Below are 144179 nucleotides of genomic sequence, written 5' to 3' on the forward strand. Positions count from 1 at the left end.
CTTCACCCGTGCAACGCTGTTCTCCCTAAGGGACCGTGCCGCAGGCTCCCAGAGTGAATATTGCAAAAGCCACTAAGAATGTTTCTTCTCAGGTAACATTTTCTGGTATAAAATATCTTGGCTTAATATAGTCGGAATACAGTGAAGTGTAATGTGGTCAACATGATAGCTTTCTGACATACAATCTCGTCGTCTTTACTTCTGTCTTGGTTTCTGTGGTGTCAGAGCTCCAGAATGAGTCAAGATGATAAATCCTTAGCTAAGGCAACATAGAAGCCCCCATGGTCCGTACAGGATTTATAGTCTCATGTGTTTCTCAGGAGAGAAAGCATGAAGTAATGTAAAGGACCCTGGAGGGGAGTCAGGATTCAGTTTTAATACCTCGGGAGGGTGAAGCCGACAGGATCTGGGCCCAGCATTGACCACCGTGGGCCTTATTGGTTAATTAAAAGGAATTGGGTTCCAGAGTTCTTAAGGCTCCTTCCAAATATGGGCTTTTCAATTCTAAGGTTTCTTCTGGCTGGAGAAGAGCAGGTCATGTTGGTTAGGTCTCTGGAATCAGCAGGCCTGGTTCTGAATCCTGACTCAGCCCTTTTGTAGCTGAGATCTTAGACTGCCCCTTACTCACCCTGGGCATCAGTTTCCCTATGTGCAAGATGAGGACAGTAACATTACTTCTGGTATCAGATTGGGTTTGTAGCTGGTGCTGATTCAGCTGCTCAACAGACTTCCGAGGGACCCAGGTCTTTCTGACGACTTTACCACCTTTAATTTTCATCTTTGTACTTGCTGCCTCATCTTGCAAGATGATGTGGTCGCTCCAGAGGTTGTCTTCATTCGTGGTAGGAAACAGCGGGTGGAAACGGGAGGGCATAGCAGGATTCAAAAAAAAGGCAAGTCTGTGTTTCAGGACAGCTTCCTCCTTTTCTCCAGAAAGGAAAAACTTCTCCAAAGCTCCCGGATGATTTACCCTTAGATCTCATCGGCCAGAACAGGCCACAAGGCCCCTCATCTGTGAGGAAAGCTGCAAAGTCTTTTCCAGCTTCTGCAGGAGAGGTCAAGGGAGAAGAGGTTGGAGGGCTTTGGGGTGGGCCAGCAAACAGGTGTGCCACGCTGCCCACGGCGAGGTCAGGATGTCACTGGGGATAACGGTCAGTGCTCGAGCGCCTAGCACAGGGCCTGAGCCAGGGCCAGCACCTGACAACTGTCAGCTAGTGTTCTCTGAGAGCTTGTTTTTCTCCCTCTGCACCTGATTCAGTCTCAACACGGTGATCGTCAGCCAGAGACGGTGTGTGAATCCAGAATCCCTGATACACACTTGGCGTTAGGAAGCTCTCTGACTCCCTTCCCATACAGTGATGCGTCACCTCCCTGTGTGTTTGCTCATTCTGGCTTCAGTGTGGGGCCCAGGAGCCCAGCCCAGATGTGCTGAAAGGAAAGCTGAGTGGCAGGGAGGCTGAGCTTGTCCTGGACAAGGTGTCCTGCTGGCTCTAGTCCCTCTGAGAAAGCCACAGGGAGTTCCTCATGCGCAGGGTGCCGTGCCGTGCACAATGCCCCTTCCACCTGGCCTTAGCGGTTTGGACCAGATGATGGAGCCCAACTCAAAGACAGCTACCGAGAGGCTGCGGTGAGATTTCTGCCCAAGAAGCAAGCTCCGTACAGTGTGGTCATTGACTGAAGTCATCAGCCCCTCCATCTTAGAGTCACTCTATGAATGCAAGATTCTAGAGTCGTCCAGAAGCAAGCGGCACATAGAGAGGGGACGGGTAAGCAGAGGCCAGGAGGAACAGAAGCCGTGAGTGGGCGGAAGCCATGAGGTAGCCGGAGGAAGTCGTTGCAGAAGCTGTGGAAGGTGAACGGAGAGTGGTTGAGTTTTCCTGATGGGAGCCCTGGCCATGCTGGGAGGGACGAGAGGACCAGATCCCCGAAGGTGCCGCTTTGCCAAAGGTTGCTGGAGCCAGCCTGTATCCCTGAGCGTGTCCCAACTGTCCCCTGGCTTGGCGACTGCCCCTCTTGCTCCCCCTGTGTCCCTATATTAGCCCCCAATTCTAGGGTAACTTGTGAAAGTCTGTGATCCTGGTAACTACAGAGCCTGACTCACGAAGGAATTGAAATAATTTAGGCGTCACCGTGTGCTCTTCTGCTCCCAGTGGGGTGAGAGAGGGAGGGAGACTGACGTGCAGGCCTCGGAGTCCATTTCCCACACCAGTTGCCCGTGTGGAACAGCCGCTCTCCCGGTGGGAGAACCCAGCTGAGGACAGGCTGCCATTCTGTTTCGGGCAGGCACGGTGGCTCAGTGACCTGGCACTGGGGCCCCTGCCTGCGGACTGGGTGTCATGCGGTGGGTGGGGGGTGAAGGGTGTCCTTGGAAAGGAATTCAGGGGAGCCTGCTTTGCCCCAGATGCCGGCTCCATTTACATAATCCTCCCTCGGCTGTTGCTTGTGTAATTCAATTATTTGATTGACTTTATATTGTGCGATGCTGGAAGAGGTGAAGAAACAACAGGTTTTTGGCTGTACCCTCTGGCCCGCTCTGTTCTGTCTTGTTGGCTTTAAGGATTCACGAAGCTTTGTGTCGCTGCCAGCTGTCTCCTGGGTGTTTCTCACAAGCAGCATCCTGTTTCCCACATGCGTGTCTCCAAGGGGTCCACAGGAAGTGGGACAGGGACCCACTCCTTGAGTTGCTGGCACCTGGGTGGGGCATGCATGTCGCAGGGTTTGTGTGAAGTCCCTTCATGGGCCCAAGGTTGCAGACTTAGTGCCGCTTTCTCCCTCTCTCCCTGGGAGAAATGGCTGTATTTGTCCTATCGGAATGATCTCGTTCTGTCTGGCAGATCTGACACAAGTTTACACAGCTTAAACCCCAGTTCCCTGACATCTTGGCTCGCGGAGCTCCTAGCATGGAATTGTGAAGCCAAATTTCAGCTTCCTTTCCAGGCCTGTGTCTTCTTAATTTATGAATGCAGAGGTTCTGCCATTTCTTGCCAAGCTCCCATCCCTCTGTTATTTTTGACACATTTTCCCCCTTTCCTTTCAGCTTTAACCAAACCCAAATAAGAACTCCCTGACTTGTAAACACTCAAGTTAGGAAATGTTTCCCACACGTGGCTGGATGGCCCTCCCCATGCTGGGAACGGGGTGGAGGCCCTCGGTCGGGACCTGGTGGTGGTGGTGGGGGGAGCTGACCAGCTCCCTGGTCCCCCGCTGTCGCTGGCTGAGTGTGCCTCGTAGATCACGGTGGGTGGGACACAGGGTGTGGGGGCCGGTTCGGGCCTGACATCTGGAGTTAAAATCTAAATGCATTTTCCCTTAGAAACAGTGTTATTCTTGAAGATCAGAAAGCCCGCTTTACCCCTTATAGAGCTAAATGTTACGGTATAAGTTCTATTAGTGATTTTAGACTCTGAATACACGTTAGAATCACCTGGGGGTGCTTTAAAACCCTGCCTGGGTCCCTCCACCGCAGAGTCCGACGGAGCTGGTCTACACAGTTTCCCGGGAAATTCTGCAGGCAGGCCTGAGTGACCTGGGTGTCTGTAGCAGGGCTGGGGCTGGGGGGAGGCTGAGAGGCGCACGGGGCCGGAGTTTAAGGAGGTGCTCGCTCCAGGGCCGGCTGTGTTCTGGGGTCGCGTGAGGAGCTTAGTCAACATGGGACTTGATGTTTAGCCTGGAGATGAGTTTTCAGTTTAAAACTTGCACGTTGTAAGAACGTCTCTAGGGCACGACCGTTTTGTAATTTGGGGATTCTTCCCTTCCTCTCCTCCTGCTTCTGCTTCTCTAATGTCGTATCTCTTTCTAACTCCTCTCATCCCAAGCCTCTTCGTTGTTTTCCTCTCCCCCCGACTTCCAGCACTTTCTTCTTCTCCTGTCGCCTCTTCCTCCTCAGAGGGCGGGCACTTCCCTTTCATTCTTCCGTGTGACTCTGGCCATCCCTGTGCTGCGTCCCCTCCCGCCTTCTGGGCCTGTTCACTTGGTTTGCATCTCTGTCTGTCTTTTCTCCCTCCCCCTGTTCCTTCCACCCCAGCACACCCTTCATTGCCCAACAGTCAGCCAAATGGCTCCAGTGTGAGAACTCCTCCTGAGGCTCTTTTCGTTACTGAGTGTTGGCTGAGTCCGGCTCCAGCTGCTTTTTGTGGACCGATGCTCCGCCGGCCCGGTCACACCACCGGCTTTGCTGGGCAGTGTGGGCAGCAGTGGGGGCGGGTCGGGAGGAGGAAGCAAAGATTGGAAATGATAGAAAGATTCAACTGTCACTCCCTCTTCCTCTCCCTGAAGCTACTTTGAGGAGTGAAGATAAATGCCTGTAAAAGTTTTAAAACCTTGATTCACGGTGGCCTGGAAGCAGGGTCCCCTCCTCCGTCCCATGCCTGGCCGCACAGCTGCCCGGTCTGATCCTGACCGTGTCAGCCCTCTGGGTGTGCTTGGACAGGAGCGGTCCCATCGTCTTCTCCCTCGGCCCCTCCAGCACCTGGTCCTTCTGCCGTCAGGAGCAAGCACCGTGCCTCACCGCCGGGCAGGACGGCCAGAGCCAGGCCCGCACCCCCTCATCTTGTGTGGGAAGGATGAGGATGAGGGGAGAGCTGAGAGCCACAGTATCACGTGGGAAGCTTTGAAAGGTTTCCTTCCTGCCGGACGTTGTCAGCCCAGGCGGGAAATGCAGCGTCCTTGGGAATTCGTCTCAGAGAGACTGTGGGAGAGGAATGAGGGCTTGTCCACGGCTCTGCTGCCTCAGCCACATGCGGTTGCTGTCTCTCTGGAACCTTGGCCTGTTCTCACGGGCTTGGTTCCCGCCTGCACCCCAGGAGGCGGGTTGGGGGTAGACCCTCTGCCCGGCTGGTGGGGGGACTGCCTCGGGACCCACTGCTCACAAGGAGCACAGCTTGGGTGTAACCACGTGTGTGGGACCCTCACCGGGGCCCAGCCCAGAGACCATCCTGCCGGTCCATGTTGGCATTAGTAGGGTGTCACCAAGAGGCTAAGGTTGCCCACAGCATACCTCTGAGAGCCGGGTGGCACAGTGGTCACCATACCCTTCACTCTGCAGGGGCGCAAAGGAGGACAAGGAAGTGATGACCTTTGGGCCCTGAACGGGCGACCGAGAGGGGTGGGCTTATTTAGGCTAGCGGGTCCACAGTCCCTGCAGGCAGGGGAAGAGAATACAGCAGCAGTGTTAGGACAACTGTAATAATAATAATTATCATTACGCGTTACATGCTGCATGCTACCGTCTTCAACTCATTTTCATAGGCACCGTATTTGAGCCTGTGAAACAGGCACAGCTAAATCTCTTATCCCCGTGTCCGAGGAGCTCAGAGGGTTGTTAAGTGACTTGCCCAGAGTCCACACGGCTAGCAAACTGCCGAGCCGAGGGCTCTCGTGGGCCGTGCCTGGAGTGTCTGGTGTAGATGTCATGGTTGCACCGACTGGAGGCTGGCCCAGCTGCTTTGCTGAGACTCACACTGGGTGTCACCAATGGAGTGACACAAATGGGTAAAATAAAGGGCTCCAGGCAGCCTGGGAAGGGAGAGCCAAGACTGTGCAGGGCGGGAGCTCTCAGGAGGCACAGCCAAGGGGATGGGCCCTCCCGAGAGGGAGCAGTGACACAAGGGCCCGTGCCAGGGCTGTCAAGGGAGCGTGAGTTCAGTCTGGCTGGAACGGGCTTGGCAGGAGGCAGTGGATGGGCAACAGCGGGGAGTGGCCGTGGGTCCTCGCAGCGGCGTTGGCGGGGCGACTCTGTGTCCACTGTGGTCAGTGTGGCACTCATCAGGAAGGGCCGTGGACCAGGGAGGAGCCTGTCTTTTCCAATGTCAGGATGCAAGTGTCAGTGAGAAACAGGGCAGAATGGGAAACCAGGGCCATCTCGAAGGAGACGGTGCACAAGCTGCGCCCACCCACGCGGCGGAGTCGGGCGGTGGGACCAGGCACTCTTGCAGCCTCCAGGACCTAAGTCTGCCTTGGTTGCAGGGACCCTGCTCTTCAGTAGATGTGGCAGGTTGTATTCCCCGGGATGGCTGTGCCATCACCTCCCAGCCCATACGCTTTCTTACAGTCGCTTTAACGTTCCTCTCACGGAGAGGTGGGGTCTGCGTTTCCTCTCTGCACCCTGGCAGGCGTGTGGCTACGGCAGAAGTGGTGCTATACGGCTTCCAAGTCTAGGCCTAGAGGAGATGTGGCTTCTGCCGTGTTCACTAGACTCTGCTGCTGAGCCCTGAGCTGCCAAGTAAGCAGTCGACCGCTCTGAGGCCGTGTGCTGGGCGGAGGCCCAGACCAGTCCATGAGGGAAGACCACGGACAGGCCCTGAGTTTGCATGAAGAGAGAGATGTCTGGCCAGTCTCCAGCTGTGTCGGCTCCCCCACTGTTCCAGCTCCAGCCACCTCTGACTACAACGCCATGAGATACCCTGAGCCAGGACCACCCAGCTGAGCCCTTCCCAGATTCCTGAGACAGACCAAAGAAGAGAGATGATAATTTACTGCCGTGGTTTAAAGCCACCGCTTCAGGGAGGACTTATGAGGCCGCAGTAACTGGAACCCGGTTTTCACGGACAGAGGGTGCTGAGCCCACCGGGGGCGGTTGTGGACAGCTGGGCTGCATGGGGAGGGTGACCCAGGGTCAGAGGCTGAGGCTTGTGCTTGAGAAACAGCATGACTAACACGGCACGTGGCCTCTTGAGAGGAAGTGAAAACTCAAGGTGCCGTTGGCTGATATTGAGGAAGTCCCACGTGGGGAGCAGAGTATCCCAACGGGAGCTGGAACGAGTGAGTGCTCAGAAATCCAGGCTTCTGCAGGCCGCGCCTCAGGCTTGGGTGCAGGAACGGTCCTCAGGTGACAATGGTCCTCACGGGGTGGGGAGAGCAGTGAATGAGGCAGTGAGTCTGAGCATTCAGCACCATGCCTAGCACATAGGAAGCGCTCAAAAAACACTGGGCTATTATTATTGTCATCGCTGTTGTTGACTTCTCCTTCCTCAGGAGGTGGCTGTGGTTGTTACTGTGATTGTGCAGTCTGCCAGGATAGGCAGGGCCATGGTTGTACGAGGCCTGATATTAACCAGAAACAAAGGCCCCGGTCCTCCCACGCGAGGCGTCATCTATACCACTAACAGCGCACGACGTAGAGCTTCCGATGACACGATCAGACCATTTGACTTCCCGATGAGGTAGGCAAGCCGATAGTTTCACAGCTCCAGTTTCCAGATGAAGCCCAGAAAATTCACTGACATCCAAAAATCTTACAGCTAATGCGTAGGCGCGTCAGAACTTACTGCAGATCAGACCAGTCCTGTGTTCTCCCTGCCTCCTGGGGGCCGAGGCCTCAGGCTCGGCTCCCTAACTCCCTCCTGACCCGAGACCAGAGCAGGGTTGAAGCTGCAGATGGCAGCAGGCCCGGTGGTCCCAGCTGTGATGAGCGTAGGCCAGAGAGGATGGGGACGGGGCAGGGGTCCTCACTGCTCGCCTGTCCTAAGAGGGAGTGAGGGCCCCGGCATGGGGAACGTAGTGCTGCTGGCCAGTGTTGGTGCTGTGACTCCCGGGCAGCACCACGCTCTCTGAGTCGCAGGCAGTAGCAGACTTCTCTCCCCAAGTCTTCGTGGAGTTTCCCCCAGTAGGGACTCGTGTCTCCTCCCTCACTGCAGACACGTTTCCAGAAATTTATTCCTGTCACACGGTACAGCCTGGTTGTAAGCTGCCCATATGTGAACATGCTGTCCCCTCTCCCCTCACGCAGTGTTAAAATGTGGGCGTGTAAAACACTCCTGCTTAACTGAAAATTCGTGTCACGTTGGTGCTCTGAGTCTGTCCCTTCTGCAACCTGATGGAGCTGGATGTCTCAGAATAGGGGCTAAAGCCCCAAAGCTGAGAACAGTGGGCGAAAAGTGCCTCTGCAGTCTAGAGAAAGCCGCCAAGGAGCTGTGGAACGGCCCTCCAGGGTTTGTTAAGGCGTGGCCTGGCTGGGGGCCGGCCCGGTGGCGCAGCGGTTAAGTGTGCACATTCCTCTTCGCTGGCCCGGGCTTCTGCAGTTCAGATCCCGGGTGTGGACATGGCACTGCTTATCAAGCCATGCTGTGGCAGGCATCCCACATATAAAGTAGAGGAAGATGGGCATGGATGTTAGCTCAGGGCCAGTCTTCCTCAGCAAAAAGAGGAGATTGGCAGCAGATGTTAGCTCAGGGCTAATACTCCTCAAAAAAAAAAAAGAATTGGCCAGGCTGGCCTTTTGCCCTTCACCTGTGCCATCCCATGCAGTCTGTATAAGCAGAAGGTACGGATTCCTAGAAAGGGGAGTCGCTGAGGGGTGAGCTGAGGGCTTTTGGGGACAGGGCTGTGGCATTTGCCCTCCCTCTCCATGGTGTGCCCTCAAGTCAGGGGAGGGAAGGCCAAGAAGACGCTTGTCAGATCCGCCCCAAAGGGGGTCCCTGCCCTGAGGTCTACATTTTAGAGAGACCCTCCCCGTGAGTCCTCCAGCACACTCCTCCCTGTGGAGCAGGAGACGTGTCCTCCTAGAGCCCCCTTCCCACCACTATCCAGGTGTCCAGTGCTACCAGATGCCGTCCAGGGCCTGCCGAGGTCCACGGCCCAAGGTGGACTTTGCTCAGCCCCGGGCCTGGGCGTGGCTCCCAGACAGCTGGTCTGGGGGGATGTGAACCCATCCTGGATGTGCAGCCTGGGCGGCCACATGCGTGTGCTCGAGGCTCTTATGTTGGGGGTGGAGATGGGAACAGGCAGAGGGGCAGAGCAAGCTGTTGGCCAGGGGCAGGTCTGGGGGTGGGAGAAACGTCTCTCTCAGATCCAAATTTCAAGGAGACTGGGAAGTCTAAACCCACACCGACCTTCCAGGCCATCGCGAGGTATATTTGTCAAGGTGGGAGGCTAGAAGATATTTTATTTAGCAGTATCATTAGCTAGATTTATAACTTTAAATCTTTGCTATTTGGTGTGTGGGCCTCCATTTGGACTCTTGTCCTGGGCCCTGCAAGGGTTGGGGTGTCCTGCCCCTCCTGGAGATTGGGGGGGTGCCTGCAGAAAGGGAGGCTGGAGGCTGCTCCCTGGTGGCCCGAGTGTGAGCTATGGAAGAACAGAGGCCCACCCAGTGCCTCCCCTGGGAGTCTGGGGGCAAGGCGGGCAGCTAGGGCAGGGACAGAGCTGGGGGGTTCACAAGAGGTTGGCAGGGTGCTCTGCAGGCACGTCATGAAGCGCGAAGAGAGGAGGTCTCCTGCACCAGGCCTCCAAGCCCGGGTGAATGCCTGCGACACAGAGAACACTCAGAGAAAAGAGGTCACTGCCAAGAGGACCACCAAGCCAGAACCCTGAGCTCCTTCCAGTCCCCTCCGCCCTGCTTGGACCCAGAAGGACCCAGAAGTGGGCAGGAGGAGTGATGGGTAAGAAAAAGAGGAAGAACATTCCCACATCCCTCGCCACTTCTGAGCCGAGCAGGGTCAGTCCCCCACTACAGGAAGAAGCAGCCTCAGTGCCGAGGGAAGCAGAGGACTTGCATGAGACTTTTTCATACCTGGAAAGCTCTTAAGCGCCAAAGTAAGGCTTGTTCTTATGGGTGGAAGGAGCCCAGAAAGCTATAGGGTGAACCCAGGATGTTGTGTCGGGGTGGGGAGGGGGAGCTCATAGAGCTTGTGATGGGGGAAGGATAAACCAGTTTCCTTTTGTATCCCGACAAGCCCATTAGCCTGGTTATGCTGCCAAAGATTCTGCGCTCACGCTAACCTAGCGCTAACTAGTTACCCTTCTCCTTGGCCCTGAATCTGACTTGAACATCTTTTTGCAAAGAAAATGGATGTTGACTTAACTGGTCCTTGAGTATGAGTCATCCATCCTCCCTTGGTGTCATCTGTAAAATGAGGGCGATGGTACCCTCTCCTGGAGTCAGGAGGGCTGCAGTAGTGAGGAGGTGCCCCTGAGAGGTGCCCAGCACACACTGGGTTCCCTCCCCTTTCTCTACCAGGCAATGCATGTGTTAACGTGGCTCGAGGTGGGAAATGAGAAAACTCACGGTTTTGCATGAGTGATGCCCGGGACTCAGGCTCTCCAGCCTTTCCTGGAGTAGCCCCATCAACGGCTGCTGCGCTGTGCTCTCGAGTCTGTGTCTGGGTGGCGAGCCTGGCCCTTTCTGCTGTGTCTTCATTGAAGTTCTATGCCCGTGCTGAAAAAGGCAAAGGTTGCTGGCTCAGCTCCTTCCTTCCGGGGATAATGACCTCACCATGTTTGGACAATTAACATGTCACTTCCTAATTGATGTATATTGATTCATTATTTATTCTACCATGATGATCCTGTGGCCAGAGATTACCTCTGAGGCTGGTTCTTCTCTTGCTCTGTACATACTACTTCTCAGCTCGAGCTTGAGGACAATGGGCTCATTGATTCCACCCGAGTTATTGGGAAGGGTGGACTGCCGACTCTGGCGCACTGGATGCCAACCTGGAAGTTTGCGAGTCCCAGGCTGAGTGCGGTGGGAGGAACGTGCCTCCAGTTTCCTTGCTATTTATTGCTCTGCATTAAAAGCTGTCTCTTTACTTCTCTGCCTAGAACCCTTCCGCTCTCTTTGGGAACTCTCTCCTTGCCTACTCCGCTCTACTGCTCGCTTCTGTCCCTGTTTGCTTGTTTGGTTTCAGAAGAAGATGATTGCCCCACGTAGGTGAGACTCTGCGACGGAGAAACAGTGGAGGTCCTCAGGGTAGCAACAGCACAGGGAGGTAGTGATGTCCGGCTGACCTGGGACCAGCCCCTCCCCAGGCTGACGTGGGAGGAGAGTGAAGCTGTGCCGTGGCCCTTCCTTAGCCGAACTCCGTCCTGTGATGTGCAGGTGACAGTGAGCCTCTGGGCAGTATTGGAAGGCCCATTATGGAGGTTCCTTGGTATTTCTTGGCCACTGTCAGAGATGAAACCTCAGCTTTTGGGATGCGTCTGGTCAGCAGTCCCTAACTAGAGACTCTGGTGGCCAGATGGCAACAAGGCACTGACATATCAGGCGTGTCATCTCCTCTCCCTCTGCTCAGAGGGCTGGAGAAAACCAGCTCCCCCGGTGTTTCAGCAGCTCTGATTCGGCCAGAGGGGTGTTGGCCCTGGCTCAGAGGGAGTCCTCTGGGAGCCAAAAGGCCTGAATGATGGCATTGTTGCATTTGAGTACCTCTGAGGAGCTGTCTGAAAGAAAAGCAGAGATAAAGTTGAAATGTTAAACGTTTCCAACGAAAGCTATCAGGGGAGAATTTCCTGACTCAGCACTTGTCGACTTTTTTTTTTTTTTTGAGGCTTTTTCACAGACAACATAAGGTAGCTCTTTTTTGTGTGTGATTTTTTTGTTGTTGTTTAGGGTTTTTTTTTAAGCTCATTGGTTTTCATCGATGAGATGGGTTGTACAATCCGGGGGCCGAAGCGTTGCCAGGAAAAGCCGGCAACCAGTCAGGGACCACTCATTCTTGGTGCCAGAGAGAGCCTGAGCCTGGCCTTTGCTGCCCTGGCGGCTGCTGACGTGGGCCCCGTCCCCATCGGAACACACAGAGCTGTTCTCTAGGTAGCTCGAGTCTTAGGCCCCAGGGACTCAGGTCCCTCCTGGAGTATGTGGAGCTCCAGCTTATTAATCACATGCCATGTGGCCCTTAACTTGTGTTATGGGCTGAATTGTGTCCCCCCCGCAAATTCATACATTGACGTCCTAACCCCCAGGATCTCAGAATGGGACTTTATTTGGAGACAGGGTCTTTAGAGAGGTGATCAAGTTAAATGGGGTGGTGAAGGTGGGCCCTAATCCAATATGGAGTTCTTAGAAAAGAGGGAAATTTGGAAACAGACCCACCACACAGAGAGGATGCCATGAAGGAGGTAAGGGCCAAGATTGGGCTGGTGCTTCTACACGCCAAGGAATGTGAAAGAACGCCAGCAGACCACGGAAGCCGGGGGAGAGGCCTGGAGTGGATTCCTGGTCTTGAACTTCTAGCCTCTAGAACTGGGAGACACAAATTTCTGTTGTCGAAGCCACCCAGTCGATGACCTTTTGTTATGGCAGTCCTAGCAAATGACTACAACTTGGGATTCTCTATTTTTCTTGTCTTCCTGTTATGGTTTCTCCCTCCCCAACCTTCTGGTGTGTCTCCTTAGATTAGACCAGGCTCCAGAGCCAGCCTGTGTTCCACTCAAAAGCTCTGCCATCCATTTCCTCGTTGTGTGTCCCTAAGCTCTCTGTGCCTCTGTTCTCTCATCTATAGAATGGGAATAATAACAGTAATACTGACCTCACAGAATAACTGGAAGAATTGACGTGAAGCCTGCCCTGACCATGAGGAGTGTGCAGTCACCACACACTGTTGCAGTCTGCAGCCTTCCCCTCTGGGACCGTCTGCTCCAGGGACACCCTGTGGTGCTGGCGTTGATGTAACGGCTGCAAGTTATGAGAAGATCTTGTTTCCGTTCAGCCTCACCACTCCTGGGACTTTATTATCTAATTGAGACATAAAACACTTGCAGGGACCGTTTACAGAGCGAGGGCTTGTGTAATTACAGGATCACAGGATCACTGTGCAGGTTCCATCAAGCAGGTCTGGACCCGGCAGCACACGAGACCCCACTGCGGGGGTGAAGGTGGGGGGGACAGATTTGAAAATACACCACTGCCTGGCCCTTTTCCCCAGACCAGTTGCACAGAATTTCTGAACCCTGAGTGAAGTGATGAACCTATCTGTGCTTTAATTTCCTCATCTGCAAAATTACGGTGATCCTTGTGGCCCCTTCAAAGGGTTGTGGTGAGAACTGATGCGTGTAAGTGCTTGAAACAGTGCCCACCGCATACAAACACTCAAGAAGGGTGAGCCCTTGTTGGTAACTAAATATTCAAACATTATACCCAGTAGACTCTGTTCCAGCCTTACACATGTTTGTTGATTTCCATTTGCTTGAAAAACTCTAAGAATGACTGTCTCCAATGGCCCTCTCCTGTAAGGGCTGTGGCAGTTCCACAATCCTGGTTGGTGAGGAGGATTGTCTGGCTAGGGGGCTGTGTCCACGGAGCAGAAGCAGGAGGAGAAGGAGGACATCTTCTGCCTTGCCATTTGAGGCCCGCCATGCTTTAGCAGATGTCAAGCAGCACACAATATTGAATCTTGATTTTAGGTCTGGCTCCTCATTTTCTTTTGTCTCCTTCCTTTTCCTCACTTCCTGTGCTTCCCTTTCTCTCTCCTGGTTCTCAAGCAATGTTTAGAGTCTAAGACAAAGACCTGGGCTCAGGGGCTGGCCCTGCCACTTGCCAGCTGTGCAACTGCGGGTGAGGTTCTCCACGTCTTTCAGCTTCTGTTTCTTCATCCTTATAGATCAGAAAAGAAAAGTCTCTTTTTTAAGTGCCTCTGTTTTGATATTTAAACTGATGGCTGAGAAGCACTTTTGCCACGGTGGAGCGTGATCAGTAAATGTCATTCATGATCACTTAGGTGGCCTGACTCTAGGGGTGACATTCGCGGCCAAGGAGTGCTCTTGGTGGCTGGGTCTCAGAGCCCATCTTGGGGTGAGGCGGTGTCAGCCCCACTAAGGTGGCAAGGATAGGATGGCCCTGATAAGCGTGGCCTTCATAAGACTCTAGCTGAGGTATCGTTTCTTGCTCAAGAACCTCAGGGCTCCAGCCAGCACCACCTGCACCCTCAGGCTTTGAAAAAACACAGCAACAATAGCTGTGGGGGCCACGCGATACTCTCTTATCTTCCACCGTTGATCTGTGCCAGCACAATCAATTCTTCCACTGTCTTGTTTGGTAACTTGGAAACTGTGCTGAGCATCTGTGATAACCATTTTGGCTGGAACCAACATCCTTTTGGAGGTGAGGAGGGAAAAAAGGAAAGTGATGTGACATGGACAAGGGACAGGGGAGTCTAAATTTTGGCAGAAGTGGATTGAGTTTTTGAAAACAGGCAACTAGAAAGAGAATATTGTTCCAGCTCCTTCTTTTTTCTTTGTTCTCTGGGCCCACGTTTCCAAGAGCTTTAATTTTCAAAACTGCAACAAGAAAGTGTATTAATCTTAAATGTCTCCCATTAATCACCAAGTCCAGCCCAGGGGTGAGAGAAAGACGACCCACTTGCACAGTTGATTTCCTGGTAATGGCGGGTCAAGGCCTGCCCTTACATTTCCCCTCTGGTCTAGCTATTGGAGAAAGCTTCCCCTTAGGAAGTCCCCATCCTGGAACAATTTTGCAAGGGAAAATTGCAGACAGGAATAGCCCCTGACATGACAATATTTCTCCTAGGGAAACAGGTGAGCAGAATAGCATCGTGATTGTAAATTCTGGCCTTACCTCTGAGAATGGTAGGATTAAATTAGAGAACTAAATAAAGTAGGCAATTCAGTGTGTGACGTATTAAGAAGTCTGCAATAAATAGTCAGTATTTGCTCTACCCCTTCTAGGGGAGGCACTATGCTGAGCACATAACGTTTACCGTCATTTGATCTTCATCATATTTTATGTGTCAGGTACCATCATTCTCCCCTGGTTTACATATAGGGCAACCAAGAGACTAAGTAACTTGCCCAAGTCACACAGCTAGTAAAGATGGAACCAGGATTTCCCCCATGCTGTTACAGTGTACTATTGTGGAATTATGCATCTTCTACCCCAGTGACCACTGGGGTCCTTGCAAGCATATTAGTAGTGACTGAGCCATAAGGCAATGAGTGCCCTGCTTTTGCTGATCAACACCTGAGTTCTTCTCTAGAAACTGAGAATTCTACAGCTTTAGTAGGTAAGAGTACAGGGGTTGCTTTAGCACGCCCAGGCAGCATTCCAGGGGTTAAGATGCACTTTAAAAGATTTTAAAGGGATGCCCTTTTCTGGCCCTGGCAAATTTCATCTCATAAATGTCAGTTAAGCTGCTCGGTTGCCCAGCAGGCGGTCTGTCCCAGATTCCTCATCAGTGCTGCGTCATGAGGGATGCGAAGGATGTGGTGTGGGCTCCACAGAGGGGCCAGTCCAGATGTGCAGCCTTAGGGGCTGGGGGAGGGCTTCCAGAACCTGAGAGTAGTGCTGAGGAACGGCTTCAGACTCTGGGAATACTCTGAGCAGTGAATAGGTGAGTTCTTTTTCATATGGTGGAAGAGAGCCCTACCCTCTAAAGAAGTTTGCAGAGCTGCGAGTCTAACAGTTTCTATACAATGCCTGTGTCCCACAGGCAGAATCTAGAAAAACCCCATGGGATCAGAATGGCCCAATTTGGAGACTCCTAAGCCAATCTTTGGTCACCCTACAAGCCATTCTGTCTTCACGCGGTTGCGTGTGGGTAGGGCTGAGCAGAGAGCGTGTTCAGAAACACCTTAATGATGTCAGGACACTTTTCATTGCTCATTTATCACTTAACAGCTCAGATTTGTAATGTGCTACCCATGGTCTCCCTTTAGCACAGACAATGCAGTCTTTCAACAGTGTGCGGCTCAGTGGGAAGAACTCTGCTGAAAGCAGAGTGGTGGTGCCTGCAGCCTGCCCCTTTGGGGAGGAGGGGTGTGTGGGGGCAGGTGGGGACCAGATGCCTGGCTGCAGCCGGGCTGGGGGATGAGCACATGGAACAGCCACTTCTGGATCCACTTACTCATTTCTCTGTGCTGAAAGGTGTCATATAAATGCTAAATAGAACAGAGAGAGCTGGGGCCCATTTATTTGCATTTCGTCTAATGTGAGCAGATGCAGATAGAAAAGCAGCTTAGCCACGGCCGTTCACCTGCCCCACCAGCCCTAAGGTCTTCGGTCCGTTTCAATGTAGCCCATGTCAGTTCCGCTCCAGGGCTGCGGCAGACGTGGTGGGGGCACAGAGGGGCACACGCCTCTGTCCTCAGTGGGTTTACATAACTTACTGGGGAGACAAGTTTAACCACAGGAACCATCCGGGGACAATACATCCCAGCATATGGTGAAGTGGTAAGTCGTGGAGGCAGATGACGTGCTGGAGGAGACCATGGAAGAGAGAGCACCGTGCATGCTGGCTGGGCAGCAGGCCTTCTCGGGGCGCGGGGGCTGGACTTGCCCTAGGAAGGCGGCCAGGGAGTCGCTGGGCAGAGATGGGGAGAGGAGACAATCTCAGCCCTTGGCAGGACCTTCATATCTCGGCTCTCCTGCCAACACGCCTCCCTCGGCCTCCTCCCTTTGGAAGGTTGGGTCCTCCTCATCTTTTAGGGCTTGGCTTACATGTCACGTTTCCAAGAGGTCTTCCCTGGCTGGTGTGTCTAACAGCAGCGCTCTCCACGGCACCGTCCTCTATCACTGTGTTCTATTTCTTCCTCCCTCCACTGAACACAGTGAGTAATTAGTATTTGCTCGTTGCTGTCTCCCCTTTGGATCATACCCACCTCACAGGCAGGGACCCTGGACATCTGTTTCATTCAGTGTTGTCATCACACACAAGCACATCTCTTGGGCTGACAGGGTGCTCAGTAAATACTTGTTGAATGAATGAGTGACATTTTGAGGAGAGCTTCATTTAGCAAATATATTTGTTGGAATCCAATTGAATCCAAGCTCTTGTCTATATTCCAGGAAGAAAATCCATAGATGCCATAGTGCTGGCCCGGAGCTGGGTGTCTTTTGGGACAAAGAGTTCTCATTACGACACACAACAACAACAAAGCAAGAACAACAGAGCAGTGGATGTAAGCATGCCAGGCAAGCCTGCATGTTAAGAAACAGAATAAAAAGAAATAAAAATTTATGAACAGTCGCACAGGGCCCTGCATATGTGACTTGCTATTAGGCATAATATGGTGCACGGCATTTTAGTCTTGGGCCCTGTCCGAGGTGGTTTGTTACTGGATGAAGTGGGAGAACCTTGTGAAAACACAGGTTTGCCTAAAACATGGTCCCAGACCTGGACCCAGAGAGCAATGTTACAGGGACGTTCCAATATGGTTGTAAGAAGCGGGTAGAGTTCTCATTTCATTCTCTGTTCCAATTCTTGCTTTGAACAAATGGGTAGCCTGAATTAGTCTCCTTTTTAAAAACAATTGTTTTGTTTGGTGAAGATGAGAACAGCCACATCAGCTCTAACGGAGGAAGGACAATTTCTAAAGGTGAATATCCTTGGCTATGCAGTTGATTGCAGTCTTATTCAAATTTAACCTGAGCCACCTATCATTTTAATTATAGAAATTAGAGGCCTCAAATCAGAAACATCCTCAAATTTCCTTGAATGTTTAAAAAGGATCTCTCTTTCACTTCTGTAAAATTTCATTTGGGAAAAGACGGGGAAGTGGGGGGAGTTATGACCAGAAAGCATGGAGACCGTGAATTCCTAATGTTGGCTCTGCACAATTAGTGCCTTGCCGCTTCTTATGCAACCTCCCCAGCAGAACCAGAAAGTTAGCATGTCTGTAGAAATTGCTCCTCCCCTCTCCTCCACCCCCACCTCCCACCGGCCTGGGAAAGTCAAATTGTCTGTGGAAAAATACATTTTAATATTGAAAACAATCTTCTGATTGGACTGTGGCAAATTCTCGAAGCTGCCATGTAGGAATCTTTTACAGGAGCTTTAAAATTCTATAGATCAGGTGCTTTATGATTTATAGAAAATAAAAAATAAAGCTGGTGGCTTGAGTTAAAAAACATTTAGTCAGGCCTGCCTATGATCTCCTTAACATTAACTAAGAATACGGCTCGTGTTCCACCATTATCCTTGGGTTGTGGTGACCGTCAGAAGCTGGGCTCCATGAGAGACCGCTTCCTGGACTGGTCCTCCCCGCCCCACTAGCCTGTCTGTCCCCGCCCCCTCGCCGAGTCCTGTTTCTCAGGTGGAGACGAGATCCCGCTACAGCCTAACTCAGGACTGCTGTGACGGACCTACTCCTTTCCTACCCTTCTTTGCTTCAGGATGTCGTGTGCAGTCATCGGTCCATCCTCACATTCTCTGCCCACAGTCTGTGTAACTGTGCTGGAAGGGAACTTTTCCTGAGCCAGACTCTAGACCATAAATATATGCAGACAGCTGAACCCTGTAAAGTGTTGTAAACTACAGGTCACGATGTAGTTTGGATACAGCCATTTACAAAAAGCAATGTAATTTTCAAATTCTCTGTTCTCCAAGCTCTGGAACTGAATCTTTCCCGAATCTTCTTTATATTGTGTAATCAAAAACTGGGATATTTGATCAACCTAAATTAATAAGAAAAATGATTATGGATGATGTGCTGTCATTGAGATTTACTCGGAAGATGTTAGAGAGTGGGTGTCAGCATGGGGAATCTCTGTGGATGCAGTGACTCATTCCTTCTGACTGCCTTAAGACTTTCTTCTTCCTGTTACTGAGAGGAATGCATCCCAGACGCCTATATCCCTCAGCATGTGAGTGGAATCACCAGCATGGAAACCAAAGGGACCGTCTGCCTTCTGGCCTGCCCTCCTGAAGAACTGCAGGGCATTTACCAAACAGGCTCGTGTTTAGCATCAGGGCAATCGGAATTATGGGTAGATACAGGTCATTGGGTCAGGCATGCATTATCTTTAAGTCAGACAACTAAACTGAAAGAAAACTAAGAATAGAAAATAGATCAGTGAAATAGCATGGAAGAAGGGGAAACAGACCAGTGCATAATGGAACTGCTGGAAAAGCTAGAAGTGGTACTAAAAATCAGTGGGGAAAAGATAACTTACTAACTTAATGGTGTTGGAATGATTTCCAAGTAGAAAAAAATGCAACTGGATTTCTTCCTCATACCACACACACACATAAACATAAAAAACAAAATTATAAAACAATTAGAAGAAAACAGAATTTCTTCTCTACCTCAAGAGTGATAATTCTTTCCTTAAAGTAGCAAAAAGTGCATCCTATAAAGGACAAAATTTATAGATTTGACAATATTGAAGTAAAAACTTCTATGTGACTGAAGATAGCAGAGGTGGGGCCAGTATAAGGTGCTGGGGAGAATTTGCATCAGATGTAACAGGCAAAGGATTAACGTCCAAGCTGTATGAATAAAAAGAAAATACATAAAAGAAAAAAGAAGCTACTTTCGGGGCCGGGCCGGTGGCGCAGCGGTTATGTTTACACGTTCCGATTCTCGGCAGCCCGGGGATCGCCAGTTCGGATCCTGGGTGCGGACATGGCACCGCTTGGCAAAAGCCATGCTGTGGTAGGCGTCCCATGTATAAAGTAGAGGAAGATGGGCACGGATGTTAGCTCAGGGCCAATCTTCCTCAGCAAAAAGAGGAGGATTTGCAGTAGTTAGCTCAGGGCTAATCTTCCTAAAAAAAAAAAATAAGAAGCTACTTTTGAAACATGCAAAGAATGGAGAAAGACAATTCAAACAAGGGTGAACCTAAATTGCCAATAAGCAAAGAAACCAAAAAAACCCTCTTCACTTTACTAGTAATCAGCAAAATGCAAATAAAGACAAGGAGATACAATGTTACACCCAACACTGGCAAAATTAAATTAAGTTCGGTGATATAACATATGGGTGAGGGACAGGAGTTTCCATTCAGCTGTTAGTATAGTGCATTAGTTCATTAGCATAGCCAACTTTCCAAAGCAATTAGCAGTTTCTAGTAGAACGTTTTTAATGGGTATAATCTATGACTCAGCATCACTACTTCTAGATTCCTTGTTTGTAGAGGTGAAGAATTGGAAACAACCCAAGAGTCCAGTCAATACAGAACAAAAGCGACTTTCAAAATATTAAGCCACAAAGCAGAGAGCAGGCGCAGAACAATCAGAACAGCTGCTGCCCATCGTCGGGCAGAGAGTCCTACGGGGTCGGCGCGGAGCGCTGGGGCGCTATTTTCACGGCAGCTACGGCTGTACCGGGCAGGATGCCAAGCGTTAGGTCCGGGTGAGGAAGAGTAGGAGTCAGGGACAGGGGTTCTGCATTCGGCTTCTCTGGGGTTGACTTCTGGCTCTGTTGCTTATCAGCTGTGACATGTTGGACAAATTCCTACTTCTCTCTCGCTTTATTTTCCTCATTCTGTACTCAGGTTATAACAATCCCTTCCTGGTAGATCTGTTGTGAAGATTAAGGGAGCTAATACATGGAAAGCTCTTAGAATACTTCCTCATGTGTGTATTGAGAAGGCACTCAGTGTACGCTGTAGGAAAATGGAAATGAACCAATAAAATATACTGTATGTTTACATGCTAGAATATCACACAGCAGTTAAAATGAATGAACCATGTGCATTAACCTGGGTACAGTTCAAAACACTTGTTGAGTGGAAAAAACCTGCAAAAATAACATATATGGATGCATAGGAGAGATGAAAATAGAGAAATACAGACCAGGAGGGTACCCCCCCAAACTAATGACATCGATTACATTTAGGGAGCAAGGGGGATGTGATGGGGAGGGTTACAAAGCAGATTTCAACTTTCTCAGTAGTGTTCTTTTTAATCTAAAAGAAAAGAAATTGGAAGCAAAATGACAAAATTATCAGCATTTGATAATTCTGAGTCATGGCTAGACATTTGTAATATTCTCTGGACCTTTCTGTATGTTTAATTTCCTTTAAAAAATACGGAAATAAAGCCCAATGTGTGGCCACGTGTCAGGAAGTCACTAGTCCAGTTGTGCCTCTCGTTAGCGTGTGGCTTTGAACCAATCAAAGCTTTCGAGATCTCAGTTTCCTCCTCTGCAAAATCTAGTCAAGAGCACTATTTACTGCAAGGAGGGTGTTTGGGGAATTAAATGATCTTTGGGGGAAATTGTATAAAAGCTAAACTTCTATTCAAATGTTAGTTAAAATTGGGTTGTTGGGTTGATAATCCCTGAGACTTGTCTTGTTTTAGTGGGACGGGCTTGTGGAGGTGTTCTGAGGAAGGAGCGGGGTGATGGGTATGAAGGCCTTGCTCAGGGCTGGCACTCAGCTCGTGGCAGAGATAGGGGACCTGCTCAGTCCTGAGTCTCCTCGTCCTCACAAGCGGAGCTCTGCTTTTATTCCAGGTGGTGATGTGCCTAGAAAAAGAGAGACATTTCCTTGTCTCCTGGAAGCAGGAGCGGATGGTTGGTTTTCTAGAAATCTTCACGAAGGCTGCCTCAGCTGGGAGAGGTGCCTTTTTTGCCCTTCCTCTACCTCTTTTTTCTCTCTCGGAAAGCAAAGACGATGGCTGGCATTCCTACAGCCATCTTGGACCATGAGGTGACCTTGAAGATAAGATAGAAGCCGTGCGCTAAACATGTTGGAGAAGAAAGATGAAAAGCATCTGGTCCCCGATGCCTGTGGAGCTGCCTTTACTGCCTCGGGCTGCCCACTTCAGGCTTCTTTTATGGGAGGGAAAATAAACTTGTAAGTTACTCAGTCGCTTATTTGGGCTACTGTTACATGCAGCTGAACCGAACCCTAACTGATACATTTTTGTTATTCTGAAGATGCTTTGAATAGGTAAACTAGAAAAGAGAACCCCGGTCGCGCTGCCTGCCCCTCCGCCTGCTCTGGGAGGAGAGACTCAGCTGTTCTGCCTCTTCCTCAGCCGCCTCCTCGTTGCTGCGTTTTCCTGCATTTAATGACTGTAAAAGATAAAGAAGCAGAATTTGAATGACCTCATTTCTGTCATGGTATGTGAACATTTCGAGTGTTTCTTTGTGTTTAAAATTTGTAATGGTGAAACACTGTAAACCTGTGGGGTACAGTATTTTTATTAAGTGCAAATTTAGTTCATACATGAAATATTTTACTGAATGTGAACAATATCTTTAAAATTGAAGTGTACTCTTTTTTAAAGTTATAATTATTTGTTTTAAGACTAAAGAATAAATTCAGTAAGTAAACTATTACTACAATTATATCATTTAATAGTTTTCTGACTTGAACTTTTTGTCGATATTTTGATTTTATTAAAGTTTACTCCACTCTTTTCCCCTCTGGTAATCACTAATCTGGTCTTATACGTGTGTTTGTTTATCTTCCACATAAATGTGAAATCATACGGTGTTTGTCTTTCTCTGTTTGACTCATTTTGCTTGGTATAATACCCTCAAGGTCCATCCGTGTTGTCACAAACGGTATGATTTTATCTTGTTTTATGGCTGAGTAGTGTTCCATTGTGTAGATATACCACATCTTCTTTATCCATTTATCCCTTGATGGGCACCTAGGTTGGTTCCAAGTCTTGGTATTCTGAATAATGCTGTGATGAACGCAGGGAAGCATATATCTTTTCGAACTAGTGTTTTCGTGTTCGTTGGATAAATACCCAGAAGTGGAATAGCTGGATCATATGGTAATTCTATTTTTAAGTTTTTGGGAAATTTCCATACTGTTTTCCATAGCAGCTGCAGCTTTTTCCTTTTATGTACATAAAATAAACTTTCTCTTTTACTGGCAAGATTATATATAAAGTATAATAAAGGAAAATTTTCACTTCCTGTGAAATTTTCACTGCCTTTTCTGGCCATGTTATTTTTTATTTTCTTTCAAGATTTTGATGAAATAATTTTGTTGAATAGAGGAGATGATATTAAAAATTATCTACTCAGGGGCTGGTCCTGTGGCCGAGTGGTTAAGTTCGTGTGCTCCGCTGCAGGCGGCCCAGTGTTTCATTGGTTCGAATCCTGGGCGCGGACATGGCACCGCTCATCAAACCACACTGAGGCGGCATCCCACATGCCACAACTAGAAGGACCCACAACGAAGAATATACAACTGTGTATCGGGGGGCTTCGGGGAGAAAAAGGAAAAAAAAAATAAATTAAAAAAAAATTATCTGCTCTGGGTGTTAAATATGCGAGAGAGGCCACTGACCATAGGTCTCTCTATCCTGAGCACGGAATGCCCAAGTGGCGTGTGAGGGCCAAAAGCGCAGGGCTTCCCAGTTGATTGAAGAGAAAATTTTTTCTCCATTCACAGTTCTGTGGACTCCAATCTTAAGGAAAATAGCAGCAGCAGTAGTCAAAACCAACAGCTTCTGCAGGCATCAGGCGGATATTCCCATGATATTCCCAAACGGCCAGGACTGAGACTTCCTTCAGTCTAGTTCAGACAATCCAACAGTCGCACCTTAAAGTCCACCCACTTGCTGAACTGTGCAGGAAGGAGCAGCCATTTGTGTCCCTTTCTCTGTGAAGGTCATTGATTTCTCACTCTTGTCCTGCGCAGGGCTTTTCTTCCAACGTCCTTTGACACTGAATTAACTCTAATTCTAGCTGGGGAGGAAACTCTGGGTTGGAATGGACGACCTTGCCATAGGTCGATGAGACCGCCTGGGAGTTAATTGCGCTGTAACTCTTTCGCTGCTTGAAGCTCATTAACTTTCCTCCTCCTCAGCCCCTTCCCTTTAAAGCTGTTTAGTTATTTCCAGCTGAAGCTGCTCATCGCCTGGGAGGGTCCTCTAGGGTCCAACTGGTCGTCAAACAATAACAGAGCTATTTCTGCTCCTGCTGTGAATGCTCTCCTTTGCCAGAGCTGTTTCTTTGGATGGCAAAAGCCCGGATTTGCATACAGTCAGGGCAGTGCCCTCCGTCCAGAGGGACTGGGCCAGGCCAGTGGAATGAGTCACTGGCGGACAGCAGCTAGCGTGCCTCCCACGTACCATTGACAAAGGTGAACACGAATTCACATCAAAACTGGCTCCTTTTTAAAAGCCATGTTTACAGCCCAGCAGTATTTAGGGTGGGTGAGCACAAGGCTATTGGTGGCAAGTATGCAATTCATCACAGTCATTAAGTGGATTTAAGTACAGCACAAATCTGGAGAGGCACAAAGAGCTCCACTTTGACATCCTAACCTAAAAAAATGAGCGGAGGTAGGGAAAGTTCCTGTCCACTGTCTCCCTGTCTCTCTTTCAGTCTGTCTCGGCTTCCAGCATCTCTCACCATCTCTATTTTTCTATGTGTTCTGTGTCTCTCTGACTCTCTCTTTCTGTGTATATTCCTGTCTCTCTTTGTTTTTCCAGCAGATTCCTTTCTCTTTTTACAAAATCCTCTTTCCTCAGTTTAATGTTATACCATCTAATAACTTAGGTAGATTCTTCCAGAAATTAAAACAAAACAAAGCAAAACTTTACCCCACTGCTCCTGCTTTCCACACTCCTCCCTTCATTTTAGGCATCCTGCCAGCTCTGGCCAGAGTAATGCGCTTGGCTGTGCAGTTAGATTTGTCATCAGGATTTCAGAGTGGCCCTGGCACTGCCTCACATCTCCCCTGCCACCTGCCTTGGTTCAGGTTCTTTGGCAAGCCACTCAGCCGATTAGATACTGACTGTCGCCCCCCCCCAGCCACTGCCCAAGAACTTGAGCTTCTCCATAAAACGCTGATCTCTCATGCTTACAAAAGAAGCGGCCCAAAGCATCTTGAGCTCTGAGCGTGTAATTCCTACCTGTACCCTGGAGCGTATCGCAGACCCTAGAGCCGAGTTGCGGGGTGCCAGGAGATACCAGACTCATTTCACACAGCCTCAAGGAGCAGCTGCCTACAAAGGACCCCGGCAGCTGCTGGATGCATGGAGCAGCCGTGGACCCACTTTAGGATGGGAATGAAGAAGGGACCCATGTCCAACAGCAGTCACGGGGGACTGGAGGAGGCAGGACGTCATTACCTTTGATGCACCTGTCTGCCTTCCAATTTGGAAGAAGTTTATGAATTCCTCCTTATTTAAAAATATAAAAAATGGTATATGGCTATAATGCCAGCCAAGACTGGCTTCCAGAAATAGCTTTAAAATTTGCCTCTGTGGAAGAGATGACCCCAGAAGGGAGAACACAAACACTACGAACCACAATCTGAAGGCTCTGCTCCAGGCAGACAGGACAAAGCAAGAATTTAGGGTCCTCAAAAAAATATAGGATCAACTTATTTTCCGTAAACGTGTTTTTTATGCTACAGTGGTCACGGTACACCAGAGGAAGGATTTTTGTCACCCTTCTACTAACGCAGCAGGTTTATGTAGATGCAGGGGGCCTCCCTGCTAATAAAGGACCATGAGTGGTCCTGCTGTCTGTTAAAAGGGACTTTCCAGTCAACAGGATGATGTTTTTGATGACATTTCTTAACCAGGAGTTTCTGTTTGGATAATTTCTGTACTCATTTTTTCCTTTTATCTCTTTAAAAATAATTAGATACAGAATACATACAGAAAAGTGCATAAAATATAAATGTACACTATGACAAAGAATGAGCACCAAGTCACCACAGTTCACTTCACGGAATGGAGTGTCAGCAGCACCTCAGAAGCCCTCAGTCACTTTCCCTACCAACCTCTCTTCTCTCAGATGAGACCAGCCTGTTTAGGTTTCTATCGTGATCATTGCTGTCCTTTTCTTTATAGTTTGACCACCTATGTATTCCTAAACACTATAGTTTAGTTTTACCTGTTCTGGAACTTTATATAAAGAAAATCATAGAATATACATTATTTTTCATCTTTGCCTCTTTCATTCTACATTGTTGATAAGCTTCATTAATGTTAGGCGCATCTCCAGTTTATTTACTTTCCTTGCCATGCAGTATCCCATTGTGTGAACACACACAATTTACCCACTCCCACTGGCGATTTAACCACTGCTATGAACATCTGTGTATGGTTCCTGGTGCACACGTTTCTCTAGGGGTTTTACCTAGATGTGAGTTATGACTTGATGATAATATTTAATCTTGAAGGACCAGGAGGAGTTTATAAGTCATCTATGAGGGGAGGGAAAGGAAAGGACATTCCGGGCGGAGGAAACAGAGTGTAAAAGCACAGAGGTCTGAAGCCACGTGCTCCGTTGGGGGAATCATGGTCCTGTGTTATTGGCATGTGGCCCTTGAGTAACTCTGGCTGCAGTTCCCAGTGTGAACAGGGCAGTGAGTGACACAGGCACATTCGTAGTAGAGGGTGATGGACACATTTGAGTGACCCCCTCCACAGTGCTGGCCGTGGAGTCCCATCACAGTGGGATCGCGTAGTTGGACCTGATCGTTGTGGGACCAAGGTCAATCCTGGGCAGTCTCGTTTGCTGGGGATCGTTGCAATTTTAAATGGCAGGTAGGGTTTGTCTTGTGATCAGGTCTGATCTGTGGGTAAGTAGGCAACTAGAATATATGTTTAGAGGAATCTGTGGCTATCTGGTTTCGGCAGGAACGCCTTGATTGATTGATGTGGAGTGTTGCCATGGATTTGCTGACCTTTATCAGGGTGCCTCTCTCTGCTGTAGTTCCAACACTGTGGAGGGGCCCCCAGAATCCAGCTCATGCTGTTTCACACACCGTTTACTTTATCACGTGGACAGTGCTGCTCTGATCGCGGGAGCTGCCGTCGTGACCAGCCTCAGCCATCTGTGTGTCTGGGATGAACAGCTACCGGGGCAAATGAAATGCAAACTCCCTGGCTTTCAAACGACAGGAAGAAGAGGCACTGAAGGTCAAGGTCTTATTTAAGGAACGATAAAACAATGAGCTCCACGTGCTAGCTTTAGAGCAACCATATTTATTACCGTTAAAAATGAACAACAATTTATATTTTGAGTCTCTCTCTCTCTCTTAAACCAAAACGATGCCAACTTTCGGTCCCACCAGCTGAACTGGTCCAACGGATTTGTAGCAGGTTGCCGTGACTTGCTACTCGGCAAGTAGCAATTTCCCAAAGCCCTCTGTCTTAGAGCAAGGCTTTCCCCAGGTAGCCTGGGTTATGGGACACATACATACCATATTGAGCGACCAGGAAGAAACAGGTGTACGTGCACAATTGATGTTATCAGCGGATTATTTATGCACCTGTGGAAGACAAAGGTGCGTTTCCTCTTTAAACGGCCATGTCGTGTGGGATGGTGCACAGTGAACCTAAAGACCTGTGACTTAATAACTCGAGACAAGAAACCAGGCTCTTCCAGTGCTGAATGAGCACCGCCGAGAGCAGTCCCTGTGTGTCCACGGTGGGAAAAAGACCACGTAGCCTTTTAACGCTGTGACGGAGGCTGTGCGTCCCAGTAGAAACCATTCTTTGCTGTGTAAACTTGGAGGGTTCTTTGTCATTCCTGAATCTATTTCCTCACCTGTGAAGTGAGAAAAATACCTCACAGGGTTGTGAAATGGACCTGTTCACATGAGATCATGTATGTGAAAGTGGTCTTTAAATTATATAGCACTATACAAATATTAGGTATTTTTATTAATTTTTACATCATAAGGTTATTGCAATGTTCAAAAGAGATCATGTTCATGAAATCACTTGGAAAAGTTCTTGGAAAAATCCGCCTGGAAAAGTACAAATGTAAGGTGGTAGTTGAAGTAATAGTGTCAGGGCTTTTAGTCATGGGCGGCTAGAGACAGCGTGGGCATCTTAAAGGTGGTATAAGGATATTGTGCAAATAAAAGGTTTAGAGGATTTTTGAAACAGGCAGATCATCAGCTCAATAAAAATGGAAGAAGAATCCTGGAATTCTCCAGAACAGAAGCATTAATGTCAATGGAGCCGTGAACAGGTTAGAAATCATTACGCAGCCAATGAGCCCACGTGGCATACTCTATTTAACAGGTATTTTCAATTATAAGAAAGAGGGACTGACAGGTTACGATGAAGGAAGGGAGACTCCCTGATGGATACATGTCAGCAGAAATCTGTAGCACGCCTCATGGGAGATCACAGAGCCGGGTCTCACGGAGCCGGAACAGACAGCAGGAGCTGGAGGTTATACAGGATCGAAAGCAGCTCTAGGAATTGGATTATCTTGTTGCCCTAGAGAAGCAGGAGTTTTCTACGTCCATGCCACTACATAACCAAGCAGTGCAGGCTTATTTTAGCTCCCGCCTATCCACGGTTTCTCTTGCCTGTGGCTTCTTTTGCTCTCGGTTTCCGTCGAATGTCGGCTTCTGTTCCCTTCCTACCTTCCAATTCACGTCTCTCTCTCTCTTTCTCTGATTCTCATTTAGACTTCAGGAGAGAGAATCTGAATGGTTCCACTTATCCCCGTTGTCTTTGGGGGATGTGACTTTGGTGTCAGGCCAACTCAGAGACCGGCTGCCCTTAGGTCAGGCTTCTATACCTGGACCTGCTGCCTGCGGTCAGGGAGTTAGGGTCACATGGTATGAACATAGCGATTTATGCTTCAAGAACCCCTTCACCTGGGGCTGTTTGTGGCACCCTCTTGGAGCATGTGGGGCAGGTGTCTGTGGTGGGCAAGTATTCTGCATCTTCGGTACATACGTGAGGGTGCTTGGGTCCCGTTACTAGGTCAGTAGGAACAGTGGCTTATGTAATGTACTTTCTGTAAAGACAAATTAAACACCCTCCCTAAATACGCAGATGATGATGGTGGTAAAGAAGATGAAGAAGGAAGAAGAGGAAGAGGAGAAGAGAAAGAACAATGTCGGGGTTTTGAAATGTCTTTTTTTCAAGCCCCTATGAAAAGAGACAGAAAATGCATGCTCTAAAGTGCCAGGAACACTGAGCTTTGCCCAGATTGAGCCTTGTTTGGGGTTCTGGTTATTTTACCTAAAGTAGGTTCAAAGTAGCTTCTTGGACGTGGTGAAGAATCTCAGAGTTTTGGAAGAGAAAGAAACCTTGAGGTAACCCCCTCTTCCTTTTGCCTGGTCCCACTCCTCCCTTCATCTTGAAGTGGAAATGACACTCTCCGAGTGGACTGGCTAGAGATGCACAGGAGGCCTCTGCTCCATGACTGCGGAACAGACGAGTGAGTTCAGCGGAGGAGATTTTCCGCCACAGAACTGCTAACTCCCGTCAGCTGGCTTCCATCTTGGGCACTTGTGGAGAGGAAAACGTTATTGGCTTGAAGAGTTACCCTTTCCATCTGGGGCAGCTGGCCTGGAGTTCTTGCCAATCTTCCCTTTATAAAACAGAAATCTGCTTTTTCTGTAAAGGGGTGGTGTATTTTCTAAGATTTATCTTTGGCCCTTGGGTGTTTACGTGCCATCTCTCTGTCCCATTCATGCCTCCGGTTCTCTCAGCCTCTGAGCTGTCACCAAGTGGTGGCAGGAGGAAGCCATGCCGGTTCCTAGGTGTTGTGGAGGCTGTGGCCACCAGCAGCAAGAACATGACAAACAGCAAAGCAAAACGCCCCCGCCGGTGTACTCCACCTCCCAACTTTATCACATGGCAATGGCCGTCCTGGGTGAAATGTTTTATAAGCTGTGTGTTCTGGCAGCGAATACATCAGCAACCAAAAATATTGCCAGCGGATTTTCTTTTAAAACTTACATGTATTATGGAGGTAGCTGAGATTCTCATGGTTCTAAAATGACAAACATAACCACCAATATGTTAGGCATCTGCTATGTCTTGGCTGTGTGGCCTTGGCCGAGTTACTTCAGCTCTGGGCTTCACTTTCTTCTCATCTGAGAACTGGAATATTGATTTTCTCAGCCCTGGGCCTGGCTTACAGGAAATGCTTAATCGACATTGCCTATGATAATATGAGAGACCTTTTTCTTTAGTCATCATAAGAGCTTTATGAGGAAGGAAGGTCAGAGAAGTCAAGTAACTTGCTCAAGTTCTAGAAGGTGGTGAGTGATGGAGTTAGAATGGAGAACTAGTTTTCTGACTTCGAGTAGGTGGTCTTTGCTCCTCCAGGGCTGGTCACCACAATCCCTGTGGTTGGGAGGATGTTCTGGAGAAGGCCCCCATGCTGGAAACTCTCTTCTTGCTTTTCTCTTCTTCCCAAAGAGGGCTGGGCAGGCGAAACCCCAGTGTCACCCTGGCTCTGAGCCTCCTTCCCCAGGATTCGGGAGCCCAGTGCAGGCCCTGGCTCAGGCCCCTTTCCTATCAGGCATCTCGTGGGCTGTGTCAATGCCGCGACTCCTCTGCCCGACAGCTGGCAGGACCCGGACTCTGGAGGTTCGAGGAGAGCTGTGCGCCTCCTCCACGCCTGCCTGTGGTTTGGGCTCTTCGCCACTCCCTACAGGGCCTCAAGCACTTCTTGCCACAGAATCCAGGCTCCTTACCTTGGCAAGTCAACATAATGCTCCCCAAGTTTCGCTTTCTTCAAGTTAGGGTGGCTAATGTGCATGGAATTACTCAATAAGATTTATTGAGCACCCCACATAAAACTTGATGGGTTTTATTTCTTAGGTGATGAAAAAGGAGGCCCTTCCCAGTGAAAGGCCACACTGTTGGCCACCCCTTCTGAAACAGTCTTGTTGACTAAAGTTCTGAAAACTCCAAGGAATGGCGTGGGCAGGATTTTACTGGCATCTGTAATGGGCAGATCGGCGGCTCCTCGTTTTCTTCTTTGTTGACAGATGTGGCAGTGCAGCCCGTGCTAAGGTGCCTGCCAGAGTCTAATGCGACTACCTTTTGTGCTCCGGGAGAGAGAAACGAAAACGTGCGGGAAAGGAAATTAGAATTCAGTGAAACCAGAAGAGTCTTTGGAAAGGGGCTGTCGTGTAGGTCACGAGGAGAGTGTGTCCTCTCAGGAGTCATGCATAATAGAGGCTTCAAGAAGAGGAAAGGGGTGGGGAAGCGTCTGTGTGCCCAGCAATCCACCCGAATGCATCCATGGCCACATGCAAACACCTAAGACAAATAGGTCTCCTCAGACGTGGCCTCCAGCTTCTTATGCAATCACCGACTTTGTTGGCTTGCTTTTCTTATTCAAGAAAAGATTCAGACTGTTTCCACTATCCTTCCACAGACCCTTGCTAAACGATCAGATGGGAAAAGTTGACGGCCTGACCTGACTGCCAAGCAGCCCGGGAGCGGTCCAGACAGCGTAGGATTTGGAGCAGAGGAATTATTATTATTCTTTTTTTCCCCCCACAAAGAAGTAAAGGCCTCGGCCCTCGACCTTGGCCTTCGACCTTGGCCTTCCCTGATGCTTTCTTTTCTTCTGTGACACCCAGGCTTGCTATTATTTATCTTGAGTATTCCCAAGAATATTTGCTGAATTTTAATTTACATTGAATACGCTTTAGAAGACTGAGGCTTGCCAAGTTTCAGACCTCCCGAGAAAGGTGTGAGACAGAGAGTGTGTGTGTGTGTGTGTGTGTGTGTGTGTGAAAGAAGCGCTCTCAGCTTGTCTCTCGGCTGCAAGGCCTCTTGAGCTCTCAGCTCAACCTGAGGAGTAAAGCAGATTGCTTACCCCGTGGCTGGTGGGTCTTATCAAAATGTGATAAAACATGGTCATGAAAAATGGCATGCCTCGTTCGTGACAGTTCTGTGAGGGGCTCTCTGCAGGTGAACCGGCTTGTAACTCACCTGCCCTGTGACAGTTTTTACGACTCTGTTTCAGCGCAGTTTTGGGGAGCGAGAGGAATCGCCCTCGACACGGCTGTGGGAGACTTTTTTCTTCCTGTGGCTAGGCGGAGGGCTCCGGCCCGGTGACTCACCGTTGTGGTATTAAATGGCTCAAGATGAAGTGTGTGCTGTGCAAAGCGTGGGGCAGGATTTATCGGTGTGAGCTCTTCCTTTGAAGTATCGGGGCAGGCTACTTTGCTGACGGTTTCTGGAACCCGGCCAAGCCCCAGTACGCTGTGAAAACAGCCGTCTTAGGTTTTCTTGGCACACGAGCACATTCGCACTTGATTCTCAGACCTCCACTGCCTTCTGATGTTTTTGAGGCGCATGTTCTTGGGAATCAGGGCCCGGGGCCACATTGTAACCCTGCCTGTTGTGCCGTTCAGACGCTCCCTCCGGACACGGCTGGGATGGCTCCGGATAGGGACCGAAACCCCAGCCCGAATAAGAACATCCTTGCGTCCCAAAGTGCAGGGCGGCTTCGAGCTGCTTTTGAGTATTTATATGAATTTCTGCATAGCTGCCATTTCCTGTTGCCCTGCCTCCACGAACAAAATGTTGACACTTAAGGCTTTTTACTGCCACAGTGCTTCCCGCAACAATGTATCTTTGCATTTCCAGCTCAAAACTAAAGCAATATGGATGTGGAGAAAAACCTGGGTGATGCCATTACAGCTCACTAGTAAATAAAAAAAAAAAATCCATCTTTCTCTAGTGAAAAATCCATCATCTCTTTGCCTGCATCTCCCTCCTCCCACCTCTACTCATCATCATACTGTTATTAATTTTGAGAACAAAGGACATAAAAAGCTAATTATGTTAGAGTCGCAGACACCCTTCCCAAGGTGATGTCTCAGCCTGTTTCTCATCCCTCAGCTGTGTGTGATAAATAGCTTCCTTGTAAAGGCAGATTTCCCAACAGACTCCCCATTGCAGGTTTCCCTCGAGCCTGGGAACCAGACTGTCCTTCCTGATTTAAATCTTGCCAACCTGTGTTGAGGACCCATTTCCAACCTTCCTCCCCATCTTTCTCTCAACTTTCCTAGTGGGCAGACCCTCTAATAAAGGCAACTTGATGCCACTGAGCTTGAATCTTATCGAGGGCTCAGAAAGCTGTGAGGTCCATGTATGTGGACCTCCTGGTTGAAAACATAATTGAATGTGGTTGCAGGATGGGTGCTGTTGTGAGTTGAATCGTGTTGTCCTCAAAATTCATATGTTAAAGTCCCAACCCCTAGGACCTCAGAATGTGACGTTAGTTGGAGAGGGGGTCTTTGCAGAAGTAATCAAGTTAAAAGGAGGTCATTAGGGTGGGCCATAACCCAATATGACTAGTGTCCTTATAAAAGGAGGAAATTTGGAGGCAGACCCACAGAGGGAGGATGCCATGTGGACAAGAAATAGCCACCTGCAAGTTAAGGAGAGAGGCCTGGAAGAGACCCTCCCTCACAGCCCTCAGAAGGAAACAGCCTTGCTGACACCTTGAATTTGGACCTCTAGTCTCCGGAGCTCTGAGACAATACATTTCTGCTTTTTAAGCCACTCATTCTGTGGGACTTTGTTGTGACAGCTCCAGTAAACTAATACAGGTCCCTTGGGCAGCAGCCCCCGAGGCAGAGATTAGCATGAAGGAAGTTGTAAGGGAGTACCCTTGGGATAAACTTCTGTGGGTGGAAGAGAAGGCAAAGAAGCTGACTGGGAGGAGGGAAATGTTGAGCTGCAACGTAGTCCTAGCAGAGGCATCCGCTGACTCCATGGGAAGCTGTGGCTCTGGGATGGCCCTCCGTGGCTGGAACATGGAACCTCTACACTCCTTGTTGGTCCGTCATTGGGTGTGGGCTGCCTCTGGAAGAGGTGTGACTTCAGGTGAGGCAGTTTTCTTCAGCCAAGGCAGTTCCCAAAGAGGCTGACAGTTGGAGACGGTCTTGGGAGCAATCCCAGCAGCTGGGGGAAAAAGTCCTTCATTCCTCAGGGGCATTTGGGTGGCCATCGTAGCATCCACCATGAATGCCTGTCATAATGGGTTGGTTGGCTGAAGGGTGGCTTGTCAAATTTCATGATTTTCAAAGTGGAGTTGAGTTTTGTAAGGTGTGGTGCTCCGTTCAGTCCTGTGTTCCCCCCTTACCTTCTAGATGAGGCAGGCTGTGGCTCCCCGCCCTTTGAGACTGCACTGGGAGAGAGGTGGGCTGTGGGCATATCAGTCAGGATCTAGACAGGAAGATGGAAACTACTCTGGATGCTTCAAACGGAGGGGACCAATAGAGAAAAAGGGTTATGAACGTGCTGGAAGGGCTGAGGGAGCACAGGGAGATCAGGAGGCTGCTTTTGACCCGGGGTTGGGACTTTACAAGCCCACATTGTCTGCTGAGCTACTGAGCTGCTGCTGTTGGGTCCGTGCCGTTACCCTTGAACGGGCACTGAGGATGCCACACTTTGATGCTGGTGCAACCAGGGCTGACACTGCTAGAGCTCAGAGTCACCCTGGGAGCTGCTGGAGCCTGCATTCGCGGGTCCTGGTACTACTGCCATTGATGGCACCAGCAGTAGCAGACAAAAAGCCTGTACCTCCCCCTGTCTTCTAGCCTCCTTCTGGCAAGGGGCCTGGCTCCCAGCCTCCTGCAATGGAGAGGAGAACATGAAAGAATGGGCAGGGATCTGGGACAGCAGACTGTAGTCCAGTCTCTCTCAGACTAGCCCCTGCTGTGTCTCTGGCCAGTGGATGGTCCTGAGAGGGAGGATCAATGGCCAGGAAGGGAGCATCACAGAACAATGGCCAGTAAGCCCCTCCCAAGTCTGAGCAGGGGGCCCATCCTAGGAGCAGTGTACAATCTGGAATTTGGCTGATCTACTGCCGTCAGCTTCCTGCTCCACATCCCTCTACTCTCTCTGAGGAGAACAGAACTTCCCCAAGCTATCTCAATCAAGGCCAACTTGGTGAAAAGGAGCTTTGTTTCTAGAGGAGATAGCAATGATGATCTTGTTATAGAAACCAGTCTACTAGCTCTCAGCCAATATTCTCTTGACCACACCATGGCACAGCTGCAGCCCTGCCTCCCTTTTCCTTTCCCTCTGGCTCCGGACAGGAACCCTGTGTCACCACCATGGCACAGTGGACACGGTCACAGAAGGGCCGACTGGATGAACTAAACTAGCTAGTCACTTCAGCCAAATACCTGGTCAAGCTAATGAGTCAAATGAATTTCCAGTTATTTAATTGCATTGCGAAGTAATTGTTCTTTGGGCACATTTATTTCTCTCGTATGTTAGTAAAATAATAGCATATACCTCATTGGGAATAAAACTTCTCGTGTTTATTATCTGTTAACTTTTCAAATTGACTTTACAATATTTTCCTCATTCTCTTGGTAGCCATATGACACATCCTATGTTGTCCTTCTTCATTCATCCATTTATTCTTTCAGAAAATATTTACTGGGTACCAACAATGGACAAGTGTTTGTAGTCTGTACGGAGGAGGAGATACAAAGAAGCAAAAGAAATGTCCCTGCTAAGGAGGAGTTGTCTTTACTTGGAAGGAGCCTACTTTTACAAATAAAGTAAGAAAACTGCAGAAGGAAACTAGTCAGTGACACCAAGACTTCAGATACGCAAACCCAAGCCATTCCCATAAGCAACCCCCTTCTGGTTGATTGTGGAGGTGACACACTCCGTAGCCTTCAAATCTAAGATTCAAGTTAGTGTCTCTTATTATCTTGAATGTCGCCTGATTATAGATTGACACATGTTTGGTTGAAGGTTACACTGAAGCATCTTCATTTGTCCTCATGGAAGGTGACTGAGCAGACTTGTTGTTTTCCAAGCTTCGTAGATAGAAAATAAGCCACATAGTGAGTTCCTTCTGCCTAAGCATGTGGTTGGTATAATTTTTCCACAGACAGCTGCATTCAACAGCCTGTGCGTGGTAGTTCAACGTAAGTGAGGACAAAATGGTAGGCGATACAAGTCGTCAGAGAAGACCCCTGGGACTTCACTAGGCACTGCCACTAGAGCCAGACAATCAGATTGCAAGCAAATCAAAGGTGCCGGCAAATCTTACAGACCAAATTCTTTTCACCCGGGAATTTTACCCACTGACCAGACCCCACGTTGCTCCTGAAACTAAGAGATTTGGTGAGAATTTCACCAAACCGACACTGCTGTTAGTAACCTGTAACTACCATCTAGCAGATTATTCTAGCTGCTCTCTTTCTTCAGTTTCTTCAAATGGAAGAAATTTCTTCAAGTCATGGAATATTTCAGAATATTTCCCCAAATCTTACTTCTGGTTTCGAACAACAAGCTGAACCCATTCCTCTGTCTTTTGAGCTCTTGCTATGCACAGCAGCAGCACGAATGTTGTCACGGTTTCCTTAGCGACGCAGGCGTTAGAAAGCCGGGAGTTAGTTGGAGGAGGCGATGAATGAGAGGAAAAGGGACCTTGGCGTTCCTTGTCTGTAGGGTGCCAGCCAGATTTCACTGCTGCACACCGGGCAGGAAGATCCTCCTGAGGAGAGGTTGCCTTCGCTGATAACAGCTTCACTTACAAAGGATAAAAGCACACTTAAAAATGGTGACGTGTGTTCTGTGCACCAAGCTTTTTACCATTCTAACTCCTGGAAAAGACAGCGTATTTTTTTCTGGTACATCTGGACGTTTCCCCAAGATAGCAAAGAAGGGAAGGCAATTCCGTGGTGCTACAGTTGTATTTGGGCTTAATTTGAAACTCTTAGTTTCATTAGGCCTGATATTCTAATTATATCTCTGCATTTTGCCCTGCAACCCTTTATTGCTCAAGCAAGTTGGCTCAGAAGATAATTGCCATGTTCTTGCATTGAGAGTTTACAAAACAAAGTGCTATTGTGCCAGGACTCGAAGGAGTGTTTTTCAATTGTTTCTCACTCTCCTCTGTGTTTTCAAGAGAAGCTAGTCCCATGGGCAGTAAGGCCTCAGAGCAATTGGGAGCCATCGAGTATAGCCCTGCCAGGGTGTGGCCTTCCCTGGACGGGTTCCTGACTAGTCATCGCTTCTTCAGAACTTAGGGACAACGTTGGTTAAGGTTCTCTTAGGCTGCTAGAGAATCTATTGTTTATTTCTCAGAGTTTCTTTCCTAGGGAGAGGAACCCAAATGGGGCCCCAGGTCCCACCGAGTGTGAGAGCCACCAGGAGATTTGGTTTTCACAACAGTCCCCTTTTGTCTCGTCAGTCAGAGCAACTGGACCCCAATGGAACGTTCTGGTTTGCTAAGTGATGGGATTTCAGAGGATGGCTAATCTTCCTGGGGCCCTGTGCTGCTAGGGAACCTCCAGTAGTCCCACTTGGAAATCAGGAAAATCGGAAGTGAAAAAGGGAAGTAAATTTCTTGGAATTTCCCCACTCATGATTCAGTGTTGATAGAGAATTCCTGAATGATTGATCATCCCGGCCCATGTCAGTCATTTCTCAGGGGTGAAAAGGGAAGTCCTAGAGAAGTGTATGGCAGCAAAAGAGAGCCGAGTTGGCTCACTGGGATGGGCCATGTCACCTGGGAGGCGCCTGCGGAGACCTCAGGGTTCTGTTTCCAGATCAGCAGTCAATGGTCTTTACTGAGCATCTGTAACGTGTCCAGCTTTGTGCTTGGCAATGTGGTGAAAGCAAGAAACATAGAAGACGTGATTCCTAATCTATAAAGATGTCCGCAGTCTGATTGGAGAGGTAAAGTTCATACCAATGAATGAATTAAGGAAAAATATCAGATAATACGTAGACCTGTGCTAAGTGTTTACAGGTCAGAGGTTCTTCTCTTGTCATCAGAACAGAGAAAGGGCAGAGAAGCTCAAGCCTCGGGGTAACCAGGGAAGGCTTCTTGAAGGAGGAGAGCCTTAAATCGTAGAGAAGAGGAGAGGTCTAGCATGTCCCTTACTTTTCTGAGCTCCCCGTTTCGCCAGTGCCACGGAGGGACTTCACTCTCCCTTAAACCACAGGCAAACACGAAGAGGGATTTTGCCTCTGCAGCGACAAGCAGAGATGCAGATGACGGCAGGCTCCCTCCTAGCCTGGTGACTCACGCCTCCACCCCAGGGGGCAGGGCTCAGATTGATGACAGGAAGTACAGGCCACGAGCCTTCCAGGCTGTTCTTGAATAGATGAAATGGGGGCTCTGCTATGTTCCCAGATGGAGAGATTTAGCACGAGGCTCAGAGGGGAAACTGACGGAGGGTCTGATCTGGCTGGAGATGAACGCTTATGTAAGAAAGCACAGAAAACATGGTTTGCTGGTAAGGAGGGTAGCCTAGTGCGACCGAGAACTGAGGTTAGACATGCTGCAGTCATTAAGGGTAATTATTATATGTTATTGGTGGGCTAGTGACACAGACAAAGAAAAATACCTGAATGGAAGTGGCATACTTCAAGGATTGGAGGGGAAGGAAAGAAATAGAGTCAGGGAGGTGAGTTAGAATGCAGATTGGACGAGGGCATGGAGACAGCAAGGGCAGAAAAGAAAGGGCGAGTCAGCAAGATTTTGCAAATAATAAGCTTGGTGACAAATGTACATAAACTGTGAGGAAGATGATGAAGGAAATGGAGGAAGGTGAGGAGAAGACGGTGGTCTGAGTGGTACCCTGCAGCTTCCCAATACAACATCTTCTAAGGCAGTTTTTCCACCTTGCCCACGTGCTCGGTGATATTTCATGTGCAACACACTCCCACGGTTCCATCTTTCTAAAAACAATCTTTAAAAAATTGTGGTAAAATACACAGAACATAAAATTTACCGTATTAGCTGTTTTTGAGTGTGCAGTTCAGTATTGTTCAGTCCATTCACATCATTGTGCAGCTAATCTCTAGAACCCTTTCCATCTCGCAAAGCTGAAACTCTACACCCACTAAACAACACCTCCCCGTGCAGCCTGTCAACCACCGTCTTCTCTCCGTCTCTGTGAATTTGACTATTTGTTTTTGTGACTGTTTCTTTCACTCAGCAGAATGTCCTCAAGGTTCATCCATGTTGTAACATGCGTCAGAATTTCCTCCCCTTTTAAGGCTGAATATACTATTCCGTTGTATGTGTATACCACATTTTGTTTACCCTCTCATCTGTCAGTGGACACTGGGTTGCTTCCACTCTTTGGCTATTGTGAATAACACTGCTGTGAGCATGGTGTGCAAATATCTCTTTGAGAACCAACTTTCAATTCTTTTGGATGTACACCCAGTAGTGCAACTGCTGGATCATATGGTAATCCTATTTTCAATTTTGGAGGAACTGCCATGCTGTTTTCCACGACAGCTGTACCATTTACATTCCCACCAACAGTGCGCAAGCGTTCCAATTTCTCCACATCCTTGCCAACACTTATTTTTCGACTTGTTTATTTTTAACAGTAGTCATCCTACTGCATGTGAGGTGGCCCATGGTTGTACATTGAGGATGTGCAATTTTTTTCACTAGCTGTGATTCTTTCTCTGCCATTTAAGAAAGCATATTAGCATACATGGGCTTATCAGTGACTCTGGGAGGGTGAGAGCATGGAGGTGGCTCTAATTGGTCTTTTGTAAAGGAACTCATTCCCATGCTTTGGTATTCTCCTAGGAGTAACTTATTTGTGATACTCCTCATGAGTTATTGAGACATAGCAGTCTGTCATGACCCCATAGTTGAGAACCACTCCTCACTGAACTGAGTTTTCAATTCAGAGTGGATTCTTCTCGCACACCCAACAAAAACAACACATTCTCCCCTGGATTGGTGCCGCCAAAAGGAAGGGGAAAAGCAAGAGGACAACGGAAAGCCCATCATGTAACCAGACTTTATTTCCTCCCAGTGGTTTAATCAGAGACGCTTATCAGAAACAATGTCGCTCTTCATCTGCAGAAACTCTGCAGCCCAGGGTTTAGAACCCAGGCGGAGCATCTCTCACTCCTCCCTTAGGTAGATGTTTAGTGATTATGTTTCTCAGAGTGACTCCTACCTGTTCAACTTGGACACGCAATAGCATCTAGAGAGGAAAAGTCAAAGCAATGAGAAAGAGATTTTAATTTTTTTCTGAGGTTTCATTTACTCAAACAGGTTTGGTTCAGTTTAAAGAAAATTTATGGGGTTTTTTTTTTTTTCTAGCAAGGAATTTACATCTGAAAAGCTGCTGTAGATCACTTAGATAGGATTCCAAGTACACAAGTTGAAAGAACCTGGCTCTTCAGGCTCCCCAAAGACCATGAAATGCTGAGGATGCTGAATGCTAACTCCTGGACTGCTGTTGTTGGTAGAGCCCTCGAGCGGATTCTGACTCCGGGCGACCCTGTGTAGAGCAGAGCGGACCCCTGCCTGGTGTTTCTGTGCCATCCTCTTACCTTCCGGCTCTCTATCAGACAGTTCCCTACTGCTATTCGTAGGGTTTTCAGGACCAGTTTTTTTGGAAGTGGGTGGCCAGGTCCTTCTTACTAGTCTGGAAGCTCCACTGAAACCTGTCCACCGTGGGTGACCCTGCTTATTTGAAATCCCAGTGGCAGCGCTTTCAGCATCACAGCAACGTGCAGCCACCACAGTGTGACAACGACAGAAGTGTGGTGTGGTTCCCCGACCAGGAAATGAACCTGGGTCACTGGGGTGAGAAGACAGGATCTTAATCACTAGACCCCCAGGGCTACTGTGGAATAGCAGAAAGACGGCCCTTTGGCCAGGGAACCTGGTGACAAGTTTCTCCCAGCAATTTCTTCTCAAGGCTAAGGGGAAGAAGACCAAGTATGTAGGTAGGATGATGTCAGAAAAGCCAACAAGAGTACTCTAGTGTGTCCTGTGTGTTCTAGAGTATTCTGAATGACTCCCAGCATTGTTCTGTCTGAGGGCTTCCTCTACGGTCAACAACCCCTTAGGTAATCACAACAGAGCAGGTTTTGTTTTTGTCTTAGCTCCAGTTTGAGTTTTTAAAAAGACTGAATGCACCTGGAAACTCAAGGCTGAGCATTTTGAAAATGGGGCTGTGAGGTGACGATAGCCCTGGGAAACCCTTCCTCCATTTACCCAGTGCTCCGAACCAACTGAAGAACAAAGGGCAGTCGGAGATGCTGCACGCAGCCCGTCCGTTCGCCTGTGTGCCGGGGTATGGCTAACCATCCAGCCACACAGGTGCGCTTCCCGGTGGAGGCCGTCTCACCAGCCCTCCCACACTCAGCTCTTGTTCACGTTACTTTCCAAAACCTGCTTGAAATTTCCCTCTATGACTTTTTCTTGTTTTAAACTTGTAATCTTGCTTTTCAGAAACCATTCCTGAGAGTAACAGCAAACATACACTTAAGAACCACTATCCTAGACAAGTGGTATAGGGTCACGGTTGAGAGGGTGGGTTCCGGGCCACACAACTGTGTTCAAATCCTGGGTCTTCCACTTACTAGCTGTGTGACCTTGGGCAAGCCGCTTGGCCCCTCTGGGCCATAGGTTTCACGTCTATAAATGGGGAGACTGATGCTGCGCCCCACCCCCCTCCGGGTTGCTGTGAGCATTAGAGCGTGGGAAACACTGGCAGGTACCTGCCGTGTAAACATTTCTTATCACAGTGCCCTGGCCCCCAGCTCCATTTCCTCTCCCTGCTCACATGGGGAAGGCACAAAACCCAGCTCTGTGATTTGTACTTAACTTGTGCTTTTCATCTCTTCAGATTGTGTCGGGGCAAAGTCTTGAGGTTTCTTTGTTCTTAAAGTCCCTGAAGTGCTGACTGCCTGACTGTGAAATGGCCTCCGCCCCTGCTCTTACCGACCCCTCAGGCCCCCGTCCTTTTCCTCTCCCTTCTTCTGGTCCTATGCTCACACCAGAAGATACCGTGCCCCCGACCCCTCCCCAAGCCCGCTTCTCAAGGAGACAGAGGTTTAGCTTCCATGCAGACGTTTTCCTTTACTGGAAAATTGTAGAAGTTATTTTAGCTTTATTTTTGTTAAATTTAGTTTGTTTTTCTTCTTCAGAAAAGGAGAGGAAAAAATTTTGCAATGTATATATATTGCCCTCATTGCAAATATATTTGCAATGATATATATATAGTATGTTATATATGTTTGTACATATATCTATTTTATCCTTGTACAGAGTTGGCCCGATCTGAGAGCCAAAAGGGCCCTGGTGGCCCAGGAAGGTCTGGCAAGAGAAGGAAATTGAGGGCTGTTTCTGAGGGAACTTTAGGGAGCAGCACTACCTCTGGCATAATCTCTTGGAACCTCTAGAAGCTTCTTTGCCCCTCCCTGCACCCCTGCCCCCGACAGTCATCCAGGCTCCGACCTCCCTCCCAGCACCTTCTAGAATTTCTTTGAGGTCCCACCACTCTACATGCCCCACTTGCCTATCAGTTCTGTGAGAAGCCCTGGCTGGCCCGCACTACCTCACTCACTGGTGTCATGGCAACGGTCCTCACAAACATACCCAGATGGCCAGATACGGCCTGGTGACAACAGCTCGCAGTGCTGTAACCGGGCCTCACCGCATGGAGGCCACTCCTTCCACACCCCGGTGCCCATTCTATTTGGGGACCCCAATCAGGAGGAAGACCTGTTCTGTTGAGCCGAGGGCAGCTGAGACGCGGTCCCAGAGAACAGCAGTGGGACCCTCACCTCCCTAGCTCTCTGCTGAGAAAGGAGAGAAGGCCTGGGAAGCTTCTCCGGGGATTTCTGGGCTGGTCAGTGCAGAAGCATTCCAGTGAGTCAGCCTTCTGCTTGCAGACCAGGAGCCCTGCCTGGGAAACAAGCCACGCAGTAGCCCTCTGACAATTGTTCCTTTCTGTGAAGAGGTGGCTGTGTTGCCAGCACAACTGGGACACAGAGCTCACACCCATCTGCACATTTGTTATCGATTTACAACAGCTTTAACTCAGCCCTTCGGATGGCCAGACAGCTTCCCTCCTTCTGTTTCTCCCCGTTCCTTCCCTTTGTCCTGACTTTTAAGGATCAAGGACATTTTTGTACCCTCAGAATGCAAGATGGCCCTTGAAACACTGGATCCATATGATGTGTCCTCCTGAAGCTTCAGCTCCAAGTACATGAGTGATAGAAAAGATTATTTTTATATTAAGATATCTGCACTTAGGGGCAAAAATGAAAGATTTCCAAAAGTTTTAAGATAAAGCATGAGACTTTGAAGAAGCATTCACCTGCTGAAGGCCTTTGGCTAACCCTCCAGGTGATGTACTGACTCCTCTTATCCCTGGGAGATTTTGGTGGGAATGTTCGAGAAGTGCCCCTCGTGACTTGGTGACCTTTGACCTTGACCATCTCTATAGCTATTCTTGGAAGAGAAGAGCAGAGAATTCTTGCAGACCACATGCCCAGCAAAAGTGGAGACAGGAATTTGGAGAAAAGTTGAACAGATCCCAATCTGATACCACTTCAGATACATAGTTAGGTAATCATAGGTAGTCCCACCATGGTGGCCATGTTGATTTGCTGCAATAGGAGAAGAGCAGGAGGCACAGAGGTGGGGATGAGGTCAGTGTTGAGAACCGAATTCTTCAATATAGTTCTCATATTTTCATTTTCTGCACTAACCAGAGCATATAAATTCATGATAAAAAAAAGTGTGTTAATTTGTGATTCTATCCTGTTTGAATGCAACTACGCCATACCTAGAACCTTCTAACATGTGGCAAATTAATTACTTTCATCTTTTTTTCCTTCCCAAGAGGCCAAGTAAGAAGGGTGGCACTGGGTACCAGGTTGCTGGTAACACTGGGTGGGTCACATACCACTTGAGTGCTTTTTATTTTAGTAAGCTCTAGATAACTCTTTTGGCCATTCATACTAGCCAGTTATGCGTTGAGGCTCATTTGCAGATTTTCACATGCAGGGGAAGAAAAGAACGCCATTGCCGTCCTTTGGTTCCCAGTGACTGGAAGGAGTGGCAGGCCCTTCATTGACAAGCTGGGCAAATGCTCACACAGTCACATTCTGTGTACACGGGAAGACTGCAGACAGGTTTATGTTGCTATGGACCACATACACAGTGGCAGCTCCTTATCGGTTCTGACGAATTGGGCAAGGCTATAGTGCAGGGGAGGTGGCTCCTGGACAGTGAGAGGACACAAACCACACTTCCAAGTTTTCAACCATTTTCTATTTCTTTTGACCTTGGGCAAGAAACTTAATTTCTTGGCGTATCAGTTTGTATAATGGGGAGAGATGATATCTACCTCAAAAGATGATGATTAGCTTTCAATGAGATAATGTGTGTGCATGGACCAAGCGCAGAGACAGGACACTCTCAAGAAGCCGTAGGGGAAGCAGAGGCTGCTGGACCTCCACAGCGGAGGTGGCTGCACGGGTGGTAGCATTGTTCTCTCGCTCCCAAAACAAACATGCAGAAACTCCCCAAACTCAAAAGACTAACCAAGTAGAAGGTTGAATTCCAGCGTATTCTGAAGACAGGAGAAAGCGTCCTCTACACAGACATCATGTGACTGGTCACCCCTCTTGTGCTATCCCAGTGGGACACAGGATGGGGCTTTAGCATAATCTCACTCTGAAACTTCTGCTCCTAGAGAACACGGCCATCTTCAGGTGGACAAATAAGCTCAAAGGAATTAATTTACCCCATGAAGAGTAGATGATACCAGTTTGCCTTTCAGAGAAGACGTGCCGCTCGCTGCCCCCATAACGTCAGTAACGAGGTCGTTGTCTTCCGAGAGCGACTCCCTCCTGAGTTCTCGCGGAGCTGTAGGCAGCACAGTCATGATTCACCTTCTGTGTAATCATCTCGGCAACTCCCTGGGTTGTGCCCTGCTGTCTCGGGGGAAGGAAGAGGCAGAGAAGAAGGGGACGGAAGGGAGGGTAATGAGACGCTAGGCTCACTGGTGTGTTTTATGAGACCATTCTCCTTCACTGCCATGAGAGTACCCCGCTTTCTGCACAACATTTTATACTCAATTAATTCTTGGAGACGTCACCAGAGACTGGTGTGTGCATACTGAATAAGCCTGGGATGGTTTTTATGTTCTTCTTTGTTTAGCTCATATTTTTGCAGACAGCAGTAATATATTAATTGTTCATTTGGGGCGTAGAAGAGCTATCCTGAAACTCTCGTTATTTGATTTGGTTCATCTGTTCTTATCACAAATGCCATTGGCAACGGGGATCTAGAGCTGAACATCCTACTCTGACATAGTTTTGCATGTTAGATATCACCTTTATACTCATGTTCAAGTTTCAAGTTCTTTAGATAAAGTAGAGATGAGAAATGATCATTGGAAAGTTGAAAACCTTTGAGATCCCCCGATGGCAGTGGGCACCAAAGTTCCCAGGCTCTGATTGGTACAGGTGGCATCTGGCCATTTAAATTCTTACTTGGTTCCACTGCCGAGTAATGTAGGGTTTTATATGCTTGATAAATTCTTATTAGACAGCTGTTGATTGCTGATATGGAATCCATAACTTATGTGCCAAAGGAGCGGACCCGGGCTCGGCTGTGGGCTTCACCTTCTCGCCGGAGACTCAGAGGAACTGCGCGTGTGGCTGGGATGTCCCTCCAGGCCCTTTGGGCACAGTTCCTCCCATCTTCCTGAGCGACCTCTGCAATAGCTCTCAGAAGCACTGGGCTGACAGACCTCAGATGCTGGCTCAGAGATCGATAACCTCATCTCCGACAGTTTCCTGGTCCTAGATTTTTGCTCTTTTGTTTCTGGCTCAGTTGCTGAAGTCAAGTTTTTGTTACAGTTCTTGTGGGGTTCACCAGGTCCTGAGAAGCCCTGTCAGCGCGCTCCTCCACCTCACGCTCTTCCTCGTGGGTGACAAACAGAAATGGCAAGCAATAGGATATACTAGAGCACATGAGGAAGCCATTTGGTGTAAACCCAATTCGGCGTGACTTTGTTTTTCCAAAAGGGCCTGACATGGCTGTTGAGCACACATTGTATATCTGCTTTAAACATTTACTATGGCAAGAACAAATGCCTGAAGATAAAGGTGCAACTTCCCCTCACATTGGCATTTCCTTAAGGATAAGCATCTCTCCCTAGGTTAGGAACTGATTGCTGTGCTCACCTGTGACCACCCAGCTTGAGACAACAGACCTGCCACCCTGCTGTGTTCACCAAGACAGCAGACCTGCTACCTGCTGCGTCCATCAATCGCTGTGCTGACAGAGCAGTCTCGAAGTTGACTGTTGTAAAAGGGACATTTCAATCCTATGTGAAACATCCCCTTTCAGGGTATATAACCACTCTGTACCCCCCACTTCTTTGGTGCCCTTCCTTTCTTCGGGAAGAAAGGCCCCAGGCCATGGTCCTCACATTTTAGCTCAGAATAAACTCACCCAAATTCTCATTTATAGATTGGTTATGGATTATTTTTGTCGACAGGGCATATTCTCCTCTTCGTCAGGAGGACTCAGAAGGCAAGCAGGTGTTCTCTCTGAGGTCCTCTCAGGATTGTTCTGGGTTCTGTTAAGGCAGTGGGTTAGATTTGAGCAATTCGTACATTTTAAAATCCAGACGTCTTTTGGACCCTGCCCACAGATCCCCCTGGATGGCTTTTGGCAGGATGGTTTCTCAGTCCTGGATCCTGTTTTGCCAGCTGCTCAGGCCAGCAGCACAGAGAAAACACTTAGGCACACGGTTCAGATGCTTGCATTCTTATCTGAGTCAAATCTATGTCAAAAGATCTCAGAATTTAAAAAGCCAATCAGTGCCTATGATGTCGGATTGTTTACTGTTTCTCTCCTGGGGACATTTTCTTGGCATCCTGCTCTGATCCTCTAGGTGTGTCTAATTGTTGTAAAGGCACAGCTGTGTGCATTTGATTTGCCTGAAGGAAAAAAAGCCACATCTTTCAACGTCGGGGAACAGTCTCGAACTTCCCCGTTAGTTCTCACCTTTGAATTTCTATGAAGCCTCAGACTTTAAACTCTTCTGGCGGCTAAGCAGAAAGCATCGTTTTCCTGTCCGTCTCAGAGACCGACTTCTGATGTCTTTGAACTTGTCCTGCAGAAACAAGGATCATTCAGAACTGGCCTCATCACTTTGACTTTTAAGCACATTTATAGCTCAGGGCCAAAAGGGAGACAAAGAGAGGAGAAAGGACATCTTTGTGGATTGCTCCCTTTGTGGAAGCTTGTGTGACCCTTTCCTGCACGCTTTTGTGGGGGTATTGCAGCAAAAGATAGTTCTGCCTCAGACGACAATTCTGCTGAGACACAACAGACTCGTTTTCCCGCAGCTGAAACACGCATTGCAACGTTGATGCCCCTGAGCCTGGTCTCAGGGAAGCAGGAAGCCATTATTTTCAGCTGGGAAAAATGTCAACAGAGATGAACGGAATTGGATCGTGGTTGAGACTCTGCTGTTTGTTCAAGTTACTCAAGGTTAATAATGTCAAAGATACTTGCTAATCGGGGGGCGCAGCCCTCGGGCACTGTTCTGACATGACCCAGTCCTCCAGGAATGCAGTGCGGCTGCCAAAACCCAGCGCGGGGAGACACCCGCGTGAAGAAGTTTCCTCTGAGAACTGCCTTCTTGCGTTAGTCGGCTAGGGCCCCTGCCTACCTGCTCATTCCCCCTGGGAAGTGGTCAAGGTGTGTGAGCCTGGGGACTCTGCTCCCAGCCCTGGGACTGCTTGTGGTTTCCCCACAGCCTCCGGGCCCCTTCCTACTGCTTCTAGAGAAGGCCTCTCTTCCTGTTGGGGAGATTGCTCCCGAAAACGCTGCTCAGACGGTGACTCAGCCAGCAGTCTTCCCTTACTGGCCCAACCTGATAAAGTACACAGTCCATTCTTCACAATCGGTGCTCACAGAAGAAAAGTGGCTGAAAATAAAAGACACACCCAACCGGCTGCTGGTTCCCCAAACTTGTGCTTTTGAATTGCTGTGTTTTCTATTGTCTGGGCCTGATCTTTCCTAACATCAGCATACCCGCCCCCCAAGCAGCCTTTTCTGCTTCTTTTTCCTAGATATTTTTGCAGTTGTTAGGCATCAAAGAAGGCCCTTACAGAGGTTTATCTCAAGGCACTATGTCATTAAATTAACAGAAAACTCAAAATGGCTTGAGCGGAAAAGGGAATTTATCGATATGAGGTAGTCAGGGTGTCAGGAACGATAGACTTTGGGGCTCAGTTGTTGCAATCACAACCATTGCTGACGTCCTCATATTCTGACTCAGTCTTTCTTTTTAGTAGTGTAAAACTCTCAATTCTGTGTGACACTGTGGAGGTAGCTTCAAATCCAGCAGGAGAGTGACTGTCTCCCTGACAAACACACCACCCTCAGTGGAAATCTCAGGGAGTCTCAGTGGCCCTGATGGGGTCGCGTGTCCTTCCTAAGCCCGGTGTTGAGAAATGCAGTGATCCCTTTAGGTGGCCTGAGTCACACGCCCCAGTGAGCTCGAGGTAGAATCATCTCCCCTGGAAACACGTGGACTGAAAACAGGGGATGAATGGATTTCCACATGAAAATGGGAACTGTTTCCACAAGACAGGGAAGTGGAAACTGAGCGCGATGAAGAACCCACACGCCCACGTCTGCAGGCACAGGGCCCTCTGGGTGACCATGCCTTCTCAAACGGTGTCGACTTCATGGCGGACGCCGGACTAAGTCTGGGTGAAAGGGAAAGGAGAAGTGGATAGGTGCAAAGATGAATAGAACTCAGTGTCTTAAGTTTTGCTTAGGCCAGAGATGGCACATTCATGGCTCAGATGCCAACACATCTGCATCTTTTGTCCATGGCAGGCATCACTAATGGGCACTTCTCGTTGAACCTGTTTATAGTTTTAGAATTCTTCCCATCACTGCGCTCCTGGCAGCCATTACAGATCAACAGATATTGGCACATGTGAAGATACGTCTTGGATTGATATTTAGTGAGTTGGACCAAGCGAACGTTCTCTTTCAGTGTGGTTGGTAAAGTGGGCTGGGTGTGAGCTGGAGGCAGAAGGTGGCCGGTCAGCAATTGACCACGAGTCACTAGTTGTCAGGAAAACCATGAAGCTGTGTGAAGGTAATAGCTGGTTGACTGTATTTGTAGTTTGCAGATATCTAGCTCCTTACAGATACGTCAGTGAGCACCTCACACTCCTTCCTTTTCAAAGCATTTTAAATAATACTAGATGAAAATAATAGTGGGTAACTAAGTTCTCAGTTTTTTTTCTGTTTGTTTTTTACAACTTTGTTGAGTGTGGGGTGGGAAGAAGAAAATTTTTATTCCACACAACTGTAGCAGAATTAATCCAGCTTTCTACTCTCAATGTTTAAAAAGCACACTCATCTAGTGTAATGGCAGAGTTAAAGGCCAGATGTGCCATAGAGGGGCATATGGAGCCAGGAAGAAAGGTACAGCGCACAAAATCGTGACAGAAGTCACAAACACGGTGAGATGCATGCTTTCTCAAGCTCCGAGGACAGCCAGGAAGGTGTGTTAACTGAAAGAATATGAAGTGATGGCCTTAAGTGGGTCTTAAACGTTAGAAGTAGGCACTTCTTAACTCATCTAGACAACAAATTGAATCAACAAACATTTACTGAACCCCTACCGTGTGCAGGTTACTCTTGAATGCTTCGTGAGATACAAAGAGGATAAGATTGTCCCTTTCTAAGAAGAGGTAAACAAACAAATTGAAGATACAAGATTTACAAATAGGAAAACTTAAATAACAATAGAAAGCAATAATTGAAGAGATGTCAGTAGGCAGTAAGTGGTTAATCACCAAATGAGTTACTTGAATAATAATTATGGGAAATTTTTAGGAAGGAGTGATTAGCTCAAGCTGGAGGATGAAGAATCTCATTAGCAAGGAAGTGAGGACTGCCCTTGGCCTTGGGAGTTAGGCCTCCCTGGGAAAGCAGCCTACGGAAAGCAAGATGCATGAAAGGAGCATTTGGAAGAGAACGAGTAAGTATATTTGTCTGGAGTTGATGTTTTGTGCAGAGGAGTGGAGAGGAGGGGGGGTTATAAAAATATATTGTAGAGGCCAAGCTGAAGGTTTTAGACACAATCCAGTAAGCGATGGGGAGTTGTGGAAGGTTTCTGAGTGGCACAGTGGCATGGTTGGACTGCTTTGGGAAGGATAATTTGACATAGAGATGGGAGAGAGAATGGATGTAGCCAATATTGGAGTCAAGGAAACCATTATGGGCCTTTTTCAATAAGACTCAGGAAGATAAACAGGTGCAATTTAGCTTGTTGGCAGTAGGACTATAATCAGTATAGTGAAATAAAACAAGACGTGGTCACTAATAAGATACTTTCCATTGGGGAGGGAGGAGACAGAAATTTGACATTTCAGTCTCAAGATATCAGAATAATGGAAGAATCTGGAGAGAAGACAACTCTGAGCTCCGACGAGAAACTTAGGCCTGGTGTTGAGGTTTAGGTGAAGGCCCAGAGACCGAGGACAAGGACCAACAGCCCGCTGTGCTGATGGCCAGTGAGGTTTGGGCTTGAGTTCAGGAGTCATCTGCGTGGAGGAGCTGTTTGAAACAATGCTTATCACCCGGCTTCAACAATGATCACCTAATCAATCTTGTTTCATTTGCCCCACTTCCATCCTCTCCAGCACTTCTTTTCTTGGATGGGGGAGTGCGCTGGTTGACTTTTCCTGTGTCCTCTGAGAGTCAGCCCTATTCTTTCTAACTCAGAGTGTCTTGTTGAGGGTAAAGTTGTGATGAAACTGATGGAGTTGAAATTTGAGGAAGAAAAAAACATTGTTTCTTTTTGGAATGTTTTAGACTACTGATTATAACTACAACAGAATAAATTGGTCGATACCTCCTAATCTTGGGCTTTCTCTTGCTTCAGTCCAGGAGATCCCTGAGCCTCAGACAGTGAGTGCATGTGGTGCGAGCTGCCTGTTGGGAATCCCTCTGCCGAGTGCAGACGGCCGGCCAGGCTTCTCCAGTGGCCCCGCAGAAGCCTGTGAAAGGCATCTTCGTGCTGATAGTCACTCACATGGGAACCAAAGCTGGAAAATGGGCAGGAACGAACCACTCTGGTCTCTGTGGGAGGCAGGAGTCAGTTAATTGACCTCTGCTCTTCCTCCTTTTCTTTCTCCATCGGAGTTATCACAAGCCATAGTAGAGAGAGAGATCTGCTCACGAGAGCGAGGTCACCAACAGGACAGTGCTCACTGCTGAGGTTTTTAGCAGTGGCCGAGACCTGGGCCTGTGTGGAAGTTTAACTTGTGCTTCTTCTCAGGTTTTGTGCTCCACAAAGACTAAAAGAGAATAAACTTATTAATTGGTCATCTTCATTTTCAATGTTTCTTTCCTTTTACTTTTTACTGAAGCATAATATGGATGCAGAAAAGTGTAGAGCTACGTATACAGTGCGATGAACTTTCAAACTGAACACACCTGTGTAACCTGTCCCCAGATCAGGAGACAGAATGTTCCTTGCACCAAGGAGTGTCCCCGTGCTCCTGCCCCGTCACCGCCCTCATGCCTCCTTGCAGCACGCATGACCAGCAATGCTGTTTACAATAAAATGGCAGTGGAGGTAGTTTTTAGGGAAAATCCTTTCTTTTCAGGTCCTTCCCCTCCTTGCCATACTCCTAGTGTCCTCTAAAAATGAAGTCAACAATCCCGGCAGTGGGAGGAGTGCCCAGGTAAGAGGCAACGGAACATCGCTCTGGTCTCCTCCTGAACCCAGGCGTTCAGAGCCCATGATGTGAACAGTCACATGACGGAAACTCTTCCTGACCCCATGGCGGGTTTCGCCTCAGTGGCCCCTTTCTATTCCTGACTGACTCCCAGGAAGCTCCTTGGAGTTGTCTTACTGGATGGTAAAGAAACTGTCATTGATGCTTCGCAGCACTCCAGTAGAACATGCTGGAATTATTGACTCCTCCGTGCATAATGGGAGAGAAGAAGACTCAGTGGGCCGAGCCCATGTGTGGTGGCCGCCCACGCGGAGGAGCTTTGCTTCCGACATTTCCTTAGTCCTCTGCTTACTGCTCTGTGTGGACCAGGCTCTTGCCCGCAAAGCAACACAAGCGGGGCAGAAACAGGCAGTCAGCGGCTGTCTCTCGCCAGGCTGGGGTCCAAAGGGAAGGGCAGGAAGGAGCAGTGGTGAAGTGGGAGGCTGTCGGACAGTCACTGGCTTCAGGCATGTCGTTACCTTGGGTGATTAAAAAATGTCTTTAAACACCGTTTCCTTATCTATGATATTGGGATAATAACAGCAGCTGCCTCAGAGGACTGGGTGGGGTCCAACCGCAACAATGCCCGGGAAGTGCTGGGCAGAGTGGCTGGCACACAGTCAACACTCAGCAACTGTGAGCTCTGACTGTTCTGCAAGAACCACCTCCCAAGGCAAGAACAAGGGAGCTTTGGGTGGGAGAATGCAGCGCTTGACAAACTTGTGAATGCTGGAAACAACTGACCAGGATTTGATTAGTGTATTTCCATCCAGACAAACTTCTCAGTTATGTCTCCAAAATCAAGCTGGCATTTCCTGGCCTCGGCGCCTCGGAGGCCCCACTCCCCGTGCAGCTGCAGGGCGATGGAGGACCTTGTTCTGCTGCAGATCTGCATTTTGGGGGTGGGAGACCCCCTAGGATGAAATAAGGTTTTGGCAGAAGTTATGAAGATGAAAATAATCCGTTTAAAGTTCATAGTAAGGTAAGGGGAAACTGGATTGATTTTCCCCTTAGACCATTTTTAATTAAAATGCAGCCTCTTAACCACAGACTAGTGAAGCTGCAATGTCTTTCGGGCACAAGACAGGAACTCCCATGGTTCTCTAGTAATTTCCGTGGCTATCGTATTGCCCCCTCACCTCATCTTCCTCTGTCACCCTCGCGGACCCCCCACTGCCTCCAACTGCTAGCCTGGTGCGTCTGCTCTGCCACGCCAATCAGCCGCAAACGGGCAGCTTTGTTAGGACTCTGCTCTTCCTTGCGCCCTCTCTGGGAGCCATTTCTAGGATCAAAGCCTTGTGTCCACTGTTGACAAGCTGTACAAAGTTCGGGAGGATGCTCGTTCTCTTTGAACTTCAGGTTTCCCCTCAATAAAGTGGGCTATTGACGGCACCCCTCTCACGGGGATGCTGTGAAGAGTAAATGGTATGATGTAAATGGCCGAACACGGAGACTGATACTGAGAAAGCACTCAAGAAAGATAAGCTGCTCACGTTATCATCATCATCGTCATCGTCTTCACCACCACCATCGCTGTCATCAGTTGCTGAGGTGCAAAAGTCTCATCAACGAATCAATGATCTTTTTCCTGTGTCCATGGTGGGGTTATCTCCTGACTTGCTTTAAATGTGAATTCTTGAATTTACATCTTAAGGATTCCCCATATACGAGGCTTAAAATATCAATACGTGATAGTCCCACCTTAAATGCTTTTAGGGGAGGTGAACTCTCTGGAAAACCGGCTGAAATCTGGTTTGCTCAAGCTAGAGAGACCCACAAAAGGCTTACCAAGGAGAATGAGGCATTCGAAGCTTCATTTCCATTAAAATGCAAATTAGAATTAAGGTTATCCATATGGTGATGTATCTAATTTCCCCCAGTGCTCTTCCTAACCCAAACAAGAGATGATTTCTATTTCTAAATTCTTTAATGATGTAATCCGTCAGAATTATAAGCACACGCAGTATGCTCTATTTTCCTATCAGTAGAGCATAGATACGTCTGATCACTCACATAGCCATATGGTGTGATGAGACACGAGTCTACTTTTAAAAGTTTTATTTTCCCAGAATATATTCTGCCTTCAGCTCCATGTACGTCACCACTCAGCTTTTTAGAAGGTGGCTTTCAAAACTTTGACTGAAGCCAGCACAGAGCTATACTGGAATGTTCCGTGAAGACAAGGATCCACAGCAGTCAGCCCTCTGCTGACTCCCAGCGCCCCCAGAAAACGCCTACTGAGAAAGTGAGCTGGAGGAGAACGTGATGGCCCATTTAAGAACCGGGGTCATGTTTACACTTCGATGATCAAAGGAAAAATGTTTTAACTTCAGGGGTCCTTACTTACATCTTTTATGATGTGAAAATAATTAGAATCCTTCGCAGTATCTTATTTACCACATAACAAACCTTATCACCCCTGGTTTTTTATGTGAGGAAATTGAAACCTGGGTAGAAAGTATGAGAGTGTAGACTCATCCCAGATCTTCTGTTCCAAGTCCTGCGCACACATTCGCCTCACCTCCCCCCGCCCCCAGTCCTCCGCCCCTGGTGCCTCACTGCCCACCTCAGCCTTTCTCCAAGAAAATAGCCAAGAAGGCTCTCAAGGAGTAGAGTAGAAACTATACGTGGGCCAACAACGGGAATAAACCGCTTTATAGTCCATTGTGTTGGAACTGGTTGATCCATTACTTTTCATAAAATGTGTTGAAAGACCACAGAACTAAGGGAAGTGAATCTGGCCGCTGTGTCAACTATGGGCACGTCAGGAAAAGCTTATAGTGCTAACCGCCTAACTAATCCAGTGCGTATGTATCGCCCACCTACCACGTGTCGGGCATGTGGGAAACTGTACCCATTCTCATCCATACTCAGTACACAGAGATTGGTGGGGGTGGGAGAGTAATTGGTGCAAACACATAGTGAGCTATTCAACGACAGGAAACTTATATGTAGTTAAGAAAGCTCAGAGTTACTACATATAAAAATATATGTAAAATAAGTAACATATTTATATGGTACTTTGCAATTATCAGAAGATATTCATCAGGTTGGATTCACACAATACCTAGGATGAGAGAAGCGGGTGTTACTCCATTTTCCAGACAGGGAAATTGAGGCTCAGAGGGCCAAGGATGGTCTCTAACCAGTAAGTATGTGATCTTACATTTTCCGAGTCTTAGGTGTTCCTGCAATTTATTTTAAGGCTCTGTTTGGACAAGCTCATTTTCTTGTTTTCAGAGAGGTAGAACTGTCTGCTTGCCAGAACAGACAAGCAAATTAATAACTCGCTTGGCAGCAGCTCCCATCCAGGGACGGACGCAGCAGGGTGCAGCATGGGTGCTCAGGGCCGCGGCAGAGCAGCCGCCTGTGACGAGCCCTGATGAGCTCTGCTGCTGGAGAGGCAGTCACTGGCATGGCACACAGGCTGCATTCTTCCTTCATTTAAAAACCATGTAGAATAACGCAAAGCCTTGTATCCAATCTGATCCTTGCACACGCACGCTGTGCTGGAAAGAGAACCCAGGTGTGTCAGCCCCCTCCGAGAGTGCCTTTGGGAAAGCGTCAGAGTGCTCTAATGCTTTGAGCCCAAGCCGGGCCACCAGGGTGACCAGTCGGAACAGATTCCACGGTGCACATCGTTGACCGAACTCCAAGGCACTTGTGTTCCGTAGGAATGGAGGTCACAGTGAAGGAAAATGGTGGGGTCATTTGGGGACTGGAAACTTCAGGTCAGATGGCACAGGGGGAAGTGCTTCTTACAGAGCTGACCAGTTTGGTTGGGCATGAAGATCGCCCGCTAGGAGTCACTCTTAAAGATGGAAATTGCCCCCGGGAAATGTTAAGGTCAAGCTGTGCTGGCTGGGTATAAAGGACAGAGGAGCTGCCCCTTGGCCTGTCCGCCTTTTCCTTTTTCTGTATTTTCCGTTACGTGCCTCCTTTCTAGGGCTCCAAGCCCAGAATGTAGTATAGACTAGTGATTCACTTTGGCTAGTTGAGCTCAGAACTCAGTTTCCTAGAGTGAACTCAGGAATGGCGGCTCCTCTCTGAGAATGGCTTACTTAGGGAATCGCGGCCCGTTTGTCTTCAGGACTGTGCTGCTGGACTTCTTCCTCTGCTCATCAGTCAATGCTGGGGAAGGATCTGTGCGGGCAGCACGGCCATACAAGGTGAACGAGAGCAGCCGTCTGGCCCTCGAGGGTTTACAGCCGTGACGAGAGCTGTTAGGGGCTGAGCCCAGTGCAGACACTCCTCCTGTGGAGAATAAGGGAGAAAGGTTTGGTGGTGCGGAATTTGAAAGAACTGGAAAGCGCGCCAGTCTGAAGATGGGGAGGTGTTTTAATTCAGGGCGTGATCAAAAAGGGTGGAACCCTGTGTCAGGAGCAGTAAGTTTTCCTGTTTGACTAGCGCAAAGGTCTGAGGCAGGAAATAGCGAGAGGTGAGAGGGATGGGTGAGCTGGCACCAGGCTGTGGATGGTTTCAGGCGTCAGGCTGGGGAACTTTGACCAGGCAGTGAGCGGGGAGTTAACACAGGACTTTTTGCTGAAGGCAGATGCAAAGAAGTCTGTGCTTTATAATGATTAATCTAACTGGTCTATTGGATGGATTGAAATGAAGAAATGCTGTGGTGAGAGAGACCAATTCAGTGGGAGACTATTGCAATAGACCAGATGAAAGATCATGTGGGCCTGAGCTGAGACGCGATGCGTGACTGTGAGCTATTCAGAATTCACGCCAGCAGGCCCTGGGGACGGATTAGATGTGGGAGACGAGGGAGAAGGGAGAGTCGCTGATCAGCCAAAAGTGGGGGTGCAGGAGGAGGAGCATGTTTTAGGAAAGACACAGGAATTTCAGCTGGGGACGTGTATTCATGTGCTAAGACTGCCATGACAAAATAACACAGACTGGGCGCCTTCAACAATGGAAATTCATTTTCTCATAATTCTGGAAGCTAGAATCCAAGATCAAGGTGTCGGGCAGGTTTGGTTTCCCCCGAGCCCTCTTTGGCTCGCAGATAGCTGCCTTCTCTCTGTGTCCTCACGGGGTGTGCCTGGTATCTCTGCGTGTGTGTCCAATTTCCTCACTTTATAAGGACACCAGTCAGATTGGACTAGGGCTCACCCTAACAGCCTCATTTTAACTTAGTAACCCTTTCAAAGGCCCTATCTCCAAATACAGGCACATGCTGAGGTAGGACTCCAACACATGAATTTTGGGAGGACGAAATTCAGCTCATAACAAGACATATGGAGTTTGAGGTGCCTTTGGACATCCCAGAGAAGATGTCTAGTAGATGGTTTGCAGCATCAATTGGCGCCCAGGGGAGGGGTCAGGGCTGGGGACGTAGGGGTGAGCCGATGAATCAAGTGCGTGAGCTGAGGTCAGGGGAAAAGATGAGAAGAAGCGCTCACTCTGGGGTCATGGTGGTAAAGTTACTAATAAAATAGTAATGGTTGCCATGTATTGAGTTTTCTGTGTATCAGCCCTGGGCTAGGCCATTTGCCTGCTTGGAATAACAGCTCTGTGAAAGAGTTATTATCGTTGTTGTTGTTGTTATCATTTACCTTTATTTTATAGAAGAGAAAGCTGAAGCCTGGAAAGGTGAAGTGATTTTCTAAGCTCTGATAGCTCATAAGTAGCAAAACCAGAATAAAAAAATCAAGTGTCTGAATTTAATGATTTGTGCCTGACTGTCTCCAGGAAGAGAAAGTAGGAGAAAAAGAGAAGAAAGTCAAGGGCAGAATCAATATTTGGTGGGGAGGGGGTGGGGGGAGGAGGAAAAGCAGAGCAGAGGGACACTGAAAGGATGGTCAGAAGACAGAAAAGCCAGGCAGAAATGGCGAGCTGGGAGCTGAAGGCAGTTGCGGGGGCATAGTCCACACGACCAAATGTGGCAGCAGATGAGAAGTAACAGATGCCTGTGGGCTGGGGACAGGGAGGCCGCTGGTAACCTTTGTGAGAGCTGGTCTTCTGGAGAGTCGGAGGCAGATGACAGATGGCGATGTGTTGAGGAGAGAATGGGAAGTGAGAAGAGGAGGTGGCAAGCCTCATCATCTTGTCAAGGAACAGGAGAGAAAGAGGTCTTGCGGAAGGAGGAGCAGAACCAAGGAAAGTTTATTTCTATAATGGGACAGAAAGATTTGAAATCGTTGGCAGGTGGGGGGGGGGCACACCTTCTGAAGATAAGAGAGGAAATCGTTTAATGAACAAGGCTCTGGCAGAAGGGGGGGTGGCAGGGGGGACTTCAGGTTGAAAATGGCTTTAAAAAGGAACAAGGCGTCTTCCTCCGAGACAAGAGGGGTTGAGGAAGGAAGGGTGATGACACTGAGGAGCCAGGAGGTTGGCTGGCTTGGAACAAGAAATAAGTCAAAGTACAATAGATAGAGTAGAAGTTTCTGAAGGAAATTTCCAGCAAGAATGATGAGTTCCTGAACCACAAGCTACGGCAATCCAGAGATGGTTCTCTTTCCTCAGTCTCAGGCTTGGACTGGCCCTGAAACCGGGGCACAGGTGAGCCTGAGAGCGAACCCAAAAAGCTTCACTGGAAGGAATTATTGGGCTGACCAGGATCAATAAATATTTGAACGTTCATGTTGAGAAACATTTCCAGTTAGCTAATACATATTGGATGGCCTCCATGTGCAAAGTGTGATCATTTCTTGGGAGACTGATTTTCCAAGGGTTCCCCAGCTTGTCTTCTTGTGTAAATTGATCCCATCCTTAGCCTCTGCCGTGTGCAGGAACAAGTGTAGGCCCTGGGTTAGTGATGGTCCCGTGCTGGTCCCTGGCCTTGTCGACACTGTCTTTACAGATGTTTATAATTTGTTAGAGTTGGCCTGAGTCAAAAGCAAATCATGCAATAAAGGGACTCAGCCTCTAGCGATCTGGCTTGGGAACACAAGAGCCAATTAATTACTAGGTCATTTAACAAGACTGCTTTTAAATTGTCCACGTGATGTCACAGACGATCCTGGGCTTTTCAAAGTGATAGGCACTGTCCAGGGAAGTGCAGGTGTGCGAGCATTTGCCAGTGCGGGCATGCGGAGGACTTGCTGTTCTGGAAACCTCTTCCAGGCTCCCACGAGAGGGGTCACCAGCGGTGGTTCTCGTCACATTTGGGCGCTTGCTCTGTGGGCAGTGGGAATGGCCGATTTCTTCTCAGGGAGTCTCCTGTTGGTGGGAGGAGAGCTCGGCTTAAGTGCCCAGCTCTCGTATGAAGTGGACGTTGAGATGGTGGAAAGCAGAGGAAGGTTTGCCCCCTTGCTGCAGAGCCACATGGACCGCGTCAATACCGAAAGGGAGTGTGGCAGAGGCTGTCACCACTGTTCCCAGGGGCTGGCGATGGCTCGCTGGTATTTGCCTCTTTGAGGGCGTCTGAGAGTTGGCTTCGTAAGCATTTAGAAGCACGTGGGTGCTGTGGAACTTGGCTCTGGGATTTCCGGGTCTGGTGTTCCAGCCTGGGCCGTGGTTCCTGCAGGGGCATCGCCACAGCCCAGACCTGGGCTTCCCGAGGCAGCGACATGCTTCCTCATCTTCAGTCTCCACACGCCTTTGGCATTTTAGAGTAGGCATTTGTTTTAAAATGGCAAATGATACAACATGAATTTCAGGAAAATTCTGCAGGGTTCCTCCGGGAGGCAGAGTGGGGAGTGCAGCTGCCTGGAAAACACGCTCCAAAGTAAGATCCCTCAAGGCCACTTACGGAACACAGGGTACAGAGCTCCCAAGTCAGGTTCTGTGTTGTTAAAGGAAAGACAATACAAACGTTGGACTAGGAGAGGTATTTAGAGACCATTTCGTCTCTCCCTGGGGAAAAAGAAGAAGAAACACATTGCACACCACTCACCCCTCATTGCAGCTAGCCCAGGGCCTGCAAAGAGGGGGAGCTGTGTCAGGGTTTGCTGAATGAATGAATGAATGAATGAATGAACTGCTCTCTACTCCTCCCTTTCACACACGTGAGCTCACGGAGCTGTCTGAACTGAGTTCTTGGCAAATGTTTTTGAAGTGGCGTACGTTAAGAAATACAGGTTCAATATATCTGAAAGACGTTTAAATGAAAATTAAAACCCTAAAGCCAGCTAATATAGGATGGGGTGGGGTGGTGGCATGGGAGGGCTCATTATACCGGAACTTAGCCTCAGAATGCTACTAATATTGAATGCAAAACATGTCTCTGAGTTTCCTATCAGTCAAGGCAAAAAAGAAAAAAGATGGATTCATGAGTTCTTATTTTTAAAAGTCATGCCGTTTTGCAAAGAGAGAAATTTCCTGGATGCCGAGAGGAATTTGTTGTATGCTTGTGGGATAAGAACCAGCTATAAATATGGCTGTTTTTTTACATTGATTCTTGATAAAAATGGTGAGCATGATCTGCAGTCACGTTGATGTGAAGGGACTCTAAAGGGACTCAGTGGTGTGTCTGGCTGTGAAAGTCCTTGGTGGTCTGACTCGAAGGAACAACTGGCTGCCTTTAGCTGGCGTTCCTTGTCAGGTCCTAACCTGGGCTGCTGGGGAGGGCTCCAGGCCCGTGATAGACAGAGAGCACACTTAAGGATGCTCCCTTCATTCAAATATGAGGGTGGGGGAGGACAGCAAGGTGAGTAGTTGCACTGGTATCTTGGAATACTACATGTTAAAACAAACATGGATGTATTATGATGTACAGTATATAACCCGAAAATCACAACAGTATTTTTATGGTGAAATCTCTGAAGAAATTTCTTTTCGTAACAGGCCACTTCAGGCTTCTCATGCACACCTTTGTTTTCTGCTGACCCTGGGAATGATTGCATGGCAAAATCTGACAACCCTCTCAAATACGTTATTTTGCCTGAGCTCTTAATAGGAGCTATATGGTTGACAATTCAAAGCTGGGGTTCCCGATAAGTGTTGGAAGGGCAGGCATTGGAGATTGAGAGAGAATGCCCATGCCCTTGTCCCGGGCAGACAGGCAGGAAAAATGAGATTTTGATGATAAGTGGATGCATCTTCTGTCATTGCTTCTAAGAAAGAAGCTCTATTCCAGCCAACACACCAGTGCTGGCACACCCGGACACGCCTAGATGGAGGAAGAGAGCAGCCGTGAGTTACGGGTGCTGTTCTAGTTTAAAATCTGTGTGGTTCAGCGAAGGGTTTGCATCTGCCTGTGATGCTCTTTGCTGTTGTGTAAATCTTCACATTGCACATGAGGCTTTCCAGGTAAGGGCTTTGAGCTGTGGCCGCAGCTGAGCAGCAGCCCTAGGGTTCCAAGCAGGGCAGAGACTCCCTCTGTTCGGTGTGGGGGAAAAATTCCGTTCCAGTCAGGGACACCAGGCAGCGGACTCTGCTGCTTTTTATTACTATGGCAGCCCCATGGTTTCATGAGCGTTTGGCTCCGAATGTTACTGGTGTCCCTGCCCCAGGCTTGCTGTTGGTGATGTCTTTAGAAAACGTCTCTTCCGTATTCAAAAATCTCTACTGGTTTTATTTCACACACGAGGCTGTGGAATAAAACCTACAGCCTCCACCACAGTCCAAATGCCCCATGGGGTTTGGCTCGTGGCCACCTGTCTGCTCCCTTTGCTACCCACTCCTGGTCGGCCCCTCTCAGCTGCAGTGGCCAATGTTCCTCAGATGAGCTGGGTTCACCCCTCCTCTGGCTCTCCTCTCCGCCTGGAGCACACTCCCCCAGGGGTCAACACGTCTCAGTCCCTCACCCTTATGGATGGTTTCCGTTTTCACTCCCTCCGCCATACCTTTCCCTCATCTCTATAACCTCACCAAGCCTTTCCTTGTTCTTCAAGGCGTTATCACTATGCTATCTGTTTGATGATTTGGTTTATTGTCTCTCTTTCCCTCTAGAAGGTAAACTCCATAAGGGCAGGAAATTCCTCTCTTCTGTTCACTGTTACCGTCCCATTCGCTAGAACAGTACCAGGCCCATAGCATGCGCTCTCTTTTTGGAAAGAATAAGTCAATACTTCATATCCTTGTTTGCCAGTGGATGACAGAGGGCCTGAAAGAGGCCGTCATGGGAAGACGGGTAGCTTGTGGCTGGCGTTATGTAACAAGAAACATTTGTGTGGTGAGGAGAGGCAAGGAAAAACGAATTGAAATACTTTTTATCCTCCTTCTGTGGGAGAAAGTTCTGGAGAATCAGGAAGGAGAACAATAGAAATATAACATGGTGGAGCTAAAATAACCTTAGGAAATGGTTTCTGGACTTTTTATCAACAAAGATCTCTTTTTAAACTTCTTTCATGTATTTTGTCAGATCTTCCTACCAAGACCCCACACTTTTGCAATAACAATTCATTGATTTTCTCAATCATATTAATTAAAGCCATATGTAATGTCAATAAGACCCTCAGCTTGAAATTAAAATAATCAGGGTAATTATGTGACTCTGAGATCATTCCTTCTGAAAGCAAAGGCAGAGCTTGTGCAGCCTCAGCTCCAACAATTAGACGCTCTCCAGTGGTCCTCCGAAATTTTGAAATTGGCTCAAGGGCCCCCGTTAGCATCTAAAATACTGTGACTGCCCAAGGTCATAGCAAGTCACTGGCACTGTTTCTAGACTGACAGGCTGGTGCTGTGGCTTCTGCCCTGGAGCTCTGGACCAGCGTGTGGACAGCTGCCCACGAAGTCCATGCACTTGTCAGCTCTGGTCTAGTGAGTTACTTAGAGGCCAACAGCAACAACTGCTCTTATTTACTAAACATGTAGTATGTCTGGGCTAGGTAGTTTTCCTAAATTTGATATAATTCTAAAAATAGGCTTTATAATAAATATCATTTCCCTCATTTTACTAAAGAGGAAGGAGCAGGGAGAACTTCAGGAACTTGCGCAGGAGCTCACAGCTAGGGAGCGGTGGCAGAGTCAGGATTTGAACCCGGGTTTTTCTGCTTCAAAGCCCACATTCTTTGTTACACATTGCTGCTGCTACACCCAGTGCCAGGTTCTTGTACGTGATTCGCCTATTGAGAGGTTGTGCCCTGGAGAGGCGGTCATTTTTAATTATTTCAACAACGGAACCCTCCCCCAAATAGGTAGGTTACAAAGAGCGCGGCCTCTTTGATCCACGGCTCCCTGAGCCCGGGGAGGAGAGAAGGCAACTGTGGGAAAGACATCTGGGCAGCTGGGCAGAGCAGGATGGCCTCTTAAACCTGAGTTATTTGTATAGTCACGCAAATCCCTTAATAGTCTACAGCTTTTCTGTCTCCTTCCTTAGTTCATCCTCACGTGTCACCATGACCCGGGAGTCTCCCTATCTGAGACTCACGTTCCCCAGCTGTTCTTAAAAACTATAGAGTCTTGTCTTTGGTATAAGTTGCCACACCTAGCATTGGCAGGTGGAGAGCATCTCGTGAGTGGTCACAAAGGTTTAGAAGCTATAACGTTCATGACTATTACCTAAAGAATATTTGGTTTCTGATAATGGACTTGTGACAAACACTTATCATGTGAATACTAATTACTGTGACTTATACTGAATTCTCACTGGCTGCCTTACTTAGGAGCTGATGTTCCAGAAAGTTCCTGCTGGGTGAAAGACATAGAACCATGTCTGGCATTGAGATGTTAGAAGGAAAACAGTGCACTTTGTTCTCTTGGCGTGCTCCCACTTAACTGACAAATCGGTTGAGCTGGAGAAGCTTTGTTTAAGTAAGGAATAAGGAATGATTTAATTCATGTGACAGTCCAAATATGATATTTCCAAGATGGGCTAGGAGGCATGTCTGACCGCTTTGCTCTGAAGGAGGGAAGAAGTGTAGCTTGGTGGGAAAAGCATGAACTTTACAAGCAGAGAGAGGTGACTTTTTAATTTCAGCGTCACTGTTTGTTATTATTATTGCTGTTGTGAGTAATTATAACAGAAATAGTTTACCTTGCACATGTAGGCAGTATTCTAGATGCTTGCCTGGCTTACCTTAATCACCACAACAGTCCTACGCTGTGTTATCGTGAGGGATTATCAGTCATTTCTATTTCACAAGTGAGAGGATGGGGCTGAGAGAGTGGATCAGTCAGGGTCCTGGCAGGAAGCAGAATTGAATTCAGATGGTTCCAATACGGAGCCTTTAAGGAAAAGAGTCCCTGCAGAGGTGGAGCAGGGATACGGGAACCAACGAAGGGTGCTGAGGCACGGAGACTGCAGCCTTGGTAACCATTGCCCCCCTAGAGCTGAGGGGGCAAGAGGAGGAAGCAGGGAGTGCCTCCTGGTGGGAGCTGGTGTCACAGGGGGATGCTGTGACAGCCAGCAATGTGGCACCAAATCTGGGAGGGAGTCGGGGAAGAGCATCTCACTCCCTCTCTTCTCCCCTCTGATCTCCTGTCTGTGCCTCTGGCTGACTAAACCAAGGGGAAGCCAGAGGGCGAGGGAAAGCGAGGATGCTCAGTGGATCAGCCTTTCAGACCACAAGCAGGTTAGAGGATGGAGAGAGTGGGTTGAGGTTGGAAACTGAAGAAACGGGATTCAGTCTCAATTCAGTTTGGATGTTGACACTGATGATGCTATACATACACTAAGAGGGAGAAAAAGGTGTAACTCATATAACGAGGCTTTCTGGGAGAGCATGGTGGCTCCCACGCAGATCTGAAAATGGCTTGAGAGTGCAGGGAAAGGAGACTGGCTTGGTATTTTTATGGTGGTCAGAGGGTGGAGGTACAGTGAGGGTTCCCATGCCTGGTTTAAATTTCTAGCCAGTGCCAAAGGAAGGAGCACCCAGGCTTTCTAATCAGCTTGCCCAGGTGTGGGGCTGGAGGAGAAGAGGGAGAGGTGGGTCTTCCAAGCTCAGACTCTTTATCATATGGTGTCAAATGGAGATTAACCAGCAGAGTGAGGCTCATTGTTGTGTCCTAAGGCACTTAACTATTAAGTACGGAGCTGGGTTTTCAACCCAAGCCAATCCTTGGCCAAAACTCCTGCTTTTAACTGGCTTTGTCACCTTGAGCAAATTACTTGGTCTTCTTGTCCACAAGCTGGACGTGGCAGCTCAGAGTCGGATGTGCTGGAACAGGTGTTCCATTAATGGCAGTTATTATTGTCACTCTTTTGTTTCTGCTGAGGTTGCTGTTGGTGGTGGTATTTCTTTCTCCCATCGTCTGTCTCCATCAGGGCTGGATACCCTGGCATTCTGGTGTCTCTTTGTGAAAAGGCTGGCACAGATTTTACTCCCATTTCCCCAAGAAGCATATCCTTGGACACCAAACTTTACCTCTTTCTAAGACAAGGCTGAGAAGACTTATCTTGTGAAGTGAACTAACAGGCAACTTTAACATCTGTCTCCCTGAGGCACTCAGACAGGAAGCCGCAAAGCTTTCAATCATCTGGACGCCGCAGCAATGCGATCGAGGAGCGGAGAAATGAACGGGGCCCTTCTCACTCTATCCTCTGCTATCAACTTTGGAATATTGTCTTTCTAAGATGCTAGGTAAGAAAAGCTGTGAGATGGGCATTTTTCCCCCCAGCGATCCTTAAATGTCATGTGGTTCCAGAATCTTCTATTTCTCTAATGCTACTCCAGCTCACCTACCCCATGGACTGGGTGTTTTGCACATAGTCTCTCCTTGATTCATCTTTGTTGAATTAAAACAAATACATTAAAGACTGATCTTTGAACCAATGGCACACCAACTAAACCACCAATGGCTTGCATGTTTTTCTTTTAAAAATGAGGCCAAGAAGATTAATTATAAAAATAAAGGGTGTTTCAGAGAGAATATTACCAGCAGCCATCTCGTCACATGTGGGAACTGAACTCACTTCTGAAAAATTCCAGGTCTCTAGACTGCATGCACGTGAATGGCGGATCAACCAGGTGACGACACCAGCCCGCAGCCTGGGACTGGGGAGGTCCTGGGCCTGCAAGTGCCTGTTCTTCCAGCCAAGGGGCTGGGGATGTGAGGCAAAGAACCTCTCAAAAAGCTTTGACAGGAACTTTTCTAGGAATTTCAAAAAGCATTATTGAAAAAAAAAATCCTGGCATCTGTCCTTCAGCCAGCAGTCCTGTGGTGGATGAGAACAGATGCTACCCTGGCTCAGTAAAGGGCACAACATGAGTCTTTTTCTTTCTGCTTTGTAAACCAGAAAACACCATGCAATGCAGGCCAGAACAAGACAGGTGGCATCCATTGGAATTGGAAATGAGATGCTGAGATAATGGACTGGGGCTCCACCGTGGCCGGCCTCAGGGAGTGGCTCCCGGTCAGAGGGCTCATTGTGTTTCTCTCTTAATGAGCAGACTTCATAAAATGTACAGCTCCTGATGCCACTTTGATTCCCTAAACTGTGTTAATTGTTCTTTTGTGCGCTCTTCTTGGCACAATTTGCTTGTGATGAACCCCGAGCGTTCATCATGACTGGACGGGGCTGCCTCTCCCAGAGACCCTGGGCTTTCTGTGAAGCAACAAAGGAAGAAATGGTTCTGTGTGGGCTGATTCCCAGAGTCTGGGAGGTTCTGCGAGTGCCTGTGTCACCTCCTTGGCACAGCCCCTCAGCGTGGAGGAATCTTTAGGGCGGGGGGAGGAGAGACGGGGTTTAAAGATGAAGAAAGCTGGAGAATCTTCACCATCTCCTGACTGGAAAGGGCAGAGTTGTGTGGCAGGGTAAGTGGGCAGTGGGCCTTTCTGACCCTCTGTCAGTGTCCATTTACCTCTTCTCTCCCATCATGGGACGATACCCTCTACAGCCCCTTGCTGCTCTGTCCTCCTGACCCCGGCTTCATGCACAGTGGGGTGGGGGGAGTTGGGAGTTGGGGACAAGATCCATCTTTCAGATTTCCACTCTTTCACACGGTTTCTCGTCTTTACACACACCCCTGACAACAGTGAACCCAAATTTACTGGCACTTGGGGCTCAGTGAGGGGTTCCTCCATTGGAGGAAAGCTCCAGGTTACAGCATTGATGCCTCCTAAGCGTGTGGTCTGCTTTCTAGCCCAGGTAATGGTAACTTTGGTATTTTCACAGCCTCTTCTGTGGCCATAACCAAAGCAAGGGGGAGGGGTTTCAGTTGTCATGAAAGAGCCAGTTTGGGACTGATTTGGGAGCAGGGAGTATCTTTCTATTTTTCAAAGCCCTCAAATTAAGCCACAAAACCCCAGCATTAGGCAGTACACCCTCTGGAAGAAGAACGGGAGCTGAAATGCATCGAGAGACGCTAAGTTTTCCTGTCTTTTGACCTAGTGGTTGCAGCTGTAGGTGTCTATCCTAACGAGGAGATGTGCGGAAATGCAGACAGAGCTTTCTGTGGGACAATGTTTATGGCAGTAGTGTTTTTCTAGCTGGGAAAACAATTATTCGAAGAGCTGGCAAATAATTCCTTTCAGAGAGAAAACTGCCCTGGTTTAGGGTCACAGCTTCTGGGGCAGTTATGGTTACGAGGGTGAGGCTCTCTGGCGACAGGCAGATGGACAAAAAGATAACTAGACCTCTCTGCCTATGGTGTTTATGGGCATCTGGGGGTTAGGAAAGGCTGACAACAGAACAGAGGGAGAGAGGAAGGGAGAATGCGGAACAGAGCATCTGGAAGGGGGTGGCGGAGGAGCTCTATGGAAATGTCTAGGCCTCTGGGTAAGTTGAAGGAGTGGGTTGCCAGCAGGCATGTATCTGTATCAGTTTATTCAAATAGGGGAAAGAGAAGGGAAAAAGGAGACAAGTGTGGCGAGGAAGACAGAGGAGGACACACCTGGTCCTTGGGCAGAGCTCTAAGGCCTAAGTGGAGAGGCTGTCTTCACAAAGGAACTCAAGGGCCTGCTACTCAGTGTGGTGCGGGGCCCTGCACGTCAGCCCACCTGGGAGCATTTAGATCCACTCGAGACCTCATGAATTGAGACCTGCATTGTTACACGATCGAGGTGATCTGTGTACTCATTGAAGTTTGGGAAGTGCTGCCCTGGGAGACCCAGCAAATCCAAGAACATCTCAGAGAATGAGAAAGAGCAGCTTCCCCTCCGTGTCTGCCAGAGCACTGCCTGGCTGGGGAAACAGAGAGAGGACGGGGACCAGCTGGGGCCTTGGATTCTCACGGAAGGAGTGGCAGGGAGAGCATGAACGTTGAGTGAGTTTTCAGAGGTGGGAACAGTTCAGAGGACTGAGAGATCACAAGGATTACTCAATAGCAGACATGAGATACGCTGGGAAGTCGCGAACACAGCGCTGAGGCTTGGAGAAAGGCGGGTCTTGTGTAACACACAAGCCCACCTGTCAGCAGGACCACTGCAGTGGCCTTGGGAAGACCTGGTAGGGTGTGTGGCTGGTCTGATCCTTACTCGAAGGAGAGTGTACAGACAAGGAAATATTATTGCCAATGATCGCAGGGAAATGTACCTTAATTTAATCAGTGTGATTTCAGATTTTACTTTCATGCATTTTTGTACTTTGCAAATTTTCTGCGATGATCATGGGTAAATGTTAGTAGAAAAATGCAGCAAACTGTAAATAGTGCCTGCCTCTGAGCGGTCTTAGTGTGGATTTATTCCTCCTTCCTATTTTTCTGTACTTTCTGAAGTTTCTCCATGAACTGGTAATACATTTGTAATGAGAAGGGAAACAAAAAGAAGCAGGAGATACGGACTCAGAAGACTTGTGTTCCAGATGGACCCCTGCCCTTGAAGCTGTGTGTTCTGTTGTCATGCGGCCTCGTTCAGCCTCATGGGACACTGTCACAGACCTCGGGGCTGTGGAGATAATGGGTGTGGAGGACTTTGTGAACTGGAAAGTGCTCCACAGATGTTAGTCCCCAGGCTGGCCTGGCGGGGTCCTGTAGAGTCCTGCCTCGGAGCTCTTCCCGCTCCTCCCTTGGCCCACACACCGGGAGGTCAGCGCAGAGTGTCTGGCTCCAGGGAAACCTTCCAGCCCCAGCAAGGGACTTTCCGCTCCACAAATGAGTGGCCGGGGGCCCAAAATTCTTCTTCCTCTTTGGCCAATTTGACTGAGATAGAATTCCCGAACTTTTCTTTTTTTAAAATTAAAATTTGTTTTTTATTGCAATAACATTGGATTATAACATTATATAGCTTTCAGATGTACATCGTAATATATTTCGAATTCTGTGTAGATTACATCATGTTCACCACCCAAAGACTAGCTATAATCCATCACCACACACATGTGCCTAATCACCCCTTTTGCTCTCTCCCCTCCCCCCTTCCCCTCTGGTAACCACCAATCCAATCTCTGTTGCTATGTGTTTGTTTGTCGTTGTTTTTATCTTCTACTTATGAGTGAGATCATATGGTATTTGACTTTCTCCCTCTGACTTATTTCACTCAGCATAATACCCTCAAGGTCCATCCATGTTGTCACAAATGGCCGGATTTCATCATTTCTTTTGGCTGAGTAGTGTTCCATTGTGTATATATACCACATCTTCTTTATCCATTCGTCCCTTGATGGGCACCTAGGCTGCTTCCAAGTCTTGGCTATTGTGAATAATCTGAACTTTTCTTAACAAAATGCTACCTGCCGTCTGTCAGACAAGAGTGGCATCTCTCATTAAAACTGCTGGAATGGCGCCATGGTGTTTTCTGTTGAGTCCTCATTGCCTGGTGTGACAGTGGCCTTCTTTAGACAAGCTGTTTGGAACCTCGAACAGGTCTGAAATTACATGAGGTGTAACTAACAAACATGTAGACTGGTGGATAAGGCCAGTTCAACATACGTGGAAGAAACGTCTTCCTACACGCACCGAAATGATCTTCATCTGTAAAGCCACATGGGTCCTGCCAGCCCAGTGCCTGTCATGCCGGGCTGCTGCGTCCAGAAGCACTTTTGACTTGCAGTCTAGGTGCTGCAGTTCAGCAGTCAGGCTGCCCAGAGAGCCCTCGTGCGCCTTGCTTTCTCCTAACATGGGTGCAGATGTGATGTGCAAACCCGAAGGGCGTTGACTCGGACGGAGGCTTGGAGATGGGTCCCTCACCTGGCAATCCAGTGTCTGATGACAACACCAGAAACCTTGTGAGACCAAAGTCCCTACTTTAAAAGACACCACTATTAAGTTTTGCCAAACAGAGACGATGTAGGGCAGGATCAGCTCTCGCCCCCAGTTTTAGGGAGATTTCTTATTTGCAGATGTGGGATGTTAGGCCTTTTGTTAAGATGGACTGTAGCCCAGCTCTTTGACTTGTTTCTTAATGGCCTTGATCCTCGTCAAATACAAGCCAGGCAATTTGTTGACTTATTTGCCCTTGTGTGTGTCATCAGCTTTGACAGATGGTAGTCAACGTAGTGGTCAACAAATATTGACTGGGCCGGCTCTCCCTGGGGGCTGGCCAGGCAGGTTCTCTTCCCTACTCTGTCTCTGTAGCTGTTTCATGGGGCTCAGCTGGGCGGAGTCTCAGAGATGTAGCTGGGGAGGAGGCGCCTGCCAGGTGGGAGGAGAGACCTGAGACCCTTGTTGGCACACAGACAGCCCATTGACTCCCTACCCATCAAGGTGAGGAGGGTGAGGCAGCCTTTCCTTCCTTCCCCGCATCCTGCCCTTCAGGCTGCCCTGTCACTGCTTGTCTTCCCCTTCCAGGATGTATTTGATGTTACTGTTTGCTAGTTTGCATTTGAATTAAAAAAGGAAGTGAGTTTGTGAAAGAGGGGATGCAGTGTCATTTGCCATGGGTGGGCCTTGAAAGCAAGACTCTGGCCTTCTGCACCTTGGGGAGAAAAGTCTTCTGCTCACGAAAAGATCATACAAAAAAATGATACTAGCTATATTTTTAGTGACTCTCATTATTTTCTAGACGTTGAGATGTGGGCTTTCTGTGTAAAGTTTTGAGACTCTAGTGTAGCAGAATATGCAAATAAGACTACATTATTTGTTTCTGCTGCTCAGAAGAGGCAAGCTCTTCATTCCTTGGGGATGGGAGGCCATGACTGCTTTTCCGAAGGCCAAGCCTTCTCTCCCTCGGGAAAGATAAACCAGCTCTTTGGTGGCGATGGGCCATTGGCTGCCCAAATCAACCGGCACTTTTTCCCTAGAGCCACTAAACCTCCTCCTGAAGCCAAAGGGTAGGAAGATATGCTTTTCCTTTCTAAGGGTTGAGAAGGAAGGGCTCAAGAGAGGAGAGTGGAGTTCTCCAGGAGTCAGGATAAGGACGGAAGGGTGGTTGGTGCCTTCCAAGAGTGGTAAAACTTGAGCCCGCATGTGCTCAGCACTCTAGAAGTTGCTGGAGCTTGGAAGGAAATGACCCAGGGTGGCATGTGGCTGCTGGAATCCAAAAGTAATGAGTCCCCAAGGCCAGCTAGTCGTGAAGGGAGTATGGCCACCTGCCTATGACAAGGCTGTGTGAGGGTGGCGAGAAGCATCCTGAGGTGTTCACAGTAGACTGCTAGCCTGAGGCCTTTCCCCTTGATTTCCTTGACTATTCCTGGATTACCAGGTCAACGGGAAACATGGTAAAAACATAACAGATCCTAGACTGCTCATGGCACTGGTGGGTAGAGAGTTGCATCTGGATTTGACACAATTTAGGAAAAAGTAAAGCAACAACAACAACAAAAACCCATGACAGCCCCAAACAGGCAAAATTGAGTGCTATATTTCGGAATCAATACACAAGTGGTAAAACTATAAGGAAAAACAAAAGGACAATGACGAGGGAAGTCCCATGGGAGGGAGGGTGGTGAGGGGACAGGATAGCCTTCTAAGTAGAACTGCAAGATGAAATACAGGACATTGAGGTAAATGTGGTTGTCGGATAAACAATAAAGAGTATTTTAGTGAAAGTGTTTCCCAAATGTTGCATGGGACAAACTTATACTTGAAAAAAAAATCATTTATTGCTTATCTGAAACTCAATTCCTGTATTTTTACTTGGTAAGTCTGGCCTTCTAAGGGACTGGCGATGTCCTGATTCTTGACCAGGGCTAGGCTACTGTTTGACTGTGGGGGTTCACTTTATTTTGAAATGTACATGTATGTTTTATATACTATCCTGCATGTGTTAGCTTTCATAATAAATTTTTGTTTAAATATTCTCACTCCTCAACTATTGTGGAATAATTTGAACCAATTACAAAAATATCATCTTATTTACTCTGTCGCTTCCCGTCCCTCCCCTCCCCCACAAATGTTGTAAGGAATGTACTCACATCCCATTACAGATGAGGCAACTGAGGCTCATTAAATAACTTGTCCAAGGTCACAGAGATGGTAAGGGGTAGAACCAAGCTTGAAATTGAGTGTGTCAGACCCCGAAGGCTGTGCTTCTAACTGCCGTGAAGTGCTTGAGTTTCGCAACCAAAATAACATAGACCAAAATCTCCTGGGGCTCACAGGAAACTTGCAAAAACACTTGTCCTTGAAGCAAGGGATGGTCATGTCACTCTGACAATGGGGTCATGAGTAAAAAGTTTTATAAAAGAGAATAGAAAGAATCAGCAGATAGCAACACTGAGATGTCACATCTGTCGGAATTATCTAACAAGGATTTTAAAGCAGCTGTCATAAAAATGCTTTGACAAGCAATTATGAACGTACTTGAAATAGTGAAAAAATAGAAAGTCTTAGCAAGAAAAGAAAATACAAACAAGAACCAAGTGAAAATTTTAGAAGCCAAACATACAATAATGAAATAAAAAACTTAGTGGGGCTCAACAGCAGAATGGAGAGAACAGAGAAATGAATCCATGAATTTGAAGAGAGGACAATAGGAATTACCCAATCTGAGCAATTGAGAGAATCTAGACTAAAAAGGAAAGAATGAACAGAACCTTTCAGGGATCTGCAGAACTGTAACAAAGGATCTGACATTCATGTATGTAATCAGAGCATCAGAGAAAAGAAAGAGGGTGGGGCTGAAAAAGTACTCAAAGAAATGATGGCTGAAAAGTTCCCAACTACGGCAAAATTGGAAACATATAGATTCAAGAAGCTGAGAGGATTTCAAACAGGATAGATCAAAGAAATCCACACCAAGACATATTATAATCAGGCATCAGAAAACCAGAGCCTGGGGCCCAGCCCTGTGGCCGAGTGGTTAAGTTCGCGCGCTCCACTTAGGAGGCCCAGGGTTTCGTGGTTCGGATCCTGGGCGCAGACATGGCACTGCTCATCAGGCCATGTTGAGGCAGCATCCCACATGCCACAGCGAGAAGGATCCACAACTAAAATATACAACTATGTACTGGGGGGATTTGGGGAGAAAAAGCAGAAAAAAAAAAAAGAAAACTAAAGACAAAAACCCAAAAAATCTTGAAAGGAACAAGAGAGAAATGCCACTTTACCTACAGATGAAAAGCAATTTGAGTGACAGTGGGATTACTCATCAGAAACCACGGAGGCCAGAAAGAAGTCACACAACATTTTTCAAGAGCTGAAAGAAGATAACTGTCAGTTCTGAATTCTACATCCTGTGACGCTATCCTTTAGGAAGGGAAATCAAGCCATTTTTAGATGAAGGAAAATTAAAGAATTTGTCACCAGCAGACCTACCCTAAAAGCCTCTTTAAAAGAAGTTCTTGAAACAGAAAGGAAACGATGAAGGAGGGAATCTTGGAACGTCTGGAAGGAGGAAAGAAAAATGAAAAGAGTAAAAACGTGAGTAGATACAATAGACTTTCCTTCTCCTCGTTTTCTTATATTTATCTGATATTATTTTCATATATTATTACTTCTTAAATTGTATTTTTCAATCCAAGCAAAAAGCGTAACATTGCCTGATGTGGATTTCAATGCATGTAGAGGAAACATTTGAGACAATTATATTGTAAATCGTGGCGGGGGTGGGGGGGCAAAGGGACTTAAGGGGAGCTGAGATTTCTACACTTCACTCAAACTGGTAAGATACTGGCACTGGCAGATCTCTGTGGTGATCCGTGTCTTGATTGTGATGGTGGTTACAGAAATCTACGGACGCAATCACCTGTAGTAGAACTATACACCGCATTGTACCCATGTCAATTTCCTGTTTTTAATATTGCATTTTAGCTATGCAAGATGTAACCACTGGGAGAATTAGGTGAAGGGTACATGGGAACTCTTTGTCATATCTTTGCAATTTCCTGTAAATCTGTAATTATTTCAAAATAAAAAGTTGAGAGAGAGAGAATGAGCAGCAGGCTCCAGTTGTCGTGTTTTTCCAGTTGTAGTTGTTTGACTTTAGGGTGTCTAGGAAAAGCCCGAGTGGCTTTAAGACGTCTGAGTTAAGTTCTGGCTGGATAGAGCCTACAGTAATTGAACTGAGGCGTCTGTGGGTCAGCCTGAAACCAGACCACTTTGTGTCTGGAACATGTCTTGGTTTCCTGTGCCCTTTCAAGGGAATCGATATATTGATTTTCATTTACCCAGCCATATGTGTTCAGGACATGGTTTATTTAGAGATGTCCCTTCTCCCTATGCATCAAAAGATATGGAGGGGCTAATTGAGAGGTTCACAAACACAGTTTTCCTGGGGAAGAACAGTCATAAATAGAAAGCCTCTTTCTTCGGAATTCCCGCTTCCTCCTCCCTCTGCCTCCACTGTGCCCATGGTCGGGTCTGTCCTGATAACGTGCATTCCATGTACACCCACACCCCCCACAAGTCCTCTCAGCTCTACTTCCAAACTGTATTTCAAATTTCCCCACTCCTTTCTTTCTCCATCGTCATCATCCCTGTCCAAGTCACCTTCAGTGCCATGCGGATTACTTCAGCATTCCCTTCTTGATCTTTCTTCCAACTTGCGCCCTTAAAATCCATCCTCCATGCACCAGTCCAGGTGATATTCTAACAATGTACATCGGATCATGTCACACCCCTGCTTAGTGCCTCTGATAGCTCCCCTTGTGCTTGGAATAAAATTTGCACTTATGACTTATGGCCATGACCTTGCCTCTGCCTTTTTCTCTGACCTCATCTTCAGGCGTCACATTGTCTTAGGTCCACTGGCTGCTTTTCTGTTCCTTCACCACCCAAGCTATTGCACACTTGATGTCCCCATGCTTTCCCTGGAATGGGTGTCTTACTGCTCTTCATGCTGCTGGCTCTTTTTACCCTTTGCGTCACAGTTGAGAAGCCTGACATCCAAGTGGTCTTCTTTGACCCCTTGTCTAAAGCAGCTCCTGCCTCATTGACTCCCTGTTCCATCAGCCCATTTATTATACTTTCTAATGCTCCTGGTTGTCTTCTTGTTTATTGTCTGTCACTCTCCTAGAAAGGAGGCTCTAAGGGCGGGGGCTTTGCATTCCTAGTCACTATCATGGCCCCAACTCAATACATATTCGTTGAAAACATGAATGAATAAAAGAATGCTTGAAGAATTCTAGGCTATCAGAGCTGCAGGAGCTTCTTGCCGACAAGAAGCCCCCTGGGGCGCTTGGAGGACGTTGGGGAGGGAAGATGGTGACAGCAATCTGACTTTGGAGTTTACAGAACGTTTTGCATTAGAGTGCCTCCATTCCACAGGTGAGAAGCAGTGAGGCTCCTTAGGGTCACCCAGACCGCAGCAGGCAGGAGCCTGGACCTGGAGAAGCCAGTTCAGCTTCTCAGGACACGGGCCTCCGGCAGGGCGCTTGGAACAAGTGTCCCCCTTGTTGCCAGCACTTGCGCAGCTTTCACTGTTTATCCAGCAGCAGAGGCTTCAGGCGGTCTGCATCAGGCCCTGTCACCAGAATATGGAGCAAAGCTGAGAAAGAGAAGTCCTCAGGGAGACAAAAAGCTTCAGGAGGCACTGGTGACATGCCACTGTGATGGGGAGGGAAGAGAGGCAGAAGCAGGAAGGTCGATGGGGAATAAACAAAGGGAAGCGTGACTTAACCGAGCTGGTGTCCTGGGGGCTTCAGTTGGTCAAACCTTCAGCAGCAGTTCAGCCATTCCAGAGGACCGCCACAGCAGGACCTGGTCTCTGTCCCCTTGAGAGCATCCCGGGGCTTCTGGGGTCCCACTGGTGCTGAGAGCACAGAGAGGGGCACCTGAAATTGGACCCCCTGTGGCTGGATCGCGGTCTCCCATCCGGTCTTCCATTGCCTCCGACTTTTTGAAAAGATTGAGATAATGCTGGAAGAATTTCCAAAGCTACTCTTTGCTGTCGCTCTTCTCTTGTTTCCAGAGTCATAGTATTCAAGACACAGACAATCCCAGCTTCCCCAAAGCACCCATTGGAGTGATAACGTTACGCCAGAAATTCCACTTGCATCTACCTTTAATCATGTGGCAAATTACCTTATTAACCACCAGGGAGTCTAGTCTCGTTACTTAATTAAACCATCTCTTTCTTTTCTTCTTATTAAAACCACATGGGTTTTAACTTCTGTGTGGTTTTAGATTCTTTCCCCCTTCTTCGGAAGTCTGGGTAAAAATAGCTGCGTAAAAGAATTTCTGCTATTTTGTGTTGATGACTAAAGGGTTAGCAACATTAAATAAAAGGGGGGGCCGCGGTGGAGATGGTCTGGATAGGCTCACGCTGGCCAGTGACATAACACCACTTGGGTGGTATGAAAGTCTGAGATGTGTACCCGTCGCTTACTGCTTTCTCTCACCAAAACATCTGGAGTACAAAATCCTGTCATTAGACAGCCCACATGTTAGAAAAACAAAAGGGCAGAAGAAAAGAAAACCCAGTCTGCCCGAATGGCTGGATAAAGCCTCATTATTGCGAGTAGGAAATTAGACATTTAAGGTTATACTTCAAAGCAACTATTTTTATTACAAGAGGCTCAACATTTTGATTTATTGGGCAGCAGAACAAGATTGTGACAAATATTTCCACCTCAAAGAAAAGACCAATCAGGCCTCTAAGAAGTCATATATTAACTAGTTTAAAAATAAAGTTTGTTTCAACAATAGTTGTAATGATGAAAATTGTATGCTTCTCCTCCTAGCGCCCAATACATGGCTGCCTTAGCACACATGCCTAGAACAGGGAATGATTTAATCCTTCGGGAACTTTCTTCTTATCAAAGGGAAGTACTAAAATTTTGTAAAATGAAACAGCTGGAATTGTTAGCAAGCCTGTACTCCCTCTCTTCAGAGGTGGGCACAGGGCAGGGCCTGTCTACGATCCCGCGCTTCAGTCTGAGCTGCACCGTTCAAGAGAGAAGCTAACTACATAGGATGGGTTCTGAGGAATCCATGAAGATAATTAAAGAATAAAACATAGGGTTTTGAGACAGAGCTGAAGGAATTTAAAATATTCAGCCTTGTTAAAAAAACACACAAACCAAAAACCTAGCTAGAGAATTAGGTTACTAACCATTTTAGGTAGAACAAGCAGTATGTTGCGTTAAATAGTGATGATCTTCACCCACCTCCATCCGGACATGACTTTTTTCCTGTAATATGGGCAATTCCGATTAGATTAAGCTAGGGGAAGGCTTCAGTGAGAGTGTGCGTTACTGAACCTGGGAAATGCGTTTCTCAGGCAGGCTGTAAATTTGTCCTCTCTGTAGGTCTCTAAATAAACACTTCTCTTCCCAGGTGTGGGAACAGAACTTAGTGGAGAGAGCAGCAGCTGTGATGTGAGGCTCATCGCTTGGTTCTAGTCCCAGCTCTGCTACGTAGGTGACTGCCAGCCAAATCACTTAACTTCTCTGGGCCTCAGTTTCCAATCCGTAATACAAGTTTGGACTAGGTGATCTAAAGGACCTCGTGAAGTGTGTTCTGATTCTAGGAGGAAGCCAGAATCACCCCAGAAGGGCAATGAGACCCTTCTTCATTTTATTCTTAAGACTCCACTGCTTGAGAGGGAAGTTGGAACATGTGTGCATAGGGATGTGTGTGTGTGTGTGTGTGTGTGTGTGTGTGTGTGTGTGTGTGTGTGGTTATATTGGAGGGAGGGAAAGGGGAATCTAGGTGCCATAAGTATGTTCATAAAACTATAGGTGTAATTTGAAATTACGTAAATTACTTTAGTCTTTAAATGCCATGCAAAGGAATTCTAAAGGCGAATGCTCTGTAAATTGAATAATTACTGCCATGTGTATCTGTTTGGTAAGCACACACTATCATTTGTTGGGGGCCTGCTGCAATTCTGCATACCATGTTGAGCTTGACGAATGTGTGCATGAATTAACTCCTAGAATAATCTAGCACTGCGTGCTTCCACAGCCGATGCTAAGAACAGGGAGAATGGAGCTTCGACAAAAGGAGCCTGAAATGCCGCAGGGTTCTGACATACTTTTTGAATCATCAGAAGATAAGTAAATCTTGCTCCTTACACTTTTTTATTTTAAAGGTGTTTTACTGAGTACTAACTCTGAAAAATTGGGAAGCCCTCACTAAATTTTTATCGATTGATGAGACAGTATGGGAGATCAATTTCTGTTAACTAGAAAATTGGACTTAATAGACCATCCCAGTCTCTCACACTTTGTGCCAATGACCCACCACTCTCTTGTTATTGTGGGAAACGAGGGAGAGCAGGTGGGAAAGCCCCCTGAAAACGACTGGGCTGATGGCCACGCAGGCAGCTCGTGGTAAAACATTGCCCTGGGAGAGCCTCATAAATCAAAACTGGTCTTCAGAATTAGCCAGACGCGCCAAGGTCACAGCGAGTCTTGGAGAGCCAGGGTCCCGGGGAGTGGGAAGAGAAGAGGAAGGTGACACGGTGCTATTGTGCCCTCCATTGACGCCCCCCAACTCATCACCTGACAGTGACGGGGCTCCCAGCTCGGGACTTCAAAACAGTTGGGAAATGTTCATAAACATGTTCAGAATCCCATGGTGTAAGTAAAACATTTTTATAAGATTATAAAATAAAGAAAACTGGCACATGTTTTGTTTGAATGAGTGTGCTGGCGATTTCTTTTCCTAAGGTGAGGGACGCTTAAACAAGTCTCAGTAATTGCTCTTCGGGAATTTGCCCTCTTAATTTTTGAAAACACAATAAAATCACGCAAATCTCTAAACCTTGTAGATGACAGACTCTAAACCGCAGACATATGGGGAGAGAATGTGAATGAATGATGGCTCTGCTCAGGTTATAGTTTCAGGCACGGAAGTCAAAAGGAGGCCATGGGATTCTTGCTTTGATCCTTGCTTATGGGGAAGCATGAGGATTCTGGAGGGTTTCCTCATCTGAAGACTCCACTAGGAGGTAAGTAGGCCTAACCCTTAATAAACTGGTTGTTTCCAGAAGAATGAAGCATAAAATGTCATTGTTGTGGCAAATTCATATTAATTGCCACTATTAACAGTTAAAAGCTTAAAAGGAAAGAAAGAGTGGGAATCACAATTACTTTTTTGTGACTAGATACCATGGAAATTATACATAATTGCCCTCTCTCCCCTTTTAAGGAATTTCCTAAAGCCATGGGAAACCCCATGTCTGTTGGGATTGCCCTGGGGTGGGAAGGCAGAGGGGAATTATTCCTTGAGGAAGTTGCAGCCAAAGACCCTCATTTTTGTCCTCTGGTCTCTGTTTATTTGTTTCAAAGGCATTCCTCTTAGTGAGGCATCAGCTGGAGTAAACAGTGTTGACAGTGAGAAGCTGGAGCTCCTCTCAGGGGAGTTGGGAGGATGGGGTCTTCCAGGAAAAGAGAACAATGGGAGGAGATTTCTTTAAACAGTAAGTAGTTGCTCTCTGATAAGAGGCAGCCTCGGAGTTGGTCTCCATCTTTCCAGTTAATGACCAAGAGTAGAGAGGGGCAACAAGATCAAAGTTGCTTTAGGGGAAAATTGCTGACGTTCCTGAAGTAGCCCCAGATGCCTCACGTCCCAGTAGGCAAGAATCAAGTCCACTCACTTGTGAGGAGGGCCCACCCACTACAGCCTTCAATTCTTTTGTCACCTTGACTCTTAGCTCATTGTCCTGTCTGACTGCCTCTTAAACCGAAGAGTGATGACTGCGGATTCGACCATTGTTCTCTACACATAAAGATGTCAGGGGTCAAGATCTGTAGCTACAGAGAAGCGAACGGTCAGGAAAAAACTAAAAGAAGGCTCCATCGATGTGGTTAAATATTTAGACATGTAAAGACAGTCTGCATGTAAAAGTAATCTGAAAGAACAATCAAAGGAAGCAAGAATCATAATTGCCTCATTAACATTTCAAGGGGTTCCAAAGATGACAGCACACACATAATCTAAAAACGTAGAATCTTCTCAGGGTCCTGGTGGCAGGATGTGTTACCTAGAAATAGTCTGTATCAATTTGGAGTCTGAACTCCCTACTCTAATCCTTCTAGAATCATAATACCTTTTAACAGTCCGTGATAATATCGATGGAAGAGTTCCATTTATGTATTCTAAGTTTCAAGAAAGATGAGAAAGGGAGAAAGAATAAAAAATTCAAAGTCACTCAAAATACTAAAAGTAAAATTATTTAAAGAAAAATGTTAGCGTTCAAAAAATAGCAGAACAAATATTAGTAAGATATCCTTCTTACATTGGAAAGTGATTGTTACAAGGTTTTGTGTAGATACACATTTTCAGTTCCCTTGGGTAAATATCTAGGAATGGGATTGCTGGGTTACATCTATGAGTATAAGAAACTGCTCAAACTGTTTTCCAGAATAACTCTATCATTTTGCGTTCCCAGCAGAAATGTGTGAGAGTTCCAGTTGCTACACGTCCTTGACAACACTTGGTATTGGTTAGTCTTTAATTTCAGCCATTCTAGTGGATGTAGAGTGGTAACTTAGCATTAGTTTTGATTTGCATTTCCCTAGTGCCTAATGACATTGAGCATCTTTTCATGTACTTATTTGCTGTTCCTACATCTTCTTCGGGAAAGTGTCCAACTTATTATTTACTTTATTGCCCATTTATTTTATTGGGTTGTTTGTCTTCTTATTATTGAGTTCTAAGAGTCTTGTGTCAGATAGATGTTTTACAAATATTTTCTGCCAGTCTGTGGCTTGCCTGTTCATTTCCTTAAGAATGTCTCAGTAAAGAGGAAAAGTTTTAAATCTTGATGAAGCACCATTTATCAATTAGTTCTTTTATGGTTTCTGCTTTTTATGTTTTGTTTAAGAATTCTTTCCCTAACCCAGGGTCACAAAGATTTCCATGTTTTCTTCTAGAAGTTTTATTGTTTTAGCTTTTATATGATCCATTTCAAATTAATTTTTTGTATATGGTGAGATAAGGATTGAGGTGTTTGTTTTTTTCATGTAACTATCCTATTGTTCCAGCAATGTTTGTTGAAAAGACTAGGCTTTCTTCCCTGAATTACCTTGCACTTTTGCCAAATTCAACCCACATCCCAGAAGGCTTTTTAACAGAAACTGACTAGCAGATTCAAAAATTTATATGGGAATGCAAGAAACCTAGATTAGCCCAAACAATTGTGGGGAAAAAACCCCCACACATTTTTGAGGTCTTATTTTACTGGACTTTAAGACTTACTCTAAAGCTATGGTAGACCAGATAGTGAAGTACTGGGATAAATACAGACATACAGCAAAACGGGACAGACTAAAGCCCAGAAAGAAACCCACACATTTATGATTAGTTTCTGTTTATTTTAAAAATATTTAAAACAATTTTGATGTATTATTTTCTGCAGCTACAAATGAATCTCAATGACATCAACAACCTGAGTGTTGTCTCCCCACTTTGCTTATGAACAGTCTCCAGTTTTCCCACTTTGCTCAGTCCCCTTAAAGTGTCCTTTTCCTAGGTATTTCTTGGTGCTCCTAAAGAGACTCTCCCATTTCTCGGGAAGAGTGTGAGAGCCATAGTTCCTGCCTCAGTGTATGCTGTGGACGCCCCCTCTGCTCAGCTGTACCTTCCACTTCCTGTCCTACTGTTCGCCCTGCTGGTACCCTATGAAAATGCCCGTGTTCATTCACTTGTCGCGCTGTCTTCCTATCGCCAATGTTGCCGTCAGTTTTCAAGGTGTCAGAGGGGCCAGGCAATGGGGAGTCTGGCTCTCCCTTTAGCTCAAGGGCTCCTGGGCCTAAAGCAGCCTGTTGTTTCCCAGAGTCTCACAAAGTCTCTCAGAAATCCAGCTTCATCACTTGCTGTATGAACCCCACTCCCCAGGGAGGCCCAAACCAGCCTAAGAGGAGGGATGGGGGACAGACGGTAGTCCCTCCTCCATGTGACCTGTCTCTCCATGCTCTCTCAGGATGGGGGCATTAAAAAACTCAAAAACAGGGGCCAGCCTAGTGGCATAGCAGTTAGGTTTGCACGTTCCACTTCGGTGGTCTGGGGTTCATGGGTTTGGATTCCGGATGTGGACATCTGCACTGCTTGTCAAGCCATGCTGTGGCAGGCATCCCACATATAAAGTGGGAGAAGATGGGCATGAGTGTTGGCTCAGGGCCAGTCTTCCTCAGCAAAAAGAGGAAGATTGGCGGCAGATGTTAGCTCAAGGGGGTTAATCGTCCTCAAAAAAACCCCCCAAAAACCTCAAAACCACTCTCAATTTTTTGCCTCTACCTTCAGCCCTTAAAACAAAATATTCCATGTCTATCAACTTGAGGCAAGAGAAGGCTAGGAATAATAATTATTGTTATCAACTTTATTGTTTCTTAATCATAGTTATCCCAGCCTACCAGTCCTGAATATCGACTGGCGATTTTGGGGCATAAATGGAATTCTGTGCTTGCCATCCTACAGTCAAGAAAACTGAGACAGGAAGGAAATTTATCTGTGGTCCTATAACAAGGAAGTGGCTGCTGGACTCAGAAACTATGACCCTGAGGTCATCACTACGCAAGCTCCAATAAATTGCTGATTCCGTGTTCATCCGTGCAGTCAAAGGAGAAGCGCTTCCGGGAGGCAGCCATCAGGCCATTCTGGTAGCTGAATAAAGCAAGTGATCGGCTCACTCACTATTGTCACACCAGTGGCTCTCCACAGACTCCCTGTTAGAAGAGAAGCGCCACAAGGTGTCTAGAGAGTGTTTCTCACTAGTAATGTGGTGGCTTAGAGGTAAGATTTTAGCAAGCCAGGCTGTCACGGAACATGGGGAGACTTCTCAAAAGTATTTCTGGGAAGTCACTGGGAAGGTTAATAGAAATATGGGTGTTTAGTTTTGTCGAAAGCGTCCTGGTATGTGCAGTAGGGGGTATGCAATCCATCAAATCAAAGCGTAATCAAAGGCATAACATGGAGAAATGTAATTATAACTTATACTTACTCTTAGAGTCCAGACCTCGCCCTTGCAACCTCCCACTTCAAACTCCAGTGAAGACGAAAGCAAACCTGCTGTGTTTCAGACAAAGCAGCGGCGGATTTATGAGGAAGAGAGCTGGTGTCGGGGCGGGGAGTCCATGGGAGACTCAATTGTAGGACTGAAGGCCTCCACTGAGGAAACCCGTCCGAGCGTTACAGAATCCAGACCAGGCCCTGTTAGCGCAATGGGCCCGCTGATTTCCAGAAACGCAATAATCCGTCAGGGGAGGAAAGGTTGTTCTGCTCACTAAGGCTGCGCTTCTTATGGATTACAAGTCAATAGCAGTCCCACATACCTGGAGATAGAGGACACCTTTATGCTCTCTCCTTTAATAAATACGGCATTCTAAGAGCATAAATCTCTAGAGACTGACTCTCAGGAGTCTCCCTTTAGCCCAGACTCTCTCTATGCTAAAAGACAGGGCTGAAAGAGTATGGTTTTTCACAATCCCAGGGTCCGGGTACCAAAACATCAAGGTCTCTGAAACAAGCCTCAGGACAGGGGCAAGGAATGTGGGCAGGAGGAGAGAATATGCCCACTGACCCCACACGGTAGGGTCACTCGGAGGACGGACCTGCTGGGCTCTATCCAGAGTCGTCAAAGAGCCTGCTACTGTGGTGCCTTCTGGGCCCTGCTCACATCCTCTACAACCCCAGGGGGTCCGGGCCTGCCACCTCAAAGGTCCAGATGACTGTGACACCACAAGACCCATCTCCCAAGTTGTGTGAAGGGAAAGGGGCCACCCGAGTGTCCACCAGGTATCTGGGGTGGAGGACATGTCTCAGGGGGACCGTTGTCTCTTATAAACCATGACAGCCAGCGACCCTGGAGTCTGGTGCTGAGAACAGCCGAGAAGGGCCCTGAGGCACGAGCTGCAAGTCCGCTGCCCACCGTGTGGCATCCAGGTGCACAAACAGCCCTTTGCCACACAGTCGGCCAGCGTGGGGGTGGGCGGCCGCAGTGCTTTCCCGGTGTGCCTGTGCTGCTGGGGTCAGACAGCAGGGCCAGGGCAGCACTGTGACCTGCACGGGCAGAGAAGACACACCTACTGCCTTCCACAGGGCCTGGAGCCCCTTCCCGGGGTGGCCTCCGACGGAGACGGCTGTGTGCCTACGGCTTCCCTGGCAGGCAGTGATTTTTACTTGGCCCACCCATTAGAGATTTCCACTCCGCCTTTTCCAGAAATGATAAGACATGAGAGAGGCTGTGACTACTAAGAAAATTTTAAGAAAAGGTTTTCTAAGTTAATCTCCACTCCCTGCCGGGGCACCCTATCTCTATCCGACTCCAACACAAACACACCCCAAAAACCCAAGCACACGGTTTACCAGTTAGTCAGGACAAGGAAGACCTTCCTGAAGCCAGTGCTATTTCAGGAGATTGTCACTGACTTTCCTCACGCCCAAGCTTTCTCCTTTGGGAGCTGTTGCTTCAGTGAATTCTAAATGTGGCTCCAGGAGATGTCTCGGAACTTTAAAGGGCCCAGGTTGTTTGAATAGGGGCTAAGAACAAAAGAAAAGAGAAGGGTGGGCCGGGCGTTGAGGAAATCCTTGAGCCATGCGGCTGGAGGGGCTGGGCTGCAATTTTCTCCTCAAAGGTATGCGGCACTAATTGCCTCCACTCAAAGTAATTTTCTAAGCAGTAGATTAAGAAGCTTAGACAGAAATACCCCTCAGTCACTGGGTTAGTAGATGCACGACTTCCTGGTGTAAGATCCTGATGGATGTGATGCAGGGGCAACAAAACGTGAGGGCTGGAGGTGGGGCGGACGCTCTCTCCACATGATGAGCAGCCCCCTCGCCTCCTGCCTGAACCACATAGGAGCAATGGGGGGCTTTATGGGAGCCTCACTAAGGAGGAGGTTTATGTACACACGTCTGAGGATTTCCAGCCAGCTCAATCAATGCGACTTGAAGAGCTGCTCCTATGACATCATTATTCTGCAGATTTAGGTCAAGTGCCTTCAAGTGGGAAGTTAGGGATTTTGCCCATTGATCTTAGAGGAGCCGGTCAGAGACCCATTCTTCCTCACCCTGATGTGATGCGGTGGGGATGGAGATGGAGAAGGGCCTGCAAGGACCATCTCGCTGGGTGAGTTCCTTTGTGCCTTTTGGGCCTTCCTTTCCTGGCGCTTCCCTGCTCTCTAGTTTCTGCAAATGTACGGTGGTCAGAATAAGAGAGGCTGGTGTTAGCGGAACTCATTTTGTGCTAGGTTCCGTTTGGGCCTCACATTTGCTTTTTTAATCTTCACAGCCACACGGTATCGTAAGTACTATGGTTATACCCATTTTACAGATGGGAAAACTGAGGTATAGAGACATGAACTAGTCCTCCCAAGGGTTCAAAGCTCCTGAGAGACAGAGAGGAGATTGAACTGGAGCTTGAGGCCTTGACAACAGTGCGTGTTTTTATACCCATGTCTCTGACTCTCCAGCATTCTCATCTGCTCCTGTGGAATCAAGTTCTCTGTACATGACCACCACCCATGTCCTGAGCACTTCCCTTGGCCTTTCTGAGCCTCCAGGGTCAGTGTTCTATCAGCCTGCCGCCCTGGCTGAGCTGAACCCACCCATCTAAAGCCAGACAGCACTTTTCCCCCTAAACTTGCTCCCTATCTTTAAAACTTTTACTTTATTTTGTAGTTTTTTAATGACTATATGATTAATATATGACTATATGGTTAATAATAAAAGCTAGCACTTGTCAAGCGTGTGCGGTATGCCAGACACTGTTCTAAGCGCTTGACATGTATTCACTCATTTAATCCTCAAAACAACCTCACGAAGCAGGTGGTGTTAGTAACCTGGTTTTACAGGGGCGGAAACAGGGAGATTACAGCTGGTGGGTTGGGAAGCCAGGTTGGAGACCCGGGCACCCCGGCTCCAGTGCCCAGGCCCTGAATACGGAGCCCGACTGTCTGTCTACCATTTTACCAGCAGACTCTCGCTCACCCCGTCTCCTGCGCTCTAGGCCCCCGCGTCAGGCACAGATCCTTCCTTCTTTCTTGCTCTCTCATCAGGCATCAGATCCTTTTCTTTTTCTTCCTAATGTCTTCTTGTGTGCCCCCATCTCTTTGGTTACACGTCATCTGTCACCACAATGTGCTAGACCCTCACTGGTCCTCCGAGTCTGTCTAGGCTGCCTCCTGACTGGTTGTCCACCTCTAATCTCTCCCTCCAGAGCATCCTTAACACTGCGGCCACCTCAGTTTCCCTAAAATGCCGCTTTGTATACATCACACCCTTCCTCAAAAATCTGAAATATTTGGCTTAGCAAACGACGTTCAGGTTTTTTATTTAGGTCTCCACAATCTATAAAAAGTCTCCACAAACTATGGCCTGTGGGCCATGTCCAGCTCACTACCTGTTTTTCTTTACCTCTTGAGATAAAAATGGTTGTATAATTTTTAACAGCTGAAAAAGTCAAAAGAAGAGTAATATTTTGTGACAGTGCAAAAATGATACAACGTTCGAATTTCAGTGTTCCAGAAGAAAGACCTCCTGGCACCTATCCGCCCTCCTGTTCTCCTCATTGTCTGTGGCTGCTTTGAGCTACCCCAGCAGGGCAGAGCGGCTGCCGTGGAGACCACGAGCGAGGCCTGCGGAGCCGAAACCTTTCTCAGAAGAAGTCTGCCGAGAGAAGGGAAACAATAGAAAGAATAAACAAATGCGACTTCATCAGACTAAAGAGCTTCTTCAAGGCAAATGAAAACAGGATTGAAACCAAAAAACAACCCACTAACTGGAAAAAAATATTTGCAAGTCATATATCTGACAAAGGCTTAATATCCATAATATATAAAGAACTCTCACAACTCAACAACGAAAAATAAAACAGCCCAATCAAAAAATGGGCTGGAGACATGAACAGACATTTCTCCAAAGAAGATATACTGATGGCCAATAGGCACATGAAAAGATGCTCATCATCGCTGATCATCAGGGAAATGCAAATCAAAACTACACTAAGATATCACCTTACACCCATTAGAATGACAAAAATATCTAAAACTAATAGCAACAAATGTTGGAGAGGTTGTGGAGAAAAAGGAACCCTCATACACTGCTGGTGGGATTGCAAACTGGTGCAGCCACTATGGAAAACAGTATGAAGATTCCTCAAAAAATTAAAAATAGAACTACCATACGATCCAGCCATCCCACTACTGGGTATTTATCCAAAGAGCTTGAAGTCAGCCATCCCAAAAGTCCTGTGCACCCCAATGTTCATTGCAGCACTGTTTACAATAGCCGAGACGTGGAAGCAACCTAAGTGCCCATCAACAGACGAATGGATAAAGAAGATGTGGTACATAATACAATGGAATACTACTCAGCTGCCAAACAGAACAAAATCATCCCATTTGTAACAACATGGATGGACCTTGAGGGAATTATGTTAAGTGAAATAAGCCAGTTAGAGAAGGATAATCTGTGTATGACTCCACACATATGAGGAATTTAAAAATGTGGACTAAGAACGGTTTAGTGGATACCAGGGGAAAGGTGGGGTGGGGGGGTGGGCACAAAGGGTGAAATGGTGCACCTACAACATGAATGACAAACATTAATGTACAACTGAAATTTCACAAGATTGTAACCTATCATTAACTCAGTAAAAAAAAAAAAATTCTTGTAAAAATAAAAAGAGGTCTGCCGACCTCTGATACAAACCATATTTTTCTGCCCAGTCGCCTCTACCTAGACAAACTGGTCTGCTTAGCTGTCTTTGAAGACACAGCAGTACTTTTCCGGCCTAGGGCTTTTTCTTTGCTCCTCTCATTCTTCAGCTTAGATCAGGGGTCAGCAGACTTTTTCTGTAAAGGGCCAGAGAGCAAATCCAACGGAAACTCGTGCTCTGCTAATTAGAGTAGAAATTGGTACAAATGCTTCGTACACTCTTTGGCATTGTCCACCACAACCAAACATGAATACACCTTAGGTGATAGAGATGACATGTCCAGGGATATACCCAACAGCAACTCTTGCATATGTGCACCAAGAGAGATGTCCACACGTGTTCATTGCAGCATTACCCACAAGAGCCAGAAATTAGAAAGGACCTAAAATGCCGTCAACAGTAGAAATGTTGTTATACTGCCGTGCACTTATGTAAAGGATACGCCTGTGAGGGAAGGCGGGCAGCTGGGAAGGGCAGAAGCAGAGGGGGAGCTGTGACGAAATCACACCAAAGCCTTCAGCTGCCTGAAAGGAACTCTGAACTGCTGCGGCCCAACCGAGTTGTGTTGAAGTGGGAGGAGGGGACCAGGCCCTTATACCCCGACCCAACCAGTCACTGGATGCAGCACGCCCTCAGGAGGGTGTGTGAACTTGGCTCCCTTCATCCCAAGGATGCCTTGGAGAGGGACCAGGCTGAGAGCTGTTGGCTACCGACACTCCCAGTAGCTGGGGGGATGGATATTTCAGACCTGGAGGGCTTCTGGGAGGCAACCCCACAACGTCCACTATTGGTGGTTACCTCTCAGTAATCCCGAAGGGGAACCGAGACCGAGGGCTTCTGGGATGCTGGTGGTGTTCTGTTTATCTAAGTGGTGGTTATCAGGGCGTATTCACTTTGTAAACATTTATATTCATGATTTTTGCACTTGTCTATATTATACTCTATGTCAATAAAAAACCTTCTTTAAGAACGTAAGGAGGAAGTGAGCCAGAGCGTCAAAGGCTGCTGAGAAGTCAAGGAGGACGCGGACTGTAAAGCTCTCCTTGGGGTTCGGGGCATGGAAGTCTGCTGCACCCTGTGACAGCTGTTTCAGGGTGGCGGGCAGGCTGGAAGGGGCTAAGGAGGGAGTGAGGAGGGAAGGAAGGGAGAGAGTGAGTGTGGGTGATGCATTTGGGATGTTGGCTTAAAAATGGGGGGACAAGAAGGGGCTCAGCGAGGATTTTGTTTTAAATGGAAAATACTTAAGCCTCTTAAAGATCTGATGGGAAGCATCCAGTGAGAGGAGGCAGTTGTATATTCTGGAAAGATAAGGATAGTTGATGGGGTGTGGTTCCCAAGAATGTGGAAAGAAATGGGGTTCAAAGCGCAGGGTACTGGCCTTATCTGTGAGGAGGACGTTTCTAACCTCCGCTTGCACCAACCGTTCTGACTGCTCAGTTGCTCCTTAGCACAGTATACACTGTTGTGTCTCTATTTACACATAGGATTTTCATTTTTCAATGAAGTCCTCTTGAGAACCATGACTGTGAGCCCTCGAATTCCCACTGACTACTTAGCACAGTGCTCTGTGCTCTGTACGCTGTTGGTGTACAGCGTGCTGTAGTTACTACCGCAGCGTGGGGGCAGTGACGATGGAAATAAGGACAAAGGGAGCAGATCCATTCAGCTCTGATATGGAGCTTGAAGCGAGATAGATGAAAGATCCTTCGAATAAACGGACATTTCCCAAATGTTTGCTTTTATTTATATAGCGCACGCACTGGAGACAGGACGAAAGGGTCAGGGCAGTGACCACAGTGGGACAGCCCAAGGTATACAACCAAGAGAAGATGTGATTGTGTCTCCATCCTTTATCAGGGCTATGACACAGCCCTTTCTCACTCTTCAAAGTGCTTTCACAATTTGGAGAAAACAAGTTCAGAGAACTTGGACAACTTGTCCAAGGTCACACAGCTATGGACAGAAGCAAGCCTAGAGGCCAGGCCTTTTTCCCCAGCAGCTCCGTAGGCTGTCTGTCTGCAATGGCCATGTGCTCCAGATGGACTGCACATGCTGAGGTGTGAACACGTCAGCCCAGGAAAGCTGGAATGTGTGCTTGATCAGTGAAGCTGAGAGCTCCGTCCTTGGTGAAAACCCCCTTTTCCCTGGGACTTGTCTCTTGGGCTGTAATTGTATTATGATGACAATTACTGACTACATGGAGCCTTTCAACCTCCAAGACCTCAGAGTCCTTTTAGATGATGAGAATACTAGTCCCTTCTGTTTGGCTCTGTGAGTCGTTCTGCGGCCCAGGCCTCGTGGATGCGGCTGGCTGTCGGACTTCCACGGCGGAAGCCTGGGTAGAAAACCCAAAGGAGAGGAGGAAAAATCTGTAGGCGACATCTTCCTACCACTACTGTCTGGATTTGTTGTCATAGACATTTCAGATCATAACATTTCAAGCAGCAGCATTCTACACCGTTTGATTACAGACTGCCGTTCGTTTGCTCCTCGCCTTTCTTCCTGTCAGCAATATCACAATTAAGTGGAAGACGAGAAGGGAGTGCCTTGTATTTTCTCTGGGTCTGAGTCTAACAGCATCTCTCTGTGTTAACCCTTTCTTTCCTACTAACTTGGCATTTTTTGGCTTTTTCATTTTGAAATCTGGTCAGGTTGATTTCTGGGGAGGGCACAACAGCCTCAGACAACACACTACTTTCTGTAGCAGATGCTGTGATGCCCACTGTGTCCCTCCACCCACGTCCCAGTTCACCTGCCGCCGAGGTAGGCGGCCCAGCCCGAGGACAGCCTCCCAGCTCCGGCACCCAGCCCTCAGCTTTCCTCGGCTTCTTCCTGCCTGAGGGCTTCCTGTGGCCCCAAGGGGGCACTCAGCCCTCAGGAGCAGGGCAGAAGTCTTAGGATTTAGTGTCCCTGGGGAAATCCTCTACAAAAAGCCAATGGAGTCCGCGGATAAGCGCCTGAGGTTCCCCAACTCTGCTGGGATAATTCTGGGGTGCCGTCTAAACGTTCCTCAGGGGGCCTATGGGATTGAGCCCCATTCGCCTACAGAAGGGACCTGTGGCTTTTTTCCCTTCCCTCCTCTCTTCCCTACCCCCTCACCTCCTGAGTTGTTACCTGTACACAAGTCCGGCTCGGCATCTGCTTTTGTGTGGTTCCCACATGAGGGCACTTCCTAAGAAGTCGGTGATTCTTTCAAACTGTCTGTCATGAATTCAGTGTTGTAGGCCCAACCAGCACTTTCCAACAATGGAAGATACCGTCGCGCCTCAGTTAGTAGATGTAAGCGCTGTGTCAGCTCCTTATATAAACGCATACTGGTCATGACACAAATTTATTTCTTCCCTTGGGTCGTGATCAGAGTGTTTTTGACATTCTACTTTGGTTATGGGAAGTGAGACCAGAGAGAAGAAGGAAAATAGCAGCTGAATGTGGAGGTGGCATTTCCCACGGGATACAGGAGTGCAGAGAGCCCAGCACGAGGGCGGAGCCTGGCGGCCAGGCCACCCTTGCTGGGGGACGTGCGGCAGGTCCTGTATCAGCTCCTGCATCCCGAGATTCCTTCTCCACATTTCTAAAATGAGGGGCCTGCGGGGAGGGACTCTTTTTTCCCTCTTCCCGTCTGAGGTTAATTGGCTGGGTCTCTGCAAATCACACCGACAAAGGACAAATTAACAAGAGGAAAACAATCAGCAGTGTATTACGGCGCATCGAGTATGCACACTGCGAACTCAGGGATGCGAACACAAAGGGGTGGTTAGAACTGGGGCTTTCATAGCGTGTGAACTAAAGAACAATGGATTTGTAGAGAAGTGACGAGACAAAGGAAGATGGCTTTGGGCTTTTAGACGTGGCAAACCTTGGGAAGACAGACATGCGGGGAAACAGTGGAAGATAAGGGCTGCGGTAGCGGTAGGGAGGCCGTCAGGTGGATTCCTCCGGTGCGGTCTGGGCTGGCTAAGAGTCTAGAGCTGTCTCCCGACTAAGAACCTTCCTGGTAGAGATGGGGAGGGCAGCAAATGTTTCTTGCGTCTGCTTCTTCTTAATTGTCTTCAGCTCAAAATAATCCTTATGCCAGGCAGATGTGGGGTCAGGCCCAGCCAGCTGATCTTGGGCGTTCTCACCGGCTCTGACGGGTGGCCAGTCCGCTCCTGAAGGCTTGGCAGGCGTGCAGACCCACTTGGGTTGACGTCTTCAAGTCAGCTTTATGAGAGGTTCGGAGAGCAGGGAGTCTTCCCCACTGGGCAGGAGGACCCCGTGGGAGCGCTCATTCTTGCTGCTGCGTGGGAGGGAACGTCAGATGAGGGGCACGGGACGCAGCGCCCGCTGTGGGGTCGAATGGGACGGGGGCTCAGCGAGACGGTGTGGCCCCCAGAGGGAGGGCAGCGGTGGTGGGGAGTCGAGGCTGAGCAGGGCAGCTAGCCACCAAGAAGACGCTGGCGGGCAGTGCGGGGCCCATGGGTTCCTTCTCCTCTCCCCTTGGCCAAGGCTGAGCTGCTTTGGAAGGACCTGGGAGGGTGGAGGCAACACCTGGGAAAACACAGAGGACGTGGGTACTTGGAAGCCAAACGAGATTTTTTCCCCCCAAATCACAGTGCACTCTAAGGTTAGAGTCTTGGTAAAACTTTTCCCCCATTGCCCCAGCCTCCCACTCTGTTCCAAGCACAGAGTTTAGCACATGGTAAGAGCTCAGTACACAAGTTACATGAATATTTGGAAAAACGCATAATAGACACACATACACACAGACACGCGCCCAGCTCTGCGTACCCTCCTGTCCACACGTCATTCCCCAGCCTGGGATGTCCTGGGCTTCTCTCCCTGCACACTCTGCTCTATGTCTCTTACTCTGCCTTCTCTGCCCGGGATCCCAGCAGGCGGGAAGGCCACACGGTGTGGCACAATATTGTGGTGTGCTCTCGTGTTCTGTCTGTCATTACTCGTTCACTTAACAGTCAGTCCCTCTTTTCTACTAAATGATTTTAAGGAAAGAAAAAAAAGAATAGGGCCCCCAAATCTTTCCTTACAGGACAGAAAACAAGATGTGACTCAGATAAGAAGACCACAAGGCAAAAAAAAAAAAAAAAAAAAAAATCGCACGGAAGTGGGTGTGCCACCAGAAAGCGTCAAGAGAATCCTGTGAGGGTAATGGTGGTCACTGATTACTGAGCCATTACTCTACGTGAGGCATTCTTGAAAGAGCTTCCCATGTGACGCGTTTACTTAAAACACCTGTGCAATGGGTACTATTTGTGTCCTCATTTTGTAGGTGAGGAGACTGGGGCACAGAGAGGTTGGGCACTTTGTCCATGGTTGCACAGTGCCAAGTGGCATTGTTGACATGTGAATGCAGGAGGTGTGGCTTCAGAGTGTGTGCCCCTATCCAGGACGTGTGACATGTCTCATACCTGTGGGACTGGCGGAGGATGTGGCATTCGAAGCTGACCTTGGAGGGGAAGGTAGGAGTTGGATGTTTGGACATAGTGGGCGGGGCATGTTCCCTGCACATGCACACACCCCCATCTGTGCCTGTCCTAAGGTCCCACCCGAAGTCAGCCGTTTCCTTGGTAGGACATCACGTTGCTAAGTGCAGGGCTCAATCTCCACTTGAGAAAGGATAAATAATAAGGACAAAAAAATAAACCCTATTGTTTCACATTTGATTTTCCTCGTTTTTTGTCTTCAAGATGCTTAGCTGCAAGACACAAGAGTTTGGGAAGATTTGCCCAAAGGGCAGGGAGCACAACACATTCTGGGAAGGCAGCATTTCTTCCTTTGGACCTACTTCCGGTGGAAAACCCCATGCCGGCCCCATCTTCCGTCTGTCTGCTGGAGCACAGAGATAAATGCCATGACGGGAGAGCAACGGAGAGGTGTTTAAAGCATCGAAGACGCTTGAAAGCAGGGGGATCTTGTAGGGCTTAAGAAAGGCTTTCATCTCTCAGATTCGTATCTTTCTCCAGGGAGTGTTAACTGCCCCCAGATCTAATATCACCTTTGAGTGACCGGGATGCAGTGCCTGGTAAAACTATTTTGTCCGTCTCTATGGCATCCCTGAGGCAGCAGGAGGCCAGTTCCTCAAAGGAAGACATGCAAATGGCAGTTACACAGAGCAGGGCGGCAAGGAGCCAGTAAGCACATGCCCGGAGAAAAGCCGTGTGGAGTCACAGGTGTATTTTACAAGCTTTGACTCTTCAGAAGGGCAAAGTCCGGCTGCTTCTCAGGTATCAGAGGTGTGTTCCACGCGGCGTGGCCCGTACCACATCTCTGCGTGTCGCTCGGCATTCATCACTGTTCGCCAGCTGGCTGATTACTCCTGCGTGGCTCCTTCTGCTCCCTCCCTTCCGTTCGCTGCAGCCAGGCATTGCAACCCTGATCGTTCCAGGCTGTTTCTTCAACATTTATGTGTTTTCCTTAACTGGAAATGTTAGGCGCACAGCCGCCTCCCTTCTGGGACTGGAAGATGAGATATTTTGCAAGCTTGTCTCGTCCTCCGAAGCACAGGGGGGGATTCTCTTTCCTGACCCTTCCCACACACTCTGGCCTCCCCCTCTGAATGCACAATCACTTCCTGAGTCCTGCTCTCACCCCCGGAGTGATAGAGAATGAAAGCTGAGCTCCAACATGAGTTTCCCCGCTGTGATGAGTCTCTTGAATTTTAAATATAAGACATATTTATTCAATCCTCTAGTTTGGTAGGAGAAGTGACTAGCCCCTGACTCTGGATGTGTGTGATCCGGAGACAGCAGAAATGTCTATTTTGATTGACCAAGAGTCCCTATAAGGTACTTCCGTTTGCACAGCTAAGTGTGGGCTGGGGCTGGCACGGCCAGCTGTGCCATTCCTGCGGCCACGTGGCTGGTGGCCAGACCCGGGCTGGGAGAGAGCTGAGGACTGTTTCCTGGGAAGCCTTGCCCAGTGTCCCCCCATTGCCTTCCCCGTGCAGCCGCTGGGCAAGTCATCCGCCTGGGCACCGGGGCCTTGCTTGGCGCTGGCGGACACGGATCCTCCTGGCGGCTCTGGCAGCTCAGACAGGTTCCACGGAGGAAACTGAGGCAGAACCTCACCTGGTCCTGCCATCCGGTGACTTCGGCGTCTCTACGTCAGAGAGGGAGCTTGTGGGATCTCTGCCCCCTTCCAAGATACTGTTCATTCTTCTTCTTTCTCACAGGGATGAGTATTAGTGAAAACGGATTCTCTTCCGCGAAAGTCACCTCACGTGGCTGCACTCTGGGAAGCTGGCAGGGTTTGGCTCTGACACCACATTGTCTGTTTTTCTCTTCCGCCCCCCCTCCCAGTTTTAAAAATCACATTCATTACTTTTATTTTCCTTTTCGCTTTATTTTTCAGTGTGCATTACGCAAACGTTAAAGAGCATTAACAAAATTCTAAGTAAAAGGCGAGAAGAACCACCCACAACTCTGCCACCACCGGCCACACTGCGTCACTTTGCCGGGCCCTGCCCCGCGCAGAGCCACACGCGTGCGTAACTTCACCGGCATAGTTGTGGCAGAGATGTGTTTTGTATCCACTTTTTTTGTTTTTTTACTGGACGTTGTATGGTAAGGTCTTTCCATGTCGTCACGTGGCATTTACATTTATCTTTCTGTTCTTCTCCCAGCCATTCCTCGGGTGAATACAATGTAATCGATGTGACCATTTTCCTACATGTGATCAATACCAATGGCTCCAGCTTCTTGCCGTCGTGGGAAAGCACTCTGCTTTCCCCTGTGGGACCAATTCCTCGTGATGAATCCCTAAGAGTTTCCTCTCGATTTTGCTTTGGATCCAGAGGTAAAGGCTATTTTCCTGTTTCCAGTGTCTCCTACGGTCTGAGTACTGGGAGTCTGGGTGGGGACCTTCTCCCCAGCTGTCTTGGGCCGTGGGACCCAGACGGGGTGGAGGAGGGGCCACAGGCCTTTATAAGGAAGCTGAGAAAACTCACCGCCAGCTAATTAGAAAGGGCCATGGAGCAAGTCCACTCTTCATGGCTTTCCTGGAGCTGCTGATGGGTTCTGACCGGGCCTGCCTGTTCTCTCGCAGGTGTGCAGCCTCCAAGGCCATATGGTTTTCTGCTGCGCGGGGCCTCGTTCTTTGTTCAGCCCGTGATCCTGTAACTGAATATCAGTTAATAACTTTTCGTAATAATGTACCTTGGATCAGCTTCGAGGTCCGAAACAGGCCCTGCACAGAGCTTGGCCTCCTCGGCTCCTGCTGCCTCTCGGGCACACCTGGCGGAGACGCAGCCCGTGGCCATCCCAGGGCGATAGCAACATCCTTGGCTCACAGGGGGCCAGCTGCAGCTTCCACAGGGGGAGAGGCCAGGGCGCAGCCCGTGCTTCAGCAGGAACCTGTCTCCCTTGGGAACTGCCAGGAGGGTTAGTGTCCTGTGACTTAACAAAAAGGGCCAGAGCTTTAGACTAACGATAGTTTATGGCAGTTTCCAATACACAGGCAGTCTCTGGCTTACGGGGACTGATCACAGGCACCCCTGGGAGGCCTGAGGTCCCTTGGGATCTTGAGAATGGCTGGGTCAGCCCTGTGACGGAAGCAGTTCTCTCCCCTCCCCCAGAGCTGTGGCATTTCCTCCTCTTTTGTTTCCCCCATCTGCCCCACCTTCTGTTTTTGGGGGTCCCACCTTTCCTGCTGTCCCCTCTCCCTGGTGGCAGTGACTGAGGGAGTGGATGGCAGAGAGCCGTCACGGCCGCGGTCTGCCTCCCCTGAGGCCTCGCATTCGGCCTGTGCTTCTGGACTGCAGGGGGCAGAGATCTCGGGGAGCTGGGCATCTCTTTGATCCTACTGGAATCTGTCTGATCTTCAGAGTCACCAGGGAACTTTGACAAGATACTGCCGCCTCGGCCTCCTTGCAGACCCACTGAACTGAAATTTCTCAGGTGAGTGCAGAAATGCCCTTGACTCACTCAATAAGCAGTTATGGACGATAACTATCTTCATGAGCTCGTGCTTCACTCCTTCACATAAGGCAAGACCCTTGTCCCTTGACATGCGTGAGTACCTTTCCCTCTGCTGCTTGGCTGGGGGCTTATGGGGGCTTTCATGAGCCTGGGATCATGCCCTTCTTGTTGTTCCCAAGCAGAAAAACATCCCTTGAAAACTGTCTCCCAGAAACAGGAGGGTGAGGGGAGGCAGGAAACCGCCCCACATGGCAATCACCTGGGAAGGGAGGGGTGGGTGCAGCTGAAGCAACAGGGAGCTGGGCGGAGGCATCCTGAATCCTGGAGTGGGAAGCACAGTGATGGGGAGTGAGTCTGGGCCCTGCGGGTGTCTAGGGGGCAGCCTGGCAGGACCTCTGCACCCCTTAAATGTTCTTGTCCACTCTGGTGGACCCACGCTGACCAAACGTCCCTGCATGCAGGCCTGAGGGCCACAGAGCAGAGGAGGATTCTGGATTTCCCCCTTCACTCAGCCGTATCCTGGCCTCCAGCACAGAGCCTGGCCCTGTCCATCAATCCTCGCTGAATATTAAAAGCCAGCATTCACTGAAGTGTTTACAGTGATTTGAGGACTGTGCTGACCATTCTACTTGTACTGTCTCATGTGATCTGTGCAACAACCCGGAGGATAGACACTGTTCCTCTTCCCATTTAGGGATGAAGCTGAGACAGACTGAGATCAGGTCATTTGTGCAAGTCCTCACTGCTGGGAAGGGAAGAGAAGAGTGGGGCTCAGAACCCAGGCCATGGCCTGGCTTCTGGGCTTCCCGGCTCAGTGGTCCTGCCTTCGCTCTGTCGTGGCTGTGTGGCTGACAGGTTTTATTCCAAGAGCCAGCCCCTACTCTAAGAAATGTCACGAATCACATAGGCTTTTGTGAGTGTCCTTAGAGCCTGACCTTGATGTATGACACTGTCCCTATGGAAAAATGTCCCCATCTTAGGAAATGTAGTGAAGCCTGGCCAAAGGAAATGAAGGCTCCAGCACAACTTGGGGTTCTCAGTGTCCTAAACACTCTCCTCTTGGATGACATTCCCAAGAAATGAAGCCAAGATGAGGTTTGATCAAACACTCTGCCGATTCTTACAACATCTGCCCTCCATCCTCTCCCTTCTCTCTCCTTGAACTGGTTTTAGGGGCAACTCAGAAGTCAGACTAATTCTGGTTAAGATCTGGGTGCAGTGGGTCAGAGGTCAAAGGGAGGCTTCTCCGCTGCCAGCCCCAGCATCTGTGCTATTTCCTGAGTGATCCAGCCAACTTTGGGGCTGAGCTTCCTCCAGCTGGCCTCTTAAACCCTTCTAGTGGGGCTCCAGATCCTCCCAGGGGCGCTGGATCCAGCCAACGCAATTGCCTTGGGGGCCTTCCACAGGGCCTTCGGGGCACAGACAGAACTCTCCATGATTCTTGGGGATGTGAGAAAAGTCCACAGGCAAATGCCAGAATGAGAAAGAAGATTGTCCACTTTGCTCCTTTCCTGTCCAGCTCAAATGCATCCATCTTCTTCGATCTCTTTTGGGTGCGTGGGAGGGAGACATCTTGGAGGAACCACTGACAAAGGCTTGCTATTAAGCAAGCTGATTTGACAGACACATGACCAGGGAGGGCTGGGCTCAGCCTCAGAGATATTTTGCAGCAGGATGTGAGAGGGCGTGAATCTAAAATCTAAAAGTGGGTATGCGGTGCGGGGGAGGGGCGGTTCGGGAAGGCACTGGGCCGTTCCACAGTTGGAAGGGCTAGCCTTTTGCTCCCTGACAACACAAGCAGAGGCAGCATGACTTCCTGGCAACAACCTTCCCTCTTACTTTCATCTGAAACCTTTCTACCTTCTAGCTGGCAAATGTGAGTGAATGTTCGTTGGTCCCAGGGTTATACACTAGCCTAAAAACATTGGAAGAGTCATTGGTTTATGTTGTGACGAATAGAATCTTCAGATCAGAAGCACACGCATATGTGTGTGTGTGTGTGAATGGTGTGGCGTGTACGTGGTGTGTGTAGCATGGTGTGGGGTGGCGGTGGTGGTGATGGCGTGTGTGTGCGTGTGGGTGTTGTGAGCATCCTGGAGGGAAGACTTCTTGCTTCCACTTCACTGAGTGAAACAGCCCATTATAGGTGAACAGCAAATCTCCCTCTTCTGCTTCTCCTGGTACACGTTCTCCATCCCAGATGAAGTCAAGCAGACATGCTAAGCTGGGGAGAGAAAACGCTAGATGACACAGGTTCTCGGGATTTATTTGTAAGAAAACGATGCGCGTTTTCATCTTCGGTTCTCTGGAACAGGACTGGTCTGTGGAGACAGGAACACTTGGTGTTACGGAGGGGTGCGGGTGAGGAGGACACTCTTAGGAGCAGCCAGCGCACCTGCTCTTCTCAGTTTCCCCTCGGCTAGCCCCATGGTGACATGGCCTGGTGCTGCCCCATCACGTCAACTGGCGTCGTTGGCCCTGGGCTGAGGCTGACGCTTCTTGTCCCACTGGGGCCATAAGGTAAGCCTTCACCTGCCAGGGCATGGTGGGGTGGCAAATACGGCAGACACCAGGGAGCGTTAACCAGCCTGGCGCCATGTTGCTGACTCCTAGCCCCTCCGCCCAACCCTAAGTCAGGATCCAACAACCTTGTGCCTCCCTCCCCATGAGTTTCTCTTTGGTTTTGTTAGGCTCTGGGGTCCTTGCCTTTCTTCTTACTTCCTAGCGTTTTTCAGAATTGCGTTTACTTTGCCATATTGTCCAGAGCAGGAAAAGTTTTTTACTTTAGATGATTTATTTTGTAACCAGCCATATTATCAAGTTACCTTATTTGTTCTAATTATCTGCCAGGATTCAGAGCCGTTATTTGACTCTCTTACCTTGTGTGATTTAATATTACAGGAAACTCGGATCATTTAATTCATTTCCATTTTTGAATGTAATTCATTTTATATACCAAAATATTTGCGAGTTTCCATATCTTGAAAGTCAAAGTTCAATTTAAGTGTTTCGAGCTTCACTAGCACATGCCTACGTGTGGCTCTTTTTTCCCTTTTGAGTAGAAGTCTCACGTCTTTGTGCAGGACGTTCTTGCTCTTCTCTCCTGGACAGAAACGCCTTCCTAGGTTTGTCCTCTGTGTCTCTGATGGGTTGGCTCCTTGTGTAATTTTCTTCCTCCTTTCCTGTGAATGACGAGCAAACATCCGGGCCTGTGATTCTCATTTGTTAGTTTCGTATCTAGCTTGCTATTTATGGCATCTTGAGTTTGTGAATTTTTAAAATCTGAAAGCAATCCTTAATAATCTCAGCTCTCTGCTTGCCCCCGGGTCTCAGGTGTTCTGTAAGTGCTTTCCTTATTTCTTGGGGGTGGGGGTCGTGTTTGCTCTGAATCTTAAGAATAGTCTTTTGTTTTGAACAACTTTCATCATTTCATATATCCAGCAATCTTCCTTCTTCCCTCCCTCCCTTCCTTCCTTCTCAACCACAGAGGGAAGTCTATGCATATCTAATATTAGATGTTGAGATAGATTTTATCAGAGTTTTTGTAGGTACTTGTCCAAATATTTTAGTCCCAGACTAAAGGGGAACATTGAAAGTTTACATTTTCTCTAGTCTAATTTAATTAAATGGAGGCTTTCATTGTCTATGGGAGATCAGAGGCAGCCCGGGCAGGTGAGTTTCCTGTGTGTGCGTGTCGCAGCACACTGAAGTTAACTGCTCTTATTTCTAATAATAGCCTCTCGAATAGATGGCTGAAACAATGCTGCATTTACCTTGTCCTTCAGTCTACACCAAGTGGCAAGACCCCAGCATGAGCTGGTTCATGTGTGGGGTTGGGATTTTCCCAGACCTGTCTGCTCCTCAGCTCACCCCCACTCCTAGCCCCTGTCCCACTGACCCTGAAGGTATATTGTGGCTTTGTTAGTGATTGTGGTCGCTTCCTCCTGGTGCTGTTTTTCAGTCACATATTTGACAGATTGTATTTTTTTTTTGAGGAAGTTTAGCTCTGAACTAACATCTGCCACCAATCCTCTTCTTTTTGCTGAGGAAGAGTGGCCCTGAGCTAACATCTATGCCCACCTTCCTCTACTTTTTATGTGGGATGCCTGCCACAGGATGGCTTGATAAACAATGTGTATGTCTGCGCCCAGGATGCAAACCAGCGAACCCCGGGCCACTGAAGCAGAGTGCGCGAACTTAACCGCTGCACCACTGGGCCACCGTGACAGATTGTATTTTCAAAATGGCCACATGCCATCCTCTTCCAGAACTTTGCAGCCCCTCTAACACAAAAGGACAAGTGCTTCCCCGCACCTTGAGAAGGATCTGGCCTTCACAAATAGAATGCAGTGGAAGTGACACTGCGTGGTTTCCGACACTAGGACACAAAAGAGCAGTACGGCTTCAGCCTGGCCTTCTCTCTCTTTCTGCACCCTGGGGGCCCTGAGAGAACTTGCAGAAAGTTTGCTGCCCTGAAGTCCCCATGCTGGAGGCACAGTGTGGAGAGACCACACAGACAGAGAGAGAGATGCCCCAGCACCTGTGAGTCTCCCCAGCATGAGCCACTGCCCATGTGAGCGAGTGGGCGAGCCTGTGGTGATTCCACGCTCCAGCCTTGAGCTGCTCCAGCTGACGCTCGGTGGCGTGGAGATAAGCCGGTCCTGCCGAGTCTTGCCTCAAATGCAGATTCATGAGCGAAACAGACGCCGGCGTTTTCAGTCATGAAGTTCAGGGCACTTACTCACACAGTGGACAATCAGAGCATGCCCCCTTGCAGGCCGGACTTTCTCAATCCCATTCCATCTTTTCAAGAAGTTTTCAAAGTGTCTGGCCATTCATGTTATCCTTCCCTGTTTAATATTGATAAAGAAATTATTTTATTTTGTTATTTTGTTATTTCTTATTTTATTTATACAAAAACTTTCTCAAATTTTTATTCTTGTTGGTCATTTCATCAGAATTGTGGGTGAACAGGAGATAAGACTGTGGCCTCAAATTGCCACCTTGCACAGAAACTTGTGGTTTCGTTCCTGATTAAGATGCTGTGTGACGTCCATATGTCCCCGTCCCTTGTGTGCGTGTCAGTGGGAAAGAGTTTATCAGGTCAGCTGTGTCGTTTAGCAAGGCCCAGCTCTGGGGGACTCTTCGGCCCTGGCTGTGCACACGTGACATTAATTCATAATTTAGGGGGACTTTTTAGGTGTTCATGCACTTGATAGTAAGATAAACTACTTCTAAACGTTGTTAATCTGTTGAGGCGGCTCGCCGCAGAATAAGCAGAGCAGGGTGCTTTGTAAGGAGAAATAAAAATAATAATGCTTTCCTAATTTCATGCAGAATCAGCAGTTCTAAACTCACCAGAATCTGTAAACAGAATGTCAAATAAAAAAGATTAACATTCCTAAAAAATTACAGTTTTGTTGAATGGGGAATAAATCATGGATCCTCTTCCACCTGGGCTGACAGACGATTTTATGAGTTCCAATATTGCTGAGCGTGCTTCCTCACAGCGTGATTTTCATACCCCTCTCGCCCTGGTTGGTTGTCCGTAGTTGAGCCTGAAACAGCCTTGTTCTCCATCCTGGGCCGCACTTCTTTCTTGTGTTGCCCCTTTCAGGAGAACGTCTGAACAGGCTGTAGACCATTCAAGTCTTTGGGGGAACAAGCCCTCAGCAGTTAAGGGAGGGATGGGTATGGAAGAGAGTGGCCTGGCAGGGCGGGAAGGCATGGACTCCGAGGCTGGATCGGGGAGGATCTTGGCTCTACCACTTACCAGCTCGCGATCTTCGGCACGTGACCTCCTTGGAGCGTCAGTTTCCTTAGCTAAAAAGTAGGCATAATCACATGTGTTATTTGCTTGAGCTGTCATAATGAGGGGCCACAGACTGCGTGGCTTAAACACTAGAAGTTTATTTACTCACAGATCTGGAGGCTGGAAGCCCAAGATCAAGGTGTCGTCAAGGTTGGTTTTTCCGAGCCTCTTTCCCTCGCATGGAGACATCCGTCTCCACCCTGTGTCTTCACGGTCTGCCCTCTGTGCGTGTCTGTGTCCTCATCTCCTCTTCTTACAAGGACACCAGTTATACTGAATTAGGCTTCACCATAATGACCTCATTTTCGTTTAATTTCTTCTTTAAAGACTCTCTCCAAACGCAGTCGCATTTTGAGGTCCTGGGGGTTAGGGCTTCACCATATGGATTTTGAGGGGACGCAATTCAGCCCATAACACACACTTATCCTAAAGGGGTGTTTTGAAATATTGTAGATAGAGTTCCCAGCACACAATAAAGATGTAGAAAATGTTAACTCTCTGTCTTCCTCCTCTCAATTCCAAATTCTTTTGCCCCTGACGGTAGAAGGAAATGTATTTCCTTTACCCTTAATCTAATTTTCCCTCTTTTTCTTTCCAAGAAATTATTTGTGAGGAATAAAGGGAAAATGATCTATTTTAATTTTTTTTTCCCAAAGATCCTATTTCATTAGTCTCAAATGGAGTTCCAGCAATTTTCTTCCTCTCTTCCGGAATGTGGACATGATGACTGGAACTTCAACAGCCACCCTAAAGCTCAGAGATGACCTTGAGGTGACCTCCCATATAAAGTGGAGGAGTGAGAAATAGAGGACACCCAGGGCATGGATGACATCATGTAGATGTCTATCAGCCTGGGACTGCCTACCTCAGGACTTCGTGTTACATGAGAGGAAAACATCCTCTATATCATTTATACTGTTGTTATTTTAGCCAAAGATAATTCCTAGCTAGTGTGGAATTTTAGTTCAGTTGCAGAATTTAAGGTGAATGTTAATAAACTAATTTATGTTAAAAAAGAAATTGACTTCATGTCCTTCCAAGCTCACACTCAGTATCTTGCACTGACTGCAGTTTGAGCAGTGCTGTGTGAGCACGTGTGCATAAATCTGTGTTCCGGAAAATAGGGAGGGAGGGGTGAACAGAACTGGAGCGAGCCTGGAGGCCAGTGCTGAGACAAAGTCAGATGACGAGGCGGGAGACGGACCATGCACAGTTCAGCAATCCATTGTAAGAGTTTGAAAATTATTCTAAATGAAGTGGAGAGCCATGATCCGATTTGCATTTTTAAAATCACGGTGTTGCTTAAAGAAAGTGTTGCTTGACATCGACCAGAGAGAGCACACTGGTGGGTGACCGGGAGGGGAGGAAGGGAAGGAGCGTGTGGAAATAACTCTTTCGAGTTTCCCTATGAAGGGAAGCAGAGGAATGGATTGTAGCTAGAGGAAGATGTGGAGTCAAAAAAGGATGAAAAAATCTGGGAGAGAACCAGCCCTGACGGATAGTGGTTGAAGTTCAGTGTGCTCCGCTTCGGTGGCCTGGATCCGGCTCCTGTCAGCGGCCATGCTGTAGTGGGGGCTCACAAAGCTCACAGAGAAGAACCAGCAGCACTTACAACTAGAATACACGACTATGCACATGGCTTTAAGGGGAGGAAAAAAAGAGAGAGAGGAAGGTTGGCAACAGATGTTAGTTCAGGGTGACTCTTTCCCAGCAAAAAAAAAAAAAAGAAAAGTGAAAAAAAAAAATCTGGGAGAGACTGAGCGTATTTGTACGCTGACGGGATATATCCCGTAGAGAGGGTGAGATGGACGATGAATGGGCTAGAAAGTAAGATGAAACCCCCAGGGAGCTGGACCAGAGTGTAAGGTCCAGGGCACAGGTGGACTCTGATGGGAGAAGAGACAAGTAGGGTTTTGTTTTTTGTTTTTATTCTGCTGCAAGTAATCCTGCAAAGATCATCTGTTTATATCAATATTTGTTCACATTTCTAATCTCTTCTGAGGAAAAAGCTGCCAAGGTCAAGGCCACGGACATTTTTTAAGGCTCTTGACATGTTTGTATGGCTGCATCCAGAAAGGTCACATCAATTAACACGATATCTCATTTTATCTTACATTCCTTTGAATATTTTGAAACATTTTTTAGTCATTATAATTTTTGGTTTTTTGGTAAATGTTCTGCCCCCATGTTTTGTATGTTTTAAAAACTGGAACATTGATAATTCTTAAAATATGCATATCAGTTTTTATATACTAATAATTGTTCCCTTTGACATATTTGTGACACATTTTTCCCAGTTTGGTTTTTAATTTTTTTCTCAGTTTGCCTTTTAAGTTTTTTTTATGATGCTTTCTATCAGTTTCTCCTTCATGAATCCTTCTGTTGATTTCATCCTTAGAAAGTATTCTTTTCTCCCAAGAAATAATTAATACTCTAAAGAATGATTCTGAAGGCTGGCCCAGTGGTGAAGCGGTTAAGCTCGCACATTCTGCTTTGGAGGCTTGGGTTCACTGGTTGGGATCCTGGGTGTGGACATGGCAACGCTTGTCAAGCCATGCTGTGGCAGGTGTCCCACATATAAAGTAGAGGAAGATGGGCATGGATGTTAGCTCAGGGCCAGTCTTCCTCAGCAAAAAGAGGAAGATTGGCAGTACTTAGCTCCGGGCTAATCTTCCTCAAAAAAAAAAAAAAGAATGATTCTGAAAGCAGGAAAACACTGTGATCCAGACTGCCCTGTACTCAGTACCAAGAACATATGGCTCATACACGGAGCAGTTCCCCAAACCCCATCGCATTTCCAGCCCGAGGAAATGAAACATTCCCAGAAAAAATGCATCATATTTCATGTCTACTAAACAGCAAACAACAAAACTCAATCTGCATCAAAACAATTGGCCATAGAAACCTTCACAAATGAAATTTTTGCAACATCAGAGGCTGAGCCAAGTGACAAGCCACCCACATCATAAAGCCCTAAATGCTGCCTCAAGTTACCAATTTTCTGAGTAAACTTGCTTTTCAGTTGTTTATCTGATGAAATGCTCTTTTGTTTCACCAGAGAAACTTCTGGTCTGATCATAACTTCCTTCCTTCCTCCCTTTCCTCCTTCCTTCCTTTGTTCTCTACTGTCAGTGGCAGCTCGGGAAGTTATGAAGGGTCAACAGTTATCATCACAGGAAAACTAGGCGTGGCTAGTCTCTGAGCAGTAACGTAGGTGGAGGAACACAGCATGAATCAGGCACAGGTGCTCACTTTTCTCCACTGTTGGGGTCGGGGGAGGGTTCAGTCAATCTAGGGAAAGAAACTCAGCTTGGTACCCAGGAGAAGATCGGGTTCCTCACGGTGTGGGTAACAGTAAAAGCCACTTTCTGAAGGATTGCTTCTAAGGTCTTCATTACCTGCTATTTCCTGCCCTCTCTCACTTCCTTAACTCTTCCTCCTCTTCTCTGTCTGCTACCATCCTTGGACCAGAGCAGAGGGCCCCTGTCCCGACCCATGCTCCAGGGGACCTGCTCGGTTTCTTTCTTCTTCCCCGTGGCATGAAGAATCCACAGGCCAATGGGTCATGCCCACCCAGAGCCAGCTCCTCTTTAAGACCACACTTCAAGTAATCAGATAGAATTTCCTCTCCCAAAGGGCCTGAGTCTATTTCCAGAGCCTTTACAGGTCCCTGGGTCCAGCCTCTGGGTGAGGTGCTCCTCTTAGGTCTGAGCGGTTTGCCACTGCAGGCGGTTGCAAGGGGTGTGGACAGAGCTTGGACTCACTGTGGCACATCTGTGCATGTGAATGAAATCCCTGGTCGTGTGGGGTCCGAGCCAGGATAGGAAGAGAAAGGGATCTGGTCAGAGACCAGAGGCCAGGGCAGGTGACCAGTCTGCTTGCATTACTGCATTCCGGAACTCTGAGGAGTCCAAGAACACTAAATTTATGAACTCGGGGCTTCCAGTTTGCTATCAAGATCTGTTTGTCAAGGTGGGAGAATATCACATATTTTACTTAAAAGTCTGTTCACTTGCTGTCCAATTGATTTATAACTTTAGGAGGTTTAGACATATAGTTTATGGATCTTCATTTACTTTTTGCCCCTGTAGATGTTGGGGTGGTTTGCCCATGTCCACTCTTCTATTTTCTCCTTTTTTCTGCTTCTTGGCCCTTTCCAGCCAGGCTTCTCTTCTCTGAGCCATAGCACTGGGGTTTGCTGAGTTCTGGGTCACCTTTCAGGACTGGTGGTACTGCTCTTCCTCCTCTTGCTTCCCTGCCTGTCCTGGATCATTTCTCCACCTTACCAGTTCGAGAATTCTGTACACAATGAAGGGTATTTCTGAAAGATAAACAGAAATCTTTATATGGCACTGAAAACATTAAGTAATAAATGAGCAGATGAAAATAGATGCTAACCCCACTTGTATAGGCCCAGGTGAGTCTCTTGTCTATTCGCTCTTTCCAAACCATTGCCTGCCTCCACAGGCCCCTCCCCCCTTACATCATATGGGGCAGAGGCAGGTGGAAATGGGATAGGCATACCTGGTTAGCCATACTTTGGTTTTCATAAGACTCTAGAATGATTTCCTTTCTTCCACTGCCAGGGTTTCTAAAAGCCAGTGGTTCTGAAACTTTAGCATGCCTCAGAATCACCTGGAGGGCTTTCTGAGATGCCTACTGGGCCCAGTGTTCAGAGTTCCTGAATCAGCAGGCAAGATGGGGTGGGCCCAAGAGTTTGCATTCTATCTAACCAGGGCCCAGGCAATGCTGATGCTTCGGGCCCAGGTCATCCTCTGAGACCCACTGCTAGAGGTCATCAGGTTTTATTGGACTTTCCCTGTTTGAATCTCTGTCGCTTATGTGAAATCACTGTCAACGGTGGCCCATGAGCAGCCTCTCACTGAGCTCAGAACATTGCACAGAGGCAAGCAAAGAGCCCTGGGACTCTAGCTCCTAATCCCCTACCCCCTGCTCCATGGATAGGCAGGCTGCTTAGTTAGCAACGGCAGAGGAATTCTCCCACAGAGGCAACATGAGCCTCAACTTGGCAGAATATAAAACGGCCTTGGCCATACTGTTTCCTGCAAGCTTCTCTTTAATTGCAGAAATCTGGGTGGCCTTCACACAAGTTGTTTGTACAGCAAAGGAAAAGAGATAAGTTTGGTAACCTTGGAAGACCCAATCTCTTTTTCCCAGCCTCCTGAGAAGCAATGCCCAGAGGAACAAAACACTGTGTGTGGGAAACCAGAGAGGGGCTCTGGAGGGTGGACTGGAGAGGCCAAGGAGGGGGTGGCTTTTCCTAAGAGTAAATGTCTCCTGCTCTGCCTCAAACTGTGTCCTGCCGAGTGAGAGTTCATCAGCTGGGATTCCATAAATGGCCACAGTCTGAATCTCCTTAGCCGGACCCCAGGCCATGACTCCTCTTACCAGGCTATAGGCACGTGCAAAAATGACTTTGGCACCAACTGCTAGCTTAAAGCAGCCAGTCCTAAAAATGGCTCTTAACGTGAACCGCGTGGGGGATATGCATCTTACCGGGACAAGGAATTTTCTTCTCTGTCGACAGCTAACCACACGGGCTTCAGTGTGCTGACTCAAGCAACGTAAGCTCAGTCACCAGCCTGAGAGCCCAGGATCTAGTCGTTACTTGTCTGCTTTCTTTTGTGCAAATCCATGGGCCAATCACTGGCTTCGTTTTATAACCTCACCTTTTCCAAGTGACTTGTGTTGTGGGATGCTCTGAGTCTGTCCCAGATCTGTCAAGCTGTGAGAGCCTCCTCTGCAATGAGACAGTCTCAGTGTCATTAGAACAATAATGGCACTAGTAGGTGCTGCTTAGTCAGCATGAAGGACCATGCCAAGCATTCTTCACCCATGATCTAATATAATGCCCACAATAATCCTAGGAAATGGGGTTTACCATCCCCAATCTGCAGGTGAGGAAATCAAGGCTCAGGAGTTGACTTTCCCAAGATCATGCCTCCAACAAGATGTAGAGACTTGATGGAGACCCAAGCTTGTGCCAAGGCCCATGCTTTTATATTTCGTTCTTGATAAATGTTCATTAAGTCAATCAATATATCTACATATACATAAAGGAGAATTTCAGAGGCAGGTTCTATCTTCCTAAATTATTTAGAAACAGAAAACTCACTTAACCAAGCACTCTGTGTCCCAGCCGAGTCAGTTAACTGAGTTGTAGAGTATAATCAATCACTACTCCATTCCTTGCATCATAGGAGGCAGCATTAGTGGAAATGGAAGCTACAGAGGATCAATACAGCTGTGTTTGTGATGAGACTGCTGTCTGCTACATGAAAGTTTGGTGTACAGAATACAGCAGGCTCCCTGAGGGTTGGAGCAGGTGGGAGCAAATCTTCCAGGAATGTCTATGGCTCACATTTTTCTGCATCCCATCCCTGCAGACATACCAGGTTGCATGACAAGCTTCTTTCTCCCCAAAGCAAAGCCCATGCTCTTAACATGGTCTTGTTGGCTCTCCACGGGGAGTGTGTGCGCATGTGCACAGGCAGAAGAATGCGTGCGTGATGAGGCGAGATGATCTGCACGTGAGAAATCGCACCGCAGGCAGGGATTCCTTCCTGCTGCAGCCGAAAAGGGCGTCGGGATCACCAGGCTGGGTTAGGCTCCTGTTCAGACAGGGGGCGTGTGAGAGGCAAGCTGCCTTCAGCGCCAAGCCAAGAAGGTCAGGATCTGTCTCCAGAACATCCTAACCTGCTGCAGAGTTTCATTGCATGCAGTTTTCTAAAACCTTCTCAAATGTATGGCTTTCACCTGTAATAGCTTTTGGGGGCAATAATTCCATGAGTTTATCTCTATCCTTTGTTAAAATTCACTTTGGCTAAGTGTTTCAACCTTATTGAGATGTTCTGGAAGAAATTTGGTAAAATAAAAAATTACCTTTGTTTTAGATTTGGAATATATAGATTTGATACCCAGCTCTGTTGCCTCTTAGCTGAGAAGGACTTTCAGCCAAGATGGCACCCTGCGCTTACATGGGAAATCCCCTACCCCAGTCTTAATGCATAAAATGCTTTAAAAGTTTTCAAAAGAATTTAAAATGCCTAGTTGGATTCAAAAGCAAGAAAGGGAAACTTCAAGGACCAGAGATAAAGAGGGAGCCAAGGTGGGGGAGAGAGAGCTGAGGCCACATGGCCGGTGGTGATACACAGAGCAGATGATGGCTTAGAGGAAAAGGCTTTCTAACCCACGTGGGAGTGGCAGTTGTCTGCTCTCGTGAGTCAGACGGAGCCACAACTGGCTTCTTGGGGCAAAGCTGAGAACCAAAAAGTTCTTGTGAATGGGGACAAGAAAGACTCCATCCCATCCCAGATCGGCACAGACTTGGGCTTCTTGCCCTAGACCATGGGTGGAAACAGAGTCACCTGAGAGAGAGTCAAACCCTAACTCTGTGGCCCATGATGGGGCCAGGGGGCCTGAATGCTTGTGTTACATGTAGTGTGGGAACCCAGAGACCAAACCTGTCCTGGACTGGTGAACTCCGGGTTCCAGGCAGGGACACTTCTAAATAATCTCCTAATTATCACTGACCAATGGGAGAGCACCCCTTCGAGGTCTTGCTCCCGCAGCCTTGTAAATACATAGGTGCGTGGGGAGAAGCCTGGGGGGTCTGTGTGGATGTGCAGCATCAGCTTGGCTTAATTTCCAGTTCTGAGGGCTCGACTCACTACCCACCCCCTGCACTGCCCCTTCCTCCACAACACCCGCCTCCTCCCAGGAAAATGGCCACAGCCCACCACTAGCTGTCCCCCGTTCTCCTGATAGTAACCGGTTTCCTATTCTCTTCCCTGCAAGTGTTAACAACTGTTCAGGTACTTGGTCCCGGGTTCCCAAGGTGGACATGGCCACGGAGACGTACATCGTGAGATGGCCAAGTCCGCCTTCCTCTGGTGGCAGCCGTGGGAGGCTGTTCTCCGAATAGTCCTGTCAGTTCTGCAGTCCAAACGATGCCTATTCCACAATCCCAGTAATTGGAATCCCAATCCCAATTATCCCAATAATTGCCCCAAATTGTTCCTTTGGTTCTGCCTTTATCATCAGGTCCTCCTATTTATTTCCCCTGTGGAAGCATTACTTCCCGTCTCCCGAAATCCCACCCCCCTATCTCTCTCCGTCCTTCTCTGAGGGCATCCGTCACTTTCTTGTTGCGTGGTTCTATTTATGCGCCTGTCTCAGCTCTCCTCCTGTAGTAAGCTCCTTGATTCGAGTCCAAGGAAAAGGAAAGCCACGGAACCATGCTCTCTCTGTCTTCAAGTTTTCATATTCTGTAACACGAGGTATAACAATCACACAAACGAAAACAACATCTCTTCTCTCTTTCTCTCTCTTGAAATCACTCCCTTCCTTCTCTTTTGCTACCCTAGGTCCCTTTTGGGACATTGTTTATTCACGAATGATTCTGTTTCATCTTCAGGGAAGGCTTTCTTTTTGATTACCTACAATGGTTAGTTTAATTGCCATAGAGATTTGGTCTCTGTTCAAGCAGATAAAAGAGTGTGTGTATGTGTGTGTTGGAGGTCAATTTATGACAATTTTCCTCTTAACATAAAGGAACGGGGCTGGATGCGGGGACGCCTTCAGTTCTTGCTTCAAATGTGACTGAGACCACCCAAACCCTGCCTAAGGCTGGTGAGGAAAGACGACCTGTGTTTCAAAGCCGGTCACTGTGCCGGCTTCTTGTTTAGGGCAGGACAGAGCTTTGATCTCCCCCTGAGTGTTCCTCACTATGTGCTTCTCAGGAGTGTCTGTGTCTGCTTCTTTCCCATTTCTTATCACATTCAACACAGCTTCTACCAGTTAGGCACTTGCTAAGGGAGATAGTGACTGAAGCCTCTGGGAGACCATGGCAGGGAGACAGTTGGTTCAAAATAAACTGCCAGAGTGGCTAGAGAATGTCTTAGCCAGGGAGGTTTTAGTTTCTGGGAACAGAAATCTTTTCAAGGAAGCTCAAGAGAACAGGGGTTTAATTACAGGATGCAAAGGAATCCTATAGAAACACAGGAAGTGAGCAGGTCCTCCTGGGAACTGGGAAGTCATTGGAAGATCACATCTCTCTTCTTTATCTCCACATCCTCATTGCACCTTTCTTTATCCACAGACCTTCTCCCTAATTCCCTTGTCTACTTGCAGGTGGTTACTATGGCCACCTGCAAATAGCTGTCCCACTCTCTGAGTCCATATGATCTTTCCTTTCCCCTCCCCATAGCCAACTGACCCCATCTCTGGGTCCCAATTCCAAGTCCTTGGAAGGGTAAATACGATTGAACTTGCTTGGATCAAGTGTCTATCTTGGTCTCATACTGTGGCCAGGGATGGAACCTGTCTGTAAAGATTAGAGGAGGGAGGAGAAATTTCTGAGGTATGTATGGATTGGACATTCTCTTTAAAGACATGAGGATGGGAGAAAATTTTGAGTATAGATGGAAAGATGCAAGGCCAGTATGTACTCTGGACCAGCTTGAATATGAGTCAGTCATGCCTCCATTCCAGCCCAATATGGCTGAACTTTCAATGATCCTGATTGGCCCAGGAGTGCACTTTTCAGTTAAGTTTCTGTATCGAGTGATGAACCACTGGGAAATGACTGAGAAGGATAAAGTCTTTGGAATGACCCTATTAGCAACCTATTGTCAGATGGTCACCACATAAAGGGTCTTTGCCTTCAAAGAAAGCAATTTCTTCCCATGCATGATTCACAGATCCTCCATTTGGAAATGTTTTGAATTACAGTTTCTTATTCAATTTAGATTGAAGAAAACAGTTTGCATTTCTGAGAACACTCCCTTCCCAAAGCATATTTCTTGAGGTTTAACAACTATTCTCTCAGTTTTTCAGGGACTGGTAACTGGAGAACGGAATTGGAATGTTCTGACTCCCCCAAATGTAAGAAAGGAAGAGTTGCAGCGTTTGTGTTTTCCTGAGTAGTTTTCTGAGCTAGGGCCCCTTTTAGAGCAGCAGTTCTGTGTTGCCCTATGACATCCTCCCAAAGAACCCGAATCACCGCATGCACCCCATTGATTGATTGGTTAAGTGGTTGAGTGAAGGCTGAGAGGTGATAATAATGGTAGTAGAAACAGTAATAACAGCAACCACAGCCATTTCAGCGGCTACTCATCAGAACTCCCTTGCATTTTATATCCATTACGTTATTTAATCCTCACCACAAAACTGTGAGTGTGGCGTTATCTTATTACACAGAGAAAAACTCAGATTAACTTTCTTTGTTCTTTCATCCTAACAAGACAGTGGACTTAGGTTGTGCCTATACAATGCCCGACAGCTGGTCAAGGCAAGGCATTTTGGGAATCTTACATATGCAGAGCAATTTGTAGATAGAACTAGTTTTATTTGTGTTAGTGTCTTTACTTAAATCATCCACTGGTTATTTCTCACTATCCTGTTTACAAATTAGCATCTTCCTATCTCTGCACAAAATAAAGCAGAGACTTTAATACGAGGCTTGTTTTGGACCATGTACCCTCCCAGCTAATTCAAAACAATACATAACATGTCGCCCATTAAATTACAGGCATGGTCAGTGTGCCGTAAAAGCAAGAAAAGGGAAAAAAGGACTTTGTGACTAGTTATACATAAAAATCAGTGTGTGAGTTCCAGTAAGTTGCATAAAAACAATAACAGGGAGACCATTTTTTTCCCCACACAGTAGAACACAGATAGATCTTTAAGACCAGCATTCCAAAGTGTTCAAGTCATTCTTTAGTGTATTTAAATAATAAAAGGAAAGAGGGGCTGGCCCCGTGGCCGAGTGGTTAAGTTCGTGCACTCCGCAGCAGGCGGCCCAGTGTTTCGTTAGTTCGAATCCTGGGCGCGGACATGGCACTGCTCATCAGACCACGCTGAGGCAGCGTCCCACATGCCACAACTAGAAGAACCCACAACGAAGAATACACAACTATGTGCTGGGGGGCTTTGGGGAGAAAAAGGAAAAAAAAAATAATAATAATAAAAGGAAAGAGATTTCTTGCTACTAATAAAAATATTATTTATGATTGTCCACTCATAAAAGCTGCATTATCGCTCACCGTGCTCAGGTAAATATTTTACACGTCATTAATACTTACAAGGGCATTGACAACGTTCTCCATATGAGACTCGAGTTAGGTACACTTCCACTGAGCATCACACTCACCCTAGTTTTACATTTTTAAAGTCTATTGTCTGCATTGGATCTCTACAATGTGTCTAAATCAAGTGATTTCCTAGACAAAAAAGGAAGTTGGGAACTTCAGAGTGCTGAGGTTTTGTTGGTGTCACCTGGGACTTCAGTGGAACTTTAATCCTCTGGCTTTTTGGTGTCTGTATCTTTGAAATGGGACTAAAACTTGTTTTCTAAATAATGAATTTGTTCTCCTTCCCTCTTTTTTTTTCTTTTTTTTTTAAAGATCGGCACCTGAGCTAACATCTGTTGCCAATCTTTTTTTCTTTTTTCTTCTTCTTCCCCCCAAAGCCCTTGTATGTTCTAGTTGCAGGTCCTTCTGGCTCTGCTATGTGGGACACTGCCACAGCATGGCTTGATGAGCAGTACCACGTCTGTGCCCACGATCCGAACTGGTGAAACCCTGGGCCACGGAAGCAGAGTGTGTGAACTTAACCACTGGCCATGAGGTCGGCCCCTTCCTTCTCTCTAAATACAAGTACTGTCGTAATCTCATTGTGCAGGAGGCATTTCTTTCCTTGACTTAGTGGGAGAAGAAAGGCTCTGCCAGACACAGAGAGCACAGGAGTGAGGGGCAGGTCGAGCTGGCTTTGATTCCAGGGTCCTTCACACGCTAGTTGTGACCTTAGTCAAACACTTCACTTCTTTGAGATCCAATTTCCTCATCTGTAGAATAGAGACAACAGTGGTCTCCCAGGGAAGTGATGGGACCTAAATAACATCATCTAAGCAAAATGCCTGGCTTAAGAGTTCTCAGGAGATAGTTTTCCTCCCTACTCCATCATGTAAAATGTTATTATCAACAGTTTTTGCTGATTTGGAGAAAAAAATTCCTCCTGTTTTGTGGGCTATTTCAAGAACATATGAAAGATTGCTGCTTTCTTGGCTCATACATAGTGAACAGAATGATTCTTCTCCCTTTTCCCTATATTCCTTCTGTTCACCCTTTTATGCAGTTATTCACCAGACACATATTGATCGCCCAATACAAGAATGTTTGAGAAAAACTGATGTAGGGAGATAGGCAGGGCTGAGACTATCTCTTGATGCTGTAGTAACATCGGGGAGTTTAGCTTTTTCCTTATTAAATAAATATGACAGTAAATATAAAATTTAAATGTCTAGGAAACACTGGCCCAAATCTGGGCAGGTGACCGCAAGTGGGGAGGGGCGCATTAGTTTGAATCCCCTGCTTTCAGAAGGAGTGCTGTTACCTGTGTCAGTTATCAGTGTCCCTCGACTTCCTGGTTGGTGGGAGATATTTTAAAAAGTGGTGGGAGCAAAGAGTAGGGAGGGGCATTCTTTTTATTTTCACTGTAGTAGCTGCCAATGTTAGTGATCAGGACAGTAAGTTCATGTATCCCTAAATCGTCATTAGAATAAATGTGATCCCTCTAGCTATGGTCCCATGTCATTTAACTTATTAATTAATACTTTTGAATGCTGTTGAGTCGTTTTGAAGATGACCCTACTGAAATTGGTCAAGGCCTGTTTCGGGATAATGGCTGAAATGGTCAATGAGAAACAAAAGAAGTCACCGGTGTGTGTGGTACACCTATGGCCACTGTTTCTGGGTGTTGGAAATGGTTTTAACAGTTAGCACAAACCCTAGGGACTAGAAGGGATGGAACTTTATTTATAATTCCTTGCTGTCCTATCAAACTGGGCAATGGCTGCCATGGTTTCTAGGTCAGGGAGTGGCTTTGCTTAAGCCTTTAAGACTGTCCTGCCATCCTCTTCTGCATTCTGAAGAAACAGCTTCAAGACACCTCTGTTTAACAGGACAGATCAGTCCTTCCACAACTGAGAACATGTTCAAAACCATTCAAGTCACGGGGCCGATCTGGCTGAGATGTGAGACTAAACAATCCTCTTTGTGGGAACCAGTTCCGTTGTCCTTCTTGCCTTTTAAAGTCGTTAATAGCACACTAAGCAATTTGGAATGTCCTGCCAGTGATTCAGCTAGCTTTCATTGTTTTGTTTACTTGGTTTTTCATCTTCAGCCTCTTCACATTTGTGCTATTTAAAAGGCTTCTTCCTAAAAGTTTAGACACTTCAGTTCCATTTGAGCAACGTAGAAAAAGTTTCCTTAATTTGGGCAAGACCCATCTGACCATTTGTCGATATTCTTGCCTATCTGCAAATGGGCATTTTTCTCTACATTGGGTCACACACACACACACACACACACACGCACTCCACTGGAGCTGGAGTGGATCACTCCAAAAGCAGACATACCTTGTATTAGACATGACAGGAAACCTGGGAAAGTGTCCACAACCTTCAAAGTTTTGATCCCTGTCTTCAGCTCTTCAGTGTTAGGATCTATCAAACTACCAGGAGGGGACAAACTGGCTGGGGGCAAGCGGTGGTGAGAAATACAACTCAAAGTGGAAAAAGCAGGACTTAAGTCTTAGGCACTAACGGCCCCAGAGCACTGCCGACAATGATCGACTGACCTGGAACACAGCACCTCTGGGGTTCAGTGTCCTCACTGATGCGGGGTGGTCTAGATCAGAGGCTGACCAGCTATGGACTGTGGGCCAAATTAGCCCACAGCGTGTTATTGTGCGTCAAGTTGTATCGGCACACAGCCATGCCAGTTGTTTAGGTATTGTGAGTGTCTGCTTTCCTACAACAAAGGCAGAGGTGAGTAGCCACAACAGAGGCCGTATGGCCCTCAAAGCCCAAAATATTTACTATCTGGTCCTTTACTGGAAAATGTTGTTCAACCCAGGTCCAAAGGGTTTCTATTATTCGTGCTCTAAACTCAATCATTCCTCTATATCTTGAACTAATCTTTTCCCCTAGGCACACTACGTGGAGTATATGTTTCTCTGTGTCTGATGAATTGGATAAGTACTTAGTTTCACCCTGAAGGCCAAGAAACATGCACTTCATAAGGAGTGGAACTTGAGAGTAAAGAATCAGATGCTCAAGGAAAAGCGAGACAAGATGGAAGAGCGTGGGAAAGATGAGGACTTGGAGGGGTCTGGTGAGGTGAGAGAGGAGGCTCTGGGAACACTGGGCTGTGTGACGGTTGTGCAATGAGGACGTTCCCACTCAGCAATGGTAATGGAATGAGGCTGGACCAGCTGGTTGGTGGAGGGGTTTCCCCTTTGGGAGATGCTACTGTGATTCATACATGTAGGAAAGAAGGAGGGAGGAAGGGAAAGAGAAAGAAAGAGAGAGGGAGGGAGAGGGGAGAGGGGTGGGCAACTTAAGACCCCAAGATGCAGGCAGCATTTCCCATGACCAGTGCTTTATGCCAGGCCCTGTGGGGGACACAAAGTAGATGGGTCATAATACCCACACTAAGAAGCTTAGTTTTAAACCAGGGGCTTACAGACAAGGGCACAGCTTCTGGTGGAACAAGAAAAAGGACCACAAGGAAGGGTGGAGCAAGATAGATGGAATTCATTTTTAAGAAAAATATATAGGAAAATGCTTAGACTATCCAATTCCCACATTTTATATTTAAATCCTAGCGAGGCTTGGAAATGTTAATGGTAAAAATTTCTGCCGAAAATGGGCATATTTCCCTGTACTCCTCAGCCTGGTCCTTCATGATCTATTCATTTCTGACCTCTCCAGCTTCATCCCTGACCTCTGTCCCATTCCTGGTTCATGTCTCAGCTGCTCTGAACTTTTCCATTTCCTCTAATACAGAACCTTGGCTCTTGTCGCCAGGCCTTTGTCATGCTGATCCCGTTGAGAATTCTCTCCATGCTGGGTCTGCCCCGCCTACCCCTACTCAACCAGCTCTTCAGACCTTGCTCAGTCCCTGGGTCGTCTCTGATCCCCAGGCGGGGTCAGCTTCCAGTCTAATATATTAGTTCAATATCAGGCATTTTCCCTATCACACCGCATGGTAATTTTCTGTCTATTTTTAAAATTAGTTTGGGTTCCCTCAGAAGCAGACCCTAAGACAAGAATTTGAGTGCGTATAGTTTAGTTGGGAGGTAATCCTAGATAAAACTAAAAAGCAAAATGTCAGGGGAGTAGGGAAGTGGGACAGAAAAAACAAGGTGGAAAATAAAGGAGTCTTTGTGAAGGAAGTTATCACTGTGGGTAAGAGGAAGAAGATCCTTCTGGGGGAGCTGAGGGCCAGTTTAGAACATGCAGCATGGAGTTATCCCACCTGAGGGTGAGGGAGCTGGGGTACTTATACACCGTGTGCATTGACCATGGGTAGAGCGCTGATCTCAGTGAGGGGCATGGAACGAATTCCTTGGCACCTCTGGCCTGCTGACTGGGCATGTAAAGTGGGCTTTGGGGGTCAGAGAAAGCCCTCCAGCCAGGGAATGCAGGTGCTGGCAGTTGGAAGTAAGGTTGGTGTGCTCTGAAGTGGGAAGGGCAAGAAGTTGTGGGAGGGGCACAGATAGTGACATTCTTCCTGTCTCCTATCAGACACAGACTTGAAAGGAGCTGGGGCTGGAACAGCGAGGGGTAGGGAGAGAGTTGCTGAAGCAGCTGAGGCTGGCTGTGCATCTCCCCTTCATGGAGTTTTACCTTGAATCTCTCCACGTGGTCTCTCCGCCTGGGCTAGTTTGGGCTTTCTCTCCAAGGAGGGCTTCACAGCCCTCAGACTCATATCTGGATGACCAGGGATTCAAAGGCCAGTGTCCCAAGAGAACCAGGAGGAAGCTGTGTTGCCTTTTGATAACCTAGCCTCTGAAGTCACATGGCATTACTTCCCCTGTAGTGGCCAAAAAAAAGTCACGTGAAGAAGCACGTGGGGGAAGGAGGTATTACCGTGGCTGTCTCTAGAAAATACCTTCTACCACCCAAGTGTTTCAGAAAGGCTTAAGAGAGACATTGTAAAGAGTTTCTTCAGGGCACACCTATACCGTCTCTGGGTTCCTTTGAGGATTCCTGGGGCTCTTAACACTCAGGATCTTTGTCCTAATTCTCAGAAATCTCGGGCCTTCTGCCAAAGCTATTTAGCACACCTAGAGCTCGGCCTGGCGTCTGAACTGACCTAGGGTAGGTATCAGCTCATATTCCACCTATGAGATAATACCAGGAAATAAGCCAACTCAATCAATAGTGTCGCAAATGTCTCCAGTGGTAGAAACCATAAAGAAAAGAGGGACAGGTTTGACTCAGGGAAGATTAAAACTTCAGCACATCAAAAACACTATAAACCAAATCGAGAAAAATTAAAACTGAGAAACTTTTGCAACTTTATGAAAGACAAATAATTGGTATTCTCAATACATGAAGAACTTTTACAACTAAATTAGAAAGGATAGACAGTCTAACAGGAAAAAAAAAAAAAGGGTCTGTAAATAGCTAAAACCCAAAGAAGAAATACAAATGATGAAAAATGTTTAGTTTTACTAATAATTTCTTTAATGAAAGTAATGATCACCATTTTATATTTACCTATTAAATAAAAACAAGACACCATTCCATTTCTGCCTATCAAAATGGTGAAGATTGAGTTGTAATACCAGCCTTGGCCAGAGAATGGGGAAGTGCTGACACCCTGCCGGAAAGAGGAGGAATCTCCACAATTTTCCTGGAGGGCTGTTTGGCAAGCGGCATGGGAAGCCTTTGAAAAGATATGCTTTTGATCTAGCAATTCCTTTCTGGGGGTTTATCCTGCGAAAATGCATGGACAGGAATATTATCTCCAATGTTGTTTACATTCGAAAAGCTTGGAATTTACAGTGTTAGTTAATAATAGAATACTCTGCCACCTTAAAAACGATTTTATATATATATATATATCCACAAATAGAAAGATGTTGATAATATATTTCTAAGTGAAAATGCATAAAATGGTTCAAAAGAGTAAAAATAATGTAATTTTATATATATGTATGTGTGTGTATGTATATATCTCCAGGAAGATAGCTCCATATATGTATATATCTCCAGGAAAAAGAAAAGGAAGAAATGCTATACATCCAAGTATTATCAGATGTCACCTCTGAAAAGTATGATTATGGGTGATCTGTAATAGAGTCTTTTTATCGCTGTATCCTAAGGTTTCTTTAAAATGAATATATTCATACTACTTTTTAAAATTCTGAATGTAAATGTGACTTTCAACCTTTTAAAATGTACTTTAGATTATCCGAGAATACACGGATATATTCTAATTGTAAAAATTCAAGTAATACAGTAAATATAAGTACATAATATAAATAGAAATATATGATGTATATAATTGTATATTATATAATCTATATAATATAAACATATAATATGAAGTAAAATCCACCTTCACCATTAAATTATTTTCCAAAGAAAAAAAGTTAGGCACAATTCCCTCCCTCACCTTTCGTAATCATAGTCCAGACAAGGTTAAACACACACACCAGTGGACTTAGGATCTGAACACAATTTAACAACTGCCTGTTACCTCAGTTTAATGAGCCCAAATACAAGTCAGGAAGCCACACAGTGACAGAGGCAGGGCCTGGCTCACTCTGACCAGCGTGAGAAGCACCTAGAAGCATTGGCTGGTCACATTTTCACACGGAAACTTGTGGTTCCCCCAGAAAAGCACATCGTGGACACAACAAAGACAGATAACGCGAGGCATAGACAGCTCGAACATGGGGCTCGGCCTGGTACTGAAAGGCCGGCCGTGGTACAAAGGCCGAACCAAGGGGCCTGCTTACGTGGAACCCTTGGGAGGGAAGATCTGCTCTCAGAAGGCCGATGGGTCCAAAATTCAAGTCAAATTTCACGTTATGTTAGACCTGAGCTGTTTTTATGAAGCTCTGACAAAGTCAGTGCTTTTTCCATCAGTAAGTAAGGCTTCAAGAAAGCTTTTCTTGAATACATCTCTCATTTATCCCCCGCCTTCACATTTACAGAGCTTACCAGGGAAGCAGGCTGGCAGCGTGAAGTCCCCTGAGTGTTTCCGTGATTGTCTGGGAAAAGCATTTTAGGTTCACTCAGAAGACTCTGTGTAGATAATCTCTCCCAAGGAAACCTGGAATTTCTCTGCCTACTGATTGCAAAGGGATGACTTGAATCTCAAAGAAGACGGAGGTTTTCTAGTCAGAATCCTCACCCTGTTTCTGCCCTCGGTGCACATCCAGGACACGTTCAATTTCTCCATGCTTCATTCCCCTTGAGTGTGAAATGAATGCAGAAGAAGAAATACTCTAAGGACAGCATTGGGAAAAAAAGGCAAATGTTCTAGATGTTTCTATTACATTACACATTACTAAGAGACATTGGGGCTATTCAAAAGAATGAAGACGTACATGGGTGTACAAGAGTTTGGGGAGACAGTAAGCTGTTGGGTGGAAATGGCCGAGAACTGTGAAGCATTTTTACTGTGTTCTGCTGGTATAAGAGAAAAGGCTATTCCTGCTCATACTGTGAGGTACTTAAATCTGTTGCTTTAGCTGATATCTTCCAGCACTGTCTGCCAGACTGTAATATTTGTTTTCAAGAATCAACCAACTTTCTGCATTTTAAGCCATGTCTATGGTAGATACACTTAAGCCCCAACGTGGCCCAAAGCACATTGCTGTCCAGATCCGTCTGCTGGTCTGTGTCTACATAGATTGTGTAGTGTTAGCAAACACTGGACTGTCTTCTGGCCGTCTCTGTGATTAGAAAGCAGTGGCGTGATGATAAAATGCATGGGCTTTGGAGCAGAGACTCGCTTTTGGGTGCTGGCTCTGGTGTTGATGAGCTTTTCCTTGTAGCGAGCTCCCTGGTCTCTCTGAGTCTGTTTTCTCATCCGTAAAATGGGGATGATCATAATAAGAGCTGTCTCCTAGGACTGCATGAGGATTAAAGAGAATCATGCATATCAAGTTCCCAATACAGGGCTAGGTAGGTATAAAACACTTTATAAATGTTAGGTCTTGAAATCTCTTTCCCATACCATGAGACAATGGCACTGCTCCCTCGTGGTTGTCAATGCCACCTCCCACTCATCTTTGGTTCTTGCCATCTTTCTGCAGCTCTCTAAAATAGTCCCTCAGAACAGGACCCAGGCAGGAGATCTCCCCTCTTCAGTTTTGCTCTGCTGTTTTGTCATTTATACTTTCTCTCTCCCAGGTAGTAAGCCCCACATGGGCGGAGAACTGTGTGTTATCTTTATGCACAGAAGTATTGGGGAGCATGCCCCGGACCTCTGACAGGACACAGAATGGGGGGTGTAGAATTTATATTATGCAAATCTCAAAGGGCAGGGTTTCCAACAGAGATGGAAACTGAGGCCCAGAGAAGAAGAGTAACCTTCCCCAGGGCACAGAGCCTCCTTTTGCTAAAGCTGGAATGGTGTCCCTCTGCATGGCAGTGGAATGTCGTCTTGCCTCTCTGGGCTCCTTGCTCAGCCTCTGACCCTGCGCTCGTTCTTCACCCATTTGGTCCCCTGAATGGTTAGTGCTTAGATGGATTTGCACTCATCTCTGCTTTGGGGTTTGGCCCTGGGTAACTGGTCTCCCTGAGGAAGCCTGGCCCCGTCCGAGGACGCCGACACGATGATTCTGGCTTGGCATTTGGTGCCTGCAGGCTTCTTAGGTGATGCTGAGAAGCGGTGCAAGAAGCTGGATGTGCAGTCAGTTCAGTGTCCAAGTGCCGGCCCTGCAGGTTCTGGGACTCGGTCTGCCCCTGGCAGACGTTGGCTTGGCCTGCAGCTTGGTGCCACGTTGGTGCCATGTTCCGTTTGCCAGTCTCCTGAATAAAGAAAGATTCAGGACAGCTTCTGGCACTGCCAGTCAGGGTTTCAACTTTCCATCCCGTGTGAGTGAGCCATGGTGTCACCGCTCCCTTTTAAATTAAAATAGTCAAGTGGTTAAATATTCATGCTTTGCTTATTTCAGTATATTTAATTTATTATGTATCACTTTTCTTGGGTTTTATATAAACTTGCCTGAGGACTTTTTTTTCAGTTTAAATTCTGGCAGAATATTCCCTTTTCCTTGGCAGAGTGTTGATGAGTTAAAGAAAATAAAAAAGTCTGCCTAGCTAAGAAGATAATACCTTTTTTTTTTTTTACAGATTGCTCTTGCACTTTAATAAAAATGATATTATAGTCATTATCGCCATCATTAATTAATCTTGGGTGATCATTAATGTGGTGCTCACACGAGGTGTCATTAAAACATCTGGGGCGTTTCCTCCCAGGGTTGGAAACCATTGCCTCCAGCTCTCTAATCAGCCTTTCTCTTCGTTTGGGACAGTGAAAATGCAGTAGAGATTGGCTTCTTCCCCCCCATTTCTCTCATTGGTCAAAACGGAATCAGAGCTGCCCCTTCTCTCCCTCTTCTGGCGGAGCGGGTCTTCACCACGCTCTGTCTTGTAACTGTCTCGGAGGATCTCATGAACGAGCTCCGACCTGGACAGGAGGCTGACTCTTCTTCTAAAGCTTTCCTCAACCTGGTTTTGAAGAGCCAAAGCATTACGCAAACATGAAACATTCCTGAGGCTGGGTGGAGGCTCAGAACCCTGTTGATGCGAAGGGCAATTTTCTCCCCATGGCTCAAACAAAGGGATGGCAGCAATTCATTTGGGTTCAAGGAGGTCTTTGTGGGAGAGCTTCTAACTATGGCTTTTGGAGACATATTTTCCTCTTTTGAAAAAGTCGCAGGGGCTGGCCCCCTGGCCAAGTGGTTGAGTTTGGGCGCTCCGCTTTGGTGGCCCAGGGTTTCCCCCGTTCGGATCCTGGCCGCAGACATGGCACTGCTCATCAGGCCATGCTGAGGCGGTGTCCCACATCCCACAACTAGAAGGACCCACAACTAGAATATACAACTGTGTACTGGGGGGTCGTTGGGGAGAAGGAGAAGAAAAAAGAAAAACAAAGTCATAGGGCCTGTTGCACCCAATTTCAAAATATGTGAACAATAATCCCTTGATTATTGAGAGCTAATTAAAAATTACAAGCCTTGTTGTCCCCCCCACACATACACCATAAATGGCACTGCCTCTTGCCACCACCCACATGGCATCTGCTAGAACCTAAAAATGAGTTTCAGTATTAGCCTAAGAAAATAACAAAACAAAGTTAGAAATTTAAATTAGTTGCCAAAGAAGAAATCATATGTCACTCCTCTGCTCAAAAACATTATACAAGCAGCAATAGAAGAAAGAAAAAAGGAAGGAGGAAGTCAGCGAGGGAGGAAAAGAGGAAGGGAGGAAGGAGAGACAAATTATGCAGAAACCTAAGAATGCAGAAGAACAATATGAAGGAAAATTTGAGAGTTACTATAGGACATAATAATAAGAGAATGGAGATGGGAATATGTAATATCTTAAAAAGGGAGTTTCTCTCCAAATTAATTTATAAATTTAAGGCATTTAATCCTAAATAAAATTTTTTAGAGAACTTGAAAAAAGCTATTCTAAATTTTCTATTATCTGGATGACTAATTAGTTAAGAATAACAAATACATTTTTTAAATTTAATAAAGTGATACTTGTATTGCCAGACATGAAATTAAAAAGACATGATAATTAAAATAGTGTTTACTGACACAAGAATAGACTCATAAATAAAAAGAATCAAAAACTCAGAACCAAACATATGTCTATAAATATTTTATGTGATAGAGATGACACCTCAGACAAGCAAGAAAATGATGGATATTTATTGTTTTAGGAAAACTATTTGGTGGGGAGTTGTATTTGTTTCCTGCGGCTGCTGCAACAAATTACCACAAATTTGGTGGCTTAGAGTAATAGAAATTTATTCTGTTGCAGATTTGGAGGCCAGAAGTTGGAAATGGGTTTCACCGAGTCATACCAAGGTGTTGGCAGGGCCGCACACCCTGGGGAGGCACAGGGGAGAATCTGCTCCCGGCCCCTCCCGGTCTCTGGGGGCTGCTGGCATCCCTTGGCTTTTGGCTGCATCACTCTAAACTCTGCCTCCACCTTCCCATCACCTTCTCCTCTTCTCTGTGTGTCAAATCTCCCTCTGTCTCTCTTGTAAGGACACTCGTGATTGGATTTAGGGAACACCTAGATAATCCGGAATAATCGCCCCACGTCACGACCTTTAAAGTAATCCCAACTGTCAAGATCCTTTTGCCTTATAAGGTATATGTTATAAGGTATATGTTACCTTATAAAGTAACATTTATAGGTTCCAGGGATGAGGACCTGAAGCCTTTGGGGGCCATTATTCAGCCTCCTACTAAGATAAATTAGATTCTTATCTCAACTTATACATCAAATACATTTATAATGCGTTAAATATTTAAGTGGGAGAATATGAAGGCCGATAGTTATCTGATCTCAGGGAAGGAATGGCTCTTTTAAGTATCAAAGAAAAGATTGATGGCTTTGCTTATGTCAAAAATAAAAAACTTGTTTGGGTCTAAAATTACCATAAACAAAATTACCAAGAATTGACAAACTGGAAAAAGCATTTGCAACAGACAGAAAGTTTGTATCCTTAATGGATGAGATTTTATAAATCAGAAGAAGAAAAATCTCCTAATAGAAAAATGGTCCAAGAACAGGATAGGCATTTCACAAAAGAAGAAAAATCACAAAGTCAACCAACATGAAAAAGTTTACCATTGTAGTAATCAAAAGCAAGTTAAATATTGACGATATATTAGTTTTGGCCAACAAATTGGTAAAAGTTATTAAAATTGCAGGACCCAAAAATGGCAAGGAAATGAGGAAAATTCCTCATTTAAGTTAATTCCTCATGTTAAGTTAATGGTGCGGCTTTTCTCAAGAGATCTTTTGCAATAAATACAAAAGGGCTTAAAATGTGTATTTGCTTTGAAATTGTAATTTTAAATTATGGCAATAAACGAGCAACCACACAAACAGAAGTGTACATGTATGCTCTTTATAGCTTCATTAAAACGTGGCAAAATTACAAATGGTCTAATATTCCACTATAGACGATGGAAAATGTTCACAGTATGTGGTTAAATGGAAAGAGCAAGTCAGAAGACCATCTGCAAATCGGTCCCGTGTGTGTGTGTGCATGCGCGTGTGTGTTTATGTGAAATAATGAGTGACAGTGTTGACGGTTGTCCTCCCTGGAGGTAGGATTATGGGTGATTCTTCCCACCACTTAAAAATCTTTAAATTTTCACGATGAGTATGTATTACTTTTGTAATTTGGAAAGAAGAAAAAATAAATGCATATATTTAAAAATTATCTCCAGAATAAAGCTGACTTTCTCCAATGTGGCAAACACAGTTTCTTTCCATCTACTTTTCCGTCTTTACCTCCCTTGACTCCATCACCTGCCCAGTGTTGCGCCAGCAACGTGGAACCTCTTGGCCTTCTCCGAACTGGACCCTGCGTTCTCATAAGTCTATGTCTTCTTACATGTTGCTCCTTCTGCCCCGCATCCCAGAGACCTCCTATCACTCATGGAAAATCCAGCCCTCTAAGGAGGGCAGAGAATCTTCACGATGCTCCAGGCAGAATAAATCACTTCTCCTTTGCAGCTGTGATTGTCTTTCTGTTCTGCTTGTACGCCACGACTCTATTTCCCTCACTGGACTGTGAGCTCAGCGCAGGTGAGTCAGAATCACACAGGGACGCCCAGTCCCCATCATCAGACATGAGGTGGGGGTTAGCCTGGCCCCTAGAGCCTAAAGAGGGAAAACCTCCCCGGACCACAGTTCCGGTCAGGAAGGTACCCAAGGATGAGGGTCGAACGTGATCTTTTTGGATTGGTGAAATGTAAAATTTTAAATTGGCTGTAATTATGGCAACCCACTGGTTGATGCTGGTTGAAGTGAAATCGATGCATTTCAAATTGGGTCTGAGCTGCCTGCTTATTTCAGGTTTTTCGGCGTGAAGTAAGCTGTTTTGTGGCTGCTGCTCTTTAGCTTATAATTGGTGTGCTAAGCGGCACAGTTTTGTTCAGCATGTGCTGGTTGTGTTTCAGAACGCCTCACCTCTTTACGAACCCGAATTCCTGAGTCCTGCTCAATCCTTTGCTCTAAGTGAGTCTTTGAAGATAATTCACAGCAGCTGGGGCAGGGGATGTCTCAACCACACCTTTCCACACCACTCGGGGAACAGGAGAGAAACAGGAGGCAGTTCGGGGATTAATGGGCCTCAGGCTGGTCAGGTCACCTCTCAGAGTCATGACCCTCTCTGTTTTTATTTAATGAGGGAAGTAGCTCCCAGGAAACTTGGCTGATACCACCTGCTGGGCCTGAGATGCTAGAGGGGAGCGTGCAGGTGCCTCCAGGAGCTGGTGGAGCTGGTGGTGAAGCTGAGCCCTCAGCCAGGGAGCAAAGGAAAGATGTTATTTACTTCCAGCACCTTGCTAGACAGGGACTAAGCAGGGAATTGTGTGAAGAAGGTCATGGTTGAGTTTAGAATTAAGTAAACAAATACATAGAACTTTATCTCTCTAGGAGTAAAGATGAGGTGCTAGACGGCTGTGCACTTTTTCTTTCTGGTTAGCTGGTGTGCTATTTGGTGTGCTGGCATTTGTATATATTAGATGTAGCTGTTGTGGAATAGTTTCTCTCAAGGTTTTATATATTGTTTTTCATATTCCCAAAGAAAGCCTCAATTGGCTGCTCCCAGCTAGGGAGCAGAGCACAGGGGTGGATTGGAAAGGCGTGTGAGTCCAGAGGCAGAAATGTGCATGGAGAGGCAGGTGGACAGCAGCAAGGCTGCCCTGGGGTTGGTGCTGGCTCAAAACTAAGCAACTGGACCTTGGGCAAGTCACAGACTCCAGGGCTTGGTTGACTTCTTGATAAGACAAGGGACAAGGACTAAATCATTGTTTTTCAAACTCTTAGCGGAGGAATCTTCTTTTTTCACAAAGAAAGCCTTATTCTAAGTCCTGTTTTATCTGTGAAATAGATTTTTAAAGTGGAGCAATTTTGGTTGAGACGGAGGCGGGCCTCTTGCTCTGTCCCCTGCCTTCCCCGGCCCCCCTCTCTTCGGACCCCACAGGGAGGCCCAGATCCCCAGGAGCATCGTGTGAGTCTGGGCTCGGCCTTGGCTCCTTCATCTCTAAGGTTGTGGAGTTTAAGAGGAAATGAAGCCTTAAGAAAATTGCCTTGTGGCTCATCTGAGCCCACTGTCTCACTGGGAGACATCAATCCAATATGGAGATTAACTGAAAAGGAATTTAAATGTTTATGGAGGTTTTTTAAAAAATGAAACTAATGAAACAATGAAAAAATAAAATGAATAAAAGGAAACACATACGCCAGCCCCCAAATTACAGAAGGATATTAAATTCATTGCCCACTTCCCCTCCTCCTCAGGTCTGTCCTCTCATTCGGTCCCTCTCTATCCTGTCCAATGGGAATCTGCCAGCTTCTCGTTCTTCTCCCTTTGTACCTCATTCTGCCCATCACAACCCCATTAGCTCTGTGCAGTCCCAGGCGGATAACACCAGCCGAGTGTGAGATCCATGGATTCCTTCTTTTCAGAGTGGGGAGTGAGGAAAGGCTGGGAGGAGACCGCAGAGACTTAGAGTTGAATTTCTTCTTTACAACTTCTCTCCTCACTGGTGATCCTAGTGTCTTGCTCCTAGAACTCCTGCCTGCCTCCTGCTACAACTCAAAACCCTTAAAAACAGACTGTATATGACTGGGCCCCGGGCCAGAATCACTGTGCACTGTTTACATTTGGGGAGGTGTTTTGCTTGCTCATTTCCTATTCATTGTGTGTCTCTCTCATTATTTTCCTTTTTCCTAATCACTGGCCATTCCCGGGACCTTGTCCCACTGCCCCAATATTGCTGTGCCATGGCAGGTGGTCGAGAATGGAAGGTCTCCCTGTTCTCCTGAGGCTAATGGGGCTCTTTAAGAAAGCCCTGGATCTTTCCAAATGAGCTGCCCAATAGGATCCATCAGGCTTTGTGTGGACACAGGGGGCCTCCCGAGGTGGGAGGTGCTGGAGGTGAGGCAGGTCCCAGCTGAGGTCCTTCGACCATCATCTGGGTGTGGATGCGGCTGTCGGGCTGCCAGGCTGCCAGGCCAGCACCTCCTGCCACAGTGCCAGCACCCCTATGACCCAGCCTTTCTCAGGCACCATCGACACAGGCTCAAGTTCTTTTTGGCTCCACATGAAAGAGAAACACGATCTCTGCCCCCGCTTCAGAATGGCTGTTTTCCTAATCAGTGTGCCCATAGTTCTTGCCTTTGATTTGTGCAGATCCACTTCCGCACGCGTTACTTACTCCTCTGGTGCCATGTCTCTGCTGCGGCCCCCGCACTCACACCCTCAGGAAGAGACAACCGTGTTGCCCAGCTTGTCCCAGCTCCAGGATCCCACAGAGTGCACCCTCTCTTCATTGCTTGCCAGCAAACCCGTCCCTTTGGCAACTGCAAACCGATCACGGATCTTTGCTTTTTTTTCTCCACTGCCAGGGCTGTCTTAGGGTGTTGGAGGAAATTCTAACACGCAGCAGGTGAGTGTGTGTGTGTGAGGGAGAGAGAGAGAGAAGGAGAGAGTGCCAATCTCCCAGGCATCACTCGGCTGGGTCTGTATTTGTACAACTCTTTGGCTGCCCACAGAGTCATAAGGGTGGGAGCCGGTCCCACCTGCTTGCAGAACTGCGCGCCTGCCACAGATTGCGTTCGCCCAACGTTTCTTCTCCTTCTCTTCCTGTACTTATCCCCTTGGGCTGAAACCCAGGCTTTGCAAAAGAGGCATGGAGAGAACCCAGGACTTGGAGTCAGATGACCTGGTCCAACTCTGGCACTGCCGGATAGACAGAAAAAGGGTCTTGGTTCAGTGGTCAATGGCACATGGACAGTGGACCCAGTTTGTCTGGATGTGAGTCCTGAACCAGCCTCCTAGCAGCTGCGTGACCTTGAACAATTTACTGGCTATCACTGTGCTGCAGCCTCTTATCTGTGAAACAGGGCTGACAATACAAGCCCCCACCTCGTGGGGTGATGGAGAGCTGAACTAGCCAACAAGCATCTCCTTCCTAGTAAATTCCATGTAAGCACGTGCTGTTCGTTACTCATAGAAACACTGGGAGTAAGCTGTGCAGCTACACAAAGCAAAGGCCCAGTTATGGCTGCTAGTTGTGTGGGTTTGGGGTGAATTAACATCTCTGAACCTTGTTTTCCCCATCTGTAAAATGGGGATCAAATTAGATACCGACTCCCCCCACCACTAGGCTGTGCCTTGTTATTAAGCACAAATTTGTTTGTTTGCAATGGAAATCCGTAGCAGATCATGCCTTTGCTGCTGAAGATTCTGCCAGGCTCCGCACATCCTACTCTATGAACTTGGAGGTTGTGGACCAAAACATCTCAAATATTTAAGATCCTCCCACAAAATGGAGGAAAGCTATTGCTCATTCCTTGGTGTCGTAGGTCTCATATCCCAGAGCTCAGGAGGAACTTGCCTCCTCTGAGTCCATGCACATTTGATTGTTCTGAAGGGAACTCCTTCAGGAGAGCTAAAGGGCTGGGTGGGTTTTGAGGGGCAGAGGGATGCTGTACAAACCTGGGATACATGATGGAGCAGGACATACTGATTCTCTTGTTTCTGATTTGGCCACTTCTCTGCTGTGTAACATTTGGCATGTTACCTAACCTCTCTGGGTCTGAGTTTTCTTCTCAAAAGGAAGATTAAGACAGATATCATAAAAGAGTGTGGCACACAGTAGACAATCTTCAAATGTGTGTTCCTTTCTTTTCCTTGGAAAAAAATTAGCATCTGGGTTTATCAGGCCAACCTTTGGACTTGAGTTGGTGCTTGGTTTATGAAATATAATGCGTTAAAATGTTGTGTGATTTAAAAATTCCAAAGGTACTTTTATGAAATAATGATGATATATATTTTTAAAATCCCAGCTGAGCTGACAGCAGGCCTTCTATATCTGGACTTCGGTAATTCTCCCACAGTTAGACAGTTTGCTCTTCAACCTAGGAGGCGTCCAACATCTTAAATCATAAAGCAAATTACTGTGTGTAATAGTCTCTTTTCTTTTAAAGAAGATGACCACATAAAGGATAAAGAACAGCCTTAGGATGGGGGCTCCTCTGCGCATAGCTTGGACAGATCAAACAAAGAGAAATCCAAAAGGACCGGAATCAACAGCCTGGGGATGAAAGTGAAGACGCTCAGATGTGGCCTCTCCTGGCGTCTTCTGGGAATTGCTGTGAGGGAATTCCTGGAGTCACCGGGAACCTAAAGCTTCAGGCAAACTCTGAAAGTTTCTGCCCTGGGAGGCATTTTCAAACGCTGGTCACACTCCTTGAAAATCTGCCTGCTTTGCCATCTCCTCTTGGGTATCTACATTAGCATCTCGAATCTAACAAGGTCAAAATCCAACTTCTCCTCTCTTCTGCTCCAGTCAGCTTCCCCCAGAGGATTCCAGGTCTTAGTAAACAGCAACTCCAGGCCCGATTTTGCTCCAGAAAACCCTTGGAGTCATTTTTGAGTCCTCTCTGTCATTCACACCCCACTTCCAATCATCAGCAAATCTCATTGGCTCTGCCTTCAAACTATGTCTGCAACCTGACCACTTCGCGCCGCTTCCACCTTACTCCCTGATCCAAGCCGCCGTGCTCCCTCTCCTGGGCTAGCGCAAACCATCTCCTCACTGTTTTCCTTGCTCCTGCCCTGACGTCGCACAGAAGTCAGAGCACGGCCCTCTGTTTGGAATCATCTGCTGACGCCCCATCTTACTCAGAGTCAGAAACCAAGCCAGTGCACCGGCCTGGGGGCCCTACCCGACTGTCTCCTGCTACCCTCCCTCTCTGTCTCCCAGCCCCCTCCCTTCCTCGCTCTGCCCTGTCCTAGTGGCCTCCTTACTATTCCTCCAACAGGATGCCAGGGCCTAGAATTCCAGATCATTCTCTCTTCAAACTTTACTCAGTGAGTTTAATTTTACTGGGCACACCAGGTCCTATAACTTGGAGATGATGTTTTCAATCACGCCCCGAAGGACAGAGCTCTGACTCCAGCCCTCCAGCCTGCATGCGTTGTTCCTTTCTCTGAATTCCTAGAGTACTTTCATCCCAGGAGTCCCGTAATTTGATGACTGATTTATGCTCTGCCTGAAACTGATCCTTACTCATAACCCATTTTTAAATTGGGTTATTTGTATTTTTACTATTGAATTATGAGTTCTTTATGTGTTCTAGACACAAGCCTATTGTCAAAACATGATTTGCAAATATTTTCTCCCATTCAATGGAGTTCTCTTAATATTCATGATGGTATCCTTTGAAGCACGAAAGTTTTGAATTTTGATGTAGTCCAATTTATCGATTTTTTTCTTTTCTCACTTGGGCTTTTGACATAATATCTAAGAAGTCTTTGCCTAACTTAGGTCACAAAGATTTTCTCCAATATTTTCTTTGAGGAGTTTTGTAGTTTTAGTTCTTAAATTTAGAGCTGTGATCCATTTTGAGTTAATTTTTTATGTATGGTATGTGGAAGGGGTCTAACATGATTCTTTTGTGTATGAGCATCCAGTTTTCTCAGCACTGTTTGTTGAAAACATTGCTCTTTTCTCATCGAATTGTCTTGGTACTCTTGTGGAAACCAACTGACTATAAATGTGAGGGTATTATTTCTTGACTCTCAGTTCTATTCCGTTGATGTATATGTCTACCCTTATGCCATTACCACACTGTTTTGATTACTGTAGCTTTGCCTAAGTTTTGAAATCAGACAGCATGAGTGCTCCTACTGTGTACTCCTTTTTCAAGAATGTTTTGGCTATTGTGCCCCTTGAATTTCCATATGAATTGCAAGATCAGCTTGTCAACTTTCGCACAGAAGCCAGCTGGGATTTTGGTACAGATTGCATTGAATTTGTGGATCAATTTGAGAGTATTGCCATTTTAATGATATTAAGTCTTCAGGTCCCTGAATATGAGGTGTTTTTCCTTTCATTTAGGTCTTCTTTGATTTCTTTCAATAATGTTTTGTAGTTTTCAGAGTTTAAGTTTTGCACTTCTTTTGTTAAACTTATTGCTAAGCATTTTATTCTTTGACACTATATAAATGGATTAAGGATTTTGATTTTATTTCAAAAACAATGGAAGTCATTGAAGGGTCATAAGCTAGATGGTCAGGAACATGACTGAATTTTTAAAGATCCCTCTGCCTTCTGTGTTGAGAATTCATTTAAGGGGGTAAGAGCGGATGAGGGAAGACCAGTTAGGAGGGCACTGCCGTGGTCCAAGTGAGAGCCGGTGGTGGTTAGACAAGGATGGTGAGGCAGACATGGTGAAAGTGGACAAACTCAGGAGGCCTTTAGAAAGAAACTCAACAGGATTTAGTGATGGATTGGATTTGAGGGGGTGTGAGAAAGGGAAGTGTCAAGACTTTTATCTTGCGTAGCAGAATGGAGGGTGGGGACATTAATTGCTATAAGGAAAACTGGGAAAGGACCAATGCATGGTCTTCAAATCCCACTTTACATTAGAGATAATTCAATCCAAGCCACATATTATCTCAGTTGATTTTTCTAAGACTCTTAGGAGGTGGATAGGATAAGCATTAATCTTCTCATGTGATGGGTGATAAAGTGGAGGCCACAATGAGAAAGAGCCCCGACAGGAGTCAGAAAGCATGGGATTTTGCCTGTTACGTTAAGAATTGCCGTTCTGTAGTGGTATCAGTTCACTTCTCTAGTGGTCAGCTTCTTGATCTATTAAATGTGGGACTTGGTGAAGTTGTCCCTAAAATCTCTTCCGGTCTGCCTTCTTTCACTATTATCATTCATTAAAAAAATACATGTGGGAGCGAGGGATGTGTGCAAAGACACAAGTGATGTGGACTGGGATGTGAACGCTGATCTCCCAGTTTCTAGCCCATTGTTCATTAGACCCTGCGGCCTTACATTAATTTTTTGCCACTTGTCTTTTATGAGAAAAATGGATGTCTCCACCTTGTTCACAGATACTGGGCAGTGTGGCCTATACTTGGGCCAATATGTATAACTGTAAGTTTTAGCACAGGGACACACAAACTGAAAATCTCTTGAACCTGTGATTGTGTTTGAGTATCTTTAATATGTTTAAAATACTATGCTTCACGCAGTAACACTTATACTCCTACTGTGACTTTAAGTTCTTGCCAAATTTAGAAATGCTCTCTTTTATCTTCTGTGGTGGCCACTCAGAAACGTTTTCCATCAAGAATGCCTCACGGGTTGCTGCCCATAGACCAGCATTATGTCTTCAGCCTCGAGTGTCCCAGGAGTGGTCCTTAATCTCTTATGAAATACGGTAAATGGGAGCAGAAGTCCACCTGTGAGGTGGGAAAAGTAAATACTAAAAAAGGTGTTGTTGTACTTGAAGAAGGATCAGTGAACTCTCCCAGGAGATGAAGAGTGAGGTTATGAGCCCAAAGAACTGGCGAGCCAGGCCCTCGACACCAAGCTCCGGGACTCTGAGAGCATGAGGAGACCAGCTGGTCCGAGGCGCACGCTTCCTCCTCGGTGTAACCTGAATAAGGAAGAGGGTGGAGGCATTGGTTCAAGACCAGCCTTTGAATCCACCGCCTGAATGAAGGGCCAGGACTCACCTGAGCCAGCTAGTCTGGAGCAGCCCCTTTCAAACAACAAAGCAGCTGAGCATTTACACTGTGTATGCAAATTTCCATCACAATTGCTGCCCTGCTTTTATGGAACTAGGAACAATGCGATAGTTCAGATAAAGGGGAGCCCTTTGAAAGAGGAAACCCATTGAAATAACATCTCTGTCAAAGGGGCACGTTTCCTCCACACATGATCCCTTCCCTTCGGATGAGTGTCACATCGCAGAGAAACATGAGAGCGACTCCAAATGGTCATTCCTGCACATTCGGATAAAGAATTTTAAAGAGACGAGTGCAGAGCTGTTGGGCAGCCAGGACTTGCCCACCAGCCGGGCAACGAGCCATGGGCTTGGCTGTGAACAGGGCTGGGGAGGAGGGACGTGTGTGCAGCAGAGCCGGGAGATGTGCCGAAGCCGTCCCTCCCTTTGCAGGGAAAGCAGGGGCTTTCAGAGAGTCTGAGAGGCCAGAGTTAGGAAAACTAGCTAATTTCTGAATTCAGAAGAAAAGCTAGTTATGTTCTCTGGAGCGATGAGTCCAAATCTGAGTATCTATCAAAATCACCAGGAACGTCTGTGAAGATGTCAGCTCCTCTGTCGTCCTGGACCCAGGAATCGCCCACACCCTGCTCTCCCACGAGCGGGCAGGGAGGGCGGGAGTCTGAGGAGTGCAGACCCCAGATCATCCTGAGCTGGGACGGGGGAAACCTGCCCGAGAGCTGCCCCTCCGCTGGCTGCCTGGACACACGGCTCCTGCCTTGGTGAGGCACGGATGTGCACAGTACGAGAGAAGGTCGTTATTTCAGGTGGACTGAGGGGAAAGTCTAAATGGGAGAGGACTTTGAAACATAAAATGAACGAAGGAACTGCTTCATTTTTTCGGTCGGTTTAGCGTGGAACTGCTCAGCAGCTCCTCACTGCTGAGCGATGCTGAGCCTGCCCGGCTGAGTCACTGACATTCGGGGGCCTGAGTTCCCGCTGGAGAAGTGATGAGACGCATAAAGAGACCGCCAGAATAAAGCAGAGTTCTCCCCTCTCACTGCGGGGCTTCTGCCATCTTTGCATCTGCTGTGTCTGATGCTTCCAGATGCCATTTCCTCGTAGGACAGTGGCATGGGGAGGCGGTGGAGACCGAGTGTGGCAGAGGGCACCAGCAGGAGCCGCAAGGAGGGCAGCAGGGCTGCGAGTCCAGGGGACTGCGGGTTCTGGGTAGGGGGAGGGAGAGAGCCGGGGAGGGGGTGGAAGGACAAGGAAAAGCCTTATAGAAGATGAGTTCACCAAGAAGGAAACCAGTTGGTGCCTTCTTCTGTTCCAAAGGTTCTGTTTAGAGGGCTGAGGGCAGAGCTCACACGCCAGGGACGAGGATGACATCGGCCCCCATTCGGCCTCCAGGCTCCTGAGCTTTGCATCAGGTTTCAGCCACCGGAGACGATGGCTCAGAGTTTGCTCCTTCTGGGTCTATGAGGAGACTGCTAGAAAGTTCTGCTTCTATCCAGCAAGGTCACCCACCCCACAGAGCTCCTTGACTCTGTCTAAGTGTACATTCCCACTGTGCCTTTGAAGAAGGCTTTGCCTTCAGACTTGGAGATTTCCTCGTCCCTCAGTACATTAGGTGTTGGGATGACATCATGTGTAATCTCTTTAGAGCTGGCAAAGGGAGCCTCACTCTAGCCTGGGGGTCCTCTGTGACCTCCGGCTAAGCCCTGGGTTTACTCCTCGGCCCAGACCTCCTTGCCCTGTACGTAGGGCTATGCCCTGGACCCTAAGCTTCTGGAAGGCAGGGAGCAGGTCTTATTCATCTCTGGATCCCAACACCTCGCACAGTGGTTGGCCCTCAGTGAGAGGCCAGTGACTGTGCTGGACCAGGAACTGAAATGGGGCGAATCTGATACAACACTCTGGGTGAAATAACGCATCCATCCCCTCGTCAGCCAACCACTGAAAGATCTGGGTTGGCATTCTGTTCTGCAGACATTAGGGTTGTCTTTTAAAGAATTTTTTTTTAAGCCATACAGATATTGAGTAAAAGTCTGGAGACCGCTGCCATAAACAATATCTAAGGCACTCTTACATCCCGGCCCCTCTGGCCTTCGAGGTCAGAGCAGAGCCTGGGGTCCGAGGCGGCTGCCCTGAGGTAGGTGTGAAGAGTGAGCCGCACAGCCCTGGAGCCGGGCCACGCAGCCGGGGAGGGCCCCGGCAGGGGGGTCTCCAGGCAGCCATGGAATGGGCTGCGGGCTGCTCTCAACCTACAGCAGCTCAGGCTACTGGCTCAGCCTCTCTCCATTCAAAGGCCCTTTGCTCAGTCTGCAGCTGCCCCCACCATCCATGGGTCTTTAGGATCTTCATCCTTGCATCCCGTGGCCCAGCATTTACTGAGCACACTTTACCCTCCTGCGCTTCCCGCCCAGCTGGCTCCTGAAGACCTCATGGCTGGGGCCATCTGCGTGGATGTGGCACCTCCTGCTTCTGAGACAGACAGCGTGGTGGTTTTCCTTCTCTGTCCAGGAAGTGGCCATCCCACTGCTGTGTGTCACCACTGCTTTCTCTGCAGGTCTCTCAGGGTTTGGGAGAGGCTCAGCCTCCCTCTCATATCAAGGATTCCCACACGTTCACAAATAAAGATGCCAAAACAGGCCAACAAAAATTGTGGCATCCTTTTTACACTTAGATTTAGGAAAATGGTGCTTTTAATAAGACATTTCACAGTTTGCTGGTTTTTATACACAACAAAAATATGATTGAAAAATATTTGACTGACGTGAAATATCAGAAATTTTATGACAATAATGTAACTTCAAACATTGATAATCATGACTGTTATGATTTAAATAATTGCTACATTCTACTCATAATCTATTGATTAAATTCTAAAAATAGACCCAAAATGTCCCATCACAGAAGGAGGTGTCACAAAATATAAATGTGCTAATTATAAGATAATTATAGGAAACATAGAAAATGTTCATTTATAGTGCATTAGCGACAGTCTGGGTCTGTGAATGTAAAATTGAATGATGACGTCTTTCCATTCTCTCATTTTAGCTCTGCTATAAGCAAAACTTTAAAATTGAGGCTCTTGTGACCGTGTGGTACGGAATAAATGGACTGCCCTATGACAGCACTGTAACAGGCCCTGTCAGTCCCCAGCCCAGACCCCGACAAGGCTGCAGCCGAGGCCCAGCATAGCAGCCACTGGATGCAGAAGGGCTACAGCTCTCTGACCGCGTCTATGGCGGGGGCGTGTCCCAGGAGAAGCACCGGCTCCACCCCATCCCTGCCTCCCTGGACCATTCATTTGCAAGCACCTGGCTCAAAGTCGGCCTTCTTCCCAGCAGCCTGCGCCTCTTTCTCTTTGCTTTTCCTCAGCCTGCTGGAACAATGTGCCAGCAGAGCAGGGCAATAGCTGGGAGTTTACATACCCCTGGGGGCTCTCCTTAGCCAAGAGCTGACTGGGTGAGGGGTAGAAATGCCCCAGCTCTCTCACCCCTGATTCGGTCAACTCTGAGACTCATATTGTCTTCAGAGCTCACTTTCGAGACTTTCCTTGACATTGTGACTTTTCTTGGCCTGCTTCCCTTCCTGGTCCCACTTCCCCACTCCCTGACCAGTTTTCCTAGGAAGCCCTCCCAATAAGGCACATTCACATGCATCTTGGTCTGTCATCTCAACCTATGACAGGAACTTAGCTTTGTTACTGACTGTGTGGCTTTGGACAAGTTACTGGTCCTGCCTGAATCTGTTTCTTAATCCTCAAAATCGAGGTGGACATACTGACCTCCTGGGGCCACTGTAAGCATTAGAGGTCATGTATATGAGGTATCTGGCAGGGGTCAGTTGCAGTAGACGTCAGCTGTTTTTGCTAGTTCCCCAAGGCCATAGGCTCACTCACCTGGCCATTGGCAATCTCCTCTGTGGCTGGAGCAGGCGGGGACTTAAGAGCCGGGATGGAGAGGCAAGTCCAGTCGCTTGTTGTCCTGGGAATCAGTCCACAGCCCTTTCAACTTCACTGGGTCTGAGTAATTCAGCCATGAGCTTTTTCAAACCCGTAGCACAATGTCAGGATATAAGAACATGATTAGGGTGTGGGGGTGCCAGGAGAGGATTCAGGATTTGATCTCAATTCTTTCCAGGGTTGTATCCTGACCATGGAAATCTTCAGTGGTTTTGTATAGGGTTGACTCTGACAAGCGAGGCTCTGCCTGGTTCAGGTCTATTGCTATGTTCTGGGACGTGCTTGGGGCCTGTGAGTTGGTGACAGGCTGTCGGGGCCAGGGTTCCCAGGAGGGAGGCTGGGCTGGAATGAGAATCCAGTGGCCCTGCAATCAGGGAAGCGATCAGAGTTTCTCGCGTTATGTGCACTATCAGGTAAGGCAAATCCAAGAGGTTCATTTCCTCTTTCTCCCGGTGAGAGTGATAGGAATCTGATGCCGTACTGTCCACTCTCGGGCTGGCCCAGCCGTTTCATTTTCTCTGACTCCTTCATTTCACTCACTTCATTCTTCCTAGACGTAGAACATAGCTCTCTTAGGTCAACTGCCCTAAGCCTCTATTCTCTGAGGTCTTAAACATCTGCTTTGGTTTGCTACCTTGACTCCAGAAGAATTCTCCTTTGCTGTTAACTGTAAATGCGGATGGTGTAGATAACACTTTAACGTGAGTCAGAGCCGGCCTGATAAAATCATATGCCTCGGGCAGACAAGATGGTCTCAAGGAAGAAGCTGGGCTGGGTAGGTCATGGGAGAGGGTATCTGCGTACAAGAAGTGAGGTGGGCAGGGCAGTGCCCGAGTGCAGAGAGCTGTCTCAACAGCAGGTTTGGCCTGATTCTGCCGGCGGAGCCCATCTGCACCCCACGCGCTTTGTTGCCTTAAGTACAAAGGTTAAGAGAAACAGCCCTTGCTGGCCTGCGAGGGAGCAGTGAGGAGAAAAAGCAGAGGGACCCACAGACTGACTCTAAGACTGTCACTGTGAACAAGTGCTCCCGTGCGAGTGATGGTCCCCTGCCTGGAACACAGCTCCCTGTTTTCACAGCAGAGATCTAGAAGGCAGTCTCTAGGTGAACAGGAGTTAGGGCAGACTGATATAGCCGACTCGTCCCATCTAGAATTCTCTAGAAAGTGCTCTCGGAGGGGTTGTAACATCTAAAGAGTGAGCACCCAAAACTCCTCTCACCCGGAGGAAGTGGGTTCCTGTCCTCTGAGGCCGGGCGTGCTGGGTGAGCCCTGCGGACGTGGGCTGCCGAGGAGCACAGAGCTGGAGCTTCCTGCCCGGGGCCGAGCAGGCAGGGCTGAGGACAGACGCCCCGGTGCCCTGTGTCTAGAGCCGGCTGAGGTCCCTCAGCCCCCAGCTCCTGCCGTTGAGGCTGGGGCTCCGGAGAAAGGGTACAGCCCTGCCGTGGACTCGCTGTCCTCTGCTCCACGAGTGTTAAGCGTCAGTTCCAGGTCACAGCTGGGAAAGTGCACCTGAGATACACACCGCCTTCCGTGACCGACTCTGGGCGAAGGGTCAGTGAGAGCCACCCAGACCAGGACAGGGTTTCTCTTTCCTCCAAGGTCGTCAACAAAGGGAGCACTGTTGCCAGAGGCTATAATGACGAATGTCAGTTCGTCCTGGAAGCACATCTCATGTTACTCACCCTGAGGCCTTCTGGAAGCCACCGTAACCCTCCCCACCATGGTGTGTACACAACACTCAGCACACCTGTTGGTCCAGACTGTTTGCCCAAAACACTAACTGGCCTCCGTGGTCCCTCAGCTCACCCCGAATCCTGTGTACTGTGCAGGCGTTGTCCACCTCGCCCGACTCGATTTCCTGGGGGCACTTGTTTGTTGTTATTAAACCGTGTTTTTTGTGGAAACGTGGAAGCATGGCACGTGGGCAGGCAGGGATTACTTCCTGCTTCCCGGCTTCCATGCGTCTACCCCGACCGTGCCGGTTTGGCTCTCAGCCTTCTTTCTCTTGCTCACGTGAAACAGCCAGTTTGGTTAACAGCATGTCTAGGCAGATAATTCTCGTCCATTAACTGGGCATTTACAGACACACCTGTGTTGTCCTCAGATGGAGGGACTGGTTGCTTTAGGAGGGGTGCATGGCTGCTCTGTGAAAAGAGGCCCCGTTGCTTATGTTATGCCCAGGCCCGCAGTGAGCCAGACAGGGCACAGGGCGGTTCTGTGAGACAGCGTCTCTCCTGGTTGCTATGGGACAGAGCGGCCTGGGAGGAGCATCCTCCTGTGGCATCCTCTGGAAAATGCTGGCTCTCTCCAACAGTCCTGGGCGTGGGGACCTCAGGGCAGGAAATGGACTTCTCTGCTTCAGCCTTGACTCTGTGAGCGCTCACTGGAAAGCTGTTGGTGAAGCCCAATGCTGTCTTCTAGATTACCCGGGATGCTGTTTAGGGAATATCTTTGGAGATGAGCTGGTCTGAATTCTGAAGTGTCAGTGTAAGCTCGGTTCAGCGCAGATACAGTCTCAAAATTCCGTGGCCTCCTTCTCTAAGTGTCTCCATAGCAGACCCTCCTGGTGATGCTGTGTCTTGATATCTATATTGGATTGACTGGCTCTGTGGCATTTTCCCAACTCTGTTCTGCTAGCTGCTGACCATCACTGTTGGACGGGTTTGAGGAGTTGTCCAGGGGCCTCCATGGCCCTTCCTGGGCCAATTTGTGACAGTCTTATGCTGGGTTTACAGAAACCACACAGTGGTAGATGAAGGAACCTGCTACATGAGGACCTGGTGGTCCTCCCAGGCCTGGACTATGTGGCTACAGCTGCTGCTTCCTGGGAACTCCCAGCTCTATGGGAATTCAGTCTGGCAATGGTGTTGACAAGAGCAGGCTGGTGCTCGGGGACCGCTACAGGGTCTTATCAAGCCCACACTTCTTACAGTGTAACTTTACTGAGTGGAAAATGCATGGGAAACAGGCAGAGTATGCTTCACACCTCAACTGACTCCTGGAAATGGCATCACAAAACATCCTGTCACCAAGCGATTGAATAGAAATTCGTTGCCCATAAGAGCAACTTTACATTTGAGAGGTATGTGCCTGAACTAAGACTTGGAGGAGATGCAGCTCCAGTGACCCGTGTGTCTTGCGCCCCCCTCTGAAATCAGCATGCACTGATTCCTGTCTGTCTCCTGAGTTCAGATGTTCCCGGAGAGAGAATCTCATTGGACCAGTTAGTCATTGTCACTCCTCTTGGCCCTCTCTAGCTCACAGACTGTCAGCCCATTCGAGATTTGCTGTTAACTGTTCTCAGGTCAGGTACTTATTCTTGATTTAATCGCTGTTGGTCAAAATAATGGGGCTCATTTGGAGTGATATTTGCTGAAGTAACCCCTCAGAAGGGTGTTATGGTTATGTCAGGCTTTCTGAGGTTTGGTGTGACCAATATACTAATTCCTTCCTTCAACAGGCTGACTTAAAACCTTATTAACATGCTTTTAGCACGGCACGCAGTTCACTAGAAATTGCTGCAATCAAATTGCCCTTAGCAAGGACTATTACATGAGACAATGGCTGAGACAGGCATAGTTTACTGGGACTTGAATAAATTAATAGAGCAGAGAATGTGAGCCATGGGAAACCAGTGGAGGGCGGGTAGTTACATCATATTTGCAACCCAGCTCTTCCGGTTATCTATTGTCACCTAACAAATCATTCCAAAAGTCAGTGGCCTCAATCAACAACCATTGTATGACACTCACAGATTCTGTGGGGCAGGAATTTAGATACAACACAGAGGACATGGCTTGTGTCTGCTCTACAATATCTGGGACTGACTAGAATGGCTGAGGACAGGAATCATCTGGAGAATGATTCACTTCACGCAAGTGACTGGCGTCTGGGCTGGGATGGCTGAAAGCATGGGCTCAGCTGGGACTGTCAACCAGACCACCGACACACAGCCTCCCTGTGTGGCTCAGAATTCCAAGAGGAACCGAGTGAGCCAGGCGAAAGTCCCATGACCTAGCATGACCTAGCCTTGGAGGTCCCATAACATCACTCCACCATACTCCATTGGTCAAAGCAGGCACAAGTCCATCCAGATTCACGGGGAGGGGACATAACCCCCATTTCTCAATGGGAGGAATGTCAAGGGATTGGTGGCCTTGTCTTAAAAAGGCCACACCAAGGATCAATTTTCTGTTTTCTCTAAGGATCGTCTCTCTCTGGTATGCTTGGGGAAAGGAGGTTTCCTCAATTCAGCTCCCAAATTGTGCATAACCAGCTACTCCTCCAGAAAGGGTGTCTTTTCCAGCTCCACTGACGGTCATTATTCCCCTTGCCGAGGATCTTGGCATCCAATAATGGATTGTGGTTTCAACATTGCAATTCTGCTACTTCCACAAGGGTCTCCATGGGGAGGGCAGGCAACATCGGGTGGGCCCCATTTCTCACTTCCCTTGACAAAAGCATAATCCACATTTGTGTGGATTCATCATATTTTGTGGAAGACTGAGAGAACCGAAAGGAATAACAACACGTGAAGAAAGGCATTTAAAACTACATTATGGGCAGGACTCTGCCCAGAATGCAAATGAAAAGTCTCTAAGGGGTTACAGGCAGTCGGTCACCTCCGTCTGCCTGCATGTCTGCCCCTATCTCTTAGAGAGGACCCTTATAAAATCTGCATGCTAATCTTCATTCACTTTTTGGGAAATTCCAACTCTACCCCTGAAGTTATTTTTGGCCCCAGGACTGAGCTCTCTTTCTCTAATAGTATATTTCCTTAAGCTTGAGTTATTCAACCCATATTGATACTCAAGGGGACTCCAGTGGGATAGTCTCTGGTGGTCTTGGGCACTCCAGATTCCTTAGATCTTTCCAGAGGGAAGCTTTGGTGTTCTAAGTCTCATGGGTTCATTTAGGAATCATTCATCCAGACTGTGTGGAGGTGTCCCCGTCAACGTGAGTTAGATATATATCTTATTTTTCTTATTGTCTAGCTGTAGTGGTTTGAACACACACAAATAGACCTTTCTAAACCACAGTAGAGGCTAAAAGCATAAGGAGAAAAGAAATATTTTCCTAACTGCCCTAGAATGTGCATGACCTTCTTTCTGAGAATAGGAATTAGCTTTTACTTCCTAACCTAACCCTTCTTTCCTCTCCTTCCCAAGTGTGTTCTTTGAGCCTCCAGGAAATGGGAAATTGATCTGTTCCTGGCCAAGTACAATTTGATACCCAAGACCTGGCTGAAACTTTGAAATTATACTTTTAAATTCTCAATTAAACTCTTAGGAAACGGCAATCTTCTCACTCAGTCTCTGTCAGGGAGGGGAGTGGAGTGGGTTAGAGGCGGGGTTGCTTCATTTCTTAAGTCTGAAGGAGTTGTCAGCAGTGCCAAAGAGCTGGTGGTCCAGCTCTGTCGCAAGAACCCAGCTGATGGCAACAGATTTCCGCCCAGATTCACAGTCTGGCCTTCTGAAAAGCCAGTGCTTCTCTAGGCATGAAATCCATTCATAAGCAGATTCAACACCATGTTCTTCCAGAAATGTTGACTTTACATATCACTGAACAAGAGCCCAGCCCCGCAGACACTGCTGATTAGAATGGTAGTCAGCGTGCTCCCAACCCTGCACTTAGTCCTCTCCGGCACAGCAGACCCCAGCCGCCCAAACGAGAGCTCTTCTCTCTTAGTGGTTTTGTTTCCTTTCTATCTCTGCCTGGTAACAGTCACTGGCCAAGGCAGCTTGATGTCAGCCTTCTTCATCACTGCCCCCTCCATATCACCTCTCTTTGTGATCTTGTCAATTCAGTTCTGATTTCCTGCTTGTTTCCGCCATTTCCACTTCCTAAAACATAACTTGTATATTTTCTGATCGCTTCACTGCCATTCTTCCAGTACTTAAACCAACACATTCTTTCCTTTCCAATTCTCTGAACTTTTCTCCTACCATCCACGTCTTCACAGTCCCATGTCCTTTGGCTTTGAGTATGTTTTTATTACATAATGATCCATAAGTTATCATTAACGTCTTAGATTTTGAAGTGTCTATTTTGCTATTAAACCAGCATGAACATAAAAGGTCAAAAGTAACTGTATGATTACGAGATGCCTGAAGTGGCCCTAGGAAGAAGTCCTGAGTTGTTAGGCTGTGAGACCCATACTGACTTGGTAATGACTCTCCCCCTTTTGAAAGTCCCACCGTACATTCAAGGGAAACCTCCTGAGATTAATTAACTCATTAACTTGTTCTTATTTCGTGCTTAAAACATAAATAATGTCAATCTTAGAGAACCACATTTTTATAGTCAGAGCTTTTGTTTGAAATCAAATAGCTTTTGGGCCAGCCCCGTGGCCGAGTGGTTGGGTCTGCGCACTTCGCTTTGGAGGCCCAGGTTTTCACCAGTTCGGATCCTGGGCACAGACGTGGCATCACTCATCAGGCCATGCTGAGGTGGCGTCCCACACGCCACAACTAGAAGGACCCACAACTAAAATATACAACTATGAACTGGGGGCACTTTGGGGAGAAGCAGAAAGAAAAAAAAAAGAAGATTGGCAACAGATACTAGCTCAGGTGCTGATCTTTAAATAAAAAAAAAAAGAAATAGATTTCATCTTCAGTAAGTGGGTTAGACTCCATGTGAATTAAAAATGTGATAATCATATTTACAAATTTGTTTTTGATGTGGTAACATTCTCAATAATTTTTATCATAGTTTAGGTATACTAAAAATAAACATCCCCAAAATAAGCTTGAACAAATATTCTTCAGTAAATCTCTTTTGAAATGTGACTCATGCTGCACTCCTGCTTGGTTTCCAGGTTCTAGAAGAATCTGTTCTGGGGATCTAGGCGTATCTGATATTCTCAGGTAGACTTTTTTGACTTACTCCCACTCCTCTCCTTAGGCTTGATCTCCTTCTGAGAAGTTCTCACAACACCCTTTTATAATGGGGACTATGGTCATAATTTAACGTAAGGACGAAGACCAGGCCTCCTGCCACTGCTCACTGCTGTATCCCCAGCGCCCAGACCAGTGCCAGGCGAAAGGCTCAAATAAATATCGATTGAATGATTGAGTTGAATGACTAAATGATTGAGTTGGCATTTTAATGAATGAAGACATAGAGGGGAACTGTGTAGGAAATGATAAGAAATGTCATGGTTTAAACCAGGTCTCATCGAAAACACACCTATCTTATTTGCTGCACATAATCCTAATGAAAATCACTTGATTTCTTTTACAGCATATTTGATTTATAACTTACAGACTTTCAATTTGTAACTGTGACATTGAGTTTTCATCTTTAGGCTGGATAGCAGCTAGTGCCCTGTACAGTAATAGAGAAACAGTGCCGAACTTCCTGATCAGCCTTCAAAAGTCCAGATTTCTACCTATGTGGGTGCAAATCTCTGCCAGCCACGTGGGCAGTAGCAGTGGTCCTGGGTGGGGCTCCGGCCCTCCCTGTCCAGAGCT

Source organism: Equus quagga, chromosome 7, assembly GCF_021613505.1.
Source record: "Equus quagga isolate Etosha38 chromosome 7, UCLA_HA_Equagga_1.0, whole genome shotgun sequence".
Lineage (NCBI taxonomy): Eukaryota > Metazoa > Chordata > Mammalia > Perissodactyla > Equidae > Equus > Equus quagga.